General features: G+C 41.0%; 8 protein-coding genes across 9 annotated transcripts; 3 read left to right on the forward strand and 5 right to left on the reverse strand.

Moving 5' to 3' along the window:
* Nucleotides 1-15,875: 15,875 nt before the first annotated feature.
* On the reverse strand, nucleotides 15,876-21,293 carry pctp (phosphatidylcholine transfer protein). Its single transcript, XM_061090822.1, has 6 exons — nucleotides 21,165-21,293; nucleotides 19,403-19,520; nucleotides 18,203-18,282; nucleotides 17,897-18,068; nucleotides 17,305-17,372; nucleotides 15,876-15,961 (listed from the first exon to the last, which is right to left on the reverse strand). The coding sequence occupies exons 1-6, from the start codon at nucleotides 21,291-21,293 to the stop codon at nucleotides 15,887-15,889; spliced, it is 642 nt and encodes a 213-aa protein (XP_060946805.1). The 3' UTR covers nucleotides 15,876-15,886.
* A 1,549-nt stretch (nucleotides 21,294-22,842) lies between these two features.
* On the forward strand, nucleotides 22,843-26,452 carry tmem100a (transmembrane protein 100a). The gene is made up of 2 exons (XM_061090170.1): nucleotides 22,843-23,018; nucleotides 25,179-26,452. Exon 2 carries the CDS (start codon nucleotides 25,269-25,271, stop codon nucleotides 25,665-25,667), a length of 399 nt encoding a protein of 132 aa, XP_060946153.1. The 5' UTR covers nucleotides 22,843-23,018; nucleotides 25,179-25,268; the 3' UTR covers nucleotides 25,668-26,452.
* A 17,246-nt stretch (nucleotides 26,453-43,698) lies between these two features.
* On the reverse strand, nucleotides 43,699-49,187 carry LOC133022892 (EP300-interacting inhibitor of differentiation 3-like). Its single transcript, XM_061089798.1, has 10 exons — nucleotides 49,007-49,187; nucleotides 47,667-47,797; nucleotides 46,271-46,410; nucleotides 45,442-45,541; nucleotides 45,237-45,327; nucleotides 45,057-45,151; nucleotides 44,935-44,980; nucleotides 44,730-44,821; nucleotides 44,580-44,641; nucleotides 43,699-43,987 (listed from the first exon to the last, which is right to left on the reverse strand). Exons 1-10 carry the CDS (start codon nucleotides 49,185-49,187, stop codon nucleotides 43,699-43,701), a joined length of 1,227 nt encoding a protein of 408 aa, XP_060945781.1.
* A 2,888-nt stretch (nucleotides 49,188-52,075) lies between these two features.
* On the forward strand, nucleotides 52,076-52,378 carry LOC133022528 (small integral membrane protein 36-like). The gene has a single exon (XM_061089337.1). It carries the CDS (start codon nucleotides 52,076-52,078, stop codon nucleotides 52,376-52,378), a length of 303 nt encoding a protein of 100 aa, XP_060945320.1.
* Nucleotides 52,379-60,029: 7,651 nt separating this feature from the next.
* Nucleotides 60,030-68,762, forward strand: mmd (monocyte to macrophage differentiation-associated). The gene is made up of 7 exons (XM_061090705.1): nucleotides 60,030-60,384; nucleotides 61,840-61,921; nucleotides 62,025-62,185; nucleotides 63,687-63,761; nucleotides 63,868-63,969; nucleotides 65,105-65,174; nucleotides 67,078-68,762. The coding sequence occupies exons 1-7, from the start codon at nucleotides 60,359-60,361 to the stop codon at nucleotides 67,279-67,281; spliced, it is 720 nt and encodes a 239-aa protein (XP_060946688.1). The 5' UTR covers nucleotides 60,030-60,358; the 3' UTR covers nucleotides 67,282-68,762.
* Nucleotides 68,763-71,350: 2,588 nt separating this feature from the next.
* hlfa (HLF transcription factor, PAR bZIP family member a) lies at nucleotides 71,351-80,878 on the reverse strand. 2 transcript variants are annotated; one of them, XM_061090704.1, is made up of 4 exons: nucleotides 80,592-80,878; nucleotides 79,517-79,864; nucleotides 73,643-73,857; nucleotides 71,351-73,107 (listed from the first exon to the last, which is right to left on the reverse strand). In XM_061090704.1, exons 1-4 carry the CDS (start codon nucleotides 80,704-80,706, stop codon nucleotides 72,892-72,894), a joined length of 894 nt encoding a protein of 297 aa, XP_060946687.1. In that variant the 5' UTR covers nucleotides 80,707-80,878; the 3' UTR covers nucleotides 71,351-72,891. The 2 variants fall into 2 exon arrangements, with proteins under 2 accessions (XP_060946687.1, XP_060946686.1); XM_061090703.1 differs by having other exon boundaries at nucleotides 73,643-73,860.
* Nucleotides 80,879-113,293: 32,415 nt separating this feature from the next.
* foxk2b (forkhead box K2b) lies at nucleotides 113,294-127,467 on the reverse strand. Its single transcript, XM_061090176.1, has 9 exons — nucleotides 127,012-127,467; nucleotides 121,533-121,727; nucleotides 119,527-119,680; nucleotides 118,340-118,486; nucleotides 118,044-118,237; nucleotides 117,313-117,515; nucleotides 116,897-117,142; nucleotides 116,186-116,386; nucleotides 113,294-115,299 (listed from the first exon to the last, which is right to left on the reverse strand). Exons 1-9 carry the CDS (start codon nucleotides 127,302-127,304, stop codon nucleotides 115,094-115,096), a joined length of 1,839 nt encoding a protein of 612 aa, XP_060946159.1. The 5' UTR covers nucleotides 127,305-127,467; the 3' UTR covers nucleotides 113,294-115,093.
* A 10,509-nt stretch (nucleotides 127,468-137,976) lies between these two features.
* LOC133022599 (phosphoinositide-interacting protein-like) lies at nucleotides 137,977-138,387 on the reverse strand. The gene has a single exon (XM_061089430.1). It carries the CDS (start codon nucleotides 138,382-138,384, stop codon nucleotides 137,977-137,979), a length of 408 nt encoding a protein of 135 aa, XP_060945413.1. The 5' UTR covers nucleotides 138,385-138,387.
* Nucleotides 138,388-144,179: the final 5,792 nt, after the last annotated feature.

Below are 144,179 nucleotides of genomic sequence, written 5' to 3' on the forward strand. Positions count from 1 at the left end.
GTTTTTAAACACAAACATGAAGCCTTGGAATTTGATCTGTAAAGCATCGTTTTACATCCAGAGTAAATCACACAGATATTTCAACAAATGTCCCTGAGGCAGCACATGAATTATATCTATTACTAGTGATTTGATAGCAGCAGCCGAATGATAACAGTAATATTGTACTTCCCACTTTGTTTGTGAAACGCGACGGTATGAGGGAGACTGGCCTTTGAATCACTAAATCAGTCTGCAGGCTACGATGACACATCTCGTTTGAGGTGTTTGTGTCTTTTGGAGGTTTATTGGTCCCAGAATGCCTCCTTATCCATCTCTGAGCAGTTTTTTTTCTTTACTAGCGAAAACACTGTTAGGAAGTTTATAGAAGAGCAGTTCACAGACAGTTTACTGCTGGCTCCGTGCGCATGGTGTGAAACAACAAACATTTCTCTTAAAAAACGCTTTCACTGCTTAACAGAAAGTGCGCGGCTGCTGAAAACCAAATAACAGCAGAGACACAGAGATCTATATAAGGTTCATGAGTATTTTACTTAGTATACGCATTTACTATGCAAGTTTAAAAATTGGTTAATTTGCAAATTATGGTGTAAAACTCAGCATGTGATGCTCACAAAAGTGCAACCTGAGGCTGAAAAGTTGGTACCAAAAATTGTCGTAGGATTATATGCAAAGGGATAAGACCACATACATATGAAGAGAACTAAAAATATGTGACTTCCATCATTTGTACAGATCCTGTTTTAGTTTAATGCCAGATTAGCTGTCAATCATGATGTGTCTTGCACTTTCTATATAATCAAATTACTAATTAAAAACAAAATTATCGGACACACTTGAATGTACACCAGTGTCAGAAGAACTACCTAAAATGACAGAAATCATCGTTTCAGTCTGGTCCACGTCCCATCTGCTTACATGGAGAAGGCGGGTTTTATGCCCTAGACTGCAGCCAGACATTAAGTTGTTTTTCGCTTTTGTCCATCTCTATAAACAGTCCGAGACATTTGCCTTTTTTGTCAAATGATAAAGGGGCTTTGAAAAAAACACCAACTTCAAACTGATGAAATCCCTTATTTTTTTACATCTTATTTGACCTATCTTAAAAGATCTCACATGATCCTCAGCATCAGGTTAAGGTACCATATGTAAGACGCCATTTTTTTCTATGCCGTTGTGAGAAATAAAATTACAATTTCACCATTTCCACTGATCCTGTTTTATTCTGAAATCATGCTAAACTTAATTTATAGAGCCCCTTTCAAAACAGCCATTAAAAAGAGTTTCTCCCCCCTACTCTCTCACCCTGTTTTCTGTCTCCTTGTCAAACCTTGAAGGCAAAGGGCCAAAAATAAACCAAAAAGGACAAATTAATAAAACGAAATAATACATTAGAAAAAAATTAAACCACAAGTTAAATACAACATAAAACAGTAGAGTGTATATGGCGGCTGTGGCTTGGCGGTGTCCTGGCGCAGCTGTGGCTCAGGAGGTAAAGCTAACCAGAAGGTGAGCAGTTTGACCCATTTCCCCCATTCCACGTACAGAAGTGTCAGCGGGCAAGATACTGTTCCCACATGTGCCCCTGGCAGCTGTGTGTTAGTGATGTGAGCTCAACAAAGTGCTGCACATAGATGCACTGTATGAATGAATGGGTGAATTGGTGAAAGCAAAGGTGTACTCCACCAAGACCCAGCAGTCTCCTTATGAAACCACATTTAAATTCACTAGGTTTTATTTGGATCTGCACACACACATTAACATCAGTCCCCGAAACATGTCTGACTTTTCATCAAGAACCACAAATTATTTTCTTAGAAATCAACACTTAAAAAAGAAAACTAACATGTTTTTGCGTAATCCTGCCAACTGACGAACACAGACGAAAACATAAACTCCTTGGGGCAGGCAATGATCGTTTAACAGCCATTCTGTAAAAATGTAGTCTTCTTGAGAGATGATTTCATGATTCGACAGTCTCTCAGGTAAACTGTTCCTCAGTGTTGAGGCCCTAACAACATGACTCTCAGTGTCCATGTTTCCATTGTTAAGCAGCAGTGTGCTCCGTCTTGATCAGTTGAACACCAAGCGCACAGTGCACACGTCTTTCCATCATCATGTGCTCCATTTGAAGGCATCACTATACTGAGTGCTCAGGGCAACATAACCCAGGCTCCAAACAGAAAATAAAGATAAAACTAATAGTGAATAATGAAGTGGAAACAAATTTACTCTGATTATCGAGCTATTTTTAAAGCCAACTCTGGCTTCCCTGGTAGTTGTATTTAAACAACTCAATCAGAAGACGACATATCCCTCTGGCACCTACAAAGCTTGAAAGAGCTGATCATTTGGTGCGGTCACAGTTATCTGGATTCCTGATAATTCTGCCATGAAACCCAAAACATCTAAAAGGCTCCACTTAGCAACCTGATTAACATAATTGGGACGTTCCATGAAAACAAAAACGGTTTTCATGTTGTGCTCCAGAAAATGATTAGACAGACAAACTGATCACTACATCCCCTGCGTTAAGTGCCGGGGGGTTACAAAAAAAGTTACTGTGGCGGAGCGCCAGGCAGAGTAAAGAGCTGATTGCACCATGTGATTATCTCATTTGTCCTCAAACAATAACATACATTTATCTGAATATTTTGAAAGAGGCTATAAATCACTTTGAATGTTTTGTGTGTATGGGCATTAAATGCATAATTTTATGTAAATGAAACTGGAACTGTACCAAACGCTTAAACCTGCCAACCGAATGCCTCAATGAAATACAAAGCAGATCTACTTCTGCACCAGTCCAAGGTCAAAAGCTTGTTTCATTTTTCAAATGCAAAACGTTCACCTTCTTTTTCTGCAGGTCTAGTGTTTCCCTGCTGTTTCTTGACTGGTATTAATATGATTTACTCTAATCCAAATAATCAGTGAAGGTGAAAGCACCACTCCAAGAAAAGCACTCAGATGGTGCCAGTGCAAATCATGCCATTTATCATTCCTCGGTAAACATGTCTCTGCATTACAAGCATTTTTTTAACCAACACCCTGGTTTTCTAGATGCTTTACACCTCCTTCCATTTTAATAAGATGTTTGGCACATCAGCACATACTTGGGTTTTATGTGTATGGTGAAGGGTAATGATATAATTTGAGGTGCGGGATCCTGAAAGGTAAAGTCGGGGCGATAAATCTGAAAAGTAGCCAATTAGCAGTCACACTTCATTAGACACCGAGAGTGGAGACACTATTGTGATATTTTCGAGATGAGTGTGAGGTGTTAAAAGGGATGATGGGACATGATACGCTGCTCAAAGTTCCGCCTCTGAGGAGGAAAGTGAGCGTGCCGCGTTTTGGCCTCATCGCAAAACTGTCCTCTGAGGACAAAGAGCGGAAAACTGACTAAGCTGAGAGGGAAAACAGATTCTTCTCCTCCGTATCCAGAAAGAAACGCTTCACCTACTTTATGTTCAGCCGCTCATGCTGCTTTGTTTCAAGCTGCTTGGCTGACTGCGGGTCTGGCCTGCTGATTGCAGTGATAGACATGGAGGAATCTGGCGCTGGCTGCCAGAAACCACAGAAGAAAAAGGAGAGGACCCTCAAGTTAGTCTGCCGTCTGCCTGCGCCGGTAGGGTGAGGTAAACACAAGTCGTCCCTCCCTGGTATGCACGGCTTATGTTGGCCCAGAGAGGAGGTGCAACTCAGAGGAGGTGCCAGTCTGTAGTCTGCTCAGCAGAAAACACAATTATTTTTAATGAATGCAAAAAAACGAGGAAAACAAATAGCTGGCATTAGCCGTGCAGTCTGCAGCGTAAGAGCATTACTGTTATGCAATCAAATCCATACTAGCACAGACAAGCAGCAGTTTAGCCTTTTAATTTTAGACGTGCGTTCACTGTAAGTGGACTGTAAAGAGAAGGAGGTCGTCTTAGTGCAGCATAGAGAGACACTGGTGCACTCATGATTTACAGCTTCAAAACCTCTTGTGGAAATTAAGTCAATATCACAGGATAGAACGTACTGAGAGTCCATCTGCTGTTTTTCACACATAAGAACTGAGCGTTTTATGAATTAATTGTTTATGTAGTTCATAAATCTGAAAACTTCTGATTTCTAGCCTCTGGAAAACAACAACAAAATCTTGCTTGGGGGCCACATTGTCAAGATAAAGAAAACTGCAACGAATCCGCTCCAGGTCTGTAAAGTAAAAGCAAAGTGAAAGTGCCTGAAACCTGTATTATCAAGAATGACCAGCAGAGGGTGACTCCACTGGTTTTAAAAGAAGCCAGTTATGATAGAAGGCTATTACTCACTTGATTTATACATCAGTAAACAATTCCCTTAGTAGTTTATGGTCTCAATCTCTAGTCTCAAGTGTTCTCCAATACAGCATGATGTTCGTCTTTTTAATTATGGTCTTGTTCAGTGTCGATAAAGCACTGTATGCATTGAGGCGTGGATACGGTCACAGCAAGTATCGGCCAATGGGTGCAGGTTGCAGGTGTAGGTGGACATGCAGTATCCTCAAGTTCTCAGACAGGCTCCACCCCCTGCTCCTCCAAACATGGGTACTTCCGTGTTTCAAAAAATCATGATGGCGCTTGATAAAGGTTCAGTCAGGCTCTCGGTCTGACCATTGTCCTGTTCTGACATTTTAATGTGGACGGCGCTCATAACAAAAACCCTGAAAAGTGTGTTTTGAATGCATGTTGTCTGTAATGTCACCACAATTCAAAATATGATGTATTAATAGTCAACAATTAGCATTAGGGTAAAGTCTTGAGGAGAGAGAACAACATGCATATCTAATCTGCACAATCTGAAGACAACGCCATCTTTAGGAAACCAGTCATCTGAATAAGTAGTTAGGCTTTGTCCAGTTTGATGAATTATCAGGTTGAATTACCTTAAAACATCCGCTGTTTGATTTACTCGACTGGAGACTGGCAGGAGAAATACAGCAGTGCTCTAGGCACTGAGGCTGACTGCAAGGAAATCTGTATTCTGTAACAGACATCAGAACATTATCAGCAGGTAGCTATCCAAGTTTCTCTCCTGGTTAAAACAATTTTAAAAATATTGATGTAATGCATGTATTCATTCTCAATTCAATTCCCAGACGTAGATAACATGGGGTTTAAATTCTAATACTTTAAATACACTTGATGTCGCAATCTCTGCTTTTGCTATATGGACTGGCTCCTTCCAACATCTTCAACTGATGTGAACGCCAAGCAGCAGCTGCCACAATGTGTAAAGAGCTTTAGAATCAATTGTGTCACTGCCTTTTCGTTGTGGTAGGATTTATATACACGTCATCGCTGATTGGACAACAAGTCTGACACACCCTCCACTCGAGAGAAAACACACCGTTACGAGGAAACATGGCGTACAACACCGAAACGAGTTGTGTTATGCAAATGTTGGGGGCATCGCTGTGACATCTCAATGATACAGAAGTATCTTCCGGACGACTAATAAGGTGTTACAGGAGCTGCAGTGTTTTCTGTGGGATAGACACACAGACTTTTGAACTTTGCAGTACTTTTACATCCAAAAACACGATTTATTCACAACTACTGTAAAATGTATTTTAAATACATTGATCTATAAGTATAGATGAAGGTATACACTAAAAATCCTATACTTTGATTGGATATTTCTTAATCTAATGAGGAAAAATGTAATTTACAACACTTCTTCATTTAACACGGACGCACTAAGCTCCTGTTTGTCGTCTCCAAACTAAGGGAAGTGTATTGTATCAGTGCAAAAGCTCAAACTGCTCTGTTCTGATAATGATCTTTCAATTAATTACAAAAAATTTTGAATTCAATACGCAGCTACTGCTGATGACCGATTTTCTTTGGGGCAAAGAGCCAGAAGATTTTCGCTCGGATGACTTTCTGCTGAATTATGGAAAAGTGCTGTCAGATGTTGCACTGGCTCCTTTTGCTGATCTCTCCAGCGACTATGCAGCTAAATAAGAATATTGAAATAAACACATGTGGCCGTGTTCAGTAGCATCGCTGACGTCAGTGTTTGTATGTTGCAAGTTGATTCATCAGGGGGGATTTTTCAGGAGTCTGTTTACTACAAATGCACGGGTTGTTGGACCACTACCACACACACACACACACACATTTCAACTATTGTCAGAGTTTCCGGCTCTGCTTCCAAAGAACTTTGCAGCTCTTTCGAAACCAACAGTCCAACAACAACACTCACTTTATGTGATTGGTTAGGAGTGAAGAGTTGAGTAAGATTTGAACTTAAAGCTCTTTCCTTCGTTCTTGGCACAACTGCATCCATCGATATCAGAGAAAGTGCAACACTACAAATGCCTCAGAGAACATGTAATTGAAAGTGATTCATTCTGTATTATAAATGTATAATGTATATTGTAGAATATTACTTGAGACGGATGCATTCACACCATTACTGTTTTCAGACATGACCACCGAAAAATGTCCATAAAAGTAGGTTCAGATATTTTTTCTTTCACATATGAGGAACGCAGCAGTAGATTGTCCAGAACATTCAGGTGAGGGTGCTGCCTGAGGAGAGTATGCAGGAGGCAGGACACGACATATTAATAAGGCTGCAGGGTTTACAGCACAGCGACAATGGTGGTAGAAGAAGCTAGTGATCAGCTGTAATATATATTTTAGTGTTGACACTAAGTGTTGTTCAGGGTCGAAAGCCTGAGATTTTTGTATTCTTCCAGTTTCGTGTCTTTCACCTGTTAGAAACTCCATCATCACACACTCGCTCGTGGTGAAGTTTCCTGACATCTTCCCGCGGTCACATGGGTTCACACGGTCACGTTCCGCACATTTTCCAATTGTGCTGCCAGAAAACGTTTCAGAGAATGTCCCGAGCTACTGATTCAGACATTTGCCTCCTCATATACAGACTTCAGTGCAGGTCGTAAAGCAGCTTATGACACCTTGATGAGTGATGTGTGGCAGAGATAGTGCTGCTAATAGATGCACTATGTGAATGTGTGAATAGTGGAATGGCAAACCTGTACTGTCGAGATTTTTGAGTGGGGTTAGGGTTAGAAAAGCTCCATATAAATACAGATACGTTTACCATTTACTTCTTGATAAAATGCCATTTCAGCCATTCAAGTCTCCATAAGCAAATTCAATTTTGTTCTGTGGCAGAGAACAACAAGAAATAAATGAATGCAATGAAATTATTTTAGTTTGTCTCCTATAAATGAGCTCAGGTTGAGCTTCCATGATTATCTGCATGCATAAAAGAGCAGGAGGCCATCCACCAAAATATTGCTGCTTTTCACAGCGGTAAGTAGGAAAAGGAAGAAAACACATAAAAGCCAATCCAGGATAAAGGAGTCCCTTGAGTACCCTAATATCTCTAATAGTAATCTATTAAAAATCACACACACACACACACACATACACACAAAAACGACTTTGAAAAATATGCTTCCAAGTGGAGCCATTATTTTGTTACCTCTGGCAGACAGAGAGGCACCTGGGAAATCTGAGCTGACGTTAAGGGGGAGCAGCAGTCCAGCAGAAAAACTATATCACTTTCTTAAGCTAATTAGCCCTGTACATTACCAATCAAAAGAACCTCGCTCTGAAACACAATGGCCGGCCAAGGAATATATTTGTCTTCCATTTGTGAAGGACTGGCAGTGGAAAGAGTCCACGAGCGAATGTTATTCACCCGAGACATTCCAGGGGATACAATGTTGAATTAAAGTGGGATCTTAGTGTCCCTGATTTTTGTCACTCCTCCGACCAATGTTATTCCCAAACAAACGGATGGACGGCCTCTGTGGAAACTGGATCTCCTCGCCGCTTCACATCGAATCAGTCAGACGGTTAACATAATAAAAGACTCACAGTTCGACTGCAAGTTTTGGAAAGTACCATCACGTTAATGACAAACTCATTGTTGTTCACCTACAGACACCCAGATTGGGCCTGTAAACAACTGTTTCCTCTGACATGTTGATATGAAATAAAACACATTAAAAACTCTGATATGTTGATCTGAATTCAACATGTTGTTCTGTCGGTTCTCTCCTTTTTTAGAGTGAATTCTATTCTGTGGAAGCTAAACTTTCCAATGAGTCCACCACAGGGTATAAAAATGTCACTACATATTTGGACAGACCTACAAAATGGCAAATTCTAAGCATAGCGGAATGTAAGTGATTAATGAATCACAATCTCTGTTTTTCTGCAGTTTAACTTTACTCTGGATGATTCTTTTAGGGCTGATCAATAAGGAATATTGATTCTATTTTGTGTAACTACGGTGAGGAGGTATAAGACATAATTGTTCATCAGATCTTTATAATATGAATGTGCTGCAGGATGGAAGTGGAATTCACAGTATATGTATCTTTTACTACATATTCAAATACAAATTCTGTGTGTATAGAGTAAATATCCTTGTAAAAAAAAATGCTGCACATCTTCCCCGCTCTCTCTACACTATTTCACACTTATGCTGTTACAACAAAATACAGGGAAAGATACATTAAATCTGACTTGTTCAAATGTGAGCTTTACTGATAATTAACTGCACTGAACCTAAAGTCACTGCCATTGTTCTCTCTTATTAATGCACATGGCAAGATCTAAGTCGATGTACGCGTTTCACCACCAGAGGGAGTAAAAACATCAAACATCACTGAGCCATCAGGTGATGAGAGCGAAAGTCATATTATTTCATATCATATCATATCATATCATATCATATCATATCATATCATATCATATCATATCATATCATGTCATATCGTATCATATCCAGTTTTTCTACTTTGTGACATACAACAGACAAATTAAATATTACAATGAGTTTGTTTTTAAAGTGAAACAACACTCTCATTATTATACAGGACCAGAAATATACCAAATTGATCTTCCTCACCAACCAGAAAATACTGAATAATGCTGAACATGATGAAAAGCAATCACTCACTGTGTCATTCATTCACTCACAACTGGTCCCAGCATGTACCTTCATTTATATTCCAAATGTCACCAACACAGATCCATTTTATTAAATCGTATTGGATTTGCTTCGTTATCCCATATCTAAGGTCTGCACTTTAAACAGCCAAAGTCTCATCCTGTACTGTATTCATCTGTTTGTGGAAGTTACTGTTAAATGGTTTAAACCTGGAAACGCCCTGTTTAGTTTAAACAAATGACTGTGTATCTTAAATAAAAGTTTCTTTAAAGATTAGTCTTGCTTGAAACACCATCATTTAACATGATTGAGGCTGTTGGAACAGAGTCGGTGCAGAGATGCAGTCACGTGTTCATGGTTGACGGACAGCGTGGAGGGGGAAACGGGCAGTGCAGACCACTGCAACCACCACTACTACGCCACCAGCAAGGTGACCTCATAGGAAACCACAACCATCTTCTTCCGCCAGGAAACATCTGGGCCAGCACTTCAGCCTCTCGACTCATCAGAGCACAGGAAAAAAAAAACAGGGCGGGATGGGATGGTGTCAAAGCACGGAGAGAGAGTGTGTGTGTGTGTGTGGGGGGGGGGGGGGGGGGGGGTGAAGGTCCCTGGCCATGTTTCACTGTGTGGTTGTGGCAGGGTAATCAGTAGGATTATAAGAGTGACAAGGAAATGACCCCTTAATTCATTGTTTCCACTTAGAACTCCTCCTCAGCAGGAAGTTGAATTATGATGTACGTGAGGTATTTGATTCAACATGTGTAATAGTTATTAATTGAAAAACATGAAATACCAGAATAAGAGTGTATTCCCCCACCAAGGCATAACAGCCACATTTAAAGTCACTAGATCCAGATTTTTATTTAGATGAGCTCCAGAATTCACAAACTCATAGATATCAGTCCCCTTAACGTGCCCGATTTCTTTCATCAAGATCTATGAATTATTCTCTGAGAAAACAAAACAAGTATGTTAGAGAAAGTGAAAATATAAACTGGATCCGCCCCCTGATCCAGACCTGCACCAAGTTCAATAATTTCTTCTCTGACCTGTAACACATCTTTACATCAAGTTTCATGTAATCTGTAGTTGTGTTGTCCTGCTAACTACAAGATGAAAACACCCTCCATGGAGTGATCATCTACTCAAATGATTTGCTGCTGATTTTATATTTTCTAAAATGTGAGCATTGACCAATCATTGCACCATATTCAGGATATTAATGCCTATAGATCTGAGAGCAGGCCTTTCAACTATCACGTGTGGCTGTCATGTTAATGTAAATGTGGCAGTGATCAAACAGCATGAGTGCCAACGTGAAGGAGAAGCAACGTAACGACAGACAAAATGAAGTGACATAAGCACTACCAGACCCAAATTGGATTTGTGTATGTTAAAACCCTGAATGTTTCAAACTGATCGCACCAACCTTCTCAACGTGTGTCTGTCTGCTCCAATGCTCTGTTCATGTGGACAAGAGAGTTTGGCACCATCTGCCTTAAGAGTCCCATTTTCATATAGTAAAGTTGTTATCACCCAAAACCTCGTGTCAAAACATTTTGTAAAAACACACGAGATGAAAACGGCCTCAGACTGCAGCTCTTCTCATCACAGTCACAGAAACAAACATCAGATGTCCAAAACTGACCGAATGTACAATGAACTTTTCAACTAGAAAAAAAACGTCCTCCCCTTCATTTTTATGTTAAATATCTTTTTTTGTAAACCTAAAATATGTATGTAGTGCTTTACTGTTTCTGATCAATATTTATTTATCTATAAGACTGTCTATTTAACTGTACTAACACTTAAACTGTGTTGAGCACATCTGCAATGTTTGTATACACATTCGTAAATGAAGTTAGGGGTTGAAAAAAGCAGCAAGGTCAAAAAGATCCAACAAGGGAATAATACATGTCCAACCTTTGTTTGGAATAAAATTGTCAACATATTTTACTATTTTAATCATTGTCTTTTAGATCTGATAGTGATAGTTTTATGAATTATTTGTTTTAAATCAAGCACTTTGTAATCTGGATTTGTAAAAGTGCTCGATAGAATTATATATTATGATAATTACAATAATAATAATAAAGTAGTGGCACTAACAGGGGCTCAGTTACCAGCTCAGAAAATACATTCAAAGTCTATTACTTCTTCCAAAAAGATTATCAAGCAGTAAGAAAACAAGTTTGTAACATTTAGCAGTTGTTAGCTTGACATAAATGTATAAGAACCATAAACATAAGTTAAAGCAGTGGCTGGTTCTGTTTGAATCGTTCTGTTTAAATTAGATTTGGTAAACTTTGTGTATGGTAACTGGAAATCTTGCTAAGACATGAGTCAAACATCACATGTTGTGGTCAGAGAGCTAACATGCTAAACACTTACACACATCAGAAGGATGCTTACTTGCCAATTTTATGTTTAAATACATAAACTTATAGTACTCTACACTGGGTTCTTAGTTCCACCTGGTTCCTCCCGGTTTCTCCAGGTTCCTCCTCAGGACTCATGCAGCAAACAGACTCCGACCTCAGGCCCCTCTTCACGGCAGCAGCACCTGTCAGGTGTCACCGGGTCAGACTGGAGGACCAATCAGAAGCCAGAACCCGCCCAACACCAAGCCCCACATACGCCGAATTCACCACCAGTACTTCCTGGTTGCCATGACCCATTGATTTGACATGACAATAGTCAGTGAAATACTTTTATACTGAGGAAGAATCGAAAACCTGAGGATTCTCAGGCAAATTCTGCAGCTTCTTTTTCTTTCTTTTTTTTTTGGTGGATTCCTTTTTTCTAACATCTGTTTATTGATTTTGAACAGCTTTATACCGCAACTAAAATGCGCACAGAGAGTAAACAACAAGAAAGAAAGAAAGAAAGAAAGAAAGAAAGAAAGAAAGAAAGAAAGAAAGAAAAAACATAAGTAGGATCACAAGAAGATGTTAAACATAATTTAACATTTAGAAAGTATTGACCAACAAAGACAGAGTAAAGCAGTTAGACCATCAGCCATTCAATTCGATTTTTCACTAAGGCCAAGTGAAACGATGCCAGATTTTCTGAGAGTCTCTCTGTTTGATATAGAAAATCCAATTTTCTCCAGATGTAAAACATTACTAAATTCTTTCAACCACATATCAAACTTTTGGCTAGCAGTGTGGGTAGAGAGCATATGACCATGGGCTCTCTTTCTGACTCGACCAGCCCAAGATTAAGGGGCTGGGGGAAACTCAGAGCTAAAAGCCTTACCAACACAAAAATCTAATAAATGATCCAGGGACACTGTGAGAATAGATGAGCCAAAGTCCTTTGATCTTCTGGAAAATATGACACAGAGGGGTGGAATATCCTTCCTGAGAATGCTTCTTTGCGATTAACATCAAAAGTAAATATATCCTAGGAAAGTGCAAATAACAACAGATCTAAAACTTACCTGTAAACGGACCTAACAGTATGCAAAAGTAGCCCAGGATTCAATAACCTTTCAAAACCCAGTTTGGCCTGAAAACCTGACACTGTACCTGTCATGTTAGAGTTGTCTTCACTGTTACAGTCTGGCATGAGAACAAAATGGTTATTTTGTATTTTTATATAATTAGCCTTGGCCTGTAACAAATATATTGCAGGACCATATTACCATTAGTGCAAATTGTTGGTGCATAGGGAACCTTTAGTTATGAGTGAGTGACATTTGGTGCAGAATTCAAGGGGACTGTTGGGAAGTAAGAGCTCTGAGTGCGTTCTGGTATTTTTACATAGTTTTAAAACGCTGTATAGCGTCAATTTCCTTTTTCATTAACCACAATTCAAACTGCATGGCTATTTACATTGTTTCATTTTATTCTCTGGTTAAAGTTTAAAGCAAAATAGACATTAGAAATAAGGAAAATTCTAATAATTTTTTTCAAATTGAGCACTGATAGACTGTACGACTAGAGGTATAGGCCTACAGGTGGGAGATTGACCATCTGGTGTCCTGGTGTGAGCAGAACAACCTGGAGCTCAATGCTCTAAAAACAGTGGAGATGGTTGTGGACTTCAGAAGGAACCCAGCCCCACCCACCCCCATCATCCTGAGAGACGCCCCAGTCGTCACTGCGGAGTCCTTCCTCTTCCTGGGCACCATCATTTCCCAGGACCTCAAATGGGAGCTTAACATCAGCTCCATCACCAAAAGAGGACAACAGAGGATGTACTTCCTGCGACAGCTGAAGAAGTTCAACCTGCCAAAGGCAATGATGGTGCACTTTTACACCTGCATCATTGAGTCCATCCTCACCTCCATCACCATCTGGTTCGCTGCTGCCACCACTAACGACAAAAGGAGGCTGCAGCGGATCATCCGATCTGCTGAGAAGGTGATTGGCTGCAATCTGCCATCTTTACAGGACATGTTTACCTCTAGGACCCTGAGGCTTGCAGGTAAGATTGTGGCCGATCCCTCCCACCCGGGTCACAAACTCTTTGAGGTTCTTCCCTCGAGCATGAGGCTGCGGGCCATCAGGACCAAAACCTCCCGCCACAAGACCAGCTTCTTCCCGACTGCAGTGGGCCTTATCAACAAGGCCCGGGACCCCCACCTGACTCGGACTTTTATTCCAACCCCACACCTCTAGGATGTGTTAAATTAACACATTATATCATATCATATTATATTATACTGCATTACATTGCATATTGCAATATGACACTGTTAACTGTTTTGCATTTAGCATTTCACTTTTTACTTCACTTTTTATATTTTATATTTTTTATATATTTTTATTCAGAAATGTTTATCTCAAAATAAATGTTACTTTGTATAAATATTGATAAAAACTGAGTAAATTATAAGTAAACAGTGAGTAAATATATACTGGTTTCCCATTTGTATTGCTCTCCATGCATGCTGTATTTATTGCGTCTTTATGTTCTATGTTCATTGTTTGCAACAATTACCAGAGCAAATTCCTTGTATGTGTGAACGTACTTGGCAATAAAATACTTCTGATTCTGATATAGATGTGAATGTTATCAATCAATATGGTCATTTTGAGTGATGATGCATTTTTGTCCAAGTAATGAATGAGGGTCTGTAAAATAAAATATACAGTTCAACAATCATCAACAAATCATCATACATTCAATTCAGCTCATCTCTTTCAAAGAGGGCTGGTAAATTATAAAATGAAACACCTCTTTAAAAAAGGATACCTATATTATACATTATAACCTTCATCAAATATATGATCCAAGACAAAGGTGACCCTAACAAACTGTCAGACTGTTTAAACCTCATTCTCAATGTAAATGAATTGCTTAGGAGCAATAACGTTTCCATGGAAGCATCCATTGAAAGGATTTTCTTTGTTATGCCTCATTGTGTGATAGTGGATGCGAAAGTAACTGCAGAAGAAAAAAAAATGTGATATACAGTTTACACGTCAAAAATTTCAAATTTAAGTTTATTTATTCCAGTAACACAGCAGTATTACACAGTAATAAGTGTTTCATACTCCAATTAAACCACATTCATCTGTATCAACAGGAGTGCTGAGGTACTGAGGTGCAGCCTAAATACAGTAACAAATCAGATACTGTATCTTTGATTCAATGCATCTATACCAGGATCTTTGCATAAGTAATGAACCCTTGAGAAAGGACAATCAAGAAGCCGAAAAAAAGTGCTTGATTCATTGTATGAATATTCACTTCATTGTAGTAAATGGGTGAATTTCCAGTGAATTAAAGTGGACAGTGAGAAGACATAAAACATCATTATAAGTCAGATCTGTAAACTTTGAACATGAACAGTAAAAAGAAGAGACAGTAGCTGCAACTGTAACTAACTGGAAATCATCAGAAGAGATGTCTGTAAACATGTGGACAGTCCGACCCATGAGTACTCAGGTGTCATAAGGACTCAGTGCTCCTGAGTCAGATCCATAGATTGTATTCAAGATAGACAACCTGACAGGTCCCAAAAGTGAAGCCAAAGCATCCTGATCGCCTCTTTGTGGCTGGTTGCAGTATAGGTTATAAACCCTTATAAACCATGTTAATCAAAGTACATATCAAATACATTTTCACCAACATAGTGTCTGTCGTTGTACGTAGTTTTTTTCACACTGAAGTATGTTCCATTGTTCAGGTTTGTGACAAGTTGGGTTTTAATTTGTTATTTGATTATTTTAAAACAGTGTCAAACATCATGATTGACAACTGAGACTGAATCGCATTTGGTTCTGTTGGTGTTGTTCCATAAATGATCGTCCACCAAAAACTGATCACACAGCCTCTTAATAGTTGAATTACCCAATTAATTTATGTCTACAGCTGCTTTGGATGAAAACATAATGTCCTTGGCTGAGGTATTAAAGGAATAATTTCTTTGCAATAATCCTTATTTTACCTTGTGAACTAGACTGTGACCAATCAAGTCCTTTTTAACAGTTTAAATAAAGGTGGATATACAACTCATAAAAGTTAGTTTTCCACTTAACAGCAACCAGAAGATTATTCTTTGATGCAACACTGTGGTCAAGTTCAGTGTTTGTACCTTTTATACAGAACATAAAACATTCCCGCCTGCCAAAGGCTGTGAGAAAGTAGCTGGTTTTACCGTTTAAGGCCCAAAGTAATAAAAACTGATCATATATATATATATATTTATAATGTAATCATACGATTTCAAAGAAAAGAGAATACAGTATTGTATATTACAGTACAATGGAACAGAATTGATTCACACCAGCACATTTAGGAGGGAGGCTGGTCATGCACATCATACCTGAGTCAACAGCAAGCTGCAACCTCAGCTCACACCATGCCACTTTCAACCCGCACACCACAGTCACATTTCAACAAACAAGATAAAAAAATGTAAGATAAAAATGGAGCAACGCCCTCGAGCCCGAGTCCCTTTCCATCGTGTTCATTTCTTCTGGCAGAAGGTTGCATACTTGCTGCAGGCCTTCTGCATGTCTGTTAAGAAACCTGGCACCCCGCTCTGTTTAACACAAACACACAAAGAGAGTATCCGTCAGTAAACGTCATGAGAGCAAGTGCCAAGAAGACCCACCCAGGAGGAGCAACCAAGTGAGGAGCTGATTGACATCACCCTGCCACACATCTGTTAACAATAACGCTGGAACAAGCACGAAGCAGGCGGAGCGATGGAGCTCTCTGAGGCCTGTTAGTGAACCCGTTTCACGCCCGCTTCAAAGATCTGCTTGTGCAGGGAGACAACAGGCACATATACAATTGTTGACTGTGATGTGATGGTTGGAAAATGAAGTCCATATCCTTGGGATATTTAGAACAAATCTTTCACTTTCACTCTCAAAGGGCAAAGTTCTCTCCCACAGAAAACTCTGTTCCTGACAAGACTTGTTTTCAATCCTCAGTTTGCTCTGTGAGTAACGAAACTGTGGTTACAGCGGAGGTGGGGGCCGAGTGAGAGCTTGAGGACATAGCACGCCTACCTACGCCTGTGATGCATACAGTTCTTTGTCATCTACTTGACCCTAAATGGGACCATGATTTACAAAATGAACATTATTCTGTTTTGAAGAAGACTTGAAACTCAAGGCTGAGACCCTATACTTTTGTTTTACTCAAGTGAGAAGTAGAGTCATTTTCTTATAGACCTTAATAGAACCAACTACTTTACTGGTCGTTCGTTTCATGCAATTCAGCACTGGCTTCACTTTCCGAACTCAGAGTCTATGTCTATTTTAAAGTCTATGCACAAATCCTGAGGGGTTGGCGAATCACAAAGAAGTGGGACAGCTGACCCATCGAAGCAGACTGGGCTTTTTGGGAGGCGGGTCAACAGATCATTAGACGATGCAATGAGACTAATAACGTGTATAATTTTATATATATGATCAAAATAGGGCACTTTAAAACAAGAAGTTTTCAAATTTGCTTCCCTGAGTGCAGCTAAGGAGACATAATCCTTACACAGCTATTCGAAATTTACAAAATCCCCTTTGTTGAAAAATATTTCCAAATGAGGCTGGTTTACATGAAATAAACAATTTCCCTTACAGTAAATCATGGAAAATGTTACACAAGATATGATCTGGCCCCCATCTTTTCATCTCCTTTCATAATGCAAGAATAAAACGACCTACAGACATGAAAGCTTGATTCAAACCAGGCATGTTAAGTTACACTTCATTGATCCCAGGGAGGAAATTCTCTGCATGTGATCCATCTGTAACTGTTCAGTGAGGCCAGTGCCCCCGGAGCTACTCAAACGTCTCTATACTTACACTGTCTTTTTTTTCTCTGTAGTGCATTGCAGTCAAATAGAAGCTGAAGTAAAACTAACATGCACTGACTTACCTTAGCTGCCCAGTTCACCACCCAGTTAGGAATCATTCCGCCAGGGTTGTCGAAGTAATTCATGAAAACTGAAATAAAGCACATGGTCATTTATGTTAGGGTTTCAACTAATGATTCTAGACATTGTGTCCTTTTTCAAATGTATTTATTGATTATAATAATTTCTTTTAAAATGAACAATTTCATGGAAAACAAACAGACTTTTTCCATCAAATATGACTGAACCTACACTTGATTACTCAGACTGTTTCTGTATACATTTTCCCAATAATGGTAATGAACACTTATACTGAAAAAATATCAAAATAATGAATGATGCAATAATATTTTCATACATCCTGCCCAGTCTGACCCAAACATTCACCAGAACCAGCTGTCTGACATTTTTGCTTCAACATCTGGGCGTTGACTTTTTAAGTAATTCTTTTGAAATAGTCTAACTGCAAATAAGCTTACAACAAGCTGGCGATGCAAATAGGAAATTGTCCGTTGAACAGATGTCTCATTTTCGCTCGACCACAAGATCCAATCCTCCAATGGATGCAGTCCCTGAATTGGGTCACAGGTGTTATATTCCCTCAACATGTCTCACCTTTAGTTCCGCTGGCCCCATCGCTCTCCAGTGCAAGGCTCTGCTTGTAGTCTTTGACCCGCAGCACGCCACTCTTTTCTGGACACGGCATTTCTGGAGAGCTTCTGGCCAGGATCACCCAGATCTTCCTGCCGTCAACTTCCAAGTCTCTCCTGTCTCTAATGTACACATACTGAGGTTTGGGTCTGTTAGGGAAGACACTGTGCTTTTCGTGTAAAAAATACCTTCAACACCCTCCTCCTTTCAGCTTTGCAAACCATATTTGATGTGAACTGATATTAAATACATTTTAGATCAATAGGATACGTCTCTGTTTGACATAAGAGCCGGGTATTTGACTTCCCAGTAGATTGCTGGCTGTCCGTCAAAGTCTTTCTCATAGAGTTCTGAAAAAAAAACAAAACACATTTAGTCAATCAGCTGCAGGACGATGGACACACAAGATCCTGTAAAGTGACACAAACTCATTGATCAGTGGTTCTACCTAAGTCTCTACATATAATTTATAAAGGAAAGAAATGAAAACAAGAAATCCTACGATGGAAGTCCCTTCTACAAATGGTATTTCTGAAACTATAACTAATGTAAGTGATTCAAACTTGACTAGTTTCTATCCCACAAGGGTCACTAGATGACTACTTAACTACTACTAACGTAATGCATGTTACCTTGTTACTGCGGAGGTGCATGAAGAAAAGGAACACAATAAAAAATGCTGCTTCTTTGTAAAACTGGAGTGGTAAAACCAAGCCTATATATACCGGACATCGTTTCATGACATGAAGAAGAAAAGGCTTCGACAACAAAAGGCTACTGAATGTGAGGGGGAATGTGAGCAACAACAGATGTTGAATTGATAGTTCACCGAAGAATGAAAATGTACTCATTATCTACTCACCACTATGTCGATGGAGGGGTGGGTGAAGTACGAGTCCACAAAACACTTTTCACACCTCTATGACTCAGCAGTAACTGCAGCTATGCAACAAAGCTAATGGAAGTAGCGATGCTAACAGAAGTAGCGATGTTACCGCGCAGGGGCTCCAGAGGATATCAGTGGACATTTAGGTTCAAAACATGGTGTAAATGATGCTGTTTCAAGTGGAATATGAATGTCGGGTCTTACGGACACTTGGATGACACCACACGAGCAATATCAAGGCATTTTATGTTTTTTTTCTGTTCTTTTATGTTTGAAGAAGTGGTCGCCAGTTACCTCAATTCTATTGGTTTTGGCTGCAGCACTTTACCCCTGAAACTCCAGAAGTGTTTTGTGGACTCAAACCCTTCCCCCACCCCTCTATCGGCATAGTGGTGAGTAGATAACGAGTGAATTTCAATTTGTTGGTGAACTATCCCTTTAAGCAACTGTTGAGACTAATGGGAAATTTTGAAAGATAAAGATGATTTCTTCTGCAGGAGAAACACGAACGAAAGCTGTTTTTGATGGAAGTAGAATGATTGCCTGAGCCTCGCCTTACTCTTGCAAATTTCATTCTATTTTACCTTTCACATATCCATCCCAGTGTTTCCGGTAGGACAAGTCCATGTAGACGTCCGCACATAGCTCGGGGGTGCAGCCGCTGAGCACGCCGAAGACTTTGTACTCATAAAGTCCCGTTTCCTGAAAACAGCACAAAAAAGTTCGGCTCAGGCTCCACAGCACACCCCACAGTATGTAACTAATCCCAGAGCACACGACTCGGATTAGAGCCGCTCGCCGTTACACCCTCTCTCACTCTCCACTGAGGAAATGTGTTGGATTTGACTCTGAAGTTCCAACACAGTTAACTCCCTTAAGTGCAATAAACAAACGGAACATTTGTTCAGATTTGTGCAGATTCTGTGGCTGTACTTGAATAGATGGGAAAGTCAAACTGACTCCATTCACAAAAACATTAATTCAAGGTCGCTTCACTTTCCCTTAGCTGTGGTAAGCACATCAATACCTCTTACCAAAAATGATTTTAAAAATGGAATATTTGCTAATGAAGATTTTCTGTGTCTTATCACTTAATTGTAATGTTTTAAGTTGAATATGAAAAATCTGATTTGAACTATGTCACAAACATATTCCAGTGTGTGCAGAATGGAATGAAATTAAATAATTTGATGATTTAATTGCTGACGGAGCTTCATATAAAATATCAGCTTTCTAATCTGTAGGACAGTTTTTGCATATAACGATAAACTGAAGGTGCCAATAGGTGTCTCAAAATACACACAACACATTTGTATACATTTTATTTGCTAATTTTTCAATGAAAGAATCTGATGCACTGGATAGAGACTTTGCATTATTCATCGCGCAAGTGATTCTCAAAACAACTTTGTATCTTTATTTTAGAATATCCCTTGTATGTTCAAATGTCTTCTGTACAATTTAATTTACGAACTACAGTACCAGTGGATGTTAGCAGGTTTTAGCGGCCGCCAGCAGATTTTAGTGAGATAACTTCAGCCGTCATCAAGTGTTTTGGCCTTGTAAGAAACGATACAGGCTGAACTTGAGGGTAACCTGAGGCTAAAGGTAAATCTGACTGGCTACTGGCTTATATGGCAGCACTATGAAAACCATGTGACCATCTCAGTAGATCAGACGTCGTTACCTCTGTGCCTTTTTAAGCCGTAGGATTCGATTCAACGTTAGACTTTTACTGAAGTTCAGTTTAAGATGCTGGACTTGGGAGGTGTATGCCGAATTAAATCCTGGAGTGCATCCTTTCATAAACGTCTCTGGCGAAGTTTGACCAGATGTGCATATCTGCAAATACAATTTAAATAAATAAAAGAGCAGTTTTGAATTGACAGGTTTCTGAATGGAGTTAGGTGGAACAGGTAGAGCCGGTTTGTGACTCAAGGAAAAAGAAATGGTAAATGGTTTTGTATTTATATAGCGCTTTTCTAGTCTTGATGACCACTCAAAGCGCTTTACAGTACAGTTTTACACTGACCCATACACACACACATTCCTACAGTGCATCTGTTTGCAGCACTTTTGTTGTTCTATGTTCTAAGAAATCCCAGACTCTCGCTCCATTTCCTGGTATTTCCCTCTGCCACCGCTAGGACACCACTGCTGAGGTGTATAATGAATGTTGTCTTCGGTGAATTACAATAAAAGGCAACAAGGTGACGTCATTAAGCCAAGGAATAGTGACAGTAGAAACACAGCAGGCAGACATTCATTCATTCGCGGAGTCAGAGGGTGGGGGGTGTCCTGCAGTGAGGACCTGGATGTGGTGGGGGGGTTGTGGGGGTTCCGGACCTGGTCGTGGAGGCGGTGGATCTTCACTCCCATGGTCTCGGTGAAGAGCTCCCATCCTCCCGCCAGCTGCGGCTCGTCCAGCTCCAGCCAGGCTCTCTGGAAGTCCTCATCGGTGAAGCGCTGAGACATGACGGCTGCACACTACAACACTACACAACACACAACACACACTCACACACACGACACACAGCTGTCAGCGGCTCACACACCGGGCTTCCGCTCACTACTTTCACAATAAGAGAGTTGCATACGCGCGTTGTGCAGTTGCCTCACAGATGGGAGGTGCACACTCTATGTGAACAACATGTGATCAAATAATTCCTTTATAAGATTTTAATGATTATCAAGATAAGTGTCACTTTATTATTTATTTCATAGTCTGATTTTCTTTAAGAGCAGACAATGAGAAAGATTAAAAGAAAACTTGAAAGTATATTTTATATTGTACAAAACTCAAACTTTCATTCACTTGACAATAAATGTATTGTTATTCATCAGTGAATCATACTTTATGTATATGCACGCACATGTGTGTGTTTGGAACCTAACTCAAATTAATAGCATTATAACAAAAGTATACACATATAATACATTTATATGTCCATGTGATTAGATTAGATTAGATTTCTTTATTTATCCACACAACGGGGAAATTCACTTGTTACAGCAAAAAAGAGAAAAACAGAATTTAAATAACAGTGCCGAAGCAACAATAAAAAAGAAAGATCAAAATATATACACTACTAAACTACACATAATGAGAGTAAAAATATACAGAAAACAAAAACAAAAAACAACCTGCAAAACAGACACTGTGCAAAAGCAGGTACTGGGGAGAAAGTGGAGTGATGTAAGTGTTATTGTAATGAAAACAAAAGTATTATAAGTAATATTGCAACAGTAGTGACCATGATACAGAAAAAATAATTAAAAAGTAAGTGACCATAATATAAATAATACTACAAGATAGTATAAAGGAAAATATAAATATTGCAATGTAACCATTATAAGTGACCATTATAAGTGACCATGATATAAATATAGATGTAAAGTGTTGAATATTATTGTGCATAGTAGTGATCTGATTAACAATTACATTGTTACAGGTTACATATAAACTACTAAAATGCTGTACTCACAGTAAAAGTAATCAATCTGTAACAACATTCTAATGATATGTAGTGTTTTTTATAAAATAAAGTTTATGTATCAACACTAACATGAGCCAAGTGTTTTCCTTTCTTTTAGAGTTGTATTCAAAGTACATTTTTGCTTTAATTTGACAGAAGGCCATTTTCAATGGAGATTTTTGTTGCAATCACTGTATATAAAAGTTAGCTTAAAGTGTTGAATTGAATGAGAATTGTCACATTTTTTTACTGATGAAAAAATAACAGGGGTCGTTTTAAATCATTGATGTAATGAATTGATGAAAAAAGATGTCAAGCTCCATTCGCTAATCAATATTATAAATAGTAACGGAATTATAGGAAATTTGTACTTCAAAATAAATACAGCCAGTAAACTGAGAGTCATTGCAAATTAATCTAAAATCATCGTGGGATTTATTTTGAAATACGCGACCAGAACAGGTATTTGTCTCTCGTGTGCCTGAGCTTCACAGTCATGGATACTTGACACAGCAGCTCTGACTGAGGATGGTACAGTCCGACCCTCAGCCACTCAACCTGAGGACGTCTCTCATGAACGGAAGCCTGAGAGGGACGAGAAGAGAAAATTGGTTTTCCAGCTCAGAGAAGAAAGTTTGTGCTTAGAAGAATAAAGTGAATATTTGATGCTGGACAAGTTTCAGTGAAGCAGAGGAGCATGGACATGGACAGCTGCTGCTCAGAGGTAACAACTCACTGTTCTTCTCTCTGCACAGCTCAGAGCAAACATGTCAAGTTCATTCACTGGAAATTATTATTATTGTTATTATTATAGGCTCCATAAAGTACTGTTATTTGTGCAGAGTTTTCTTGTATTGGCTTTATAACTACATATTGTACCAATGAACGTTTTATCTAAAGATCCAGAGTTCTACAGACCTCATCCTCCCCTGTGGCTGATTCTTCTTCGTTCTCACTTTTATTTTTTCTCAGTTAATTTCTTCATTCTGTCCTTGCGCCTTCAATCAAATTCATTACCTTACCGTTTATGTTTTCATTTATCATTTAAAAAAGAAGATATTTGGTAAAAGAAAACAAAACATTGCTTTGGAGATTTTTCACAATTGTCTGACTTTTTACAAATGAAATCACGTATCGATTAATTGAGAAATTAATTGACAGGTGAACCAATAATAGAAATTATCAATTTCATCCACAAAGTGATTTAAAGATAATTACAGATTAAAGGGAAGTAAAGTCACATAGAAACTAACTTCAGATGAGTTAAACTTACTTCTGCAAATTTAAAGCTTTTTGTTTCCAACTAAGAGACAGAAAACAACTGTTCTTCAGTGGATGTCAAAGGAAAACAAATGTATTATTTAAAATAGGAATCTCAGCATCTTTACACATTTTCAGTAGAGTCATGTCGAAGTACAAAAGGACCCTCATCACATTTTGCTCCTGCAAGCACTTCAACCACTCTTACCCTTTTTTGGTTTCACAATTAGATATTAAAGATAAAGATGTTTGGAGCTGAAAACAGAAAACAGATGAAGTTAAAGTTTCTAAATGTCTTTGAAGTTTTTTTTTCTTGGCTCAAAAGCCCACATGTTGTGTCAAAACAGAAATGTCATATATATTATATCATTTATATATCACCTTCCTGAAAACCATGTATGGAGTTTTTGAAGCTTCATCCATATTTGTTACATCTTGTTTTCAGTGGTAGATTTGTGATTTACCATTCGACTTTTTGGGGGATTGGCTTCTAAAAATCTGAAAGTTAATTCATCCCAGACGCTTGACTTTTTCAACTTTTTGCTTTTTGAAACTTATTTTCCTGTCAAGTGATCACATGTCATTGTCCCAGTGTCGTCGCTGGTAACAACAACTCAGAGCTGTGATGTGCAAAACTATTACTAAAAGTCTGAGAACACCTAAAAATCATTCATGTTAATGGCGCATGAACAATGTTCATTTGGTTTTCTGCAGTGATGCATATAAAATACAGAAAATAAGCTGACTTGAATTACATTGAATGACTTTCTCAGTCTTCCTAAACATTGATGGACAATGTGAACTATCAGGATAATACGTCGAGAATTTAATGGCTCTAATTTCGAGAATCTCAGATTTATTGTGTTTCTAAAAATATATCAGAATGTTATTTTCAAATAAGATTTACCAATTAAAAAGCAAAAAGCTTCTCTGCACAGTCAGGATACAATTCTGATTAAGAAATAGTCAAAAAACTTCCCCAACAAAACCAGTACAAATTTCTTTGCTGCCAATTAAAGCCAATTAAATTCTCATCATCCCCAATCACCCTCCAAAGTACAGAGGATTGGGAGCATGAGTCACGCATGACACATTTCACCATTTGACACAATGAAAAATACTCATCTCTTAACACATAGAGATGAACAAACCCGTGTTTTAAAGCCCTGACATTGATGGAAAGTCCAACCGAAACCGTACTTCCCCTTTATTGTCACTCAGCATCTGAATCACAGCTTTCCATGCACCACACCGGGGGGGTTGTAAAGAACGAGTGCTTGTGAAATTGCTGGTGATTTCGAAGCTCCTCGCATTTCACGGTGCAGTTTGTAATGTCATATCCTGCGTTCTCCAGGGAATGTCTCAGCTCGTGCTGGGCCGAGTGGTCCTGCGTCATTCAGACAACTCCTCTCGCCTGGGTCAGGAGGCGGCTGCGCCGGGAGGTTACAAGGGTTTATTAAAGCAGCATGTGGCGGTCAGGCAGAGGTGGTTAATTGTGAAATGTTGGGGTTGAATTCCACAAAAAGGATCTGTGAGGTCTTTGTTTTCCCTTCTCGAAAACCTGTGGCCAGCGTTGAGCAACAAGTTTGACTCCCTCTAACGAACGGTTTCTCTCTCCTCACAGACGGGGAGACCCTAGCGTGGAAAAGGGGTAAAAGGGCGACGCTGAGGAACCATCTGTGGTTGGTTGAGCAAGAGGCTGCAGAATCCTGCGATGCCTGAGGACGCTCATAAGGACGCCATGAAAACCCCAGCGACCCCAGAGAAGCCCAGCAACAACGAGCACCCTATGGTGACCACAGTAAACATCCCGCGGCTCAATGAAATCCAGCTGACTGCAGCCACCGGCGGGGCGGAGCTGTCCTGCTATCGCTGCACCATCCCGTTCGGTGTGGTGGTGCTCATCGCGGGCATCGTGGTCACCGCTGTGGCCTACAGCTTCAACTCGCATGGATCCACCATCTCCTACTTTGGCCTGGTGCTCCTCTCAGCCGGAGTGGTGCTCTTAGCGTCCAGCGCCGTCTGCTATAGGGTGAGACTGGAGCGGAAGAAGGAGAGGCGGCGGGAGAGCCAGACCGCCCTGGTCACCAACCAGAGGAGTATTTTTACTTGAAGCCAGATTTTCCAGACTGTGAAAAGGCCGGCGAACTCAACCGTCAGCAGATGTTGTCCAGCACGCACTGCATTTCCAATCTGTAAACGCTTCGAGCGCCGACTCTCAAGGCCCAGAACTTAAAGCTTTGAAGGCACTGTAAGGGATTTATTTGTCAGACAGACGTTGAGCATCTGGCGAGCTGGGAATGCAGCCAGAAGGAATGTATCACAATTAAGATGAATTACCACTGTGTGAAGCGATGTAGAGGAAGTCTCCCATTAATCTGCCATTGGATGTGGCGGCTTTGATTGTAATGGGACAGATTGTGGTTAGAAAAGTCCGAGAAGGGAGAGGGAAAAATCCAGAACAATGAATCATGCCTAATTTTCTACACTTCAACTTGCACATATCTGTTTATAACGTCTCATTGTTCATCTTATACGGAATGATTGGGAATTGCCTGTTAAGGAAGAATGGTACTTGATTTTCTTAAAAGTCGGCCAATATATTTTCTATCTAACCTTAAATATGTATTCACTTAAAGCACTTTGATTCCTCATAATCATCATATTCAGTATTAAACAACATCTTACGTTTAAAAATATAAGTAGTATGGCTTATAATGGCTTAATATGCTTAATTTTTTAATTGTGTTGAGGCAATGGACTCATTGTCCACAGTGAAACTTCCATGATGTAAAAAAGATTTGACATGTAACACATGTTCTGTTCTGATGTAATCGCTTGCTTGTATTAATTGTTAACAGGACGTCATGAGGTTGAATAAACTCATTAACACTCAAACATGTGAAAGTGTGCAGAACGATTGTGAACGTTTATAATAGGGAAACAGATATTTTGAACGGTGAAGCCCAGTTCAAGCTCTTCTATTTTCAACCCAACAAGTTTTGCAATTCGCAGTGAAAAGCCCCTGATCGGCCCGGAAACGGCAGTCGTTGATTGCTAAGTGAACTCTCGAACAAAGCGATAAGAGAGGACATGTCCCTGACAAGTCTCAGGCTCTTTCCATGCTGCTGGAACTCTAGTCAGAATCTGCAACAATGCTGGCCAATCAGAGCGCGGGACGGGGTGTGTGGGTGTGCCTGAGTCTGCATACACAAATATACAGACTCCGCCTCAACTGAATGTGGGTGAAATATCTTGCAGTTAAATAAATAGGTGGGTCCTGACAAATTGTTGCCAAATATTTGGCGGTGTAACCTGAAGCTCTTCTTCCTCCACAAAAATCTGTGACCCGCCTCCGACTCGTGTGAGACTTGGCCAAGAGACGACGAGAATTGACCAGAGAGAGGAGATGAGAGAGAGCACTGGAGACAAGGAATCCCCAGAGATATAAAATCATTGGGTGATAACATTTGGTTACGTTTCTAAACAATAAAGGAATCAGGCCTGATTGATCCTGACAAATCGTACGTTGTCATTTTGTGTTGTCACCTACAGGCGATCGGCCATAGCAACCTACTCTTGTTTTGTCACCAACAACATCTTTCCTCCTTCTTTTCTCCACATTTACAGATTTTGGTCGTCTTCCACCGTGAAACACTGTACACAAGACAAAGAAGCACTCCTTGCACCTGATGCTCACTCTGCAGAGAAGTTAACTGACCCTTCATGCCTGTTTTCAGTCTGACACCTTTTAAAAGGCACATTGTAGTCAGAGAGTCTTATTTATATATTTCCTGTTCCAGGATTTAAATTCTCAGTGGGAAAAAACAAGCTGAACTCTCCTGTTTGACCCTGTTAAGTTTAAAATAGCCCGGACGTGGAAGTATATTTTTAGGCAGCATTTGCATTGCTATGCGTCCGTGTGACACCAGACACTACAACTAAATGGTTTCCTTGCGTCAGAGGAGAACCTACAACACACTTTGTCACTTATGGGAGATCACCACCACACAGGCAGTCGGCTATAGACTGGTGCCGTGTGGACTCTGAGGATCAGGTCCGCAACACATTTACGAGACACACGACACGGTGAGGCGTCACCTCCCCTTGTCAGGTTAGAGGGAGGCAGACTGAAGCTGGAAAAACGGGTGACTTGATATGAAGTTTGACAGGTGCTCTCCGCCAGTGTCTTTAGCCTCTTTACCCACGGCTGGCAACTCATGCACAGAGTGTGTGCGTCACTTTATGTGCGTCACATGTTTTCACCTCACTCAAAGCCACGCTGAGGGGTCGGCCAACTGATAAACAGCAAGAAACTCAAGTAATTTAAGTGGAATTAGTAAAGAAAAGACCTGATGAAATCAAGGAAGGAAGCCAGGAAGAAGTGAATGCAAAGGAGAGAAAAGACAGAAACTGAGAAAGATGGAGAGGAAGAAGAAAAAGGAGAGCTGAAGGAGCTGAGATGGAAAGAAGGGGAGAAATAAAACAAGGGAGAGAGGAAGGAAGGTAGATTGTCCATTTTAAGGTAGCACACGAAGAAGGAGAAAGACAAAGAGGTGGAAAGGAGGAAAAGTAAAATGGCAAGAGGAAAAATTAAAGAATAAACTGGAAGAAAGAAGGATAGATGGGGGTAAAAAGATGTTGTTAAGAAATAATTAAAGACTAAAATGACCTGAAGGAAACAAGCAAAATAAAAGAAGGGAAATGACTAATAAAAGGATTAAATCTAAACCTCTACCACATGCTTTCTAACTTCAGATTGAAATGGATTCAAATTTAATTTCCCATTGAAATACATTGGATTAACAGCTTCTAGAATGGAATTACTGCAGCGCGTGATTATGATAAATACAATAAGTTCTCTTTCTAGTCTTGAACAAAACACTGAACAAACTTTCCTCTCAAATTCCGGACTTCAGCACAACTGACTGCACTCGGTTAAAATCCAACACAATTAAACCTAATGAGTTCAGCATCACAGGGATCCTGTTCACTTCACTTCAGTCTAATAAAACAGCTGCAGACGTAGCGTGAACACACTGAGACAGACGTGACCCGACAGCTCGCTGACCAGCTGACTGGACCGACCTGACATTTGGTTTATTTTCTAGAACAACCTGGAACGCAGAGAAGCCAGATGTTTGTAGAGACTTGTTTTATTTGACCCGACTCAGCTCGTCCTTTTTTGCTCTGTTGCTGGACAAAGAACAAATATGGTGTGGATAAGATCTTTTCCAAAAACAGAGAAAGACGTTTTTTGGGTGTCAGGAGGCTAAGATGACATATCAAAACTAAACTTGAGAGATTTCATGTGACTATTTTCATTAGATTTCATTGTTGCTCGTGTTTCATTTTGGCTCCTACTTCACAAAAGTCTTATTTTTGTTGGAGAGTTTTTCAGTTCTCAGTTATGTTGTTTTTGCAATTCTCAGAGGCTCCGTGAGGCCTCTCCCAGACAGCCCAAAAACCACAACTCAGGCAGCTTTCACACCTTGTTTGGTCTGCACCTTTCTGACTTTTCAGCTCACTATAAACCAAGATATCAGGTGTGAAAAGTGCTTCGGACTACGTCAGGATGAACAGACCAAAACGTAGAGAGGTGATCCCGGCCTGGTTAAGATTGAACCATGGAGTGTGAACTTACTTTATCTGTCACGTTCAGACTTTCTGACCAATTTCAGGAAGTTGAGACATCATTAAATAATAGAAGAAGACAAAGAAGAGGAAGTGGATCACAGGATTGCTTGAAAGACCTGTCCGACTGACAACATACCAACATCAAACACACGCCCGTCTACAAACCAATCAATGTCAAGTACAGGTAGCTGTAGCCCACGTAGGTGATGACAACAGGACGCATGTCATACAAAATTCCTGAGAGCACTCCCTAAATTACAATGTGAAACCAAAACTAAAGAGATCCAATTTAAACAAGGCTTTCAGGAATAAAATGCCTTTACACTGAGCATAATGCTAACAACAGCAGGCTAACAAGTCTACCAGGGCAAAGGACAAGAGGCCACATCCACACGATTACTCGAGAATTTCTAATTTGGGTAGAACCTCCACTCTCTGTAGTGAATTTTCATTTTTGGGTGAACTATCCCTTAAAGTCATAATGCTGATTAAATATGGGTAAAAAATCTTCCTCCCTGTATAAAAACCGAATGATAGTTAGTATTTTTTCATTTTAATTCTAATTAACAATCAATAGTCTATCGGCCAACATTAAAAGGGAACGTGGACTTCTTGTATATAAGTAGGTGTAAATAGTTATTTTTTCAATTTGTCTGTATTCACCCTAATTTATTGAGGACTACCTGGCGACTAAACTCCAGGGGAATTACAGCTAATTTTGATATAATGGCATTATAGGAAAAACACAGACTCTCTCAAAACAGGCTCTGATAATATGTTAAAGATTTAAAAAGCATTAGCAAAGGCTTTCTTCAGTCTGGCGTCAGTCTGGGATCATGTCAAGACACTAGAGACTGTTGAAATCCACAGAACGACTGCAGGAAGATCCCCACAATGCTTGGAACTCCCCACATGTCTTATATCTTGTAAATCTGATGTGAATTAGTGCTGTTTTAAAGCCAAAGGGAACTCATAGCAAATGCTGTGATTCTTTGTGTTTACTGCACCTCGAGTGCTCCCTTTACATTGACTGACAATACCATTTGAACAGTAATGTGCAGTATATGAGCCTTGGATCACATGGATCTTCTCTGGAGTCTGCACACGTCAACAGCAGCTGTTCGGGGATCTGTGGATGTCACTGCTGCTACATTCTGGACTAAACCTCCATATAGGAGAGGACATCGCCCACTGGAAGGAAGTAAAACTCCGGTGTCGGAGCATAAAGGTGAGCCAAGCGACATCAATGAAACGCTTCTCAGTCTCACGCATCAGCTCAGCCCCTTCCTGACAGGAGAGGTGTGTCTGTTCCACGATCGCTTGGTTTTTGTTTGATATAACAGAGGCAGTTTCAGAGCACAATGCAGGAATAAGACAAATGCAGAAAAGAAAATAACCCTCTAACTAGTACCAATTGGTCAAAAGAAAAGACCATCTAGTGAGGACAGAGTGATCTGATTTGGGTTTGCTCTGCGTTAGCAAGAGTAGCATTAGCCAAACACCCCTCAAAAACTAGCCGGACTAGCCAACAGGTGTGCTTAACGCAAAGGTGGAGCATTGTGATGCCGTGTGACATCACAGTGAAGTATTGTCCAGACTGTCGAGATGTTTGCAGAACTTTAACATTCACAAACACCTAAATGTTACACTTGAGGATAGAAATCCAGAAAAAACGCATAGTTAGTCACTATGGATAAAGGCGTCGGCTAAATGAAATATAATGTCATGTGAAAAATCTTCATATGTTTCCCTTGTTTTTCTTTCTCGCTACTGAAAAACTCCAATGTCACATGACACAGCCGGACACAGAAGAACTCACAAAAAACAGCTTTCATGAGTACAAGCTGGCACGAGGCTCAAAATCTGTGCATCATTTTCCTGGAATGAATGGGACACAATGTATGCAGGCATAATTATGCTATCTTAATCCATCCATGCATCATGAACGGGCAGACAAAGACTCAGCGGAAAAGCTATTTCAATTTCAGATGTAGTTACAGTCGTAGAAGTGGGTGAAAGGTGTTGCAGCTTTTGTAAATTATAATGTCAAAGTGGTTACGAGGTACCACAACTTCCAACATGACCAATACATTCAACAGGCTGCAGGTCATTTCACTTTCTGTCCTACATGCATAACAATGTCTGTCTGTTAGCCAGTATCCTTTATACCTACTTTCTTTTGGGTTGGTCTTTATTGAGAAACCCATGAGAATCAAAATGTCAGTGCAAAAGGACAACATTTATAGTTTGGGACCAAAGTGCGAACCCTTTTCTCTGAACAGAAGAAGAGGCGGCAGTATTTTAGAGTGTGACAGTGGCTCTGGCGTGACAGGCTCTGTCTATGGTTCTTTCATGTGCTGCCAGTGGTTCTTGGAGTGTCTGATGTGTTGGCTGCCCGCACTCCCACAGGGTTCGCCCTCATTCCATAATAAAGAGACTGCTCTTCCTGACAGTTCCTCCCATCTTTTGAACAGTAAATCTCCCCTCAGCAGAACTACAAAAACTTTTTCCTTCAAAGCTTTACGAAATCAAAAACCCAACAAGGAGCTTCCAAACAGTACAAACGTTAATATCCTGAAATATTTTCGCTTTCAGACTTGCGGTCCTGACATTATTTCCTGAAATATATGTGAGAATGCAAATGTCAGTTGCTCCAGACATTTATCGCAACTTTTCCGTAAGGGGCTAAAAATCCCCAGAGAATGTCTGAGTGAGACCATGCGAGAATACAGCAGGAGAATGTCACAACAATTCACGACGAGCGCGTGGACGTGTTGATGTTCCTAACGTGCGATGGGGACAAAACTTAGAAAAAACAAGGATGGAAAAAAGGAGTCATTCACAAACATAATGCCGAAAAATGACAAGATTCAAGGGTTGTTGGCAATAAGGGCCGACGCTGGTGTTGACGTTTGTCAACAAAAAACGTTATTTCTGCAGAAGGATTAACACACTGCTGATGTGAACAGGTCTGACCCAGACAATCTCATGCTGCATTTTTCATATGTGAAAGACAGACTAAATCTTCTGGACATTTTCCGGAGATAATGTCTGAAAACTGTGTGTCTGTTCGACCACCTTTAATTTATACTACAAAATAGTGGAGATGGTTGTCACCAACTTCTGTCAATTACGAGCTGCCGTATATTCTAGGCTGCCCTTCCATAAATATATGACTCTGCAAGCAACCTTTTACGACCCATCTCTAACAATGCCAGTCTGTATCATTTTTTCAGCAAAACATGCTCATATGAAAATGATCAAGCCCTTAAGTGGCTGCAGTAATTATGACAGTTTAAAAGTAGCGAGGTTTTAATCACAGAAATGTCCTACACATATAACGTTAAGAAGAACACAACAGGGCTTGTAGGAACACAAAATTAGCTTTGTAGAGGTCTGTGTGTTATAACAGCAGTTGGATGTCATAGTTTAATACGATTATTTTAGTTAATGCGTTGCCACATCTTAATCGTCTTTCCTCAATTCAAAGTTTGTGGCCAACGCCAGTGGAAAACGAAGGTCTCGAACAGAAAAAAACAACTGACAGAACAAAAGGAAAGTTAACACCCTGTAGTCAGTCCCATCACTTATCAGGAGTTTGGTTAGCATTTCCCAGGACTGTACTCGGTGTTGCCTCCTCTGACGCACATGCTTCGGCAAAAGATGGGAAAAGTGTGTGTGTCAGCCTCTTACTCATCGTCCCACAGAGCGATAACACACTGTAGATGGCAAAAGCCTGTTGTTATTGTGACACTAAGATTTCTGGAAAAGGTGCTTCTTGAGAAATAGAGTCATGGGAGAATTTGTTAACCCTTTGATACACAACATGGGTCAAAAGTGTTTTTATTTTTCTATATCTTTGCAGTGAATACATTTCATCATTCAGTTTTTCAGCTATTACCCAATTAACTTGTATTTGATCATCACAAATCCTTATTAAAATGTTTCCTTTGTTACTTTTTTAATACAAATTCATTTTTGTATCACTACCCTTCTAATGCATAACATGGGACAATAATGACACTTATTAATTTCCTGTGTTATTCCATGCATGATTGAGTATTTCTTTCCTAAATGTTTGAAATAAATGCATTTAATTATTTAATATTCTAAGTATTCACTAAATATCTTGTTTTTGATAACCACAAATCATAATTTTCCTTCTTCCTTTCTTATTTTACAAAGAATATTATTTCAACATCACTTTTACACACATGGGTCAAAAATAACCCATAAAGCATATGTATTCCCTACGGAACACCTACCATTCATTTCACACAGCTGCTGTGGCACATCTGATGTAAGTCTTATTTTACAAGTCTTATTCTACTAGTGAGAAAGATAAATATGTACAATACTAACTAGCTGTTAGCTAGCTAGCTTCTTTTGTGGCTAGCTAACCATAGCTCGATCAACAAAAATTAAACTTGAAATATAAAAGTATATACTGATTGATATGCATTTGAAAATATGCTTTTGATTTTATTTTTATAGAGTGTTAGATTTATGCTCCTGCTTTGATGAATCAAATCTCTCAGAGGCCTGTTGCATAATTTTGGTCTGATGAGAGCAGATGAAACAACTGGAAACTGTGTCATCAGTCACATATGATGCAGGTCTGGGATGGGCTGGATAACAGGTAATGACTCAGTCTATGTTTTATTGTAAATCCTAATGATTGTCTGTACTTTTTATTTATGGCTTTTTAAAAGGGAAAAAATATATCTGTGTAATAACTCCAGAAATGTCAGTCTGTTATCTCGAGGACTGTTTATATTTTCAACTTCACATGAATGCCAACTGGCATTTGTATTGTTATGGGCCCAAGGAATAGGACGACAACTGATTCTCCACTTCTGCCTTTTGTGTAGTGAGTTGAGCTTTAATAAACTTTACTTTGGGGTACAGGCCAAGCTAAGTAAGGAATAATATGCAAGCAGGACAATAACATCATGTTTATTATTCCAACTCTGATGACAAAGGTCCACAAAACCTTAAACAAAGGCGTTTTTTACCTAAACCACCTTAACCACCTCAAGTGAAAATGCTTCAATGTGATATTTTGATATCTTTATAAAAAAGATTGGTAATGAGGATGCTAAATTTTAAATAATGATTTTTTTACGGTATATTTTACAGTGTTCTTTATTAAACGAATGGAAATAATTAACAGGAATGTGATGATTTAATTTATTTTCCATGAACCACATCAAGTCAAAAAGCATCAGCTTCTAATTAAATCTTGTTTTGTGCATGTCTAAAGCGTTTTCCCTCCCGTCAGTGAATTAAGTAAATAATTTGAGCTGCTCAGGGAGGAAATAAGAAGGTGTGTCTGACATGCCCGCAGAGGTCATATAACAAACACAATGATGTCATGGGAAGTAGCGTCTTCACAGCACTCGGTTTCCTATTCATCTGAACAGCTGAGCTACTTTGGGGAGCTGAAGCTTTCCTGCCGAGTCTCATAAACCCACAAAACTCCCAAACTGTTTCCATTGTCTGTTCCACCTCTTCACGTGCAGTTTGTAACAAGTCTTTATAACTAAGTTATTGTTGCTGTCAGCAGGAGTAAGGTCGACACGCTAAGTGATAGGACCTGCTCTGGTCAGAGGTTTGGGATAATTCTTAATTTTTCCACACGTATCTGAGAAAGTTTGACTTGAAAACAATCCATACATCTGTTTCCAACAAGTTTCTGTTACAACATGAAGCTTTGCTCATATAATTAAATTTAGGGCCTCGTCTTATATACTCAAATCTAGTTAGCTATCACTTATTTCGTGTTTGTTTTCATGGAAACCGTGATACATTATGTTGTTGTGGATATAGGTTGTTTGGAATCATGCAGCTGAATTTAGCTCCTGTGCTGCAAAGAAATAGAAAACACTCGAATATAGCCCTGCTTGAGTGTCTCTGTGGACCACAATATAGAGCTGCTCTCAGACTGCAGTAAGTTTCAGATAATCTCCTGGAATTACCCAGATGGGCTGTAAGTGAGGATGCAAATGTCCAAGTTAGTTGTTTCTTTCGCCAGCGTCCCAGTTAAAAGTCTGGATAAAGTCTAAATGAGCTCATGAGACTGTCTGAAGGATTTACTGCACCTGAGTGGGGAAGTTGATGATGTTTCTAACATGCGACACACTTTCCAGTGATTTCCTTTTACATATAAGGAACCAACAGGAGATTGTCTGGGTCAGACGCAGCCACAACAACAGGATAATGTCCAAATTATTCAGGCTATATGAAAGGCCAAAGGCTACATGCATCTAGTGTTGCAGTGGTGATATCAACGGATGATGTCAATGATGGAAACCTGACGCTGAACTATAAACCAAGTCCAGAGCTGTAGTTATCCCCACTGGGGATCCTGTTAACCCCTTACATGAAGTATAAGTCCAGCTTTGGTCCTGTCACGGATGATTTTTCTTCCGAAACTGGTTTTATGCTTGAAAAGTCTTGAACAAACATGCGCTTGTCTTCCCTAAAGCAAAACATGTGACTTCATGCAGCCCTTTCCTGACATGGATGAGAAAACATCATATATGAGCCACATGATCACACATCTTGAATCTATCTTGAAGCAAGGGTGCAAATGAACAAATGTGAAAATGTAGTTTTGTTGTAAATCTCAAACCAGCAGGCCACCACCCTGGATTCCTCCCCCGCCCTCCCCGAGTCTCACCCTCCCTCCCGCGTGTAAACAGCGTCAGTGTGCGCCCCAGAGGGGGGAGGTGTGTTTGGATGAGACCTCGGGGTGCTTCTGTGGTGTTTATCAGCTGTGGACATTCCTCTGAGTGCTGCATGGGGAAGGAGCACACAAGCTGCTGCGATGACGTACAGGAGACAATGGTGCGGAGTCAGTTCTCCGGCCCCCTGCTGATTCAAACTGGGTGTGAATGTGGGCCGCAGCACAAAAGAGCCGAGGCATTTAAACTGAGACAAAGCTGGAAGAGAAGGCCCAGAGAAAAACATGTGCCATTAATCTGTGAGATATATGGTCCTCCTATTCACCAGAGGGGAATGAATCATGTACACTGAATCAAACTGATTTAAAATGTGGATTTGTGGTTTGGAGGCTTGTTGAGTTTGTGTCATTGGGAGGATTTGATATTTTGTAATGATTGTTTTGGCTGTGAAGCCTGCTGCTAAATCACCTCTATTCATCCAGTATTAACCCAGGCGACCTACACCATTTATTTGAATGAGGCATTTATAATTGGAATAAAATTGAGAAATGAGCGGTTACTTGGTTTTTTGTTGTGGTCAGATCAAGTCATTTTAGATGACACCAAAAGACAATGACAAAGTTAATATAAGTATTGATTCAACTGTGTTTCGGATGAATAGTTTATCTGAGTCAGTCAAAAGTTTGTTGCATTTAAAGCAAAAACTCTCACAATCAAAAATGAGTTGGACTGCTGGACTGTAACTGCTCACTCCAATAAATACATTTTGTATATTGCAATTTATAGAATCTCAGTGCAATCAAAAGTACATAACTTAATTCAAAATAAATCATATTTGTAACTATTCAATCAATCAATCAATGAATCATTTAATAATAATAATATTTGTTCTGTCCATATTCACAAATTACGATTCGCCTCATAGTGCTTAAAATGGTGTGACATCCTCTGCCCATAACCCTAGAGAAAACAACCAAAGAAAAACCCTCAGAGAGCCACAGTTGAAGTGTGAGAGGACTCTCAGGACGGAGAGAAGTGCAACAGATAATAATTGGAAGTTATGCAGGAAGTTGTTGAATGGAGTGAGAATGTTGAAAGACGGTGAGCGTGCCTCTCGCTTGGCACTGGCGAGATCATCATAACAAACAAATAAATGACAATTATCACAGTTTCATGTCCGGGACACACAAGCCGGCTTTCACTTTTGATTTGACCACAAATAAAACTGAAGCAGAGATAGGTAGACAGAATTATAGATTTGATAGACAGATAAATAGACAGATAGATAGATAGATAGATAGATAGATAGATAGATAGATAGATAGATAGATAGATAGATAGATAGATAGATAGATAGATAGATAGATAGATAGATAGATAGATAGATAGATAGATAGATAGATAGATAGATAGATAGATAGATAGATAGATAGATAGATAGATAGATAGATAGATAGATAGATAAATAGATAGATAGATAGATAGATAGATAGATAGATAGATAGATAGATAGATAGATAGATAGATAGATAGATAGATAGATAGATAGATAGATAGATAGATAGATAGATAGATAGATAGATAGATAGATAGATAGATAGATAGATAGATAGATAGATAGATAGATAGATAGATAGATAGATAGATAGAGAGATAGACTGTAAGCAAAATCCCCACAAAAAGTTGGCAGCTGAGTTGCCAGAATAATTCTGTAAAATTTACAGTAAAAATGTAAACAACTTTACTTGAAACAACTTGTAATTTGGATAGATAAATAGATAGATAGATAGATAGATAGATAGATAGATAGATAGATAGATAGATAGATAGATAGATAGATAGATAGATAGATAGATAGATAGATAGATAGATAGATAGATAGATAGATAGATAGATAGATAGATAGATAGATAGATAGATAGATAGATAGATAGATAGATAGATAGATAGATAGATAGATAGATAGATAGATAGATAGATAATTAGACAGACAGACAGAGAGACAGAGAGACAGACAGAGAGACAGACAGACAGAGAGATAGATGAAAAGATAGAGAGTTCATGCAGACTGGTGGCAGGTCCTTGGCGAGAGGAAACCATGAGTTCTGGGAGGAGCAGGTTCCCACACCCAGAAGAAGAGACGCACATGGCTCTAACACAAACAGTCCGACACTCAGGAAGGAAAGGGCTCTCTTTGGGCCTTTATTTATCAGATCTGCCAGATCCTCGGCCCGTCCATCACACGCTGCTGTCCGAGAGGTGGAGACCCCACCCAGCCTCTTCCAGTCTTGTTCTTCTTCATGTATGTCAGACCCACAGGGCTGGAGTACACAATACAGAGAGAAACTTCACCTGATGTTGCCCTCATTGTTTATCTGTTTTCTTCTGTGCCTGGTTTGAGAATTCGACTTTTTGACACTCGCAAGACATTTCTTGGAAAACATTTCTCCCCCAGTTGTTTCCATTAGAGATGTTGTGTAATGTGTCTGTAACTCAGACTCATGGGATTTCTGTTAACTTTTCATTTTGTGGAAACTTCGAATGATCTGTCTTGGGAGATTCGAAAATACTTAAAATCGGAGATGGAAAAAAAGTGAAGCCAAAGTGTCTTTATCGCCCCCTGGGGGCTGGCTGGAGTATAGCCATGAATCCAGACTCCTCAGAAGTAACATGGACAAAACTAAAAAGTAAACAAAATATATCTCACAACCTTTGTTCTTTTTTGTTGATATCAATAGAGGGTGAAACGTCATAATAGATAACTGAGACTAGGGATTGGTTTGTAATGTCAGGACCTCGACACTGCAGCTCCATCCAATGATCACGACTGCTCAGCCTCTGGCTCCAACAGAGTAGGAAGGCAGTGTTTGTATCCAGGTTATTTTGGCTTGATTTTTTGCACAGTGGGAGAAAGTGGAGACGTGTGGTCCGTCTTCATTCAGTCTCTTTGGTACAAACTGAAGTATCAGTTGTTAATGCCTTTGATTTGTTTTCATGTTATGACAATATTTTAATTAATTTTGTCAATGTAAAAACAAAACTTTGTTGTTTTGCAGAAAAGATGAAGAACCTGACTTCATTTTCTCACTCAAATCGATTTTTATTTATTTACAAGTGGAATGAGTAGTTCCACAGTAACAGCCGTTAGTTCCAAACCGAGTTTCTGAGCGTCCCTCAGCTGTCTCCTGGTTGTGTAACAGCACCTCCTTGCTGACCTCATGGAACACCTCTGCAGTAACTCAAACAGTCTGAAGACACAAAGGAGACGGAGGATCACGTTAACCATGTCCACTGCCCCTCACCTCTCCTCACCCCTCCTCACCCCTCCTCACCGCCCTCTACCCTGCATAGGCTGGTTCAGACTGAAATAAATATTCCCCTATCGGCCAGAGACTGACTCGAGTCACATTTATAACAACGTTAATAGTTGATGGACACAGAGGTGCTCTATGTTTCGGTGTCACATTTTATTTCTATTAAAGGAAAACAAAGTTCACAAATTCAGGATTCTGGTTAACCATAAATTAACCGATGGACCCCTGTAGTTTTATGGGAACATTCACTGAATGCGACCAGAGAAGAATATTTCTAGGACATCTTGTTTTATTTTTTTTGAGTTAGAAAACATTATTTCTGTTTATAAGCAATTTTCTGAGAATACTCTTGTGTAACAAGGAAACTTGAACATGTGTTAGAAATACAATTATGAATTTATTACAAAGAGTGAGGACATGTGTTGTTGTTCCCGCTCTTTGTGCTCCTTCTCAGAGTTTTCAACCTCATGGGGGCGCTGCAGACAAGAAGTTGCAAAGGAAAATATGCAGGAGGTTGTTGAATGGAAGTAGAACGCTAAATAAAAGAAAACCTGTTTAGTGGCTCATTCTAAGGTAATGAAAACACACAACACAATAAATTTAATTTCTGCTGATATCTTCCTAAATCCTACACACTGGATCTTTTCATATGTTGTTTTATGAAGACAAAATAAACTACAACCAAAAACTAACTAAGTTACTAACTAGCTATCTATTTAACACCTGAAAGTCTTAACCAAGCTTTATCAACTGTGTTTGCATTGTTTAAATTTGATCTGCTTAGTTAAGGCTTCACATTTTAATTTACGGTGCATTACATTTGTGTGTCCTGTCGTCATCAACTAAATGGGTATTGATTTGATTGGTTTGACATTGATCGGTTTGTTGAGGCGTGTCTGACGTCAGTGTGTTATCAGTTGGACAGCTAGTGTTCTCTCTGTTATAATGAAGAAAACTAATGAAACGGTTTGTTTGGTTCCGTGGTTGCCACAGTAATAGCATTAAGGTTTTACTATCAGAAAAATGAATGTCCCCATTGTTTACATCAGAGGTGAAGACAACAGACAAGCAAGTTGCGTCCTCTCACTTTGATCTGGACAGATTCAACCTCTTCCGGTCTGGACCACGGTCCGAGGCACCTTTCACACATGTTGTTTTGGTTTAGACTAAACTGGAACGTCGGAAGGTTCAAACAATGTGGTTGTGAAAGAGTTCATCTTATTTGGTCAGGTCTATTTGCGAAAAGTGTTACTTTTTGCATTTATTTAGTATCAATTATACCTAATTATTATAGGATCAAAGTATGACAGCACGTGTTGAGGACACGTTATGAAACCATATCTCTACACGGGTCATTTATCAGTCAGTCAGCATCCTCCAGGCTCTAAGGGAAAGGTGATATCTCAGTGGGGTTCACAGCGGGGCACCGGGGCTTGTTTCTTGCTCCTCATTTGTTTTGGATGGTTGATGGTGGGAGAGCAGAGGTTGAGGGCAGGATGCCTCTGATCCACCACAGACAGACTCAGCTTCACACTGTGAAAATGAGCAAACAGCATGTTGAGGCTTCATGCCTGGGAGAACACAGGCTCTTAACATTCTCAGCTCTCAGCCACAAACAGCTGAAGTCCTCCTGCACGATTTGTCAACATATCCTCCCACATCACTCCCTGCCTCTGTCTCTGTCCCCCTGGTCCCAGTCGGGCGGCCGGACTCACTGGCACCAGAGTCTGGCGCTGGGGAAGATCTATATCTCCATGAGCAGGAGAAACTCCACCCTAGAAGCCTGGTGTGTACGCACACACACACACACACACACACACACACACACACACACACACACACACACACACACACACGCACACAAACACACGCACAGACAAACCTAATACATCCTCTGAGCCAATCATTCCCTGACGCCACAACAACACAAACATTCCCAGGACAGAAACACTTCTCCTTCGACCTGCTGCTGTTTTTAGAGCTTTAAATCTTTGCTGAAACTGACACCAAGCACATCTATTCTTTGTTCATAACAAAACTATTGTTTCTCTGATGTCTTGTTTTTTTGGTTTGATTGATTTAAAGAAAATTGTTAATGTGGACATCATACCATATTTACAAAAATAACACATTCTGCCAACTTTATTTATTAAATACAATTTTCTGAGCAAAAAGCCATCTTAACCCCCAAAAATATTATTATTGCAATATGCAATGTGCTCTGACAAGGTATAGAAACAGTGCAAACACTGATGAGATAAAAAAAAAAAAAAGCACACAGACACCTACAGACAAAATGAAGTTACACAAAACTATAAGTTTCAGATTTTTTTAAAATCGTAGTAAATTACAATTAAATTGATCCTATAATGAAAAGTACATGATAAACAAAGGGACCATAAAAGCCATGAAGCATCTTAGAAATAAGACTTTTTTTTGTTTGACATTTTCACAGATTCCCCTTCGAATAATTCATGGGTCTTGAGGGAAACAAACAAAACTGATAACACATGAGTATGTGTCATTTTCACACTTAAAAAAGAAGGTAACAATTTGCATGGATCGTTTGAAATAGCTCCAACTCAACCATTATCGAGGAAATCAAATTAGAGTTTTTTCGTTTGTCAAACACAAATAGAACAAACGTAATAGATTTTTCCTCTAAAAGCTTAATGTAGGTCAGCCATTTTAATTTTAATGAAAAGTGTTCGGTAATATTAAGCTGTAAAAAGTCACTTTTTTTATATCACTTATTCAACTAAACTTATTTCACTTCAGTTAAGAAATACTAGAGCAGTTCCTTTTGATGGAACAATTTAATTTGAAATCAATGGAAATATCTTTTAATGTACTTCAAATGTGTTTTCAGTTCTGTTCTGAGTTTGATGGTGTATATCTGCCTCAGTACCAGGGCACATCCTCTGGGTAAACACTGGTATTACAGGACTCCTGTTCCCTTGTGATTCTCATGCTGGATGGACATTGTGGATGTGATGGTCTGTATCACTTCGTTGATAATGTCCCCACCATCCTGATCCTGGCATATGTAGGTCAGAATCAGTGTCAGTGTAGTCCTCATAATTAAAACAGCTGAAAGGCTTATTTGCCTTTATCCTTATTTAGCTTAATACTGTTTATATTTCCATAGGCGGAGGCTTAAAATAAACTGAAATTGGTACATAAATCAATTTAACTATATGTCCCCCTCATCAGTTTTAAAACCCAAAAAACTAAAACTGTTCTTCAGGATCTTCAGGATCACCACCAGGGGTAAGGATTTGGCCCTTCAACAAGACACATGAGGACCTTGAATCGTGTATTAATTTCACTGCAGAATGTTTCTTAAAACATACAATGTTATTTAAAGAAAAAATTGTTTCTATTCTATTTCTATTTAATATAAGCAACCTTAAAGTCATGGATTATATGAAGCATTTATTATCCATGAGACACATAAATAGAAATAGTTTGAGATTTAATCCAGATTTATAGAATAAAAGTCCATGTAATAGACATGCAATGAAAAATATTAACAATTTCAAAATGGAAATCATGTCTTTACAACGGCAGCAGCACCTGGATCTGTGACGCACAGAGGTCCTCTTCACTTCTCAGCCCCCCTCCCCCCACTCACACAGACACACACACACACACACACACATTCACACACGCACACCACCACCGTCATCGTCAGCTCTCATCTGTGCGCAGGTCGCCGAGGGTCGGGGTCGAGTGTTTTGCCTCTGACATCAGCTTCCTACATACAGAGGGATTACAGGCCTGAGCGAGGTCAATCTGTGCTCTGCTGATATAACGCACACATCTGCTCTGCCACTGATTCATACCAGGAGGCAGGAAACATCACATGTGTCAGAGTTTGCTCTGCAGCAGATTAGTGCTGGATTTCGCGCTCTCCCCCTTTTTATGTGACCAGAACATTTTCGTTGAGAGAAAAAAGATAATCCACTGTGCTGCCTCACTGTTTCTGCTTTCCTCTCATGGAGCTCTTTTAGTTTTGCTACGATTGTCAGGATTAACTATAGAACATAACAGACTACGATGATTGCAGAGATTGTACAAGGCTCTGAAAACCCTTCAAAATGTACCGGCCTTTCGTTAGGGCATCATCTCCAACTCATTTTATGTGCAACTTTGTGCACACTCACACATCTGCATTTTAAATCCAAGTCGCGAACCTGCAGCTTCCAAATATTGACATTTATGCATCATCTCGTCTTCAGCTCGGGGAGCGCCGGGGCTCTCCCGCTACTGCAGTGACTGACGTGTACTGGCAGCAGTTGATACACAAATCTACAAATGTTTGTTGGACGGGGGGGGGGGGTTATCTGCCATCATGACAGGCCTGAGCTGCGGAGCCACGTCTCTGGAGAGACAAGGCTTATCATCCCTATAAATAACACTGATTTGATCAGCTTGGTCTCTGACAGACATCCCAGCACACTGTGTAAAAATCCTTCTCCAAGTTTGCTTTGCAGGTTTCTTCTTTTCACACCGCCAAAGGCTTTTGTCCAAATGAATCTAGCACACTTAAGGATGTGTCAACCTGCCTCCCACCCTTCTCCACGGCTCCTCCCTTCCTCAACCCCTGTTCCCTGCTCTCCACAGCTTCTTTCCCCAGCTGACTCTGCCCTTCTCCACCACTGAAGCCGTCTGTCTCTCCCTGCCTTTCCTTGAGAGAAGAAGCCTCAGTTATCTCTTCTGATTGCTCCCACACGCTCTCCCTGCTCAGAGCGACAGGCAGTGATGCGACGCTGCTTCTGTACAGCACCCCATCCCTTTGAGAGAGGTGGAAGAACCCATTACATTTACCCATACTAATTAATTATTGACTTAAGTCATTTAATTAAAGAGTTCAAACAATACAAATATTGTTACATATAAAGACTGTATTTAATGCACATGGGCCGACCAGTTAACTCAGCTTCTAACTAATTATTCAAATCATATCATTAACTCTTTTCTACTGACCAAACAGAACTATGCAAGGACCTTTGTATCAGAGATGTATACAGTAAAGTGTATTATGTTGGGCACCTGGTGTTTACTTTACTTATAAATGAAAACAGTACAATCTTTCTTTTCTTTGTCTTTTATTATTCCAACTTCTAAAAAACGGTAGAACAAATAGACCAAAACCTACAGATGTGTTCTTATGATCTCAAAATGTGAGCTACATTTCTGAGAAAATGTCTAAGAATTTGTCTTTTAAAATTAAACCTTTAAAAAATAGATATATTTGCTTAAGCAACAAAACAAGATAAGAGAACAATGGCCATCTCAGTAGTGTAGACATTTAAAACAGAACAAGAGGGGTGACACACATAAGACTTGTGGTTTCAGGTAAGAAAAAGTTTCCCGGTCCTTCACGCACTCTGTGTGTTAGGAGGCTTAATCATTGCGTCTTTGATGTCCAAGACATGGATGATCTCCTGGGGATGAACAAGCAGTACAATAATGAATTCATGACCAACAATTTAAAAAAAATGTGTACACTAGGGCTTTTTTGTTATCTCTAACCCTCCACATCTTTGGACTCATGGTGATAATGCACTGGTTACAGCTGTTGGATCCTCCGGCTTCCGCCTTCTCCTCCCCCTCCTCTACAGGTGCTGAGACACAAAGACACACAATGTAGCCTGAGACTTTTTCTTTCCCATTCCCTTGAGATGTTCCTGTTTCCTATTCCCCAGCCGGAGTACAACTAAAAGTCACATCCTCTCACCGATACAAGGCATTTCGTCATCCAGATATATCCGTGCAAAACCATCCTGAAACACACAGACAGTGCTGTCACTAGAGGGCAGACAAGCTCGGTTTCAACAGACTTTAACACAGGCAGCTCACCCTGATCAGAAAAGACGTGTTGAAAGTTGTCTCTATTGTCTGGGAAAAGGAGTTGGGGTCAGTGACAAACTCGTAGTACGATAGCGGTGATTTTGCTGAAAAAGAAATAGAGACATGCGTGTTAATAATAATTACACAGAGATTAAATGTTGGTGTCCTTGAGGTCAACTTTAAACTCACGACCGTCTTGGTAATAACTCTTCAGATATCCCCAGATCCTTTCCACCTCTGCCTCGGTGGTCTCTTGATTAGACTCTTTTATTTTCACCAGCTGTCAGAAAATATAAACACGAGGCAGTAAGAAAACGTGTATCTTTGTCTGTTTGCAAAAGGACAGTTACATGCATGCAGGTAAGTGGAGCCATGGAAGTGTAGGCTTGGCTACCTGAGTGGGCATTATCTTTTTGGCATCTTTGGTAGAAGCCTTAGTTTGCCACAATCTCCTTTGCTTTGGAGGAGGAAGTTCTGCATGGAACAAGCCCCTCCTAATGAAAGAAACAATCAAATAGATTATCAAAAGACTTAAATACTGCAGTGCAGTTGTATGCCTCCGCCAACCGGTGCAGTGTGCACATTTCTACACTTTTTTTTTCTTCCAGACTCATATAATTTCACTGTGGCCTTCACCTTTGACCTCTGAAATCACTTCATGTTTCTCAGGCCACTGTGACCTTGAACTTTGACCAACAAATTCTAATCAGGTCATCCATGAATCCAAGTGCCAGATGTAATGAAACTACCTATGGGCAGTCCTTATACATATTATTCGCACGAACGTGAGGTCACTGTGAGCTTGACCTTTGACCTTCAGGCACCACTTTGGCTGCTAAAATCAAATCAGTTTATCCTTGAGTCCAAGTGCATGTTTGTGCCAAATGTGAAAAGATTCCCACAAGCAAAAGGAATATGGAATGATGCTGCAGTGACCTTGACCTTAGACCACTAAAGTCTAATCAGTTTCAAGTGAATGTTTGTACCAGATTTCAAACTTGACTTTTGACCTTTGACCACCAAAATATAATCAGTTCATCCTTGAGTCCAAGTGAATATTTGAGGAGTCATTCTTCAGATATAGCGCTCATGAGAATGGGAAGGATGGACAAACGGACAACCCCGAAAAAATAGTGTCAGTGTAAATGGTGTTTAAATACAATATGATATGATTGTGCCTTTTCATCATAAAGTGCTTGTACATAATATGTTGAGGAACTCACATGTAGTGGAAGGTGGGTGCGGTCTTAAAACAGCACTCTGCTCTCCTGGCCAATGTGTGCCAGGCATCCAGGTTCAGGTAGCATCGAGCTGTGCCCCAGTTCTGCTCGTCTTCTAGTCGGTTGAGATCCATGAAGGACAACTGTCAGAGAAGCAGAGACATTTCCACTGTAACATATGATTCTCTGGCGCTTGCATTACAAAACAACAGCGTCGAGATTTTAGACGTAAGGACAGAGTGTGTTTTAGAAATCCATACTTTAGGCTTAACTATCCAATAGGATGTGAACACTTATAACATAGAGAGTGACAGCAATTCTAGCCATTCATGGATAAGCTGTTAGAATGGGTGACACAAGTAGAGGGAGATATACTGGGAAGCTTAGGGAGACATCTTCAGACTTGGGGGTGACAGTTGCTCATGTTACTGTGTTAAGGTTTGTATATTGTTCCACCTTCTGGTCTCCTTGATGCATTGAGTCTACAATAAAATCTTCTGCATAAAACATCAGCTGCTGCCTGAGTTCTCCTTTCACCAGCTTCCAGAAAACTTCCATAACATGAAGGACATGTTAGATTCATGTTATACATTTAAAGAACAGATATGGCTGCTGTGAAATTTGCTTCTATTCGCTCAAAGGTTTAGTGTGTAAGATATAGGTGAACAGGATCTAATGGCAGACATTGAATATAAAATAATCATAGTGATGTCTTTAACCACCTAAATTGTATTAATTGTCATTTCTTTACCCTAGAATGGGTGTAATACTATATATTTACATTGTGAGTAGGTCATCTCTACGGAGGCCGCCATGTTTTTTGCAGTTGTCCAGACTGGACAAACTAAACACCTTTTGAATTTTTATGACAACTGAAGGCTACCACAGGTTCTCTTTCATGCTTAGAAGGGGAGGGGGAATTGAGGTGTATTCAGCTGCAACATGCAACTTCACCACTAAGCAACTCCATCACCTAATTCTACACATTGAACCTTTAAATGAACAGAGATTATCTCCACAATGTACCATGAAGGTTATTGGCACTGGACCACTGATTTAGATTAAATACAGGGTAATTGTACAAGGAGAAACAACCTAAGCACTTAATATGACTGTCTGACGAATCTATGTTGTTAGTTTGAATGTTTTACATATTAGTAGCTCTTATAACTGATGTGTTGTAGTTGAATGTTTACACATCTACAAAACGCTCTTCTTTCGGTTAACTTGGCCTCCTTGTCTTTTCACCCTCTGCAGCAGTCATCACTCCGACTACATTCAACGACACTCAGGAATTCTGGTTAAACACTTCCCTCAGTCGTGCATGTGTGCTACAAGTGTGAAACGTTTCATGCACAAAGACAAATTGTGCAAAGTTAAACACAGTTAATGTACTCACAAGATGCTTAGCCATAGCGATGGGATCAAAAGCGGTGCAAACAGCAGACATTTGGGTGGCTTTCTCCTTCCCCAGGTTGGTGGCCATTAGGAGAAGCTGGGCATCGGGAGACACTTCCCTCAGGTGTGGAACTGCCACAGATCACAGCAGATTCAAAGTCAACATGCTGCAGCACTGCGGGGTGATAATGATAATGTTGTAATCCATATGTGGATTGTTACTCTGGATACTACAAATACAAACACCAGAGCCCCAAGGATAAACGAATGGGGAAATATATAGTTCCCATGTACATATTTCTACATATTCTTTTTTTTTCAGATTGATGTAATGTCACTGTGGCCTTTACCTTTGGCCTCTGAAATCTCATCACCTCATCTTTGAGTTCAAGTGACAACTGATCAAAAGTTGAAGAGATTTTCGCATTCAATAGGCCAAAATCAATGAGTCAAAGTGAACATGACTGCCAAACTTGAAAGAATTCCCTTGAGATTTTTCTTGAGATGACATTCATATGGCAAGATATGTGTTTTGAGAGGTCACAGGGACCTTGACCTTTGACCACCCAATTCTAATCAAGTCATCCATGAGTCCAAGTGAGTTGTGGTAGATGTAACAAAAAAACATGATGCCTCCGGCTGCTGGCCGTCGTCTGCCAGATGCTGTGTAGTAGTGGCACTAAGGCAAACTTTGACACATTCACCTAATTGAATGCATGACTCTAGTGTCTGTCAATGCTTGACTAAAGGCACAGACACGTTCACAACAACGCAGAAATCTCCAGAGCGTTCACGTGGGGGGTTGTGCAAGAGGCAGGATGTAACATAATAATTCTGCTGCAGAGATCGTTTGTTTTTGTTTACAGAACAATGACGCTGACGTCTGTCCCATCACCAAAAGCTCTTGACATCTTGGTCTGTGTCTTCTACGTGTGGCACCACCCTAGAAAAAACCGGCTAAAGAACCACTTCTTCCCACTGGCTTTCAATTCGAAATTAGTTTGGGACCTTGATTACATCTGTTACTGTGCTTTATCTAAATATTTATGATGTTAAAAATGTTATTGCTTTTGTATTTTCTATTTATACTATTATATTTGTATGATCTTTCCTTTTTTTCTTTTCTGAGCCTAGTTGATTTAAACCTGCTTTATAAACAAACTTTGACATGTCTTTAACTTCTCATCTTCAAACAGTTTCTTTCTGCCTGCTCTAAAACCTGGAATGGAACAGTAAATCCTCTCTGTTCTCTGTAATTCGAAAAACACATTCAAATACATCAGAGACAGATATAAAACCAACATTGACATCCGAACCTCCCAACCTGTTAGTCGTACTCACGCTGCAGGTTGATGATGAGGTCTCTGTACCGGCTCTGTACCTTTCTCCTGGGAGCCAGGTCCTTGTCTCGCAGGTCAATGGAGTCGCTGACCCTCCTCTTACCTTTCGGTCTGCCCACTTTCCTGCGGCGGCCAGCGGGGCCGGCAGCGTGGTCCGTGGTGCCTCTTCTGGCTCTCTTCATGCTGAGTGGGAAACACGCTGCCGCCAAACAGGTCCGATAAAAACAAGCTGTGACTGTGTTAGTGAATGTTACAGCTAATAACTACAGAGACAAGCTGATCCTGGAGGATGTTGGACATTGTTTTGAGACGCGTAACAAGAAAACTGAAGGTTTACTTCACATTTAGCCAAAGATGCTAAAAGATATAAACCCTTGACTTTGGCTCCTTTACAAGGTGCCAAGTGTAACAAGATTAAAGCAAAGTAGATTAGTGCAATGTGATGAATATGATGCATTAGACTTTACCAGTGTTGCCCTGTAAATGCTAACCACAAGCTATGTAAGCTAATGTAAACCCTGTTGTTGAGTCAGGGTTAGCTAGCGCTTGACGCTCTTCTCACAGTGAGGCCATGTTAAAAAATAAAGTCACAGTGTTTTAGATGTCGCTCTTACCACTGTCTGAATGTCTCTGAAGTCGTTTTCATTATGTTATCAGCACATTTTCATCTATGAAAAAAAGATATTGATGTTTTGTCAGGATTTGCAGTTTTTTCCCCTTAGTAACATTTCATAGATAGACTATATTGATTGCAGAGATTGCACAAGGGCCGTTAGTTCATCATCACAAACTCATTTTATTTTACTTTGTTCAAAGTCATACATCTGCATCTTAAGTTCAAGTCACGACCCTGCAGCTTCCAAACACTATAAACAAAAAAAATGAGGAAGCTTTATTTATAAAGCACATTTCATACACAGAGGTAGATTAAGGCTGCTGAAAGGGATCTTTTTTAAATCAAAAAGCAGAGCTTAAAACAATTTGCAAGCAAAAAAAAGAGATTAAGTAAATAAAAAGGATAAATAAATATGTACAAAAAATAACTAGTTAAAGGGGTACAAATAAAATTGATAGAACTTTGTTATAAAATATAAATAAAATGCAACAAAAAGCGCTTCTGAATAAAAAGGTTTTCAATCTGGTTATAAAAACTACAATTGATGGAATATTCCGAAAACCATCTGGCAGTTGGTGATGAAAGTTGAATATAGAAGGTGCACATGACACCAGCATTTGTCTGTAGTAGTACTTCTGTACAAAGACATATTGTCTTGCAACTGAAAATGTCAAATTTTTTTAAATAAATAATAAAGACAGAAAAATGACATAGCAAGCATGTTGAAACAGAAGATGAGTATTTCAACAAGAGGTCAAACATTTCTGGAGAAAGTTGGACATATTTGAAAACTACTCAAGGAATATTTAAGATGAAAATCAGGGTTAAAAATTAAACCTGAATGTTGGGTCGTTATTTCAGACGACAGATTAGAAAAATTCAATAAGCAGGTTATGTTTTCGTCTGCATTTGTTTGACAGCTTACCATGAAATTAAGTGGAAGGATGCGGTATGGGTCAAGAACACATTCAATTTGACTCTGACCTTGTGACCTTTCAGCATTTTCACTGATTTCAGTGATGACAAAAGTCAGAAATGTGTAAAGGACTGATGTGTATGAGTGTGTAACATGGTGCAGAACCAACTAAAATTCTAGGATCTAGTGAATTTAAATGTGGTTTCCTGGGGGGACTGTTTGGAGTTATGAACTCTACTGAGTGACATTCTAGTCAACTACATTTTTCATTGTTTACAGATTTTTGCAGTTTGTAAATAATTAACTCCAACAAGGAGGGTATAACATTGCGGATTCAAAGAAAAACATGAATGGTTTTGATTAAAATAAAAAAATTACTCTCATTTTGACTCACATCTATCCACTACACTTTTTTCTCTTTTACCTCCAGTTCCCTTGTACAGAATCCCTCAAACATAAAGTGTATTTTTACTTCTCATGTCTGACTGAGTTATAAGTGGTTTATATGTGTTTGGTCTTTCCCTCTCTTTCTGGAAGCGTTGGGTCAAAGTTCAGTCTCAAGCTCTGCTCTCCCTCATTGCTAACTGCTGCCCTCTGCTGTTCATCTGTTCAATCTATCTCAATCACCTTCCCCACGGCAGCATTTAAGAAAAGGACTTGTTGAAACACATGCATCTTTTTTTCCCATCCCCGCTCTGTGCCCACCTACACACAGTCATACGCCTGAATACATGGCTTGTATTGCCACGCATCAAACAGAGATTATAAACCTGAGGAGTTAGTCGTCCGCTGCGATAATCCCGCTTCTGATTCCCTGGAAGCCTGCCGCCAGGATTCTGCTGCACAGAGGACAGAGACTGCTGTAATCTGGTTGGATCGCATGTTCAACAAAACATATGAGATCATACATTTCGGGAAAAAACGTCATTTGCGTTGTCATGTGGTTAATTATGTCCTCTGTTAAAATGTTAGCATTTTTAGCCATCCTCTGCCGCTTGTATTTAGCCAGATGGCTTCCCCCTTCAATCCCCACTCACAATCAAGATTAGGATTACACTACGAACACACACATACACACACAAACACACACACGCACACAGAAATGCACTCAAATACGTCAAAACATGCAGCAATTAATGTTCACTTGCGTACAGATGACATAACAAAGAGTCTGTCACATTTGCAGAGTTACAGCTAAAGCTTAAGTTATTAAAGTGATCCATCAATCGCAGAAAATTCAGGCTGGAGGAGTGACGTGGATTAAAGTATTTTTACCGCAAAGCCACGTATACACGGTGCTCATCTGAAACAGAGAGGTGGGAGACGGGAGCGAGGCAGAGAGGATGAAGGGAGGGCGGGGGGAGGACAGTAGAGTGAGACAGATTGAAGAGGATAGAGAGGGAGAAAGCCCTGCTTCCACTAGGCTTGTTCAGTGTTGCTCGGACGGCCGCTGATACCTCCTGCCTTCGGTGAAGAACAAGCACCTCTTGTTCCTGTTTCTTCAAGGCCTCTGGCCCTCCCAGCATGAAGCAGGCGCCATGGGTTTTCTGGGAAACTTCCAGGAGATCGACCCTGTCACTTTGAACCTTTGCATCCTCATCGCCAGCTACGTTATCTTGCTCTTGGTCTTCCTGATATCATGTATCATGTACGACTGCCGGGGCAAAGATCCGACCAAGGAGTACGCCCCGGACCCAGTGCCGACCCAGTCTCCCATCAGGCTGGTGGTGATGCAGAACTCTCCAGCCCCAGTAGGACGGTGGGACACGACCAACATGATCACAACCTTTCACGAGCCGACGCACTCTGACTTCAGGGAGAAGAAGAGCACGATGGTTTGACTGAGGCCGACAAGATTCAACCTTTGTATATAGCGGACACTTTTTTTGTACATACATTTCTTTTTACACTTTTTCACCACCCGGACGATGCGAGGATTGGAAGTACACACGACCAGTCTTGGACGGTAAGGGACAGTGACATCTGTTGATATGTGTATCTGCTGTGTGTATGCATGTGAAATCTCTCTTTATATCAAGTTTCTCAAGCCAAAGGCTGCAGTCTGCTCTGGAGAGGAAATGTCATAACGTATAAAACAAGGAAAAAAGAGGGCACTTCTGTTGTGTTGTGGTTTAGGATTAAGGTTAGAGTTTGGATTTCATACAGAGAAATGTCGTAGAGGGTAAACAAGGTTAGTGTCTTATTGTCTTTAGACTTAAAATGAGCCTTTTCAAAAAACAAATCAGTGCCTTTGTTGCACCTTGTTCTCTCTGGACTTTGTTCCTCATCTACATGCAGATAAAACTATTATCTCTACTTTAACTACTCTATCGAAATCAAAGGTGCATCGCTCCTGATTGGATGCCATTCAGGGATTAGTGTTCAACTTTTGGTTGAGTCTGGACGCGCAGTTAACCTCCCACAGCGGGAGAGGGTTAACCCTTTGGTCGAGTTAGTGTCCCACTCACCTGCCAGCTGTTGCTAAAAACGTTGCTCATCTGTCAGATTTTCACCAAGGTGAAGAACAGATAACCCACATAAAGAAATGCTTGAATGCTCAAAGAGTTAACCATATTCCCTCTTCTTGCTCAAGTCACTCAAAGTGCACATATATATGATGCATCAAATCTGTAGAAACATGGAAACAAAGTTTGTGTAAACAACAGTGAAGTTGTATTACCTGAAGTTGCTGTTATGTTGATAGTGTACAATAAATGAACTGCCTATTATTTCATGAAGATAAGCTGTTACAACAAATTTTGCCTTTAACGTAACATCTGCATGGCATCTGCTTGTTTGCTCCGTCCATCTTTATCAACAGTTTTTCATTGCGTGCAGAATTGTGCTGTAATCTGTGGCGAGTCAGACCGATTAGCTAGTCCTGTCAGAGCCGTCAGAGGGTCTGAAATCAAAGCAGGGGGGGGCCATTCCGTGAAGCAGGTTTACTGAGCTGTCAGCATGACTGTGCAGAGTGAAACATCAAGGCCTTTCAAATCTGAATCCAGGACTAACCACAGCCTTTCCTGGGATTTACTGAGTCATGGAGATATTTCCCCGAACACCCTCTTGGGAAAAAGGACCCCAGCTGGAAACAAATATTAAGAGGCAATACTCAATGAGTGGAGCCCAAGATCCATTCCCCAAAGTGGAACAGACCAGTTTTGATGTTAGTCACCCTATCTGGAAGTTAATTTCAAGAAATCTTGTATACTGTACAGTATGACTGTATTGTAGTGTATCAGTTAATCGTCTGAATAATACATGAAAATTCCATTTAGTAAGCCTAACTCTCATAAACTGAAACAATATCTGATCAATCAAGGCTCATTTAGCATGCTAACAAATGACAAACACTGTCACCACGAGCTAAATAAATATGAAATCTGTATATCATTGTTTTACGTTCTTGATCATAGATTTAGTTTTGGCATCATTCGCTTCTTCTAACACTTAGTCATGTGCCCTCCAGCCGGAAATAGGTATAAACATTGAAAGTCCTATCTACGTCAAAGAAGAGGTTAAACAGAGGCTACCATTCAGTTATTTTCTTAATAAAGAAACTATCCGACTCCATGGTCTTGATCATTTGACTGTGATTACCGTTTCGGTTTGTGCTGCCAACACTCAACGCAAATAGATCTCATAGCTCTGAGAACTCTTGCAGTAAACATAGTGAGGAATCTGGATGGAGCGCTGTGTAATCCTGCTTCTGAGAAATGTGCAATATATGGACCTCATTCATAAAATCTGCCCACAGTATTCTCTGTAAAGCTTCTGAAGATCAGCCATGGGGAAGACGTAAATACATCACATAATTGAAACAAATTAGAATCCTAAATGGCTAAAATGTTGTTCAGTTGTATGATTAACTTTGACATTATTGCCATTTTAGTACAGATGGGACTGAATATATCCTGGAATTTAACCTGCCTCTTATTGTCTAAACAACCACAGAAACTTTCTCGGCTAAGCATTTGTGACCAGTCAAGGATGCTGCTTTGGTCAAGATGGTGGGAACACCGGTGTTTTTGTTTAATTATAATAATATTTTTTTGAACAAGTTGTATACAACCGATAGTGTCATAATGACGTCAGCTGCCTTTGGAAAAAAACAACAGAGGAGGAAAAACTATTTTAAAGTCAGAGTTGCGCCACAAAAATGCAGATATTTAGCAAGCTCATTTGTATTGTTTCTATTGTACCATTGTAATAACACACCTCATAGCAGGATTTAATTGTATTAATATTGCAGGATAGGTATACCGGACACAGGCTCAGGGGCCCAAAGGGTCGGGGGACCCCTTGGCATCAAAGAGACAAAGCAATAACTGCAGCAATTTAAATCAGTAATATGGGTGAGATCTTATTCTCTGAGAGATAACAATTTAATGTCATGGAATATTTGTATTCAATATTAGTTGATTTGAATATCCCAAGAAAAACCATGACTCCTGCTAAAAGAACCAAACCAGATATGGACACGCTGCTGTATGCATCCTCTGGCTCTAAATGATTATTTGTGACAGAAAAGTCGAAACCCAACACGTCTGTCTGTGACACCGAGGTGAAAAGTGAGTACAGGGCCATGCTTTGATGCACACACAGTAATCCTCAGTCAGAAGCACCAGTGTGTGTACATTATACAGCACGCTAGGCTCAGCTTGTGACCTGCTAGATTCAGTATACTGGCTAAAGTGAAACTCTGCAGCAGCAACACGTCTTAATCATATACACTGAGTAAGTCTGTTTTAAGACAGACATTAACTAACTGGCGTTTTGATTTAGTACAGGATCATTAAAAAAAATCTATACTAATCTTTTAAATGTGTATATGTGCATTTCCTGGGTCAATGCGGTGCCTTAACTGTCACAGTCACTGTCAAAGTTATACAATATTTATTTGATCAGTGATATCATATGCACTTCCTCTGAATTTGTTAGCTTCCCTACCCTTTCTCCTCTGGAGGTCACCTATGGGCAAAACATTTAAGCATGAAACAGTAAACCAATTACAAGCTGTTTACCCTTGTGTCACGTGTGCACATAAAGCCTCTTTTATTCTAAGGCACCTATAGTATATGTCTGACCTGCAAGACCAGTGGAAGTTGTGTTATTGACAGCGATACATTACCGAACATATATTTCAGCAGTTTCTTTTATTAATCTGGGAATGATCATCCACTTTTGTGTTTGCATGTGCCTGAAATTATATGAGTGTTCATCTGAGAGGCAAAGTTTAGGTCAGAAAAACCAGGTCTGCAGATTTCTAACCCTTGACCCCTGAATTATCAGGAAAATTTATTCATAAAAGAAATGAATCATTGGGTCAGTACAAAATCTTTACTCCCTGCAACATATGACATTATAAAGTGCACAATTTAAATATTTTTTAAAATCATAGTGTTGCAGATTGAGGAGAGAACTGAAACCTAGTCCTAAACATTATTATATATTGACTGATTTGTTTTGTACGGTGGCAGGAATCCCAGATTGTCCAAGTTCTCAGGCATTTTGTTTCTACCCCTATGACCACCGCTAAGAGGATTATATTCATTTGTTTATTTGTATGTTTGTTTGTAGGCAAGATTAAGCAATAACTAAAGGTCGGAATAGAACACACCTTTGTGGAAGGATGCAATACAGATGAGGGAAGAACCCAATTGATTTTGCTGCAGGGACCTGATCCAGATGTATGGAGCTGTGCAGAAGAACACTGAGGACAAGTGGCTGGAGTTTATGTGCTCAGGCTTCATGAGGGGCAGTGGTGGCTTGATGAAGGACATGAGGGACTGGTGTACTGGGAGGAGCAGGGTCAGGTAACTGCCAAATTGCTTGTTTGTCATTGGAGAGCTCAGCTTGGTGTGCAGAATTTTTCCAGCTTTGTTTTTTTGTTTTTTTCTGGTCCTTAGATTATTTAGTACCAGGTTGGACATAGTGGTGCTTTCTGGAAAGAGAAAAGGGCTCAGGCTTGAGAGGAACAACTTTGAAAGAATTTAAAGAGACAGGATAAATGTCTGAATGTCGGGCTCCATTAATGTACACACAAAAAACAATAACACAAAACAACATTACAACTGCATCTCTCAAATATTTTTTTTATTTTCTAAGTATATTAACGTGTATAATTTGGGTTGAATCTACATTCAAAAACTCCACAATGAAAGGTTCAGTGTGTAAGATTTAGGTGAAAGGGATTTATTGGCAGAAACTAAAAAATTAAATAATCCTAGTTATGTTTTTACAAGTGTGTTTCACCTAAATTGTACATTTTGTTGTTTTCTTTACCTTAGAATTGTGCCTTAATATTTAAATACTTTATATTGACATCAAGGGGGTCCTCTCCATGGAGGACCCCATGTTTTCTACAGCTTTTATGACAACTGAAGGCTCCCACAGGATCTTTGTCATGTTTGGAAGGGGAGGGTGAGATGAGGGGTATTCAGCTGTAACTTGCAACTTCACCACTAGATGTCAGTAACTTCTAAATACTGAAACTTTAATCTGGATCTGATACCAGTAAGTGCTGTATTATATTTGATTATACCAAATATGTTCTTATTCCTAATTTAGAATGAATACATGTGTGGTAAACTGATATACTTCATGTTTGATTGATTGATGATTTGAGCATATTTAAAGTGTATTCATAAATGTGTGTCTCATTTGGGGTTTTTACTGCAGTTACAATGAATGTGGGATATAAGCCGTAGGGCTTTTTTTGCAGAATCATCATTAGCTATGTAAACAGCTTAAAAGTGTTGTCTTTTGTAGAATAACAGTAAAAAACAGAATATTTTGTGCTTGTAACTGTAGTGATGGAGGCCTATGGACGTAAAGGTACATTCACAACAATCATCCATCCAGTATAACTGCTCACCTCTGAAGAGGTTGTGATGTCATGTGTAGTGAGGGAAGTAAAAATGGAGCAAAGTCCTAAAGTAAGCTATGTCAAATGTGTACATGAGCATTGCTTCAGTAAGTGGTCGAGTGTAAAGGGTTTCAGCACATTTCAAGAGTGATGTGTGATGTGAAACTCTAACCTAACTGTGAACGGGATGCAAGAGATTTCACCATAACAGGAAATACAAGCATGAACCAGTCCAACACGCGGGTTCAAGCAATGTGCCAGAATGTTTTAGATGCACGTTCAGACCGGTGAAGGTGTGTTAATCCGTTCTGCTCTGTGTAACACAACGACAGGTGATGAGTAACACTTCTGCTTTCAATCAGCTTTGGCTTGAATTGAAAATGGCAAATAAAGACATTTTGTGGTTTGGTTAGAATGAAGTGAGCTCACCATGTGGCTGTCCAGGCTCAGGTTCTGCTATATTGATTTTGATTGTTTTTCTTGAACCGTCTTAGTTCAATGATAAATCAGTACAAATTCATTCTCATGTGAACCCTCACATTTCCCCTTAAATAGGGATTGTGGCATTTATTTAAATAAAAAGTAGGGAATAAGGCAAATTAATAATGATGTTATTCAAGGTAAGCTGCTTACAACTTGCGGCCAGTTGTATGTTACAGCTCAGCATGCAACGTGCACGGTTACATAAAGCGACAGGTCAAGTGTAAATGTATACGGCTGCTTGTGTGAGTGCAGGTCGAACACCCGCGAAACTGGATCCACCACCAAGGACATCAGTGCAAGTCAGATGCAAATTGTTTACGGCCGGGACAGGAGGCCGTCCTGAGCCGCTGTGACACTGTGCCAACCTGCTGCTCTCAGGTTCCTATCACATTAGAGGTGTTAGTGAAGCACTATGGGGGGGCGGGTGAAAGCGAGAGCGAGGCCAGAAACAAGGAGACGCTGTCTGCTGACATATGGCCTCTGGCATGCAGGCTTTGTCTGTGATAATGTCCTTTTTAAAAGCCCGACACGGACAATAAGCTCTTTCTCTTCATCTGGATCAACCCCATTCTCTGCGCGTACCACAATGGGCCAGATACCTTTTATCTGATTTAGCACAACCATTCTTCTGTGACTTTCTGATATGTGCTGGACCTTTCTTTGTCATCCAAGAAAATTATTGTATTATCTCTACATTAGCGAGAGAAAACAAAATGTGCGCCTTGTTTTTTGCAGCAACGCTCACAGCAATGACAGAGTGTCCAGCTTGAGCTTCATTAAGCCTAAGGATTGCACTTTGCTCTTACATAAAGTCACTGATCAAGTTACAATGCTGTTATGTAACTGGGCTGGTACCACAGCGTGGCACTGTGTGTGTGCAATTCACTCTCTGGCTGGGTCTGCCACAGCATCACACTCAGATTCAACAGAAATATACATTTACAGGTCCGGTGATAATCTGCTGCAGGGACTCGTCTGTGGCCTCGTTTCAGCCTCTGCACCCCCGGCCTAATGGTTTAGATGAGAATCAATCAAAGTTAGAAAAGAATAAACCAGAAGGGCAGCGATAGCATCAGCTGGTTTCATTTTTGTGTGACAGTGTGTCCTCCTCCATCTGTGAGGAACTTTCTTACATAACATGTGACACAACATGTGTTGTGTAAAAGAACATGTTGTATCATAGTGCATGAACAGAATCAAACATTATCTCTCTCTCGCTCTCTCTCTCTCTCTCTCTCCATTTCTCAATTTAACTCGAGGTGACGAGAATTTGGCAAGAATTTATTCTTATTTTTCACAACTATATTCGTACTTCTTATCAATATGTGATACTAATCCCCTGCATATTTGGGATTTTGTGGATGCTAATGTGACAAATATCCGGGTATTTGTGTTTTCATTAATAAATAATAAGTAATAAAATATGCAACTATGAATGTAAATGGATAGAATTCTTAAGCAGACTTATTTTCAAGAGGTTTGAATGTAAAACAGCTACGATAAGTGAGAGGTTCCTCACTTTGATGATTAAATAAACATTTAAAGCGCAATAATTTTAGGTTGCCAGAAACATCAACATGAATTCTAAAATGACAATATAAATGTCTTAAATCTGACCTATAAAGCCGTAACAACATGATTTAACTGTTAATTAAGACAGGTTGTACTTCTAGTGCTCACTTTATTAAAGGTGCAATGGAACGTGCTGCAGAAATATGAAAAAGCAGTAGATTTAGAACAATACAATCATATCGGTGCGGTCTTAGTTATTTGACATTTCACTTGTTTTACAAAGGGTTGACTACAGACAGGTAGTTTCACATTTGAAATTCACACTGGATTGTGCAACTGGTGCAATAACAATGTCTGTCAGTTAATAACACAACAATCCAACAGTTGAGAGACTTTGGAGCAACTTTTTTATTTTTTTCCTTTATTAAGTTGTTCTCTTCCAATCATTGAAAACATGTGATTTCCTGGTTGTATTAACAGTGCAACCGCCCACCTGACATCTGATTGGCCGGTGCACTGATTACCCTGCCGCTCATTGGCTGAACGCGTCGCTCGTCACCGTGTGACCACAGTTTGGGCGGGCCCCCCCTCATGTTGAATTGGAGGTTCTCCGCGGGGAGCTGCTCGTCACTGGCCGGCGGGGTGCTGCACTTTGCAGGGCTTGTTGTTCTGTGCGTGCCGGCTGTTCCCGGTGCTCATGGTTACCTGCAGCGGAAAGAACAGGGAGTGAGTCAGTGTTTTGGTGCAGGATGGTTTTAAGGAAAAGGCTAAAACGGAGCCTCAGTGAAGAAGGTGCTGCTGGAGCCTGGTAGCCCACATGAGAGTTAGCTTGTAACGTTAGCACATGCTAGGCCTCGGTTCGTCCGGCTTGTTCTTTGGTTTGTGAACCAGAGCTGCTGCTGCTCTGAGCTTTTTTGTTCGCTGGGGTTTGTGTCCCTGTGTTTCATCAGGCAGTGAAATGAAGAGAGCGAACAGCTTCCAGAGGTGAGTGGCATCCGATCAACCGATCATTCGATCATCTGTCAGGCAAATAAAGCGGATTCTAATGTAAAACATCAGCAGCGAGCCTATAATACTTCATATTTACCGTAAACAAAATGTGCACCTGTTTGTCCGTACGACTCACAGCAAGGAGAGCAAGCACTTGTGGATTTGTCTAAACCACTGCAATAGTACATAAGTCAATAGTTAATTATCTGGTGAGCTAATTCTCAAGTTGGATTATTGTTGCTTATTTTTTAATATATATGTTGGGTTAGGACAAAATAAATCAACAAAGGACAAACGTTATTTTCAACTCCTAATGTTATTAGTTCTTTCTGTTATCTTCACAATGATTGCTCCTTTACTTTCTGGTTCTTGTCTGTATCTTTCTCCTGAACAACTGGACTCCTAATCGCTTTATTTCACCCCTATCTTCTTAACATGTGTTGTAATGCACCAAATACCAAAGCAAATGTATTGTGTGTTGATTGCGATTATAATCTTCTATGAACACAACCTTGTGTAAGACTGATATAAATGTCATAAAAGTCTCGACTAACCGGATCAAATGTGCAGCGTATGACTCATTGTAGATGTGTGGTTTGAGATAAGATTAAGTTTATTTTTCGGTGTTATTTCCTCATCACTGTTCAGTGTTTTTCTGTCAGCCGCATGACCAATCTCTGCCTGTGAAAACCGAGTGGGGTTAGATACAGGAACCACAATACATCACTTTTTATGGTTTACTTGCTATATTTTTAATAAAGACTAGAGTTAAGAAGTTTAAATCAAGGCTCACACTTATAAGCAGGGTTCCTATGGTCATGAAAAACCTAGAAAAGTCATGGAATTGTAAAATGTTTATTTCCAGGCCTGGAAAAATGCTTGAAAAAACTAAAATCCCAAAAGTTTTGGAGAAGTCATGGAAATTTGTTATACTGATATTTTCAAGTCGTTCATTTAAGCTGAGTTTTAAATAATTCATATGCTTTTAAAAGAAATGCACTCAAAATATAAGCAGGCATACGCTCTAATACTAATTGAAAAGTTCGGTGGGGAAGCAGGTGGGATAATGCACTATGCCAGGGAAGTGTAGATTTAGCCATTCTTGGCTACAAATGGAAGAGTACATGCCATGGGTTACAACAGACAAAGACCTCAATCAAACTAGTGTCTAATTCATTTGTGTAATTCAAGGTATACTGTATGCTTTGGAATTCTCATTGTTAGCTTAAATACTAAATTGACACTTTTTCATGTATACACCGAGATCTCACAAAATGTTTGGTCATGGAAATTTGGTTTAAAGTTATTGAAAAGTCATGGAAATCCATTGGTCAAAATGTGGATGAACCCTGTATAAGTGTCCTTCAAAATAAAAGGGGCCCTGTATGAGAGATGCTGTACAGTGCATTTACTTGTTGATATTCAGTCTTGTTGAATTGTGTGTTTCAGGTTCATGAACAGACGGGCCTCTGCTAACTGCCGCTACCAGCCGACCTGTTATGAGCATGCTGCAAACTGCTACACTCATGCAGTGAGTGTCTTGTGTTTATCTCTCTACGTCGATGCTGAAGTGGCCTCGGATATCTACAAACGGACCCTCTAACGGTTCTGTGATTTCATTGTCGTCCCCATAGTTCCTCATCATGCCGGCCTTTGTGGGCATGGCATTGCTGTACCGTCAGTCGGACAACCGCTGGGAGAGGATCACTGCCTGGGTGTACGGGATGGGCCTCTGCGCCCTCTTCCTGGTCTCCACTGTGTTTCACATCATCACCTGGAAGAAGAGCCACATGAGGTGAGGAGAAGCAGATTGATGACGGGACAATGTAGTGGCAAGAAAACCAAAACCGACATGTTTAGCGTGAGGACGAAGACCTGATGACCGTGCACGGGACGCAATCAAACAGTTATTCCCGTTGTATTATATTAAAAGTTTACAGTAACGCTGGTGTCTAATTTCAAGGGGGTAAAGTAGGATTAACATCGTATGTCCCCGCAGAAAAAGATATCACGCTGTTGCCGCACAGTTGACGAGGACATGTTCATTTTTTGAATTCCTTAGCTTCCACTGTGGCTTTGGTTTCTTCCTGGAATGTCATGATTTGGTTTTAAGTGTCACCTCAAACATTTGCTGTCTCTCTCCCACCTAGAGTTCATATCATATTTGATTATATATTTTAGCTTTCTGTGAAATAGATACCCCTGGTGTCCGTTTTTCTGTTTTTCCTGTTTTCTTCTTTGTTAAATGTGTGTTGTGATTGTTTAGATGCTGTGCTGCAGTGGCACATGCACTGACAACCAGGGCTGCGTATTGTATGGAATTATTCTACATTAGTGCTCATGCCATATCTGAGTTTCAGCTCTTTTTTGATTCCTCACTTTTAGAAAATTTAAATTAAGTTATCAAAGTTCTTATTATTAAATCTGGTTTAACCACTGGAACTGAGTAAAATATTATTTGAAAATGACAAACGATTAAAATGAGGATCTGTGTGAATAAAAATGAGTAAACTAGATATTAAGTCTGACTGGGCCTTTCAGCCTGACTGGTTTTTAATCTGATACAGACCCTGAACAGCAACATTTTCAAACTTTCCTTGTTTGACAAACCCGAAAAACGGTTTGATCCCTTTAGATTGTATAATTCAGTGGAAACTTAAGTATAAATACCAGTATTGATACATAAACTTATTTTGAGGATCATTTCCCCCCTCTTTTCAAATATAAGGTTGACATTTGGTAATCAATGGTAGTGATACTCTCCTTACACTTTTTCATCCATCCATCCATTCATTATCTGTACCACTGATCCTTTGAGGGCTCATGGGGGGAGCTGTAACCACTCCCAGCTGATATTGGGCGAGAGGCGGGTTACACCCTGGTTTCACTGGGCCAACATACAGAGACAAACCACTTTCACACTCACTTTCACTCCTTGGGTCAATTTAGAGTGTTCAGTCAAACTAACCCCAATATGCATGATGACATACCCCTCTTGACTCTAGTTGATAATGCTAATGCTATGTAACGTAATCACTTTAGTAAAGACAGTATTTTTGTGTTCATGTTACACTGACTTGAAGCAGCTTCACTAAATCCACAGCATATTCTGCCTTTGTCTCCTTGCCTCTGCGTTCTTTGCCTACTTGTTATTGCTTGTCCAGGCAGTAATTTTCATTCTTCTGTGGGAACATGACTTCCTGTGAACCAGAGGGATTTTTATTTACGATCATATAAACACATGAGACCAAAGTAGTTACCTTTCCGCCTGTTTGTTTGTTTGTTTGTTGTTTCAGGTCCATGGAACAGTGTTTCCATATGTGTGACAGAGTGGTCATCTATTTCTTCATCGCTGCCTCCTACACACCTTGGTGAGTGTCGCACAGTGGTCCGTTTGTAGAGTACTGGTGGTGGGGGGGGGGGGGGGGGTTGTATCATCTCATACATGGAGACCTTACACATGTGCTGTTTTCTCAGGTTAAACCTGCGGGAACTCGGTCCTATGGCCGCTCACATGCGCTGGTTTGTGTGGCTCATGGCTGCTGCTGGAACCATCTACGTCTTCAACTATCATGAAAAGTGAGTTCATGTTACTGTAGGTTCACCGGGTACGTGTTAGAGACAGAGAACTTATAATAAAAATATCATGATATATGTGAATAATACAGCAATGTTGAGTCAGCAATTTTCACAACCCAGTTACAAAGTGCTTCACTTGGTCGAAACTGGATAGATTTTTGGAATAAGGCAAATAAGATCAGTCAATAAAATTATTCTGAAACTACAAAATATAGCAGTAAAAATAACATGCATATGTGTGGGTAGTACAACTTGTGTACAAGGATTAAAAAAATACTTTAAAAATATGTCACTGTATTAAGTACAGTACATTTCAAATAGTAAAGACACAAATTGCTGAAATTAAACTAAAGAAACCAGAAAACAAAACATGTGCACACGTTTGAAATGTAAAGGTGTGGAGAGCACTGAACACCATCATTCATTCACTGTTGTAGTCAGATTTGTGAAAGCCTTATTTGGTAAATTATGTCACGCTTGTCATAACAGTAACAGTGGGTAATATTTTTAAAGCACTTTCTAAATAAAAAACTGAGTCGAATCGTGATGCTACTGAAGAGGCACACTGCTAATACATTGGTTTTGAGTTGTTTTTTAATGGTCTCTACAAAGACTGCAGATCTTATGTCATGCTAAACACATCTGTTTTATGCAGAATGACAGAAGCCGGTTTCTCAGTATTTCATTTAATTATTTCTGCGTACTCACAATACTGTGACATTTACTGAAAGCTTAGAATCAAATTTTCTGGTGACACATCTTTCCTTTTTGTGCAGTGTTTGAAATAAAGTACGACCAAGTCGCGTCGCTAAAACAAATATTTCCATATATTAAATGTTAACGAGAGAATGATATCTTTTATAAACTCACCTTAGTTTGCCCGAGTCAAACACAAATGAGAGGCAGCAACTCAGGAATTAGAATCCAAACTTAGCTCTCTCTTTTCTCTTAATTTTTAGGTTCATGCATATGATCCAACTTTTTTTGTTTCTTTATTTTTTACAGAATTTGTTTCTACTTTTGTTTAACTTGGCATTTTTTGATGTACTCATTTATATATATTTCCTGACAATTATAAATGAAGCCACATGGACTTCATCAGTGAAACATGTATTTACATTTTTTCTCTTCCCAGGTACAAACTTGTCGAGCTGGCTTTCTATCTGACGATGGGCTTTTTCCCTGCATTGGTCGTGACGTCCATGGTGAGTTCTCTACAGTCACGCTCAGTTTGTTGAAACGCACCGCTTCCTCGCGTCAGCAGCTCGGCAGGTTCTTCCTTTCGGTTGGAGGTGTTGAGAGTGTGATGATGATGTTATTTAACACGGTTTGAACTCCGTATTATGAATACACAGAAAGTGATCCGTGTCAGGAAATGATCCATGCGACAGGTTTTAAAGGACGTTGTGATATTAAACTGAAACAGAGAGTAGAGAGTCCCATTGTTTCTGTCTGGTTTTGAAGGAGTTTTCTGTCTCGATAACTTTGAATTTAATAAGCCTCATTATGACCTATTAGGAGGTTATGTCTGTGTCTGCGTTTGTCTGACTGCCAGTTAGCAGCATCACACAAATCTACTGAACCAGTTACTCTGGATGGACGCTGTATGGGTCCAAGACAAATCCAGTAAATGTTGGTGATTTGAATCAGGCGGCAGATCCAGGTTTTCTTTTTAGATGGGGCTTTCCAACATTTAAGTTGATTTCTTAATTCGTGGATCTTGATGAAAACAGGCATCATTAGGGGACTGATTTCTACGAGTGTGTGAAATTTGGTGGAGATCCAAATAAAAATCAAGATATATTGAATTAAGGGTTTCATAAGGGGACTGTTGGGCCTATGGACTCTAGGGAGTGCTATTCTATTTTTAAATTTTGAATGCTTTCTCTTGTGGGTTTAGCGTCATAACAACTTATCATCATTACTTTGTCAGGCAATTATACACAAAATTAATTCATTTCACATGAGCAGTTAATGTCAAACTGTTTAAGACACTGATTCTCAACTCAGATCCTGCTCTGGGCCCCACATGGGGTTAGACACGCTGATCTAAATTTGCACATTGTTTCACACCATTTTTCAGCAGAGGAAGTTTTTCAGAATAAAGGCTGCAGTGAAAAATCGTCTTTTTATACTTCACATTTTTGCCCTGTTGCCTTCTGCACTGTAATATTTAAATGTAGGTATTGTCCCTTGTGTTGTACCAGTTAAAAATGTAAACATTTAAAATGGTTAAAGGATTGATTTTCTTTCTTCTAAGCTGTAGTCAAAGTCTTTCCACCACTTTTTAAAACATGTTCATCAGCTGCCTTTTCAAAGATTGTACTGGAAACATATTTCAACTTCTCATCATGTGATGTGAACCCACAGGCTTATGAGAGCACACAGTCACGTAGTAGAGCACATAACTCCGCCAGGGCACAACAGTTGCCTCAGGCCTCATGTACAATATTGTGGCTATTCTGTTGAGCGGATATTTCCCCATCCAGCAATTACGAACAAGCGTGTTGGGCCTGTAGGTGGCGATAAAGTCTACATCACAAAACCAGACAAGAACTTTTGAGCACGTTGAGCGAGCTTATGGAGATCATGGATTCTAGTGCGTACTCATTACATAAGGCAACAGTAAGCTGGGAGGTTGTTTCTCATACGTTCTATTTTACATGAACACATGGAGTCACAGAAACTTTTAGAAAATCTGCTCTTTGGAAGGTGTTTGTAAAATCTTGGTTTTAGGGACCTCATTTTTGCCTGTGGCTAACGTACAGGCAAATGTTTCTTTTTGCAAAATAAGTCAGTGTGGAAAAATGTTACACACTCATAGATAACCATCCTCTAAATGTGCCTGATTATTTTACATCAAGATCCATGTATTATTCTCTGGGAAATCAGTGAATGGAAAGAAAATTCCTGGATCCAGCCCCTCGTAGAGATCCATTCAAAATGTATTGACTTCTTTCTTGTGGAAATCCGTTCAGTACTTTGACAAACAAACCAACGGTCAAACATGACCTCCATGTTGGGTATAATTCATAGAGCCTGTGCATACAGAGAGCTGGAGAGTTGTTTTAGTTTCTAACGTCTCCTTTTCTATATATTTATCTGCAGACCAACACTGAGGGGCTTCATGAACTTGCCTGCGGAGGACTCATCTACTGCCTCGGCGTGTTCTTCTTCAAAAGCGACGGCGTCATTCCCTTCGCCCACGCCATCTGGCACGTGTTCGTGGCGCTGGCTGCCGCCGTGCACTACTACGCCATCTGGAAATACCTCTACAAGGCTCCCAGTGTCGACGCCCTCCTCGACTCGTGACCACGGCGTAGCCCGTTCTCCAGAGTAGTAGACGACTCCTCAACTGCCCACAGGAGCTGCAGCGACAGCTTAAAAAGTTTACGAAAATAATGACAGTGAATTGTTTACTGTTTTCTAACATGGAGAACAGAATTTTTTCAGCGTCTCCTTTACGAACAAAAGCTACTTTAAAAGCGGTTTTGTACCTCAATGTAGACAGCGAGGGAGGGGATTTCTACTTTTTACTCTTAGTGTTAATCTTGGCACATTTATGAGTATTTGAGATATTTGATAGTCGTCTTTTGTAATACTTGATGAAAGTCACATTCCACATGATGGGTCGAAAACTGGAGATTTCCTGATTTTAGTTGGTGGTTTAAACACTGGGGATTTGAGGTGCTAAGAATCCTGGCTGGGTCTCAAAACAACCATGAATTACTAAAATAATACTTTGTTTTGATGCTTTACTTTTGAGAAGAACAAACATTTTCTTTCATTTAACAAGCAAAGACAAAACTCTTTCCGAACACAAGCAGCTGTAAAGGAACTGAAGTTTGCAAAAGACAATAGTTTAAAACTGGCAACATTTTATTTAAATCTGGAACCAACGAGTCTGACCCGGTAATTAATGACAGCTTTAGATTATCTGCACCAAAAATATTTTTCAACACTTGCCCCCTAAAACCGCTTCTTCCTAAGTTGTGTACCAAGGAACGTGCAGCGGCCATTTGTTTCCCATTTTCAGTTTTTTTTTTTTTTTAGCGTATATTAATCATTTTCTATTCATTTTTCAGTCCATCTGATGCACATACACACCCATACGACTGCTGCTTCATCTCTGACTTGTAATCCTCAGTTTTCAGGGAACAGTCAATCCTGGTAGTATTTAGCCCCCCTGGCGATGGAGTGGTGTCAGATGCAGCATTTCAGGAAGTGCGAAGGTGAAACCTTGTGGTTAGGTGGGATTTTTGTTAATGAGCCAATTGAGAGAAAAATAATCTGTTCAGTTTGATAAACCACAAAAGTTCCACTGTGTTTTTAATGTGAACAGCGTGCTGTAGAGAGTGTGTGCATGTGTGCGTGCACGACCTTTGTACTGTAGTCCAGTGTTACATTTCCACTGATTCTCTCTTTGATTTGCACCACACGACAAAAGCTGTTTTATTCTGAAGATGACAAACCTCATTCTTTTGTTTTGTAAATTCACTAAATGGCTCCTGATAAAACCATCTTTCTGTTGCTTTCCTCTTAGTGGAGCTGAATGATTCTTTTGTTTTTGTTTTGTTATTGTGGCCCTTGTACTGATTTCCTTAAACCACTGTGTTTTGTAATATTTGTATATTCTGATTTGTTGTGTGAACCTGATCCTGGCCTTTGCAGGGAAAAGAAACAAACTGCTTCTTGTAGTACCAGTGGCTGTTAATGGTGCTGAATAATGATCATGAATGCTCCTCCGCTGTATCACCTTTCTAATGTGACAATAAAAATCTTACTGCCCCACGTCTGCACCTCCAAACAGGAGTTTCATGAGAGAGAATACATGAATCCTAAATGGCTTGGCTGCTCCATTGGTCAGTGATAGTTAAGGCTTATATAAGACCAATATTTTTCCATTGCCTTGAATACAGACGGGTTGTAATGCAAAGTAGGCAACTACCTGGGACCCCAATGGAGATACCGAAACAATAAGTTAAAGATTGGAATGATGGATGAATGGTTTGGTTCAATGCAGAAGGTTAATAGACAAACGGATGAAAACATCACTGATAATAATAGTTCTCAAACTACATTGTAATTCACAAGGCAGCCAAAGAAAAATAAAGCTTTAGACCTTTTCTGTTTAAATATTCATCAGTAATTATGCAGACTAAGCATCGTAGATAAAACAAGATAAAGGAACAAACGTATGTATAAATGATAACCTGTTTATAGAGCGAAAGCAGAGAAATAAGATGTCAGAAAAGAATTGGGATTTTATTAGACACTACAAATTACAGAGCGACAGAGAGGCTGAGGGCCGAACAGCAAAAATAAATGTTATGCATCCATTCCATGACAAACAAGACCGAATACTCCTTTGTGTCCTATTTGTATACATTCTGAAACAGTCCGTTGGTGTTGCCATGAATACAATGGTTACAAGTCTGTTGCAATGTCCAAAATCTGAAATGAGAAGAGTTGTAGGTGTGTATAGAATATAGATTTACTTTTGATGCACTGAGCAGCTCTTCAGTGCAGATCTGAACCTATCCAAGTGGAGCTGGGAGGAGGTCTTTACATTGCTAAAAGACTGGGGAACAGTCAGTGTATTCAAGGCACTGGAATAGACTCAGAATTATGGTTAACGTTTCCAGGTGAGGTAGTGAAATCACTCAACAGTGAGGTCATTTTGGGACACGTGTGGATGAATTATTGGCTTTTTCCTATATATTTATATATCATGTTTCATTAAAAAGATGCTCCACAGATTCGGGAGGCATCGTTCCAGTCGTCACTCTTCTCTACAAACCCTGTTCAACCTCGAGAGCGTCGGTGCAGAAAAGACATAGGAGGGGAAACACCCTCTAAAGCGCAAAAACCACTACGACTACAGTGCGTGGATAGAAAAGAATGATTTTACATTTCACACAGCTTTGGATCAAATCGACGAAGTTCAGCCAAGTCTGGACAGCGAGCAGACCGACAAGTTAGTTTGTAGATTTGCTGGTTCGATATTGACATTTCAGTTTCCAGGGCTGTGCATAGTTAAAAGAAAATCTATTTAATTTCTTTAATCCTCTATTTTTGAGCACATGATATTTGACAAGATTAAATCAAAAACATTTAATTTCCAAAGACCTGTATAATCAATACAACAAACACATTTTTGTTAATGTGTATTTTGTATTTCTTTGTTTTTTATCTTTTTTTTTTTTAATCTAAAAATTGAAAAAGTCGACTATTGGGTGGAATCCTTCCTGCTGGTGTCCATTATTCAGCTGGTGGAATGTTTTACTTTACATGCACACAAATGTAAAATGAATGATCTATTGGGTTAAAGTTTGTTTTTCTTGCAGATAAGACAATCAGATAAGTTTGTTAAGTACAACGACTGCAAACATGAGGAGACAGCCGTCCTGGATCTGAACAACCTACCCGTGCTTCTAACGCTCATTAAATAACATCCTGTATCTCATGGGTTTTACTCCTAAGTTTAAAAAAACAAAACAACACACGATGGTTTTAGAGGCACAGGCTAACTGATAAAACGTCTTTCATTTTAAAGTCTGCACGCCCGAGTTTCCATACAAATGATCAGAAATGTCAGTATCAACCTTTAAAAACACAAGTCGGTCACGACCCAGCTCCTGACTGAAGAAAGCTCTGCAAGACAACGCCACTAAAGTTTGTATTGGAGGGGGGGGGGACTCCACTGTAAGCCTTTGTTTAAAAAAAAAAAAAGGCTTCCCAGTGTCCATCACTCAGGTTCAGGGATGCGCTACAACTGCATCGACTGGAGGAATCAATCCCACACACTCACAGCAGCAGTTTTCCTTTCCTTCATAGTAACTTCATCCCGTCTCAGCAGATCAGAGAGAGACAAGACTCACATGGTTACTAAAAGCCTCAGACCGCTCAGGTATCTGCCTCTGACAGAGAAGCTGCTCCTGGACGACTTGTGGCGGGACGCTATGTCGGGCGGGGGGGCGGCAGCGGGCGGCGGCAGTGGGCGGGGGTTGGGTAATGCCACTAAACATGATGAACAAAGTGATGTTGCTGGATGTGAGCTGATGGATTCTAGAAAAGGTTCCAACTGTACATTCTCTCTTCTGGACTGTATTTAGTTTTCCTTTGAGTTGGGGACTAACATGACATGATGTATTATTATGACAACATCATAATAATAATAATGCCCGGGGGGGGGGGGGGGGGGTTGTGGTGCTGCTGAATATTCACAATTCTCTGTAGAACTACCACATCCTATCCTATATAGAATATTAAAATACCACTATATCCATTTGTCTTTGAGTTATATGCTATCTTTTAATAATCTGTTGTGCCTTTAAAACACATACTTCAGTAATGTATAGGAAAAATACTGTACAAAAAGAACAACTTAAAGGTTTATATAAACATATCTCTTGTAATCAATATATCATCTCTGTTGTGAATCGTTTGGTTTGCAGTAAACAAATTGATTGGGTTAACCACAGTATAGGACAACACCATCCAACTTTTTTTTTCCCGTTGTCAACATCTTTTACATTCATACAGCCATCTTTAAAAACAGGTCGAACATAGAGCTACAAAGAGGGAGACTACAGACATCTGTTGATTCCTAAAAGTTAAGCAGAAGCAAAAATAATTATTAACAACTTTGCAAAAAAAAAAGGAAGAAAAGATTTACGAGTAGCTTTTCGTTCTGTTAAAGAAATCATGCTTAAATCTGAAAACAAGGAGGCTAAACGACAACAATGTTGAGAGTAGTATTAATGCTAAAAATAATATGAATAGTGTGTGAATGTATATATATATATATATATATATTATATATTCCATCTGAGAAATAAAAGATAGATAAATATGAGGCAGAGGACATTTTTTGAACCAGTTGAAACATTACACCGATTCAGATTGTGAGAGACGCATTGGAGCTGAGCTTAAATGAAATGGGGGGGGGGGGAGAGAGCAACTAGGTAGTAATCTGGCAGTGGGGGTGGAGGTGGAGGTGGCGGGGCATAGAAGGTGGGTAAGGAACATGTAGGTCGTCATGTCTGTTCAATTCTGGACAGGGATTATTGCTCAGTGACCGGGCGATGGAGAGAAACAAACAAAACAAAACAATACATTAAAAAAAATACATTAGAAAAACGTAATAAGAAAGCAAATCTACACCACGATTGCACAGACAAATTTAAGTGCTATGCGAAGACAATTTCAAATTACAGACGATGCTGTTCTAGATTATCTGAGAGGGGATCGAAAACTGAAATACAACATGAACATCAAGAAAAGAAGAAGATATGAGGGGTCGGGTAGAGGCGAGCAACCACACTTCACATGGTGGTAACACAGCAGAAGAAGAAGAAGAAGAAGAAGAGGGGAAACAGGAGAGTTTGCCGTCCTGATGTCACGTATAAAATCGGTATGAAAACGACAAACAGCATGGAATCGTCTCTCAAAAGTGGAAGGGGGAGATGGGGGTGGGGTGGACTCAGCTGGTGGGTTGGCTCATGACTCCTCACAGTACACTAAAGTGGGAAGTATGCATGTGTAAATATATATATATGTATATATGTTTTTTTTTTATCTATGTATATGTAAATATATTCAGTCGAAGGATGTGTAAGGAAAAAGAAGGAACAGACAAGTCGAAGCTTATGAAATAAGTCAAAATGACAAAGTTACAATACCAGAATCGTACAGGTGGGTTGGGGGGTGTGTGGGAGAAATGGGAGGAGGTGTGGATGGTGGTGGAGGAAGAGGGGGCGGGGTCAGTGCCACCAAAAGAGACACATCGTCCTTCAAACTCCAGGAAAGAAAATGGGACAGGGCGGTAAATTGTGGGGAAGAGAAGAGGAGGAGGAAGAGGAGGAGGAGTAGGAAGGGGGCTTATGGTGGATTTTTTTTAGAGAGGTGGGGTGGGGGGGCTCACAGGCCCCCATGTCGGGTCTCGTATTTGGCCACAATGTTCTTGCAGCGGCCGAGCTCCTTCCTCAAGTCCGCTACCTCCATGCGGAGAGCGCCGTTCTCCTTCTCCAGGAAGCTGGCGCGGATGGCGATCTGGTTCTCCTTCAGCCGGCGGGCGTCCCGTGAGCGCTTCGCCGCAACGTTGTTCTTCCTGCGCCGAGCCCAGTACCTGTCATCCTGGAGAGCAGAAGAGAACGGGTCAGGACATTTTAAGAACCCCCTTGTGTTTTCAAGCCCCTTATCAATAACTCAGACGTCCAAACAATCAGGACTGAGGCTTGGAACTGTGGTACAGGTTTTGACCTTTCAGAGCCAATATTATTCCATTTTTAGATGTTTACAATAATTCATCAAATATTTACCAAAAAATTAAACCAACATCTTGTTTATTTTCTTAGTTGAAGCTTTATTTGTTTTTTTATTTTTCTTTATTAATGTAACATTTCTGTGCCATGGGTTTGATAAAGACATCTTATGAATCTTTGCCTTGTTATATTATATTACATGGTGGCAGAAATGTTGTACTTCAAAATCCTGAGATGACTTAAAATCCTAGAGTTGACTAAAACTAAAAGTGAAGGAAATCATCTTTCCTTGGACTTTAACACTTAATCCATTCATTATGTTAGAAAATGCAGCCTTCAGGGTTAAACAGCCTCAGACGTTTGAGCTAAGCCCCTCCCCTACTCCCCCCCTCCCCACCCTGCGTCACCTTCAGGTCCTCTGGGATGAAGATCTTGCGGGCTTTTTTGATCATGGGCTGTGGCTTCAGCTCCTCGGCAGAGAACTTGCGTTTCCTGGGGTCGAACATTTCCTGGCCAGGCACGCTGGACAGCGCCAGGTCTGCCGGGTCGGGCTCATAGGCCATGGGCACCTGAATGCTCTCTGGGTCAATGGGGCTGGGGCTGTCCCGGGCTGAGGGCGGTGCTGCTGAGGAGAAGAAGAAAGGGTGTAAACCTCAACATGTGCATTTTATTTTCTTTTGTGCATAAATGTTTGTGTCTGTGCTTCAGTCTATTCACTGTGTTTGAGTATGTTGTTTTGTGACTTTGTTTCATTCGCTGTCCATCTCGACAGGATTCCAGGTTAAATAAACCACACGCCGAGCACCTCAATGGCACTTTATCAAAGTTCCAGGTGGCGTTATGATTCAGTCCGCGTCTGCAAATCGATTCTGCGATACTGTTAAAGCTGAACAGAGGAGAACAGAGGAGGAGCAGCAGTGGTTCCTCCTGCTGAGAGGCCTCGGGGGGGGGGAGCTGAATGCTGCCTTTCTTCCCTCTGAGCTCACATGTTTGTGTTTGCAAGGGCTGATCCTTGAAGAAATGTCAGGCCTGATTGTCTGCACTGACATTAAAGCTCAAGAGCAGGTGACCTAACTTTTCCAGAAAAACAACATTTGACCTGTTCAGAGAGGCATGTCCTGAATCTGACCAGCAGGTGGTGCTGTCGGACAAGCTTGAAAAACAGGTAAACAATGAATCACTTATATTTCATGTTCAAACTCTGCAGGTATCAGCCGCCCTGATCCCAAACCACCAGATTTTGCTGCTGCACGTCTTCACCTCCATCTCCTTCACTAACTGAATGCGTCGCCCGGTGGAGGGATTGAGTTTAACTATCATCTGAGAAGGAAAGATTACTCTGTTATTACTTAGATTCGCACCAATTTGTTTCAGACCAAACGTGTATTCCCAAACCTCTGCGAGCCGCACTTTGTGAGGAGAGGACCGAGCAGCAGAGTGCAGTGGGCATTCTCCCTCACTGCTGATCCTCAGACAGCTTGTACATGATGACCTAGATTTCTGAACTTGCTAGCCTGCCATCAGAGCGCTGCCACTGACTTTTGTTCAGAGTGTGCATGGGTGAGCCCCTCTTTGCTTTTGGCTTGGGGTGGAGGTTTGAGAAGGGACCCGTCTCGATCAGCTCTGACCGATTTCTGTGTGCAAATCAGAAACAAACGGCGAGACAGTGTGTACGTCAGGAGACGCTGTCTGCCACGGTGCCTCACATTTTAAACGGAGGCCAAGGTAAAGAAAACTTCTCTGCTGAAACTGAATTCAGTGTACGTTTCGAAAAAACTATGCACAAACTATTGCACAAATGAAAACAAATTTCCCAATGAGAACATAACTGCAACGATACACACACCTTCAACAGATGTTGAAGTCACGGTTCGCTGCACACAAGCAGGACCGGCTGTGGTTTGAAGTTTCTCGATCAGATGACAAAACAATAACTTTGTTAATAACGTTTTGATTTTAAGAAACGGCAACAGGGATTTTCAATCAAACAACTATCAAGCGCTGAACTGAGAATTTCCTCGATCTGAAATAAGGAAATTATTATTTTAATCTCAGCTATTAATTTCAGACGTGAACAATCTGCACATTATTCTTGAGATGAAATTATTAATTGTTTTATCATTTTAAAATTCACAATTTCCCAGAACCTAAATAACTAGTTGATGAAGTTCAGAAAAAGGAAGGTTGTCTCTGCTACTGAACAATCTACCACTACTTATTATTTTCTAGATGGATTAGTTTCTATTTTCAAATGTATTTTTATGGTCAAATGTCTTGTTTTTCAAAGATATCGCCTTTTAAATTATCTAAAATAGAGAAAAGCAGCAAATCTGGAAACGGGAACTCCAATTATCTTTAATAGATTATTTTATTGTCAGTCAATTCATGGTTTAATCGACTGAATTTGCCTGCACAGTCTAAAAAACAAATATTTCTCTTATTGATTAAAATCAATCAGTAAAATTAATCTGCAACTATTTTAATACAAAATTTATCATTTTACTAAAAAAATATTGACTAAACATTTGGGCTTTAGAAATGTTGCTTGGATAAAAACAGGGCTTTTCGATGTTCTGTATTTGCCAACAATGTTCTGTCGAAGAAACACCTTGTAGATCTGTCGTGATGAAGCTCGAAGATGAAAATAACCGCCTGCACAGCTCTGCCAGCTCAAGAGAATTCCTGAGTATCACATGTTTTTATTGCAGAGGTAAATTAGTCCAAGTGCGAGGACACATATCCCAACATGACCTCCCCCCCATTCACAAACCGAGCACTGGCAGACTGCAATCTCCTTACCGACTCAAACTGGTCGCTGTCTCAGACAATCTGTCACAAACGTGAAAATAGCCCGCCTTGCCCTAATCACCTTTACGACTAATTTTGATCTCACTGGGCTAAAAGTAAACGGTACAGGACAGTTCTTTGACCTCTTCACTAATGAACAACACATTCCAGGTAAGAGGAAATAGTTCAAAAACAGCCTTCTTAAATAGGAAATCTAAAAATATCAACAGGCCAGAAGAGGTAGACCAGAGGTGACCTACAAAGATGTGCTCAGAGGCTGGAACATGCTCAGGTCTCTTGATTGAAATACCTGTGGAGCCCGGTTCTATCTGACCCCGGGGGCGTTTTATCTATTCACACTAATCGCCTGCTGCAGGTTGGGTTGGCGCCACATGAGCATATCGAAGTTGCAGTGTGTTATCACCCTGCCGTGTGAGCGGGAACGTTCCGGTTAGTGATAAGAGGAGCTGATGGGTCGTATCTTGTGTGCAGGGACGGAGTGGATGAACCTTCACCTGGGTGGAGCACGGGACCCACAGTGACTAAATCATCCTCTCAAAGTCTCCACAGAGGCGTTAGGATTCTCTGGTTAATTGATTTAAAATAGTTTAAGAATGTGACAAGACGTCTGGCACTTTCACATATTGAAAATCACAGATAATCTATATTACATTTTTTGTCAATAAGTCCCATGAAAAGACTAACAGTGAATTGACCTGACAGACGTTTTGTGTGAAATATATTTGTGAGATATATTGACATCATATTGCTCCATTGTTTTTGACCAAATCCCTAAGTGCTGCCCAAAATACCCAATTTGTTTTTTATCCACTGCTGAAAAAAACCTCCCCAACAAATCCACCATTTCCTCTGGTATGAGAAACGTTTGATTTAATGCTTCAGTTCCCGGCTGTGTCAGGAAATGGCCGAGCCTTTTTAAGATATGAATCTACATTTTAATTACTGCTTCCCCAAAAGATTTACATTTTCGTTTTATTTGGTTTTGGTCCTTACAAGAAATTAGAAACCAGCTTCTTAGTTTATCGTGAGCGGGATTGCTGATCCTGAGCCACTTGATACAGACGCTCATTCGAGAGGAAGGCAACTCGGTTTTCCGGAGGAAGCAGCCTTTACCACCCCATGTTTACCTCCTCAAAATGTGCTGACCTACGTTTCTCTCTGAGGCACCTTTCCCCGACTAACACCACAACACGCCCTTTGACCCCTCCTCCACCTGACTTTCCCTTTGGCCCCTGCCAACAGTGCACACATCCACCTCCCGACTCGACCCTGACACAGACCCTGCATGTCTCTGGGGGCCGGTCACATTGAGACAACACTGCAAACGCCTGTAATTGCGTTGGTTCTGTTGGTAGTGGTAACACTACCTGCTGTATTGCTTGCAAGCAGAGAGCAGGCACAGAGGGATTGTGGTTGTTGTGGGTGGTGCTGGTGGTGGAGTGGCTGGTTAGACGAGACGCGGCTCAGCGAGCTGGAACAATATTGTGTGCACGTGACAAAAGCACATCCGAGTCCATGTGATCTCTGCAGGGTACAGCCTGTGCCTTGGCTCTGAGTCCAGGCTGTGTCGGAGCCGAGCTCTGTGAGGGAGGGGCGAAAGACTGGATGTGAAGCGGAGAGTGTTAAAGGGAGGGAGGGTGAGGTGAGAGTGAGGGAGGGAGCATAGAAGAGAGGCAGGCAGAATCATGCCGTGACAAGCTCCTGTTTGAAGCTCAGTGCTGCACACGGCTCCTGCATGTGTCACATGGCTGGGCTCGCTGCAGGAAACCCCAGCCGCGTTCACGTGAAATGTGAGGAGACGCAAACAGAACACTGAAGTTCTGCCACTGCACGTAACCCACATGTGCATTCAAGCTGGAATAAACACTACTGTACACATGCACCTCCTCTGAAGCGCATGAATAAAGATATTTCTTTCAAATTTGGACAAAATAAGCAGTTCAGAAAGCTGATTTCCTCTCAGACCCTGCGATGGGCATTGTCTCAATCTAATCACCAAATGGTTTGTAGGCTGTCCAGTTTTCTTTGGCAGGGTGGAGCTGGGCAGGTGAGAGGCCATCAACAAACCATCAATCTATAACTCTAATATGAGGAACCGATTGTTTTTCTTTCTTCTTTCTTCCTCATTATGAACTTCAAATCTGACTTTTTCTTAAATGTGCCTGAACAGTTTTTTCCATTGAGCAGTTAAATTATTTACTTTTCAATCTAATCATTTATTCATAGTTTTTAGCCACTCTGTTGCTTGTAAATGTGATTTATTATATCAACACACTGACTTGATACATCGCATTAATTACAGTCTCAACAAAGGTGAATATTCTGATTGTTTTTTTAATTAAAAGGGAGCTTGGTAAGACATGGTCTCTATAATAAACAAAGCATGGGTGTCCTATTTAGCAAGGTTCCTTCCTTCCTAATGTTGACACTCAAAGACACGTCGCACAAAGTGTGCTGGGGGAACATCAGCTGTGGAGATCAACAAACATCGCTTGGCACAGACAGACCGAAATGTGCTCACGATGTTTTTGTGGCTCTTTCGAGGGAGCAGTCTCTAACAACGAGCAAACAGGATCGGTCACATTTCGTGTAATTAAGATGACAAATGAACCGCCGGCGGGGTGGCTGATCAGGTCCAAATGAGTCCTTGAAAACAGGACAGTGATGAATCACCACTCATCCTCCATTATCATTCAAAACTGTCGAGTCTTTAATCGTCTCTGGGGTCATCACACAGCGGCACAGAGGGTTAATCCGACTGCAGGTGAAGTGGTCTGAATGTTTAACATGTGGCTCACCTCTTCAGTGTTTACAGGTAAAACACACATAAGCAGAGTAATTATCAGCATCACACACACACACACGCCCAATGAACCCAAACACCCCGTCTGCTTATCTCCTACATATCGTCAGATCTTTAGCCAGGAGGTGTTTAGTGTCGAGTACGGCTGTTAAACGTGAACCGTGTGCAGTGGCTGCGCTTGAATTTGCTCTGTTGGTGTTCATCGTGAAGATCTGCCCTTTTTTAATGACTCAAGTGGTTCTGGTGTCTTGTGATTTGAAATCCTGAACATCATCTGGCGTCGGTCTAACAAACTCTGATACACAGTTAAATGGTACAGTCTAAATGCCACTTAATGTCAGCTCATTACGATAATGAGATTTCCCATGGCAAAGGGCTCTGTTTGATGACGCAAACACTGGAAGTTTGAACTGAAACGTTACGTCGGAAAATAAATAATCTGCTTTCAGCTTCATGCGTTCAGGGACTCAGGACACAAACCATATGGACTGTGCTCTCTCTCTTAACCTCTCAAGGCTGACAGTGAATCTGATGGAGGATGGAAGCCGTGAGTGTGTGTAGCAGTGTAGATCACAGTGGGGGGGTGAAACAAGTGTGTGAACCCATGTGTTTCCTGCGTGCAGGTGTGACTTCAGGTGCACATCAGGCTCTGCTTGCATGTGCTTCCTACCTGCTGTGCTGGGGCTGTGGAGGCTGGTCTGAGGCGCCATGCCCGTGTGAACTGAGGTGGTGGCGCGGCTGCTGAGGTCCACCACGGAAGGCTTGGGCGGGGCTGGTGGCGAGGCCTGCTGGTGGGGCGCCTGCGGTGGCTCAGCATGGTGGCCCTGGGCCGTGTTGGCGGGGATGCCGTTCTCCGACAGGAACTCCTCCAGGTCCATGTACTCCAGCTGAAAGTTGTTGCCATCGTAGGGCAGGGTCTTGTCCCAGAGCGTGGGCCCGAGGAAGGCCGACTGCGGGTTGTTGGCCCTGCTGCTCTCATCGTCCAGCTTCTTCTCTTTCTCCTTGTCTTTCCCAAATCCTGTGAATGTTTGCACAAAGTCATTGTCATTGTCTCAAAGCAGAGGAGGATCACGGGTCAATGCACGGGCAGAAATAGAAAGTCTGGCTGTGGTTTCACCTTAAGGGTTCAATTTATTAAACTGCAAAACAATGAGTTAATTATGTCCTGGTGTGATCTCTTTAAACACTCAAAATAAAACTGTTTTGTTGCGTGGCTTATCGGGAAACATTTTGTTTTTTGGGTGAAGGAGAAACTAGGTCATGAACAGATGGTGGAACCACACTCAAAACATGCAACAATGTAAACAGAGGGCGCACTGCATGCACTGACAGCACGCCCTCTATCGGTGGCTTATCGCTAATATCAATCCAATTGAAGACTAGAGACTTTAAAAAGGTTAGAAACGCACCTGGCAGTTTAATACATCGCGGTCACGATCATCACGCACGAAGCCCGCCGTGCACGAGGCTAATTTGATCAGAAGAAGCTAAAACAGCTCGTTAGCTTGAGCTGAAGTTTACGTCCAGCTGTCAGCGGAGCAACATTAAGCAGAGACAAGCAGCATCTGTCTTTTTATTAAATCTCTGACGCCTACACACCAGTAACAATAACATCGTTTCGTCGTTCCACAAAGATCGTAGAGTGCGAAGAGGAGCCTGTTGCTTCGGTTCGACCCGTCGCAAGCGGCGCAGAGAAGCCGAGTCAAGTCATGCGTCAGCCCGGTTAGAAAAACAAACACACGTACCGTCTTCATGGTGGAACGGCAGCTTGAGCGGGTTCTCCAGCAGAGACTTCAGCACGCCGTGGGTCGGCGGCAGGAACGCCGGGTTGACGGAGAGAGGTCTGGCCATTTTCTCCATATGTCTCTCGAAGGGGCAAGATGGAGAAGACTCTCCCGCACTCGCTGCTGGGAGAGCGGGGGGGGGGGGCGGCGGTGAGAAGCGAGCGAGCCGGCGGTGAGCAGACGGAGCTCCGCGTTGCTGCAGGACGGAGAGCGGCTGGCTGCTGTGTGGGCCGGGGCGCTGCGGACGGGCGGGTATCTGAGGCGGGAGGGGCGGAGGCAGCGCGGCGGGGCTCCAGCCTCCACGTGCGGGGACAGACGCCGCTGACGTCACGACAGCGAGAGGGCGGGCGGATGGGGCGGTCGCTGCGGGAGACGCATTCACGGAACCTCGCGAAAAAAAGGAGCTTCGTAGGTCTGAGCGGCCGCACGGATGGTGCTGCCTTCAGATAGTGTAGGAAATATCCGTTTCTGAACAATAAAAGATGCTTAAGTGAAAAGTTAAGTTAATATATTTATTAGTATTTGTCGAAGCGGTATTATTATCAATGAATCATCAATCATATTGTACTGTACAGCCCGTGTTCACAAACTTGGTACTGCAGTTCCTCTGGTTATCCACAGTCCACATGCAAGGTGTGTGAAGCTGATAAGATGATATGCAAACCACACACATAAAGACAGACCGACAGATGGTTGTGGAATCAGCCGGTAGATATGATATTTTACCCACTATGGGGACATTTGCTGTGTTACAGAAGCGAAATAGTGAAATACATACAGGTAATACATTTGTATAACAAAGTAAACAGAATTTCTCTCTAAAAAGAGAAATAGCTCTGTATTGGCGTAGATTTACTGAAGAGCTGAAACGATTAATCCGTCAACGAGCTAGTCGCTAAATAATATCTGTAACTGTTTTTATAATCGATTAATGGTGACAATAATTTTTGTAAAAAAGGAAGGGTTTTTTTCATTCCCAAAAGAACATTTGCAGCATTATTAAGTAATTTATTACTTTGTGTAAAATAAATATTTGCATGTGTTTAGAGCTAGAATAGCTAGAATGATAGATGTAACAATAGATAAAATGATAGATGGAATGATTGATGGAACAATACATGGGATGATGGATGGAATGATTGATGGAACAATAGATGGATTGATAGATGGAATGATTGATTGAACAATAGATGGAATGATGGCTGGAACAATAGATGGAATGATTGATGGAACAAAATATGGAATGATAGATGGTTTGAAAGATGGAGCGGTAGATGGAATGCGTAGATTTCTGGTAAATTCTATCATGCGAGATATGTTGCAATCCTGCATAATAAGTTCCTCCAACACCACTGGTATCACACTTTTCAAACAGAGACTGTACTTTACTGATCTCTGTGTTATAAACATGGCCTCTGCTGTGAACCTGTAAATGAGCAATGAGTTGCAAACAGTGTAGTGCCACAGCGAAGCATGACGTGAATCTAAACTTGACCTACTTTCAGCCAATAGTTGTTGTCAGGCAGCCGTTCTATCTTCGCAGGCCCTGGCACATGCAAACTCATGCTGTCGAGAACAGTAGTGGCTGAGTCATAGTTATAAGCCCTTGCTGCACTCTGCCCGTTCCTCGTTTTCAATTATTAATGAGTCTGTTTCATCGGAAACACTAATTTTACACACACACACACACACACACACACACACACACACACACACACACACACACACACACACACACACACACACACAAAACAAGGCCCAATACAAGACATAGTGACAGGCTGAGGAAAAACGAGTTGCATGCGGCTGTTCAGGATATGACAACGGGCCAATGAAAGGACAGGATTGTGCAGGCATGGATGCAAACCAGACTAGGACAAGCTGCTTTATCTGAAACTGTCCCCATGCCTATGAAAATGTCACAGCAGATCTTGTCTTTCAAGCCATGACACTGCTCTATTTAGAATTTTGCCTTTGACATTTTGCATCTACATTCATTGTCTCAATCCATTCTCTTTTTTTTACTTGTAGTCCACATATTATAGACCCATCCCCAAAAAGTATAATAAGATGAGACTGTATATAAAACTTAAAATAAACAGACTAAAGCATCTTCTGGTATCACATACACAAAAACAGCGTCTATCTCTGCCAAGACCGAACAATGTGATTCATACAGTATTTCCTAAGAAATTTGAAAAAATGTCCTGGATGCCACACCTTCAAATGGATCCACAAAAATTTTGTGGTTTCTTCCGTGGTCCATGCTGCTTCCTTCCACCCAGCTGGGTGCAAATCTAATTAGGGTATTTGAACTAATCCTGAGCTCAAATAAATTACAACGGTACTCCGGTAGCACATACCATGGCCCAACAGTCCCGATGGATCCACACCAAATTCCAAACGCTCGTAAGTACAAGTCCCCTAATCATGATTTTTTCCCCCATCAAGATCCATAATTTATTCTTTGAGAAATCACTGAGGATGGTGAAAATCACAATACAAAAAGAAAGTGGAAAAAAAAGTCCTGGATCTGCTCCCTGATCCAGATCTGCAGCGAAATACAATAAGTTCACCCCTGAGCCCATTACACATCCAGCATCATACTTCATATGCTTATACATATGTTCATACGCCTCACACATCCACCAAATTTGTCCAATATATAAATGTTTCTTTTCACAATCTAGAGCTTATCCTCAAATAATTTTGACTAAACAGAACTATTAAACTATTTAATAAAATGTAAGGGCAGGAGAAAGATAAAAGTTGCAAATCAATTCTTTAATAAAGAACCTTCTCCAAATAACTACTTCACTTAAATCTAAATAAAAACTTTCTTTCAGCTAGATCTGAAAACTCAACATTGGTGAATATATTGTTTCCTTTTGTCATTATAGAACAGGTAACCATTCAATATTGGGTTACATAAGAAAAAAACACATCATTGGACAAAGACACTGTTCTTCTTCCAGTGACACATCAGCAAATTTTACAACAAAGATCTTAACTGGACACAGAAAAACAATCTTTGGTTTGTAGATACATTTTCCTACAGATCATCAAAATTCTCTACAGCATTTATTTTTACGTTCTGCGTAAAAGCTGAATTAAAACAGATACGGATCAAAATAAGAGTACAGGGAGGAGAAAAGAGAAATAAATGAATGAGTTTCATGGAAACAAATACACCGAGAGTGGACACTGAAAAATCAGCACATGCAGAAAGAGTCAAGGAAAGAATCTGATGCTTATCGGTAAAAGAACGAGGAACCTTTCAAAGACATTATCATCTTACATGATCCGTCTTGGCCTCTGTGTTGTCTCAGATATTCATAGTTCATTCTCCGACATTGTTTTAGTCAACATGTCGTCAGCCTCTTGTTCTTTTCTCTCACAAGGCTTTTCGTGATTCTTATTTTTATCATCATCAACAAACGTGTGAATTTTCCTCTCACTCATTGATCTACGGTGAATATCATACTAGTTGCATTTTATATATGGACTGTGCTAAATCAATACAGTTTATTATAATTATTGAATAGAAACATATGGCAAAAATGTTAAAGCGAGGTGACCTTTCTCGAGATAATGATCAGATTCATAGGATGATAAGACACTGAGGAGTTTCAGGTTTTGCATGACTCATGTGAGACACTGCAGCTATTTAAAGTATATCGTGAACAGAGGAAGCTGCGCTGCTGCGCTGAAGACAGATAAAGGTCAGAGTTCATGTATCGATGGGTTGGACCGATCCCAAACAGCTGCAGGTGAACGGATGAACTGATGTGCAGTCTTCTGTCTGCAGCTATGGGGCTTTTGTTCACTGTGACCGAAAAAAAGCTATGAAAAAAAAAAGAGAGAACTGTGACGTACAAACAGAACAAAACATGTGTTGTATCAAAGCGCTCAGCTGAACGGGGCAGGATCACTGGAACAGGGTTAGTCAAGGTTACATTAAGACAAATTCTAAGAAATTTAGCCACACTTAAAAAATAATATTTTAAACTGTGACAGTAGACAAGGAGTTGTGTGTGGAGGTAACTGCTCCTCAGTGTCGGTGGTAGTTCTTCATATTTGTTTCATGTTAGTTGTGCGGATAAAGGACATTTTTTTATTTGGCTTGGCCTTTTAAATTCCTACAAGAAAGTGATACAAGATCATGTCCTTGCCAGATAAAGATCAGCTGCAATCATTTTCAGATTTTCTATAGCAAAGGTTACAAGTAAGTTTAGCCGTATGTTATCCAAGAGTTTTCATCTGCTAAAATCGAAAAAAGCTTTGGCCAAAATCGTTCTCAGAGCTTTTAGGGAACATTAGGAGCTGTGTTTTCTAAGAAAACTGGATTATTCTTTTAGCCAAGACATTCAAACCCATGCAGAGCTCACTTTACTTGGAAGTGTGAGATTGATAAACTAATTAGTTTTCCTCGGCTTTGTTATGTATGTGAATATGTAGGGCAGCATGTTCAGTAGAAAAAATATCTTCCCTTTACCTCCATTGTGTTGGGATGTTCTTACAGCTTTCAGATGCGGATATCTAAAAACCTGGACACATGAAAACAAAAAGTTTTCAGGACTGTGTTTTATTCAGACCATGTGTAAAAACCTGCACACAAACACAACTGTCTCTTGGCACATGTCTCGACACATACAACAACATAACACACACTTGACTGTTTACACATGACCAAAAAGCTTTTTCAAAAATCTACCTTCGGCTTAATTGGTTATAATTGTCTTTTATGCACGTAATCTTTTTTTCTGCATAGTCGGCTGCGTGACAACATTTTTTTCCAATGAGTTTGATGCTTTGGCACATTGGGTATGTAGACACAAACACACACAGACAACAACAGTGTTAGTTGTACAAAATGTAGGTCAGTGCAAAGAGTGTAAACATCGTTCATGATCAAATTAAATATTTTTAACGCCTTTTCGATCTGGTAGCCCAATAAACCAGCATCACTTTCAATAAAAAAGATTCATATGACAAGGAAATGTATCAAGAGTTAAAATAAAAAAACAACAACACCAAACATACAAAGATAATCAAACAAAAAACATCATAGAAATGTCAAACAGAGTGATAAATAGTGGAAAGTTGCTTTTAAAGGGGTATAGTTGGTTTCAGTTACTCGGTTTATTATGATAGTCAGTGGTTTTGGAGTATTTCACTCGCGTGTTTGCGCACAAGGGCAGAGTCATGTTAAAACAGGCAGAGGCCTTCCCCCAAACTGTTGCAACAAAACATGGAGAAATATAGTCGTCCAATACAGTGTGTTGTTGTTGTGGCAGGAAGATTTCTGCAGCCACGCCAGGAAAAACAGCCCAACAGACCAAAGCTACACAAAGTAAACACAGAAAAAAAATCAAACTAAAGCTCCTTTGTCTTAGTTCTACAAAGGGCTCATTGCAGTTATTCTGTCCGGGCATAAGTAATAAGAGCTGTGTGAGAAATATATCCAAAGCACAACCCTGACCTGCTGCAATAAACAGATCAAACGATGTCGGACACCAAATTTTATATTTTCCGAGAACTGGGATAAGAGAGGGAGGAGTGGAAATGAATAAGCTTGACGAAACGTAGTGGAATAATCCAGCAGCACTGAGGCTCTAAGCCTGAATCTGCAACAAAACCATTCCTGTTACGTAACACTTAGCGAAGCAATTACATTGACTCGGGCGGTTATCCCTCGCTTGGAACAGCAGCTCCCTGGGTCAGAAACTACTCCACCGTCCCGGCACACGCTGTTTCAGTCAGGACGGGACGGAATCTCCTCTCAGACGCTTCCATCAGTAGCTGTCTGAGGACAAAGAAAACTCCACAATAACCAGACATGCTTGTTATTCTGACAGAACTGGACAAGATGCACACTGTAAGTCTCAGACCTATTTTGGAAAATAAACCAGAGAGGACTAGATTTCTTTCAAAATGGGGCATTCTATGTGAGATTAGATCAACAAATCAACAACAATGATTGTATTTATTGCAGTGGGAGTATTAGCATGGAGACAGAACTGAGGGATAATTTAACAAAATTGAATTGAGCTGTATATAAAACCCGGCTTCTTGTTTTTTTCTGCTAAAGAAGAAAAGAATATAATCTGCTCGGTTTTTCAATTAAAGCATCCTATGGCTTTAAATTAGAGCAACACTCTTGTGATTCCAGCTCACTTCAGGGGCCAAAATCCTTCCTTTTTCCCACTGAACCAAACAAAGTGACACGTGTTGATGGTACATGGTCGGATAATGACTTCAAACCACATTCTGACAAATGGAAACAGTCTCTCTGTGTTTTCCAGCTCGACTTCAGGCTTTCTGCAGAGACACAGTCACTGCTCCCAGCTCAGAGATTTTTCCAGAGGACTCTCCACCTACCTGCTCATCATTTCCACTCGCCGCCAGGTGAGAGAAGTCGAGGCGTAGGGTTGCTCATCTGCACGTCCCACTCACTGCATTAAGCACTCACATCCCTCCGCTTGCCGCCACACACTCGGATGCCCACACACACACACAGAGAGGGCTGCAGGTGAAGCCAAGTGGCTGATACGGTTATTTCTGGATGTGCTGCCTGTCCAATTTATAGAGGGAGGAGGGGAGAGGTACGGATGGGTGCTCTGTTGGGTTTCTTCACTGCTTAAGATACAGATAAAGGAATGAGCCAAAAAATTGATAAAGGAAATATTTGTAAATAAAATCTCTTCAAATAAAATATGCTGTTAATTGGAGGAATATTTCGTTTTCAGTACATTTCTCTCAAAAGCCGCTCGCTTCAAGAGCAACGTGCCGCTAAAAACAAACTCAGATCTTCTGAGTCTTGTGTTGCAGCAGGCAAAATGATGTGTGAACAATTTTCTTCCATACAAGTGATTATTCAGATTGCCAGAGTGCTGCAAAGCCGTACAGGAATCAGTGATTTGGCAGCTCTGACGAGAGCGAGTAACCTCCTGTGTTTCCTGTTGGATACTTGTCCTCGGCACAGTGGAGAGAGGGCTCTGTCCAATTTGGCCTTTTTCGGTAATTAACGCTGAGAGCCGAGGGGGAACAACGTGTTTGTTTTGGCCTCCATTCGCCCCGGCTGTTGCAGTCGTTAATCTCACAGTAATCTCTTTGCAGCACTTCGCAGGACTTGTAGAAAAGGAACATTGTCAGAGAGGACATGAAGGAAAAAAACGAAATATGTTAGAGAGGAAACAATAAATCCTGCTTGCTTACAGGATGCTACACCTTAGGCTATTATTATGGCCTAAAGTATGTGGACGCTGTGGGTTTTGATCCATGTCAACGGCAGATGGTTCACTGCTCTGAAATGTCATCATAACTTCTGTATGTACTGACATGAACTTTTATACAGACATTCAGGGTTTCTAGAGGATGAACAACCTTGGTGATTTCATGTATCGTCAACACCAAACCATTAACTTCAGTAAATCTCCTATCTCCTATCTCCTATAAATTAACAAAACATGTGAAGCTAACGAAAAGTATTTCAGACAAATCTTAATGCGAAAATTAGCGGTTTATGCAGTGCTTTTTAATCCCACAAAAAAAGGCAATTGACTCCTTTTCCATTGCCAATACTGGAGTTTGCCTGTTGTTGTTTTCCTCCCTGTGCATCGTGTTTGACATCACAACCACCAAAACCTGAAGCGCTCTCTCACCTCGCTGTCTTGCCACATTGGTGCATTCACTCAGGGGTCATATTTACATTAGTAAGCCTGTGTCTAGCAGAGTCACTTGACCGGGCAGTCAATCTTGATTGTATCCATACCTATTGCAGACAAAAGCTAGATGTTAGTGTGTTATTTGACCAGTAGAAAAGAAGCTTTAGTGCAAGTTCACCCTGGAGCGCCTCCTAAGTCACATTCAAAGTTTCCACCATCTAGAAGCTTTAACCAGTGCATTCTCTCTTCATATCCAATCACAACCTAAAACATTCATCTTCAGCCAATCACATGTAGGTGTAAACCTACTTGACAATAAACCCTCATTTCTGATTCTGATTCTTCTTTATTTCCCCCTGAGTTCTAAAAGCCAAACTAAATTGTTTTCAAGAACATGCACTCTGTTCCATCTCTTTTTTTCATTCCTTTATTTTTCACTCTGTCTCTCTTATTTTTCTTCTTTTGCACTCTTTCTCCCATTCTCTCTTCCCGTCAAACAGACAATAAAAAACCTGTTGTGCAGTAGATGATGTTTCGGGCCTGTGTGCCTGTGTGTTTCCATGTTGATGCGTCTCGCAGTGAGTCAGAAAGTGGAAGAAGAAAACAGGCAGTGTGCGAGTCCACACGCCACAGCAGACCATTTCAATTTAGCCCTCTCATCTTTCCATGACATAGAGCGTAAACAATCTGGACCCAGCAGAGCGCCTCATTAAACCACCTCTGCTCGCCCCCATTCCAGCGCTCAGCTGACTGAAGTTACTGGTGTTGAGTCGAGGGATCGCTGGGTGAACGACTGCTGCAACCACAGAACATGGGATTAACCACCAGGTATGCTGCAGGTATGTTAACGCTTCAGCAATAAAAGTGCCATTTTATAGGGTGAGTGTATAAATATAGACAGAATCTGTGGGCGGACCAAAATTTGACCAAACAGGTTTGAGTAGGCTTCAGAGTCGCCTACAGGTCCGTGTGAGGAGCAAAAGCGGCAGATAGCTGTTAATAAAAATCACAGACAACGTCATTGAGACCTTTAACAGCTACACAAAGTGTTACTGTTTGTGTTTTGTGTGTAACTAGACAGACTACAAACAGTGTAAGGCGAATGGAAGGTGTCTTCTATCTGCTGTCTACACTGGAAGTCCCAAAATATTGGTCCCTAAGGCTAAATTGTCATCCGATGATAGCTAATTGGCTCAGAAATTGAGGTAAAGGATGCTCAGTGACTTGATTAGGACTCTCACCTCAGGGACTCGATCCTTCATGGTCTTGACTTTGACTTGGATTTGTTCTAATTTTTGTCTCATCTTTTGTTATCAGTGCATCCAGTGCAGCTAAAACTGGCTGCATTAAATATTCTTCCCCACATGAAGGTCATGTGAGACACTGAGGGATTAATAACAAAATGACAACAACAACAACAACAATACGGCACTGACGGGCCCGAGCACCCGCACGTTGAAGCCTGTTGCGGTCGGTGGAGAGAGCGATATATGACCAAATGCACGTCTCCGCGGCTTCATCAAAGAATAAAACATGTCACTTCCTGTAGCCAGCAGGAGGCGCTGTGATTTTAAGTCATGATTTCTTTGTAGATTTCATCAGGTCGCGATTCTTGTCTTACATGTCTAGTTTGGACTTGATTGGACCAAATATGCCAGAGATACAGACGCTCCTGTTTTGATGGCGTGTAATCAAACTTTGAAGCCACACCACGGTCCCACCGTATGATGAAATCAAATATACTGAGGCAGTTTATATCTCCATCTTGTTGACTTGACATTCCCAGAAGTTGAAGTTGATCTGAAGAAATCCCAAGGACAAGTTCAACAGAGTAAAATTTTAGAAAATGGCCAAAAAAATCCAAAATCCTGTTTGGTCTAGCATATGTATCCAAGTGACTTTTTTGTTTGTCATGAAAAGACACGTCCCTATTGATATTTGCAGATGTCGGCCATTCGTAGTGCCGGGGCTGCCCTTCAGGGGGTGCTAGTCAGTGATTTTGCCACGCCCATTCCTTAAAATTATGTCGAGATTTAAAAATCATTTAAAGATCAATCTAAAAAATATCAGTGGAAAAGGTTAAACAAAAACAACTATCTCCCCTAAATATGGATTTGTTCTTTTGTTCGTGAAATGTTTGTGACTTTCTTGGCCCATGTCCCATCCTCTCACCAAGTTTACTGAAAAATTCAGTCGATTTTGCGTTATCAAGCAGATGAACAAACAAACAGCCATAATTCATCAGAACCTCTGCTGCTTCACGTCCCTGTTGGACTGTGGACAGATTTCCTCGGGTCATCACGCTCCACAGGATCCTCCTCAGCCGCAGCTTCTCTAATTTTTAACAGGCCTGTTGACCACTCACATTCAGCAGAGTCTTAGCAAGAAGCAAGTGTGAATGTTCAATGTGTTTCCATGCTCTCAGTAATCCATCTGTTGGCGGCACACCAAATCCTTCTTGGGCTGAAGGTGAAAGAAGTTTCCATGCCGCAGGAGCTGGATAAATGTGAGAGCGAGCCGAGTCACTTAAGACTGTTTCTCATGATCGGATCATATTAACGAGCATCTACTCACAACCCGGTTTCGTTGATTGAATGGGTTAAGAAGTGAATTCTCTGATGTGATGCACAGTTTAGTGTGTGTGAATGGATGAAGCACACAGTGTCTCCTGGTCCGTCTGTTATTTCCGGTGTGCAAGTGTTGGTATGGCAACAGCAGCTGCTGCCCCGGCGGTACCGTCCTCCTGCCTTCAGGCGGCCAGAGCCGAGCCAAGGCTGGCATCTGCAGAGCCAGCCGAGGCTCCAGAGACGGGGGGGAGTTGGAGGAGCTGGACACTGAGATATGTGTGTGTTATTGTACAAGTGAAAGTGTTTATTCTCTGTGCTGATTTTCCGTCTCTTTAAACTTACATCTGTGGTTTGTCATGCAACCTTTATTTCCACATTTACACAGAGGCAAATACACAATAAAATAATCCATCCACCCGTCCATTACCTATACTGACACTGGGCAAGAGGTGAAACCCTGCACACAACGAAACAAAGCTCCTTTTCCCACTGGTCAAAGAACCCACTAACTCACTGACGTCCAGCTTTTGTCTGCAATGGGAATGAATACAATCTTCATCTACTCCTGGGTCAAATGACTCTGCTGGACACAGGATTTAGTCGGCAGTGATGGAAACATGACACTCAGGTGAATGTGCTAATTTGAAAAAGGACAGCGAGGTAAGAGAGCGCCTCAGTTGTTGTTGTGTTCGTAATGTCAAACATGACACAACGGGGGAAAACACACAACTGCCAACTCTTCTAGTGGCAATGGGAAAGGAGTCAAACCCCTTTTTTTTTTGGCAGGTTCACTTGTGTTTAAAAAAACGTATATAATTGCTAAATTTGGTGTTAAAGAGGTTTATTATGATCACTAATATAAATTTCTGTCAATCACCAGAGCTCAAACCCCTGCCTTCCTGAAATTCAACCAAGCTGCACAAAATTGAACACACTCATACATTTCAGTTCCTGTGAATTATTTGAGAAAATGTAGAAAATGTAGAAAAACGTTGCAATGTTAAGGAAAGAGAAAAATAAATCCTGGATCCACATCCTGATCAAGCTCCACACCAAAATGTTATGAGTTCTTTCCTGACCCATACCACACTCTTCCACCAAGTTTCACGGTTATTCACCAGTAGTTTTAGAATCCCGTAATCCTGCTAACTAACAGACAAACAGACAAAGATGACAACTTAACTCTTAGTACTCTCAAGTAGTAAATCAAGTACATACTATAGGATTTTATCCCTTCAACACCAACTGGTTAGATAATATTAGTTAACCCTATTACAAAATCAGGCTGAAATTGGGGCAAAATGGATACAAATGATGCAGTAAATATCTACGTTTCTTTCTTTTGGACAGAATGAGTGTCATCTTTCCTTACTTAGTTTCAATAGAATACAATTCTACTAAAGCAAAAAATGAGGTTGAAAATTGGTTCTAAAAGCATCTTAACAAAATATATCGAGCTGCATCTCTTTTTGCATCTCCCGCTGTCTCCAGCCTTTTTTCTCTCCCTGCCCTTTATAATCTCCCTCCTGCAGCACTGTGATTACAGCCAAACTGTCGCTCTGAAAATTGAGCTACTCTGACTTTTGTGACCTTTTTGTGGACGTGACGTCAGTATCAACTGAAGCCAAAGGAACCAAATGGACTTTTTCAGATGAGAACATGTCACTAATGTTGTCGTCCCAAAAGCCTTTGATTGGAAAATCTGCACATTTCAGAAGCTTCAGGCTTGATTGTCATTTATCAAAGTATTTATCAGTTTCTTTTCCTGATCATCAATGAATTGAATCAAAAATAATATACATGTTTTTTCTTCATTTGTGTAGTGTCATGAGATCACGGCATCTTTCTGAAATACTCTTAACCTACCAATGATAACCCTCATTGTGCAGCGTGTGTTCCTGCAGAAGTGCTCACCCGCGATTACAAACACCACACGAGGAGTGCGGTGTAGTATCAGTAGGGCAAAAATAGTCGCCGGGCTCTGACCAGCTGATGGGAGGATTACAAAGTAAATCCCTCCATGTCCTGGAAATCTTAACAAGCCACCTAAATGTGTCGCGGGGCACTTTGGATCATTAGTTTGACAGGAGCTGAGGTAAAGAAGAATCGAGTCCGATGGTTCCTCCACAGTCCACAGCTCCCACTCGCCTGAATCAAGAATAAAAGTTCTCTCAGTCTGTGTTTTCGTCTCCCAGACTTATTTCATCTCATTGAGAAGAAATCATGGCAGAAACCTTGGACTCTGACAATACTGTAGAGCGAAAATTGGCTGAATGACATAATGTTCGTTCTTGAACGGGAGCGACATGTTCGCTACTGTTATGTGTCTGTGCTTCTTTCCTTTTAAGAATTAGCCTCTAATCGCTCAGAGCTGTGATGAGTATGTCATTACAACAACAGCAATGTGAGACCTTGCACAACTGAGGAATAAGCAGTTTCTGTTTCTAGGCAACATGGTCTCCACTGACCGCGGTGAGTTCAAAAGGAGAGTTCACGCTGTCACTCTTATGTATTCTGGTTAACGCGACCTAGTTCCACACAAATACACCCCCCCGGTTCCCTCTGAGCCAATCATCCTCTGTTTGATGAGGGCGCCCTCACGAGCTTCACTTCCACCTGCTCTCTCCGTCTCAGCGTAGGTTTGTTCTGCAGCGTCTTTACATGTATACAGTACGGATGGGGGAGAATCAGTCTGAAATAAAAGAGAATATGGTTTGTAAATGAGCTTTTAGGTGTCATGTGATGTGCTAAGAGCCTGTCAAGAAACATCACCTGCCCTTGCTGCTCAAGGGCAGGTGATGTAACACAATATGTAAACATGATCAGGCTTTTACATTTCTTTCCTGGAAAAGAAATACATAACTTAAATACTGCTCTGCGGTTGCATGCCTACATGAGCAAATACAGTTTCAGTAGGAGAAATGAGGTCACCATGACCTTTGACCTCTAAAATCATATTATCGCTGGCTATATTACAATTACACATCAAAAATGTAATTAGATCACAACAATTGATTTGAGACAGCTTGACTTGGAAGTCTATCCTGTGAGTTTGTGATGATGCGGTGCAGTGAGGACAAATCTGAGCTCTCCATGTTCATCCTCTTGCCTCCCCTGAGTAGGCATGTCAGCAGTCGGGCATACACAGCAGCAGTCGGGGGTCACACAGGTTTAACACTCTTTTGAGGGCAGAGCTCTGGACGCCCCTCAGGAAGCACAGCGGACTGCGGGCGGCAGGTGCGGCACCCAGCCACGTTTTGACCCGAGGACTCGTCTGTGTCAGCAGGGTTTGGCTCTGCAGCAAACTGGATCCTGCAGAGACGAGAAGGCCGACATGACTCCTTCCATTATTGATCATTTCACTGAGCTCCATCGACAACTACAAACCCATAAACTACTTTCTGCTAAGACGAAAATGTATACGCAGTGAAACAGCAGCTAGCAAACATAAAAGTGTAAGCATGTTTTATACATTAAACCTTCAGCTAGCATTGAAACAGGGAGCAAATAATTACCTTATACAATAGGCCAGTAATTAGTTGTGTAGCCTTTGCCTGGTCTTACTGCTCTGCTAACTTTCCTGTCGACAATCAAAAGAGGGATCTATTAGAGTTCAACAAAACAAAGCAAATAAAGATGGATGACAAAGTAAAGCCAAAACTTCTCATTCTCCCCTGGTGGCCAGCTGCAATATATGTCGTAAACCTGGCCTCCTCAGTGTTAGCAGAGAAGACATAAACCGAAATAAAAAGTCCAACGTACACATTAAAAATGTTTTTTTTTTCAAAGATGATGTGCATCATTTGAGGTGGTTCCCATTTGAACCTGACCAATTTATCTGTTGGCCGATAATCAGCCAGTTTCACACACATATTGGGTATCTACGTTTCTGTTTGATGATAGGAAAAACATTTATTTATTTTTTATTTATAGTTATTTATAAGTCGTTGATTAAACTGTCAATTACATTTCTTCGTCATAAGAATTACATTTGTGTATTCATATTGCAAAAACCTTTGAAAATATATATATTGGACATGTCTGTATCGGCTCCAAAACTCCATCCACTCCACTCCAGCCCTGAAGATTATTTATATAATATTTTTTATTTTTTATTCACTTCCACCTGCACAATGAAGAGCTTCTTTGAAGTCCTTCATTGTGCAGCTCTGCAGGACACGTTGGAGGATTCTTCTGTTGTTCCCTGCGGAGGACGAGGCAGACAACAGGAGCAGCTATAAACTGAGACGGGAAACAGAGTCACAGTGAAACAAGCAGGCAGCTGAGTGGGCAGCAGCTCCCACTGAAACCATGCAAAGACTGTACTGTTATAAATACAATTATTCAATTTTTAAAGGAAGGAACACAAGTTATAAAATGGAGGTGGATAGAAAACATACCAATCTTACAGTATAGTGGGTTAAGATGTGTTTGATCTCTTTGAACTGTCAAACAGTTAGAAAAGTGGCTGAGATTAATGATTCAAATCAGGTATAATTCCACTTTTTCCTCACTGAACTTGAAGCTCTTTAGAGATAAACCCTTTACTGATGTTTATGTCACAGTTTAATGTTCAGAGTTGAATGAGAGACATTAGGAGCCTCTGAGTGGGGCTGCTGGGGCAGGACTTCTGGTTGTATGAACGATTGGAACCCATGCAAGCAACGGACAATGAGAGTAGACAAAACCCTTCTGCACAACAAAAAATAACAAATCATGTAAGTGGCATCGGGATATTGTTTCATTTTGGATGGAGCTTGGGTAACACGTTCACAGCAGTTAAAGACTGAAGGACATTTTATAAGGAAATGGCCTCTCCTTATATTGAGGCTGATGATTTTATCACTTTCCTCATAGTGTCCGTTGCTGCAGCTCGTGCATTATGCAATGGTGAGTCGTTCATAATCTCTGCAGAACCAAAAACCTTTCAAACAAACACACAGTATATAAGTGTCCAATTCTAACACGTAGTTTCCCTGACAAATTTAAATGCGATTTTATAGGCAAAATAACACACTTTGAAAAACAAATTGATTAATCATGAAAGGTCATTTTAAGATTAGGGACAATAAATTAGTCGCACTTTCCTCATTTCCAGATATAATCCCAAACGACACCAGAGTAAATAAATGAAAAATCGACAATTATATAATACAACAGATGTATGTAGTCTTATCCCCTGTGGCCCTGCAGTAACGCATCTAACCTTTATTAATACGTGCACCTGTTCGAATTAGAGCATGTGGTTTTCCATCTCTGACATGTCAAGATGTGTCCTGTGACACACACGTTGTTTTCCTGAGGTGACAAAACACTCAGTCACTGCTGCCACACTGAGCCTGACAGACCTGCCCGACTCGGTCTGCTGTGTGATTAGTGGCTCATGGTGACAGATGTTCGCTAATGGTTCCAAACCTCACACACGTTGTGCTCCTGTTTCCTTGTGGTGACAGTGTGGCGAAGCTCATCATATTAAAGAGGCGCTCTGACGTAGCGTTGGAACCCTGAGTGCTGTCCGTGTCCTGCCGAGGACAAAACGTTTATTATTTTAAATGTGGTTTTTAATCTTTTATTCTTCTCTTGCTTCCTGGAAACAACTTCAATATATTAAAGTCTCGGTCGACTATAAATTTTCCTAGACACCTCACCTCTACATTGTTATTCAAATGGATAATTGAAGATTGTTTGTTTTTCTTTTTAACAAGACACACCTGACATATTTACACGCCACTCTCGCCCACGCCCTCGGGTGAGGCCTTTCCTCCTAATAATGAGTCATGAAAAACAAATTTAGACATGAGGTGAGAGACAGAACAGAAAGCATCTCTGCAATCTTCCTTTGTGTTGCAGCAGGAGGACAAATATCACCAGCTACACTTTTTCACCGCAGTCAACTACATCTAGATTTATCAGATTGAATGACTAAATATTAGTGTCTGAAGACGAATGAGGGAGATAGAACAGCGAGGCAGGTCGACCAGACAACCTGTTTGATGGGATTTTATCACATTGAGATGAAACCATGACAGATTTAAAAAAAAAACTGAGAACATCCCTAATCTCCATCTGTTAATGAGGAAGGAAAAGGTTATCAGAACCGCAGCAGGAACACGGAGAGATGACTTATTGCTGCTCATACGTCTCCTTTATTCTATTAATTTGAAATCTGCAGGCTTTGACGATGGGAGGCATTTGGCTTTTTCGACAGAGGAAAAAGAAAAAGGACACATTTAGCTCAAGAAATGTAAAACTATTTCACACCATATGATTAATATGCTGCATATACCTGCAAAATCACAGACTGAACTCCTGCCTGAGCTTATCACTGTACAGCATCATCTGCAAGTCTTTTATTGGGTCTTCATTCTGCCAGAGGAAAATGAGAACAAATCATATTGTGGTTCAACGGAAATGTAAATTTAGGGAATATGTGATAATTATTGGTGTTCTTTAAAATCAAACCCAGCTTTGCTCCAAAAAATTATAAAATAAGGCTCAGTTATTCAAATATAAACCTGCAATAGCAGACGTTTTGGCAGATCACATGCCATAATTTAACCTGTAGTAAAATAACTGAAAACAGTTTTCTTATTTAGATATGCAGAAGATAGGGAGTAGCTTTATCTTTCATTTAGAGCCGTGTCTCCGGCCACCTGATTTCAGAAATTCTTATTTACTGTTCCAGCTCTGGTTTTGGTTAATCAAGTGAAGTTGCGGCTGATTATACAATAAATTAAAATAAGCAATTAGGCTTTGGGTAAGAAGTTAGTCAGTTTCACTGTTCACACGTTGTCTTTTATTACTTATTATACCATCTTTCTTTCACAATTAAGGGACTTTTTTTAATTAGATTTGGACAAAGCAGCACAAGAAGTAGCAGAGCGAGAGGAAATGTAGAAATAAATAAAACACATGGTTACTGCTGGTTTCAGCCAGTTCAATTTTAGGCTTCCTGATGAATGAAAGCAAAGTACAACAGATGTTAAGAAATATCAGAGCCCGAGAATCACGTTCAGTTCCTCATAATTGAAGATAACTCTGGAAACACAGCAGCAAGTGTAGTCTTCACCACAGACGAGTATACCGAGATTGATGGTGATAAATCGAATGAAGGATGACACAGTTTTAGGTGTAACAGAAGAAGCGGTAAATTACGTTAATCTCGGCGCCCATCAGCAATCATCTGATGACACATTAGGCTCTGTGGGCGAAAGCCGATATTTGGGGATTCTGGTGTCAATAGTGCAAAGCTGGGTCAAGACTTCTTCCTTTCACCACCCACCGTTTACAGTAATCTATGTTTTCAAAGGCAGAACATTAACCTAATTAAAACTTACCTTAATGTATATAAGAATTACACATGCTTAAATGTTACATGCTCAGATATGTTAAAAAGGCCTACAATTCAGATTATTACATTTAGTTTTTCAGACCAAGTGAAAACCCTTAAAAAAAAAGTGGGAAAACTTGGGAATTATAAATAATAAATTGTTATTTATAATGTGCATATAGACTGTTTTTATGTTTGGCATGTCACTGCAATAGAATAAATGAAATGTAGACTTATACGTGCAATAAGGGATATTACATTCTATGAAATGGAAGTGGGTCAACTAAAACACTTGATCTCAGCTCTCAGATCATTTTCTTCATTGTTTACCGTCCATGTCCTGAGTGCTAATCTACTGTTCTTAAATGTACAATTGCACATCTGCCCGCTGCTCATCCCACAGGGTGGATCCGTCTTTTGTTGATCTCCTAGAGTGTTTTTCTTCTTTTTTTTAATGTTTTTCCTTATCCAATTTATGGGGTTAAAAAGATAGACGGTGTCATATGCCGTGCAGACTGTTCAGCTCCTGGAAGCCAAATGTGATATTGGGTTATGTAAATAAAATTCGAGCTGAGTTGTCTCAGCTGACTGTCATCAACCGATGACTCAAAACCCTTAATGCCCACCAAATCTTCCCTCCAAATAATTTTTTTACAGTTACTTAAGAATGAGAGTGACGGTTGATGAAATCACAGGACAAATGTATGATTCAATTGATGGTAATTCAGCTCAAAACTTAGCTCAATCACCGCTATCAATCTTACTTGTGTGTGTGTGAGTGTGTGTGTGTGTGTGTGTGTGTGTGTGTGTGTGTGTGTGTGTGTGTGTGTGTGTGTGTGTTTGTCACAACTGTATTTTAAGCTGGAGCTGGTTCAAAACAACATTCCTCAAAGTGCATCAATCGCAGATCATCCGAAGTCCTTTGGGTTTTTTGCAACAGTTCTTCTTTCCAGGTAGACTCTCCGCCTGGGCTAAAGCCCCTGTGGACTGAATACCAAATTCTTTTTAGCAGAAAAAAAATAGGAAGAAAGTATTTCAGACTGAGTGGGCACAAAAATGCTGTATATACCTGCACGCACACGGACCAAACTCCTGCCAGATTTTTCTATTTTTTTTATCAATTTACTGGAGGCTATGGCAACAAGGAAATGAACCTGATGCGAGTTCATCTGGTCTAGAAGCTGCGACGCATCAGCAGAAGCTTCATTTCATGTTAAACTTCTTCATGACCCTTTTTGTTACTGTGACCTTTTCCCGCTCTTCAGCTCTGCTCATGCTCCCATTTATTCATCAGTTTCCTCATGGCTGCCCAATTATGGATCAATCCATTTCCTCTGTGGCATGAAATCTGCAGGCCAACGTGGGCCGACGGGTCATTCAGTGGGGTTGTTGATTTTTTTGTTTTTGCGTGAAAGAAGTTTTACTTTGATTTCCAAATGTGTGCAAAACATTGTTTTAATCAAGGGGTCAGGATGTGTTGTTGCCGCCTGACGGGTTCCTCCCTCTCTCCTCGGCTCCGCACACCACTGGCCGGCTGCATGTCACCCAGATCACAGTCAAGAACCCTCACTGCACAATCATTCCAGTTGCTGAATAATACAAAGCAAACAGTGACCTACTTTCGAGGCAGGGAACAAGCTCGAGTAAAGACATGGAGTGGAGTACGGCGGAGGAGGAAGTGGACGGAGGGCGAAGCGGAGGGAGGGCGGTGCGCTGACGGAGGAGTTTAGATATTGGTTTGTGTTACCATTGAGAAGGAAAGGAGGCTAGGTCTGTGCTGAGGAGACGAGAGCGCCGAGCATGGCCTGCCATGCGAGCGCCCGAGTCCGATCCAGACAGAGTGCTGGGCCAGGCCGTAGCTTGCCGGCTCCTTTAAATGTGATTAGACAGGCAGGCACAAGAATACTGCAGCAAGCCCCTATCCTGGAGGCCTCCCTGCACAAGGAATGCAGTTCACAGAAACAGGGCTTCACACATGTGTCACAACCGTCCATCTGGGCAATGTACACATACTGACCTTGTACCCGCCCACATGCATTCCTACTATTTTCTACCTGTTGTTTATATTTTGTTTATCCTGCAGGTACGATGCCATGTTAAACTTGTTGCTAAGGGCCTTTTTGTTGACAGACAACGGAAGAAACCGAAATCAAAAACAAACATGCACACCTGAATCAAACCGTATACATAGAGGAAACTCATTAAATCATCATCATAATGCCTTAATTTATTGCTGGAGTGACATTAACAAAATTAGGCCTAATTGCAAGTTGATCTAGGATGTAAGAAACACAGAAATAGAAAAACACAGAAATGACTAGTTGAGGCGAAACCTGAAATAATAAATGCTGCAGATTTGCCCAGTTTACAATAATAGAAAACTCTGATGCAGTCGTGTTGGACACCACTACACGCAATACGAAGAGGAAAACTTTATTCAAATTGTTTACTAAACAGAAACCCGTTCTTATGTATGTTCCAGCAGACACCAGTCTGGGTCGGTCAACATGAACTCTTCTGCACTTTGCTGAGGTCAACTCAGATTGTTTTCCTCAGTACTCGATTAACTACTTTCTTTTAATATGTAGAGCCATAAAAAAAAAAAAAAAACTGCTGGAAAAGTTGCTGAGTCACTGTGGACAAACAGGGATGAACTCAGAACAGCAGTGTCAACACCACGTCTGTTTTTTTTCCAATTAAAAAGAAGTTTGAACTCTTGAGCAATGCATGCTAGGAAGTCATTCATTCATTCATTCGTCTCATCTCTCATTTCTGTGAAATCTGAAAATGAAATCTACACACTCTGAGTTGAATTAACTTAAACATCAGACGTGACAAAGCGTACAAATAACATCAAGTAAGACGAGAGTGGATTCCGCTAACTGGGACGTTCAATGTCTCCTCCTGCTGAGACTCCTGCTCCTCTGGTAAGAATTCATATCTGAGAGGGAGATGTAGGACACGTGGTCTGCGCTCTTCATCCCCAGCAGCAGGCCCCTGTATGTGGGCTGTACGTGGGGTCGGACATGTTGGTTAAAAATAGATCAGGGTGCACACGGGGCCAAGCGTGAACTAGTCGGATATTCCCGGGTGTCACGAGCTGATGGACTCGTGACACAGCAACACCTTCAGCTTGTTCTTAGATAATGACTTCAGGTGGTTTTCACGGTGACCAAAGGATGAGACATGCATATTGTACCCAATTTGGTGTTTTACCTGAAATGACGCACAATTCTGGATTGCACGCAAACTTTTTAGCTATGTGCATGTCCCATCTACTATACTGCAGACATCCACTAGGGGGGAATCAAGACATTTTGGAGCCGTCATGTCGTCCATCTTTATTTACAGTCTACGGTCTTAAAACTAAAATAATTATTCTCTGACATTTTTTTAACAGAACGTCAATGATGACATTTCTTCTGGATGTGAAATTAATTTGACAATTAATTGTCAATTAATTTTAACAATTTTTAATATGTTAAATGACGAGTTCATATTTCACCTATTGTGGTGCCTCGTTTTTGCCCCTGGTGGTACTTTAAGGAACAGTTTGTTAAAATCAACAGCTTGATGTTTAAAGTGGTGAATAACAATGAAAAGTATGAATGTGATTATTAAAGAGTTTAAATTACGCAAAAGCTAAAAAGCAGAATAAAACCTTGAATTCAGATTATTACGACAATAAAATGATGATGGTAAAATAGAGTACATTTGTAAAAACCTGAATATGACTGGGAATAACCGGTAGCTCTTCATTTTCATGTTGCTGAATGTTGTTTCCGCCTCACCACAAACAAAAAGTCATGAATGTTATTTTGTGTTTCCTTTCCGTGGAGAAACAAATATACCAAGCTGCCCTCTTGAGTGAATGAGGGATTACTGAGAGGGCTTGACCTCTGGCCTCAGCCCCAGCTAAAGATGATAGTCTGCCGCACGAAGCCGTTGGCACACACACACACGTACTGAGAAATTTGAGCAAAAGGTTGAGCTCCACATTGGCAGTGCACACGCTGAGCTCAATCATCTGCAATTACGTCCTATGGAAAGAGAAATGAAAAAACCACACTTGAGTTTCTCGATCACATTTGGAGCATTTGTTTTGCCTCCTGCAGCTTGTGTAAGCAGGTGTGTTTGCACAACAAGCAGCTCATCATTGTTCTCTTAATGGAAGGTCAACACTTACAAACCCGTTCAAGTATTTTCAGTTATACCTTGATCTGTTTTCACTTTAAACTTCTCTTTATCCCTATATAAAAAAGAAGGATTTTTATAATACCTTTTCAACCCCAAATCACAGAAAACACATAAAACCTAACGCGGAAAATCCCTTCAAAAACACAAACACACACAATGTCGTATTGAAAGGTTGAACATGTAAACTGGAGACCAACCAATGTATTTTGACAGATAATATTGGCTGGTATGATCTTTTCAAGGCAATCCATTGTTGACATTTATGTTTTTATCTTACAGAAAAAACAAGGCAGAAAATATGTACTTTTAGGTTTATATTTTACATAAAAATATGTAAATTTAATTAAATAAATGAATTAAATACAGTACAGTACTAAAAGCAATCGAGCTGCACTAATAACACACTTATGCACTCTCTGGCAATGTTAGAGAAAGTGACAAATCCATCACTCCCACTAAGATAATAATCCATCCTGTGGTTTTTAGGGTAAGAAAAACAAATAGTGTAAATATCCTTGTTGGAGGAAATCAGGCATTTTTTCCCTGTTTATCTGGTCAAGGGATTTGACGACTCTGATCAGCGTGTCACCAACGTTAAAGATACAAGACAACAACAACATGAATGAATTTCCAAGTGAGAGTGATCAGTTTTAAAACTGAGACTTTTTTATAGATATTTAATGTTAACTCTGACTGTTTTGGAAAATGGGCCCCACAATGGTGTTTAGAGGCTGTAAGATGATGATGTTATGCTCTGACTTTCATCTAGTATTACACAATGACAAGAACTGGCCGTGAAATTCATCATGAAGTGCACAACGTAACATAAAAAAATGTCATATTGTTTACTATGGACACCTTCCTCTTCGACGCCCTTGACAATCCAAGCTGACGGCTCACTGTCTGGATGTGACAGTGCTGCTGCTGGTGGAAGGAAACAATGGTTTCACAACCACGTTATTCAGTCGCCCTCATAACAGAGAGTGAAGTGTGTTGATGATTGCAGCTTCGAGGATCCTCTCATCCTAACCAGTGGTTGCCGTGGGCTCTCAGCCTCTCGCCGTCTCGTCCACATTCATGTCACATTATGTCATTTTGTTTTAGTCTCACATTCTTTTAAAATTATATTTGTTTATTCATTTTAAAGTGCTGGTTTTATCCAAGAATTGTTTAGATTTGAAATATAAACAGTCTGACCTCCTGACTCCAGGATCTAGATTAAAAGAATAGTCCTGCGTTTAATTGCTTCTGATTTTTGCCTCCCGGCTGCACATCGTGCCCCTCGTGATACCTGTACCTTCAAATCAAGTGTGTGACCACTGTAAAATAACCAACAATCTGAATGAGGATACGTTCAGTGGACGGCATGACACACGCTTCCATGATGAATTTAAAAATGAGCCTGGTGTTTTTCCACATCTTTCTCAGGGTCAAATCCAACAAAAGAAACGATGATTTAATCCATCTCTTTTGTTGGGTTCCCTTTTATTTGGGGGTAAAAATAGTTTCGGCACATGCAGCCAGCCACAGGTGAACAGGCGTGCTTTTGTGCAGCAACATGTGCAGGGTCACATGTTATGAAAGGCTCGCCCATCAGAGACTGGGTAGTCCTGGAGACACGCTGCAACAAACTCAGCGGAGCCTTTATATCAGGCTGTGGGGAAGAGTTTCACAATGGAGATGTGGCATGAGAATTGATCTCTGCAACAACAGGAATAGGGTTAAAGACGGTTTCCGTGAAGCCACGGTGAATTCAGCTCGTTAAAAAAAGACTGTCTGTCCCAAACGCTTACATCTCTGCAGCTTTAACAGCTGGATGCCGCAGGGTGTCGCGGTGGCCCTGTGCTTTGCTCTGTGGCCACAGCTGAGGTCTGGCTTCATGTTCCACTTGTGTAAGTGAGGGTTTCCTCTGAGCTGTCACCTACATAAAGTTTAGTTCAATTGTACACCCTTAAATGTAACCACAATCACCTGGCTTGAAGAAAAAGGTTCCGTAAAAAAAAACTGAGGCCACATTTGTCAAATATATGCACCATAGCTCAGAGTCTCTCAGCACTTTCTACCAATATACCTCACAAAGATAAAAACATTGTACAGACCAGGATCTATAATATCAATGCTCTGCACCATTAGTGAACTCTTTCACTTTTTAAAATACAGTGTGTTTCATTCAGCACTATTATATATAATTTAATTTATGGTTTTAGGTGAAAATTACAAAAAAATACGACATTGATCCCCACAACATGATGCAGTCGTCTCAGTGTGCTACGACTTTTCTTTCAGGCTTGTGTAAGCCATGATCACTTTGCAGCCTGAGGCCTGTCATCAGACGGATGATGAATAATGTAACAATCCTGTCATTGTTAAACTTCATTCAATACACTAAACCACAGCAGCCTTTATTGTGTCTGTAGCCCTGACCTTTACCCCAATCACATCTCTCGTTTGCATATTGTTTACATTTCTTCTTCCTCATGAATACTGATTCATTTTTCCATTCGTGTGTGTGTGTCTAAGCTGTGTGTAAACCTGTGAACGCTACATTGGCAGGAGCTTAAAATCATAACAACCTGCTGCAGTGTGAAATCAGCCTTGTTTCCTTGGGAACTGAACGAAGGCTTTCCATGTCTCCGCTGAGTGCTGTGAGAGAGCGCCGCCGACCAATTAAGAGGCGAGAGGGCCCGAGCCTCGGTAAATTATCTTCGAGTGCCTTTTCAGTCACCTCAGTGAAGATTGCATTTAATAATCAAGAAGGTAAAAGCTCCGGGGATTATTAAAGCATTTCGCCGCGCTACATGAAACGTTCTCCGTCTTATTGGACAGAAGCGGCGTGGCCTTTTACTTGATGCATTAATGGAATGATAATGCAGTCTGTTACTGTAGTTTGAGCTATTATGATGTATTTGGCTAAAAGCAACAATAAAGTATCATTCTATGTATGTTAATACATTTTTCAGATGCCAAAGATCTTGAAAACGTTTAAATTAACAAGTAAGCCCTTTGTGCAGATCAGTCCTCTCATTCAGGCCTGATGAAAAAAATCAACAAATATCTCTATTTTGGAGGCACTTGCATCACTTTCTGTTTCCCAATTAAAAGGAGTGAAATTGTCTTTTTTGTCACCATTGAAAGAATACGTATGGAACAAAGCACAGAGCCTCTTGAATGGCCTTGAGGATGTAATGTTTCCCATGCCACTGGATATGAATGTGTTGGATGGAAGGAACAGCATCCTCAGTATTCAAACTTATGTTTTAAAGGAAGAGATTTGGATTTATTTGACCAGGTGTAAACAAAAGGATGATTAGAGACGTGCGAGGAGTCTCTGGCGATTGGACGCCATCGTGACATCATCATTTTGAGGAAATATTCCCCTTATTCGCCTGGACACTGAAAACATCTTAAATGTGAAAATATAGAGACATCATGAAGTTTCATAGGAATTAGGAAAAAAACAGTGTTTATGTGAAAATGTTCATCTTTTGGAGAGCGTGAACGGGCTCTAAAATATATATACATGTGTCTGTTGTTAGGTGTTTATTTCTTCTGTACAATCCTAAATTCTGGTCAAGTTAAGACAAGAACAGGAAGTCACCATAATGATACAGAAACATTATCTTGGGACAATGAATATCCAGATCCGGTTAAACTAAATTCTAGAGGTTAGTTCTCTTAACCTTATGATCAGTCCATTTGAACACGTTTAAGTTATTTTAACCAAAATTGTGTAACAATAGAAAAGGTGAGAAGTTCACAAAAACTGACAAATTCAGTGATCAGTGACTCACCTGGGGACCATGAATAATACATCTGGTTTTATTGTAAGCAAAAATTCCCTTTATATAATCAGTTTCAGGTTTTTCTGTTTGACTAAAGACTACAAAATCAAAAGCTTTACTGCACATAACAGAAAATCAACATTTGCTCGGTCTACTTCACCTGCAGTTTGAGTCATTGATTGAATCACAGTGTTTGGATTCCTGATGAACTCGCCAGACTCAGATGGGTTGATGCTGTGGCTTTGGCTGTGGGTCAAAGTTACTAAATTGTTGAATTGAAAGAGAAGAGAAACTGTTTTCATTTTTGGTTGATCAGACTATTTATCTCCCAGCAGAGGACACACAGATGCCAGTGTGTTCTGGTGCATGGTTTCATAGATTCTTGTGATCAAGCCAAATCCACATGAGATCTTGTGTTCTGCTCAGCTATGAAAAAAATGTCTGCTTCCCTTATTCATCAGCAGAGGTTCACTTATGAAATTGACCTGTGAGCAACACATTTTAACATCTGTGGCAATTACAATAATTACCTCACATCTAAAAGCCCAAAACCTGCAGAATTCAAATTAAAAAGCAGAAACACAGGCCGTAGATATTCAAAAACCTTTGATACCTCTGCAGTGACGAGAATCAGCCAATCAAGACAGTTCAACTCTCATCTGCTTGTTAGTAAGAACATATTTCAGAAACTTATCTATGGACCGAAGTGGTAAAATGAATGAAATTTGCGTGGGGGTGACGAAAAGGGAGCGTTTATTGGTGCCGATCCACTTTCTTTATTACACTCATGTGAATCAACATGTCAAATGTAAAAAAATGCTTATTCAACAGAAACGGTCGTGTGTTGAACATCCTGTTGTGATACCCAACCGTTTTGGAAGAAATCGGAGAGATGTCATGTGCTTAAATATGTGTTTAATATATAAAATATATGATGTCCTATAAGTCAATAAGCTTATATTATTCAATAAATGAGATGAAATAATTACGACACACATCTCTTCTAACATCTTCAGTTAACGTGGACACCAACCAGCAGCTGCCACATTTAAAATCCAATGTCAGGTTATGCTAAGCTAACCTAGCCTTTAGCTGCTAGCCTCAATCCAAAACAGAAGAATGAGCGACAGAGATTTGGCGAACCTTCTTCTCCATATGTTTTACTTTGAGACCGAATCGATGCTGACTCATGTGAACTTGATTCTGCTGCAGCATCTTTCAGCTCATTGGACTTCCGGCTTATCACTGTTGCTTCCATCAGCAGGCAGATGTTTTACACTGTGCTCTGTTTGTCCAGAAGGAGAAAGAGGAGCATTCACATTTTTCTCCAGACTTGGTGGAGACCAAAACAGACCTAAAAAGGGAGTGAATATTAGATTTAGATGCATCAGGTGGCCAGAACAAATTAATATTAAGGTTAATTATTGTCTGTTAGATGAGTAAATGTTCAGCTGCCACCTGATCATATAATGTTCTCTTTCTTCTGCCAAACCAGGTGGCTGAACAAAACAAAAATCTGCAGAGTAAAAACTTATCCTCACAGTCTTACAGATGTGTTTGAGGAGCTCTGGAAAAATGCATAATGGGACAGACCGACTCGCTCCACCCCTCTCAGGCCCCTCTGATGTCACCCCGAGAGGATCTCATGTGATGTTTTCAGAGCATTTGATGACCTGAGGCTCTGCTTGATCCTGACCTTCCGACACCTAGAGCGAGCAGCAGCCAGCCACATGTTCCGGCCCCTCCACATGAGACAAGGAAGATAATGAGCCACAAATCTAAAACTATTACAACACACAAAACAGTCTTGATCCAGCTCGACTTAAAAAATCTGCTGCTAACGTCTTGGAGCCAGATACCAGAGGAAATCAGTGCTGGTTGATATTGTTGGTTGTGGTTGTGGTGGGGAGGGCACAGTGTAGTCCAGTGCTAAGTGCATAAAGAAAATATGGACGATAATTTCCTCCCACTATCCAGAAATGAAATATCCCGGATACATACCAATATCAAGTGTGACAGAAAGGCTACCAAAAATAGTGTTCTTTGAGAAATATTTATTTGACACTTATTTTGACTTTTTTATTTAGTCCATGTCCCTGCTGCTAACATAAAGGAGGTAGAGTTTATGACATGAACTGCAGCCAGCCACTAGGCGGCTATCAAGATGCTAAGGCTTCAGTTTTGGGGGGGGATCATGTCGTTGATCTTGATGTATCGTCTATGGTCTGGTGGCTCATTGTAGGTTATTGACCATTTCAGAGTTGTTGTCCTTAGGTTTTAGGATAATTTCACCGCCCTAAAATCTGAACCAGGCTTCATGTCTTTGTTACATTGTTTACGTATGATCTGGTTTGCTTTGCTTTCACATCGTACTTTAGGAGGCAGACTAGACATGGCATACGTACGTCCTGTCGTCAGCAGCCTGCATCTATACTTGACATGGATTAGTTTGTTTACGTGTTATCAGTTGGTAGACGTCTTTCTGTTTGAATGGAGAAAATTAATGAACCGCTTCACTTTAATCATTTCATTGCCACTGTAAAATCATTATGGTTTAACTAGCAACAACATGAGCGTCCTTGTCTGTCAAACTGTCGAATCGTCAGAGGTGAAGACTGAAGCAACTACAATCTGCGTCCACTTCTTTTTCTTCTTCTATTGTTTAATGTCTCAACATCCTCCAATTGGTCTGAAAGGCTGAACTATACAAAAGAGTATGGTATGGTGTAGTTACCCATACCATGGTTAAGTTTGATCAAGACCCAGACTCTTTAGTTCCAACAAAATTTTGGTCTGTTAGTTGGAATGTCACCTCTCACATCTGTTTCTTTGGATGAGACTAAACCAGAAACATCCGGACCAAACATGGTGTGAAAGTGCCCTTAAACTGTGTCCAATAGGAACCAGGAACATACAACGGAGGTGCAGAGCACAAAGTTTCCCTTGATCAACAGCTACAGTTGATCAGATGAAGTAAAGGGATCCTCTTCACCAGGCTGGAGCACCACGTACTTGGCATTTCAAGTGGTTCGAACATCCTGTGCTGGTCTGTGTGCACGTTGAGACCTCTCCTCTCGATCAAGAGAGCTCTTAGCTTCCATTTGCTGCTGAGGGAGGTTTTCAAAGAGCTGAGACCTGTGGGAGCCCGGCATGCTTCGGGGACTCTGGGAATCTGGTCCAGGCTAGTTGTGTATCAGCTGTTACCCTCGGTTACCGTCTCCACAGAGGGGTCACAGGCAGCACAGCTCGTCCCGGAGCTTCTCACCGGCAACAAACGCCTACACTGCCTCCCAGAAGTAGAGCATCTCTTCTCTCTGCTGGAAGCCACCCACATCTCTCCCTCATCCTGTCTCGCTTTCACCGATTTTGTTTCCCACTCTTAGTCCATCACGCTCTCATCCTTCTGTCCTGATTCCTCTCAGCGCTGCTCATGGAAACAGCTGCTGTTGGGCCACCATCCGATGTCAGGGCCGATGAGGGGCTGAGAGCCAGGAAAGGGAAATTATATTCAACACAGGTGACACTTGTGCTGTGCAGTGTTGTGAGCACTCCGGTGCTGCACTTGTGACTTTGTTGCAAACTATGTGTGTGTGTGTGTGTGTGTGTGTGTGTGTGTGTGTGTGTGTGTGTGTGTGTGTGTGTGTGTTTGTGTGTGTGTGTGTGTGTGTGTGTGTGTGTGTGTGTGTAGGAGTGTGTGTCTGCAAGTTTACGTGCTCTCCTCTGCACTGCCATCATGTGGTCAGTAGGATCACTGCAGCAGTAGATGTTGAAAAGTATGATTTCCATGTCTTGGGGATGACTTTGGGGCCCCAGGCAAAATGGAATTGGGGGGGCAGTCCTTACCTGGACTGCCAACTATAAATAAAGATAGATTAGGCATCCCAAAATGAAATGAAAAATGAAGCCACAGTATATTTATAGCATCAAATTCAACATTAAACCACAGATATCTGTTCTAGAAATCTTCTTATGAAAATAAGAAACGTGGTGTGTCAAACAAGGAAACTTTGAAGTGACTTTTGAACATGTCACCATCCTTTGATATCAATAAAGTGAATGGGATGATCTGACAGAGGGAGAGGCTGCACAGGAAGGGCTCTGTGGTCATTGTTACCTCCAACAAGGAGGTTATGTTTATGTCTGCATTTGTTTCTGTGTTCGTTGGTAAGTTTATGCAAGGAAATACAATTTCCTTGAAAATGTTTCGGAGGGGTAAAGGAGAAACTGATCTGGACTAGATCCAGTTCAGGGAGCAGATCCAGAATTGTAGTTACACACTCTTTAAAATTGTGCGATTTCCAACATTTCTCAGAGAATAATTTGTGGATCTTGATGAAAAAATACCTGTTTACAGGACTGATACAGGACTGATACTTGAGCGAGTACAGTTTGGTGCACCCCCCTCCCCCCCAAAACCCCCAGAATCCAGTCAATTTAAATATGTTTTCAAATGTTTCATAAATATGCCCTTCTCGTTCTGCAACAACCACAAATCTGTATTCTGTGAAAGCTTTTCTATTCACATGCGACGGCTGGTAAGGTCTGTCAACTGAAAAATCCACCTCATCAGGAAGTGATGTGCTTCCACAGAGAATCCACAAGCATCGGCTCATTCCATGCAACAGAGCAGTGACCGACTTCCGACAAGGCGTCATGAGTTCTCCCCTTCAGCGATGACAGATGACAACAAAACCACCAAATGCAAACAGAGTCCGTGCTGAAATGTGTTTCATATCAAATGTGGGTCAGCAGCGCCCTTTACACAAACAAATAATTATTTAAAGAATAAATGTGCTTTTCACCGAATCCACGGGGGGAAACAAACTCTCTATAATGTAAAAATCAATAATCTATAATGCAACAAAAGATTTAGGAATATTTTTAAACAGTCAAATTATTATTTCACGTATTAGTGGAATGGTAAATGTACATGACCACAGTTATGTACTAAGGTGTTTCAGGGAAAAGGTGTTTCCCAGTGAAATAGTAAAAGAGTGTAAAAATCTGCAAAACTACAAATTTGTTGAGAATAATAATAGTAAATAAATAATAAACAGCTGCAGCAGCTGCAGAAGAGAGGCTTGTTGTTTTGGTCGTTTTATGTCAGAACAGGGATTGCGATGATTACCAAACAATTACATATGGATTCAGTGTGTTAAAATAGCAGGATCACAAGAGGAAATCCACGTGGAGCTGCAGATTTCGTGTAAGCAGGGCTGTTCACCAGCGCTGCAGATCTTCTCTTTTCCTTTAACGTTTTCAGGGCCTCTCATGTGAAATCCCTGATCTCTGCTGTTGTCCACCTTGTGCTGAATGTCACCGGGACCTTGTGGAAACAGCAGCTTTAAGGAGCCGCACTTCGCCGTGCACAGAGCAGATATTATTAGAGGATTAAGGTCCTGGAATAGTTGTTTTCCTCTGGGAGCAGCGAGCAACCTCATGACCAGCGAGAGCAGCTAATTCAAGACACGAGGCCCTGGCTGGAGACACCGTTTAATGATTAGATCTTTATTTGAGAGAAACATTTGAAAAGACAAATCATGCACAGCGGATTTATCTTGCTTGTTTTCAGGTTCCCCGGGAAATGAACACTCCTTCCAGGCTGTCGCACATCAAGCTGCTGGTTTCTATGGAGAGAGAGACAGAGCGTCCACCTACACGAGCTGCAGCGGAGGCGACGTTAATGTGTTCATGATGAAAACTTCCAGTGTTTCCTCTTTTGTCTATCAACATGTTGTGTGACGCATATTTACTCTGTGTGTGTGTGTGTGTGTCATCGTATGTTTACATACAGAGTCTGCAGCAACAAGTCAGAGACTCAACATCAACTCACCAAACCCGTCCAATGTTACATAACTCGCCTAATTCTGAAAAGTTTGAGAACAAACAGGCGCCATCTGGTGGAGGAGAAACCAGAATGCAGAATGTTACTAACTGGTGTTTCATTTTGTATTATTTATTTTCCCCTTTGTTTTGTTTAATCTTTCTATATTGTCTTTCTTTTAGTGCTGTCTCTTGTATTATTGACTGTTTTGGTCTCTAAATCTGACTGTGAATCTGAACTCATTTCTAATTTAGTTTTTAATATCCTATGTTTTATCAATCACCTGTAAAGCACTTTATCTGAAAGACGCTTTATTGATACATTTTCTGTGTAATTGATTGTTAGTGAGCCAAATTTAAATCCAAATAAATACTAGCAACTTTGTCATTATCGCAGGGCTGATGTATTCTCACTTTTTCATGACATCACTTATCACGTGACATGATATGATGGACACTCATTTTCTGATCGTATCCGTCTATATTTTTTCAATATGTGCTGAATACATTTTTTATTTTAAAAAACTCCTGGATGTCCCGAGCATCTTACAAAGTGAACAAACGTGCACCTCAGCACATCTGTTTGCAGCTGTGTGGCTTGAATGTTGGAGAGGTCACGGTGAGAGGCAGACGGGAGGAAACACCTTCCACCCAGCAACTTTATTTAGCTCCTCCAGCACAAAAGCAGGAATGCAGGAACTCTGCAGGGTGCAAACTGGGAAATTGTTTTACCTTCCCCGGTTGTGTGTTTGTCCCCCCCCAAAGAAAACCCACACATGCACACACCACACCATGAGAGCATTTAAATGCCACCTCAAGGCCTTCAGCAGCTGGAGGACATTTTCTATCTTAAAACACACAAAGGCCGGTCCTGTAGATGAAGCTCTTAAACCCATTCCCTTCACACTGTCTCTGAGTGTTACTCACTTAGTTAAATGAAACCCCCGCATTCAGGTGTAAACACTGATGATTGTTTCAGTTTGAGAGTAAATGTACAGAGCGTGATAAATTGGAGTCAAAATTAAGACATTTTTAGAAAGTGTCTTAAAAACATTATGACAACAGTTAAATCCATCTCTTATTTCCCTGTCAATCACTTTGTAACTTGTTGATAGCGTTTGCTTAGAAAAGCTTTAACATTCTTTATTAGAGATCAGATCTTTATTATTAAATATTGTGCATCCTTTACGACAAGGGGGCGCCCTACTGACTCCCACTGTACATGTCGATTTCCAAAGGGGCTCATTCTAGAGTAAATAAAACATTTCCTACAATTTAGATGAAACACACTAGTGAAAACATCACTGGGATTATTTTATAATCAACTTCACACTGGACCTTTAACAGACTGGATAGCCACATTTCAGTTTTCATAATTTTCTTTTAAATCATCCACTGTTTTCTTGAATGGTTTATTCATCATAAATAGCAGGAGAGGTGACGTACAACATAGTTCATCACTGAATTATTCAAACGGGAAAGTGGAGACGCATGTTTGGAGAAACTGAGAATATGAAAACAAAGACAGAATGGTGACATTTGTATGCAAAATGCTGGATGAAATATTTAACTTTTGTTTGCTCTCTTCCATTACTCTTTGACTGTGCTGATGCAGCCATCTTGTGTTAAAGTAAACCCGCTGCTTCTTAACCACCTGAGAGCTTTAAAACAGTCCTCTAATGCTCCCTGGTGGAAACATTAGGAACTACAGTCACTACAGATGGTGCTCATATTGAAGCAACAGATGCAGAAATGGGCTTTAAATTAATTTATTAAAAAAAAAAAAAAAGCATTTCTCCACTGAAGCAGAACAAACATCAATTTTTTTTCCATTTTACCTTTGTTTGGAACGTGTACAGTCAGAAAACGGACTCCCCGGGTTGCCAGAGCAGAGTGAAATAATTGAGCAAATGAAGGGGGGGTGGAGGAGCTAGGTTCTGCCAACACCACAATGTCAACACGGCCGGGAGCAAGTGAGGAGAGTGAGGAGGAGTAGGAGGAGAGGGAGGGTGGTGGTGGGAGGAAAACAAAACAAAAAAACTAAAGAAAAGGAAGGAAAGTAAAACACAAACATTTCATCAAGTGCAGGTCTGGTTTGGACAAAGCAGGTCTTTTTTTTTTTCTTCCTCTGTTCAACTTCTCCGTCGGATACATGCAAGGTCAACATCTGGAACTACACATGGAGAATTCATATGCTTATATCGGTTATCTGTGCAAGTATTAAAATATGTAGGTATTATATGGATATGTCAGAACGAGGGGGAAAGAAACAAATATTACGAAAACTATTACACCGATTCACTGAACAGAAAAAAAAATGAATTCCACATAATAATAATAAAAAAAGTGAGATTTCTAACTTGGTTACCGAAATGTCACCGACCTCACCGTTTTTTACTCTTCCTTTAATTAAATTATTACTTATCTAGAGAGGTGAAAATACATTTAAAAAAAATCCTATGCTCCACATTTTGAAAAACAAAATACTGCATATCTACGTACAGCTGCGATAAAGGAAGGTCAGTATTGTGAGAGGCTAGCTGCCAGAGTTTCAGGAATATTGGCTCCGAGTTGATCCCTTTCTAAATGCGTTGACCGTTGTTTTTGAACCATTAAATGCTCGACGTTCTCGGTTGGTCGCAGACTGGGGGGGTGTTGTCTCCGCTGGAGTCGCCTATCTGCTCTGAGGTAGATGTGACAGACAGGTGGCGTCCAGCCCGAGCTCAGTCAAAGGTCAGCTCTGAAGGGTTAATTGTTGTTAAGGCTTCCTGTGGTCTTGGTTTCATCACTCTCCTGTTTCAGTGGCTCACAGGGGGCACCTTTGAGTTCTTTGTCCCGTTGCTGTATTTTTTTGTTCTCAACTCACATTCCAGTCTGTAACGGGTGGACATATCTATATTCTTTTTGACGCTCCAGAACAGAACTCAAACTGAAAATGAAAAGAATCCTCTCCATTTGGCACCTCTGGAGTCAGTGGTAGAAGCAGGAGAAACAAAACAAAACGACGGGGAAGGGGAGACGAGAAAGGGAGAAACAATGGAGGGGGGAGGAGACAGTGGTGGTGGTGGGGGTTGTGTGGTGCATGTGGTGGTGCAGACTAGTTGGGATGGCTTCCATGGTTGTTAGCTGCCGACGAGTCCGAGTCTGCTGCGACGGCTGAGGCCGCCTCGTCCTCCACTTTGACACGCTTGGCGTCCGGCTGCTCGCTGGCCAGCTGATCCCCGTTCTGGCGCTTGGTGGGGAGGGAGGCCGAGGCGGAGGCGTGGTCCGCCAGCAGGTGGAGGGGGCTCGCCACAGCCACAGCTAAACAGGAAGAAGAGGAAGAGAAAGACGGAGGAGTTCAGTGTCGCTGCTGGAACTGTGGTTAACCAACATCTGGAAGCAGTAGGCCTGTGGGACGTGTGGTTTTGGCATCGCTGCTGCGAGTTTAGGATGTTAAAGACGTTTCTTTAGCGGAGGCAGAAAGTGTTAACTGTTGACCATAAACTGTCACATCTGGTGGTGAACTTGAAATTATCAAATTTAGGGGTAATTTCTCATTCATTTGCTGCAGTAACAGACCCATTATAAAAAACTTTCTGCAGAGGAGCAGCTCAACCTGTCAGTTTTCTTTTTCTATGCGGCCTTTAAAGCTGTTTCTAATCAGAATATTAATACATTTCATTTCACTTTAAGCCAAAATCCTCAAACAAATCTGATTCCAGACATAACCTTTGTGGCAGTTACTAAACACAGCAATTCATTGATTATTTAAGGGAATAATTAGCTGATTAAGGTAAAATAAATCCTTATTATTGTTAATTATGGACCTACTCAAATTGTGTCATGAAAAAAACTTGTTATGACTAGAATTTGTATCATTAATACGTTTAGTAAACATGATACTTCTTAATGTAATGCACACTAATAAAATTGAGATGCAGTTTGAATATATAATAACAGCCACAATGTCTCCCCTGACTACACTGTGTCACACGCCTCACTTCAAATAACTAATATCGATCCAAAAATATTAATCAAATTCAACTTCAGTTTCTATGTGAGCTTCTATATGAAACTCATTTAATTTAACTTCCTGATTTATTTCCAAGGAGATGCATTTTTTTTCCTAAGCCTTGGAACATTTAAAGATCATAAAGTAGGGAAACAATAACAGCCCCCTGAGTTTCATGCAGCCCTGGTGTCTCACCTGAGCTGGTGGGTCCCTGGATGGCAGTGGTGATGCTGTGCGTGCCGTTTTGTGTGATGGCCTTGATGGGCAGCTGGTGATGACCCAAGGGAGCCTGCTGCACTATGGTAACAGTCTGCAGGGCGGTGGCTGACTGGGAGTTCTGGATGATGCGACTGGAGCCGCCTATAGAGGTGATGGTTGGAATCGTCTCCACTTTGACTGACAAGACAAAAACATTTAAATGTGTCAGTGATCACTAGGGAGTCTATCGTCTAAATTTGAGATCTTTTTAATTTAATTTCCGTGATGGAAATATAAAATAAAAAGTAAACATACTTGTAACAAGTAAACACTAATGCCTGTTAGACTTGACCTTGATCCCCATTGTACAAAGTTTGACAGAGTTTTGACACACAGCAACGTTTGCTCTATCAGCACCTTCAGGCTTTAACCACCAAGAGAGATTATCATTCTCAAGCCACGAATCATTAAACTTGCATTTCCCAATGTTCATAAACCAGTTGGTTGGAAAGGTATGAGCCTTAACACATGAACAGAGGACATACGTGCCTCAGAAGACATGTGTAGAGAATAAATAGGCATATATTAGCATATAAGTATATATTGCTATCAAGATTCAGCTTAGCTTTCTAAAATTAAATATACAGTGAGGTGGCAAGAAGAAGTGATGCATTAAGAAATGTTGCCAAATGCTGTTTGATGACTCACCTTTGACCTCTGTGCGCTGTCCGTTCTCCTGCGTCCCACTCTTGATGATGGTGGCTGGCTGGGCGATGATGGTGCCGGGGTTCAGGGACCCTGCCGGGATCTGCTGTAGGACGTGGACAGTCTGGACCACAGGCTGGGGGTTGCTGGTGCTCACTGGGGATGCCATGGTGTAGGTCACTGGCTTGATGGTTTGAGGTAACTGGCGCTGGACTGCTATGAGTACCGGCTGGTTGTTGACAGGCGAGCCTGGAACAGGAGAGCATGGTGTGAGATGAACTCTTCACAGCTGTTTTATTTCAATGTGTCAGATACACAGGCTGTTTTACATTTAAACTTTAACAGGTGAAAGATTCCTTCAGAGTCTACAGAGAAAACGAAAATCATCGGCAACCCTATTACATAGTTACTGAATCTACCTGTTGTGTTTTGTGCAAAGCGTGCTTCCTGGATGATTGCCAGTTTGGGCTGGACTGCGGCGGCGGACACCGGGGTGGGAGCAGAGGAGGTCTCCATCTCCAGCGGAACCGGTGAGCCCTCTCGTGATAGGCTGTCAGGGGTTTGGACGCCACTGGAGTGAGCGGAGAGCACCCCCGAGTGATTGGGAGACACTGGTGCACTCCTGAGACAAGAAAAATGTCAACGTCAAATTAAATTTACAGATCAGAAAATGCTCGACAGACATATGATTACATTATGTTCTTATAAAATGATCATAAACTCTGCAGACTATTGTGATAAATCAATACGTCATTGGGGACCACTAATATCAGTATCTGCCTCATGTTTGCCGAGATAAAAACGTATTTATCAGTATATACAATGAAGAAAAGATGTGTATTAATGTTTATGTTGTAATTATCAAGTAAATATCATACTATAATTTGTCATATATGTTTGGAACGACATCTTACTAATCACTGACAATTTTTTTACATATGCATCAGTTTAAGAAATATTTAACAGCCCATAAAACTCAAATGTGTGGGTGAGACTAAAATAATAAAATGCAAGCATGTTGTGTTGATGACTCATGTGTAACTACATGTTAGCTATCAGTACATAAACTGCTTTTAAAATCTGGAGTTTCATTCTACATTCGAGATGTTGAATCATAGGGAAAGTGTGGAATGGTGTGATGAAGGCAGACCTGGAGGAGAGGGGTCCGTGGGGGGTCCTGAAGCAGGGGACGCCCCGGGGCCTTCGTTTCCTGAAGGCCTGCTCTATCAGCTTGCCCTCTGAGGACGGGTCTATCCTCCAGAACGAGCCTTTGCCAGGTTCCTCCTGCGACCGCGCCACTTTGATGAAATAACGGTTCAAGGAAAGATTGTGACGAATCGAGTTCTGTGACAGAGAAAAGGTTCAAGTGGTGAGGACGTTGCAGTGAAAATAGATAATGTTCGTGACTCTTACTCTGAGGTTTGAGAACATGAGGCTGAAACTCACCTGCCAGCCCTTGTCTGCAGTCCTATAGTAAGGATAGTTCTTTGTGATATGATTGTAGATTCCGTTTAGTGTGAGCTGCTTGTCCTGAGCCAGAGTAATGGCCTGGACTATCAGCTGTGCATAGGAGTACGGAGGCTTGGAGTCATCCTGTGGAGCAGAAAGGAATTACACATTTCTTGAGTTACACTGGTCAAATTTTGGACAATTATCAAAATGTCTTCATGTTACCTTCTCACAATATAATGTGTATAATTGTGTAAATGCCAAAGGAAAGAAAATATTGGCTGCAACAAAAGTGAGAGATCCTCCTGATCACTCTGATCCAACAGGATCCTTTTAATGCACTGCAGTTTGCCTGAGATAAGAGTCGATTACTTTAAAGTTACATTATTTAGAGCTGAATGAGACATGCTTACACAATTGACATAAAATAATCCAACTTTCATCAAGTATATTGCCTTGATAAAATTATGTCTGACAAATGTCACCATACCAAAATTAAACCCACAAATATAGGCTGTATATGTTTATGGTGAGTATTGTACTATTGTTTAGCACTGTATTACTTTGCTGCATGTCCTCCCTCCCTGCACTCACTTTGAACATTAACAATAAAAATCTTTGGAAATTTTGGAAACGTACAGTATTTGAAGTTTACTTTGTGTTTGTGTGATTTGCTCGAGAGACACTTATTTAAACACAGAAAAAACAACAAGACGAGATGTAATGTGATGCAGAGTCGGGACATCAGGGTTTAGGTGACCTGAACGATCCGGATTCATGATCTGATGATTAATAATTAACAGCTTTGTTTCAACTGCAGAAAGCAGGAACCTTTGGAGGAACTGTGCATTTCTCACATTACAGATACCAGGGTGTGAAAAAGTTCCAGCTAGAGATGTCTGTAATATATCCCGTGAGCAACAGACTGTGTCTGAAAGGTCAATTAAGAACATGTTTAAAACCAGAGTGAGTGTGATGTACCTTTTGAAAAGGTACACACAGCTTTCTTGGAGTGTGACAACAACGAGAACTGAAATAATGCTCGGAAATTAAATAAGGGCAGAGGATGTCGCCCCTAGTTAAGACCCATGTGACTTGTGAACATAGGCAATACAGATGAAGTTCCACCAATTGATTGACATATTAATGCTACTGGGGGAATTAGTGATTGGTATTGGTCTCACCTTCGGACTGTCCCCTCCGGAGGCGTCTTTGTCGTTCTCAGGTTGGGAGTTGTCGTTCATAAGCTGCAGCTCTGCAGAGCTGACCATGCGACCGCCCATCCTGTAGCCTGAAGAGCCTGCGCCCCGCGGGCTGGAGGGGCACGAGTTAGCAGCACTGCAGGGAGAAAACACAACTGTGAGCGGCCAAGACATTGACTCAATTTATACTCAGATAAGAAAGAAAAACAAACGACAGCTTTGGATAAACTGCGCAACCTCCTGCCCCAGATCACATCTGACATCCCCAAAATGCAATGAGAAAATCACTTCAACTTTACGATCAATATGAATAATCTTGGTATCTATATGAAAAGGTAACACTAACCAAATTAAGTCGAGCAAAGTAAGATTTAATAGAGATATGTACATCGTCATCTCCGCAGGTAAGCTTTGGCACAATCTGTGCCATTTGAGTCTTCTCACTATGAAACTCGTTGATTTTAACTTATGTCACTCAAAGCATTTACATACAATTGTTTATCCAAGAAACCACAATGAAAGCTCTCTGATAAGCATTCTACACGAAGCTGCTGAAATATAACAAGCCTGGCTTTTCCCCACGAGGAGCATAGTTTACGTTTCCTGGCTCGGCTCAGCCGCAGTCTGTGCTGCAGTGATATGCTTTTGGCCGACAATTATGCAAATAACCTCCCAGATAGACTGAAAATACTGCAGTCACTTCAGGAGCCACAATCCGGTCCAAAGCAACAACACATTCAAATGTGAATCAAGTGTGATTATCCAGTAAAAAGGTTTATTATCCAGGGGATGGGAATATTTAAATATGGGTAATGTGCTTCCCATTATATGTGTGTGTTGGTTCTCAGGGGACATTGGAGGTGTTGTCAAACCAAACAAACAGTGAGAGGCAGCAGCTCTGGACTCTCACATATACAACAGCTGCCGTCCCTTTTCATTACCTCAATTGTTTGTTTGTAAACGGGAAACACACTATCATTAAACCAACAAGGGACACGTGTATGGAAGAACAAAGCTGGTTGGTTTGTAGCCGAGCCGGCTGAGAGGATCTAGGACTGATGGCGGTGTCGCCTTCTCTGAGCCCTACAGTCTGTGACCTAAGCCTAAGCTGATCAACGCATAGGGCCCATGTCAAGGTCAGCTTGCAACTCAAGGTCACCCAGTGGAGAAGTGGGAGGGACTTTGCTCACTGCCATACACTGAACTGGGATTGGAAAACTGAAGGCTTATAGCACTGACAGAAGGAAGTGCTAAACTTAGAACAGGCTAAACTTAAGCATCATTAGGAGGCGAGGCGATTTGAAAGTTGATGTTCCATGTGAAAGGTAAAAGTAATGGCTCTGATTCTGTTATTTTGCTTTATCTGGATATAATTGACAAGTAAGATGAACTGTTGTTGAATTTAAACTGAATCTACCCCCCCACTCTCATCATATGTTTGGATTGAGCAAAGTAAATTAATAGTGAAATGTAATAAATTTTTGCAGTGGTTTGTTCTATGACTAAATAAAGATGGACACTGCGTCTCAACTTCCTCCCACTGCAGAAAATTAGGCCAAATGATCCTGTATACAGACACTTCCAACTGGCCCTTTGGACATCATTTGGAGTCAGAGTATGGGAATTAGTGATTCAAGTGTGAAAGCAGAGTAGTGGCCCTGACAATATGCTCCCTCGACCATAGACTAAATAGAGATTGATGATGCGCCAAAAATTGAACGTTGAAATATCCTGGATATTTAGAGCCAGATTGTGCAATAAAGATGGTGATGTGGTGTGGATCGTGTTGCCATCAGGGGGTGTTCCTGATTGTGTGGCTTCACTTTAGGGTAACTGACATGTCGAACATTTGTTCAAAATACATTCTTTGCTAAATGATCAATTCTTATCCGAGAGATGGTTTTTTCCTAAACATTATGAAATAATCGCAACGGCAGGCAAGTTGCCAGCTGTAGGTCAGTGAATGCATCATCTCCAGTAGCAAGTACCTAAGGGTGCCAGTCGGCGACGGCAGGGGGCTCATTAGGTGAGCGATGTTGTCTGGAATGTTGATAGTCAGTGGGGAGATCAGCGGCTGCACTGGTTTCACTGGGGACTCTGGAGCTTCGCGCTTCACCTTCTTTCCACTGGACAGAGCTGTGAACGAGATCTTGATGTTTGTGCTGGGGAATCTGAAAGTGCACCTGCAAAGAAACAAAAACAGGACAGGATGTCAAAAAATGAAGGACCCCTTGAGCTGGGGCATGCGGAGATATTTCCAATGAACTTGAACAGCATTTCAAATTAACGCAAATTTAATCTGTGAGAACTTGATAACATAAAGCCCGGCTGGGGAAGAACTGTTTGCTGATTCTTTACCTAAGACAATGTGTGAGTTAATTTAATTTGAATACTGATGCAATGACTTTATGAAGCATTAATACACTGCAGAGAACTGAAGTTTAGACTGGAACCGCTGCTGATATGCACTTGTTTGCAAAGGGAGTGGTTGTCTCAGAGGACGACATCGCTGAGTTTGACAGTTGTTGCTGATGCGAGTTAAATATAAAGACACATGTCAATAGGAAAATATACCTCAGTGGAAAATGTGCGATACTTCTCTATAGGTATTATCCGATTGCTATATCTGTCCATATAAGTCAACAGAGAACGAACTATTATAATGAACTCTTGCCATCTGATCAAGTACAACTTTTAAATATTTATGACTTTCTAGCTCCTCGTGTCAAGAGGCTGATTTTGTGTGTTTTAAATCATCGTAAAGTCACAATAAGATCTAGAAAACAGCTGTTTTTATGTTTGTGTAAAGGAAAACATCAAATAAGGTTGATGGTTAACTGTAAAATATCATGCTGCAATTAAGTATTTTTTTAGTGTTTCAGTATTAACACCAACCTAAAATTCCTTATCGGTAGGGCTCAAATATAAACATGATATTTAAACTAACTGCAGTGGTTGAATAATACATTTTAAAAATCTATAGTTGAAGCCATTCTTTTACTTCAGCACCTGGTAGTGATATTCAAACCTGTGATACTTATTTCACTGTTTTATCTACTTTCTGTTGAGCTGTTCCTGCCAACATGACTTTCAACCCAGCAGAAAATAGAGTGAGGACCTGCTCCATTTACACTTGAATGCAGAAGGCCTTATTGCTGCATTGAACTATGGTCTGTTAAGGCAGTGTTTAAACAGAATCAGGAACTTCTGCTTCCAAAAACACAAAACAAAGAAAACCAGTGAGCTGTAGTGCCGCACTGACAAACGTGACAATGATGTGTTCACACTTGTTGGATTCAACACGTTAGATGACGTCAGTACCTTGAACCAACTGGATCACTGTTCAATCTTAATGCAAAAGGTCTGCACCATTGACATTTATTGTTGGACACAAAATGATCACTGGTGTTTCAATGGCTGAATATTTCTCACTTTTCATTTGGTATCTACTGGAATTTAAAGATAGAAAACAACAGAATGGACTCGGGAATGAAAGAATGCTGCCAACAGAAACTGAGCACATTTTAAGATTGGATTTTGTGTAATTCAAATATTTCAGGTTTGACAAAAAAAGAACGTTGTTGGTTTATGTCAGGAACTTGTTTAAATCAGGGTTGGGATCAGGGAGTCTGACACCCCGGGGACAGAGCAGACACATTGCTTTTCAGTTAGTTGCAGAGTGGCAGACACTGCAGTTCTGTTTTTTTTGCCAAGTTCTCACAGAGCTGGCATCTGCTGAGAGAACTGTATCCCCGACACTTGCATCTCAAATTAGCTTTGCTGCTCACAGGAGACTGAAACACTTCCTGGAGCCAGACTGGTGAGGGGAGACACTTTCATTATGCATGTGCCCTCCGAACCCCCTTTCAGGAAGGGTAGAGACTTCTCTGTGGATCCTTTAAAGTTATACACAAGCTTTAAATAACATCAGAGCGTCCCTCAATATCTAGAGACTGTGCAGTAGTGACAGAGTGGGGACAATGATATCTTAATATAGCGATAAATAATAAAATATCAAAAGCAACGCTGCTCCTTTGAGTTCGTTCCTGCGCTTCATTCTGCTTCCAAGAATATAGACCCAAGCTCTCAAAGTCAGTTAAACATTAGTAAAAAAATCTTGCATGGGAATAGTAAGCTTCAGAAATGTGTTAATGTTGGCTGAGCATTGTTTTAGGTTCAGAGAATGTGTGGCTTAAGACTGAGTCTCAATCCCCCAATCGCCAAATATGTGCTAATAAAACATTACAAAAAATTTGTAATGGATATAGAAGCTATACCCATAATGGGCTACACTTCAAGATTATTTGTTGACGATATATCAAGTAAAGATTTAGTCTGTCCATTTTTTGAAAACTGAAAAATTATAAGTATTAGTGTTAGTTGATTAATATTGAATTAATCTGATCCAATTTTTAACTATATTGTTAAGCATTTGATTGTTAGACATTTTCAAGCTAAAATTTACAAAACTATTTCCACTTTATCAAATGTAAAAATCTGCGGCATTTCTCAGACATCTGATTGTACAGTGAAGCATTTCCTTAAAATGCCAGTTACCAACATCACTAATAGTTGAAATCCATATTACAATACGAGACAGAGATTATCAGACATGTTGTTTACTTGTTTCTGTATGCAAGCAGCTAATCATTTAAATGTATCTTCAGTATCTTAAGCTGATGAGAGTTTCAGGTCAGAACTACATTTATCTACACCTTGGTGTTCGGAACATGTAAACTTATAACTAGATTTTGAGAAAATTATCAAGCAACTTGTTTTGTTTAGAAATTACTTGACAATTCATACTTTAATAAATCAGAAAAACAAGCAGATAATAAAATATATAATTGTTAATTGGAGGATTCAAACTGCTTGATAAATCTGGTTTAAAGAGCGACGTATAATTATATATGGGAGCTCCTGATATACATAAGGAGATATGTCGTCAGAATACGAATCTAAGCTTGACAACCTGTTAAATGCCCTGCTTCAGCGTCCACTGAATGTATATGCAAAACTTCATTCATGATTGTAAGTTGTTAATTGTCTGTGTGACACTCAGGAAAGTTGTGTATATATTGTTCAGCAACCCCCCCCTGTGCACGCTTTCACAGAAAGCCCTTCATTAACCCACTTTATTCCTCTCGTATGACTAATGAGGGCTAAATGCCACACACGGTTGCTACACTCCTGTTACAACGGCAACAAACCAGTCTTGTTCAACTGAACTTTCACTTGATTCTCTCCTCCCACACTCACTGCAAAAAAACAACAAAAAAGAATGTAAACACAAGAAGACGGCAGAGACAGGAAGAGGACCAGCCCGGACAGAATTTATGGGTGTGGGATGAACCCAGGAAGAAAGGGAGGGAGGTGTTCTTCTCTCTTCTGTCTGTTTACATCACCAAAGAGGAATCCCTGGAATACAATCGACCTGTCCCCTGTGCCATAGCTTTGCGAGTTCTCTCATGCCGCCAATCTGCTGCCTTAGCTGCACCAGTCTCGATCTCGACAGTGAGGTCATCTAAAGTGCCTTCCCTAGCTCAAGGATTACAGTTCAGCATGTGAGCCCATGCTAGGAGGTAGCATCCCCATAGCAGCATTTGAAATAATACTGATTAAAAGCTCTTTATAGGCAGTTGGCCGGATCAATAAGAGCACCTGAAACCACTGCTGCTCCTTCCTTGTTCCAAATGGTGCGCATACAATAAAATTCATTGATTGGCGTACAATGTGTTATAACGTTAATGAGGAGCAGCTCAGAGAGTAGTAAAAACAAGCCTTTTTGTTGTGCAGTATAAAAAGTGGTTTCACATTGAGGGATTGCACAATAGCAGAGAGCAGGAGGGGGGAGTGTGGCCGCTGTTGGCAGAGGCTGGAGGTTTGTCCACATTACAGAGAATCATCTCGAACCACTTTCTTTGTGCCAAAAACCCAAATAAAGGTCTGAGAAAAAGAGAAAACCAGCTTGTTTTCATTTTTGACCAGTTTTTGTTTTTAGGTTAGACTGAGTTATACCCGTTTCTGACACTGTTCAAATTACTTTGACAATAATTAGAATTTGACAGTGTAATGTTCACTTGTTTATGTGTTAGACTACACTTTCCCCTGTTTTTGTTAAGTTCATTAGACACTTCAAGACCAGAAACATTAAAAAAAAATAGGAAGCGTTTCCGTTGTGCTATACAGGTGAAACTAGAAGTAGTATTGAGTCATTACTCTTACAAAAGTCAGAAAAGCCTGCGGGGATGCTATCAAACAGCACACTTTTCCAAAATAATAAAAAGGTTGAAAGCAGATAATGGTTGGCAATCATATGTGTGCAACTAACATATTTCTATTCGTTTATTTTGATTGTCTAAATCGTTTTATCTATAAAACTGCCCCAAATAATCCTGATAAATATCCTTCACAGTTTCCAAGATGCTGTGTTGACGAAATTATAATTCCAGTAATACTTAATACTTGGAAGACTCCAGCTTATATTTGCTTCATTTATTTTCATCTGTAACCCTATCTAAAGCAGCCACTCCAACATGGCCTACATCCAAAGCAAGCAGCACACCCTGCCAGCACCACGTGTAACAACTCCACATAGTATACAGCAGTATAATTAAGAACAGTACAGTAGTATCGGGGTAGATTCCTGCTTGTTTAGAAGCAGCCCACTAAGCACACCATCAACAAGTGGAACAGTGGCGGTGCAGGTTTAGACCTGCTCACCGTGGCTCAGAAACCTCCCGACTCCTTCACAGATGAGTCGGAGTTTGGTGTTAAAATGAACCTCTGGGCTCATGTCGTCCATTGATGTTTAATGTGAGCAGGTTATTGATTAAAAAGCGTTGGCTGGCATGGCTCCGGCTGTGTTCAGACGAGGCCAAAGGTCCCGCAAGAGCTGCTGCTGCGAGCCGGCAGGGCGGGGACGGGCCGGGTTTGTTTACGTTTAGGGGTCGTGGGGTGGGGAGCTCCATTCACAACTACCGTGAGGCTACGGCTAACAGCTAGCTCTCATGTTTGCACTGCACCTCAAGGGCGAATGTTTACAGCCCCGCCACCACAACATGTCTGACTGCACGGTGTCCATGTGGCTGAAGCATAAACACACACACACACACGCGTCTCCCCCCCTCCCCCGTGGCAGTGAGCTAGCTGCTTGTGCTAACCGGCCCCGGCACAGACACCGTGGAATGCGGCTAACGCTGTGTTAACCACGGGAGGGGGGATGTGGAATGCAGGCAGGCGGGCTAATTAACACTGATGCTAACAGGAATGTCAACAAAGAAAATGGCCATACGAACAGGATGCAGGGGTTCTTTGCTAACATGCTAAAACACGTGGTCCTCTCGACCCCTTGCTAGCCAGCGCAGAGTCAAGTGTTGTTGACTGTTCGCTTTAGCTAACCCGGCTGCTAGCTCCGCATCCACATGTTCACCCAGGATGGATGGAGGGGGGTGGGGGGGCACTTACATTCGTGGAAGCTGCAGAGGGGGGGCGCCCCGTCGCAGGAACACTCCGTCTACGAACACCCCGTTTTTGCCGAGACACCTCAGGTAGAAGTCGCCGCCGCCGGTGCCGTCGTCGCTGGCGGTGAAGACCTCCAGGTGCCTGCGGGAGATGAAGCTCGAGTGGCCCATGCTCACGTCCACGGAGCCCTGCGACGAGTTCCGGCCGACGGTCACCGAGCGCTTCTTCATCATGTATTCGAATTCACGGCCCTCGAGCCGGGCGACCGGCCCGGACGATCCGCTCACCACCGCCATGTTCGCCTTCAAATCCCCTACAAAAAACAAATGGTGGGATAAGTAAGACCGCGGCGGACTGCAGCCCTTCAGTGGCGCGGAGATGGAGCGAAGCTACGGGCGGGGCATCGAACTGAAACCGGGAGTTTGGAGGGGAACATGCGAGGCCAGGGACCGCGGCTCCGACCCACCGCCGAGAGAAAGAGCAGCGGAGCGATCCAACGGAGAGCAGCAGCGGGCGGGGCTCCCCCGACTGACAGCGCTCTCCGCCAATCAGAGCGGGGGAAGCGGCTGCAGCGCCGACACCGCGACCAATCAGATGTCAGAATGCGTGTGGGGACAGATTCAAGGTCGGTTGGGGCGCAGTGATACGAGAGTACACTACCGGGAGAAGCGGAAGACGTGGTCAGGCCGTGGGACGGGGAGCGGATCAAGCGGCTTACACGTGCAATCTATCACAACAATCGCTTCTGTCAAATACGATCGATCATCCGCGGCCCGCGCGTCGGCATCACCGATTAATCACGAATCGAAAACAGGAATCGACCAGGTGCATTGAAGCAGCGGGCGGGGTTTCAGAGCCACGGTGCCCCCCCGCTCCACTACAGAGTCCAGGCCGGGCGCTCCACGCGGCCCCCTCTGCAGCACCTCGCTGGTTTGTAATGGTTCAAGTTATCATCGTCACTGATCTCGAATCAACACAAACAAACCACGTTGCCCTGACACACACACACACACACACGCACACACAAAAAAAACTCCATGTTATTCAGGGGAGGCTGCAGGTTATCACTCCTGTGCCGTGCCGTGCTGTGGCCTTGTTGTTATCGTCAGACTGGGCGACCCCGCCATCTGTAGGCCACTTGTTTGTAAACACAGTCTGTGGGCAGTGCGCATGCGCAACACCTGATGGTCGATAACACCTCAGACCAAGAGGATGAGTGTTGATCAGGCGATAGCTGGATGCAGAATCATTGTTTTTGAACTTAATCGACTAGAAAAGGATTTCGAGTTTGATATGATAAGAGGCCATCACGATACATTGAAGGTGCGACATATAATTGGAAGAGGAAAAGTGGTCTTATGTGTGTCATTGTCTCGTCTCTATGGAAACAATAAAGAGGGTTACAATACAAGAAGAGAATATCTGAGAAAATTATTGTTTTTGTTGTTGCTCTGAGGTTGTGAAATCTCTACCGATCTTAAATGACCTCCTCCTTGTATCCTTATAATGGACAACAACAACTATATCTACAAGCAATGTGTGTTTGTTCATTTCAATATGAATCAAGCAGACATGTCTTTGATGGTGGCTGCCAGCCTTTCTCTGTTTTACATTAATGTAAATGATCATATCTTTATTGCATGCTGTTAGTTACAAACAAATTGAAGATGTTGCCTGAGGCTTTGGGAAGTTGTGGTGTGTTCTGCTTGTATTGTATTATGTATAACTGATAAATAAATTGAGGAAAATACTTGGCCGAATAACACAGATTATTTTTAATATTTATTGGCTGCAGGCCTGAAGATTTTTTGAAGAGTAAAGATGCCTGCTCCAATTCTGGGAAACAACCACACTATGCAAAACAGTTTGTGACAGGCTTTAGGCATTCATTCATATTGTTTGTGATGTTGTGATGATGCTGTGAATATCTCTGACAATATTAAAATAATGAACTCCATTCTGTTTTTTCTTTGTTTTATTTCCTGATTGTTGTTGTTGATTTTTTTAATATACGTCTGATGCCAAAACAGAAAATATTTCTCAATGAAACATCCCGTCCATTATTTTGATTTAGTACAGTGACATTCAGTGACATTCTGATAAGTCTTCCTGTCATGTGGGCATAAAACGATTAACATTTTCTTTACTGGATATGTGCATTGATAATCATTAACAGCAACAAATTATCTGTTATCGTAGCTTCATTGCATTTGTAGCCAAAAAGCTTTTATAGATGTGGTCTGGTTGACGAGTTTCGATGAAGACATTTGATGGATGTGTTTGCAATTAATAGACAGGAATATGACTTTTAATGGAGGTGCATTAGGGCTTTGAAGAGAGGTCTGCTGAGATGTAGATTTAGATTTTAACAGGGATGAATACACAGTTGTTATGGTTTTACTTTTTCCACCTGCTGGTTGAACTGGAGAGTTGAATGACCTCTAAAATCCACCTGCAGCAACTTCCAACCTCATCTCAACCACTGGAGGGAGACATGCACCGTCACAACCCTCCAGAGATGACAGCATGAACTCACTGGCCATTTCAAGCTTTTAGCCCTGGACAGACAGCGGCATCACTCCATCGCCTGCCAAAACACCCACTGACACACCCACAGCCACGGTTTTCCAGCATGTATAGCCTTATTAATAACACAAGTTGCAAGGATGGGCCCACTGTTTAATAATACATTCATACACATTTGATTGTTTTAAGTAAGTGCTTTGATGGTATTTTAGATTCTACGCATCTCAGATAGTACACAAACAGATGATTTAATAGAGCCCAGATCTGAAACAGACATTTAAAGACTTACTTGATCTACGTAACTTATTTTACTTTCTGTGTGTTTGTCTTGTGGCGACCACTTATTTTTCCACTAGTGACAGTCGAGTCTATTTGTTCCAGGAAGAGCAGCGACCTCTGTGGCACAGTTAATGGGAATCAACTATTAATCGAAGCTCTTCCAAACCACATGACTGGGATTTACAACCCTAATATCTTTGCACTGTCGCCCACGGAAGAGTAGGCTTTGGGAAGCTTCAAGTTTTATTAGATTTAGAGCAAGTCAGGATAGATCTGCCGAAATAAAACATCTGATAATCTGCATATCTCACATTATGGACTGTTGTGGATTGATGCGAGCAGCTGTGATTAGAGATCATAATGACATGTGCCATCAAGTTAACTTGTAGATTTCAGTATAACAGGGAGGGAGGGAGGGCGGTGTCCCATGGGGGCGGAGAAGGCTCCAAGCAGCAGGGTTTCCATCTCTTTGCAGGGAGAGAGAGACGCATTACGCCTCTCCTCCATTTCCTCCTTTTCCTCTGGGGCAGGAACCAAATGCACACATTAATAACACTCTCCATGTCTGAGGGAGCTAATGCTGCCTTAAGTGCTGATTACGGTCGGGAAGATTCAGGCGTGGAGGAGTATTAGTTTCACTCTCTTCACTGGATTCTGTGGTGAACAAACCAAAGCCCAAATCCAAAACCTTTCTAAGGGAGAACGGCTAATTGGCCAAACCCTTCTGCACATACAGGGCTTTCTAGCTTTCTGATGAGCTCAGTACTTTAGTGTATGTGTTTGTTTTCGTTGTCAGTCTCTACGCTGCGTGGATCTTACAAAAAAAACCAGGGCCAAAACCCACACTGCCTGTTTGGCTACTTTTTCTAATGAGGAGCAGCCCCACAAAGAACACAACAACAGTCGTTTGAAACCATGTTTAGTCGGATATTTTACAAGTTTATCCGTCCTACAGGAACAAGAGACACGTTCAAACATAAATATAATTTCCGACAGTACAGTGATCACAACAAGCACATAAATAAGGCAAACAGTGTCATCATGGTGCAATCTTTAAAAAGCTTCCTCCTCCGGCCAAAAGTGCTGAGAAACACATTTTCCACTCCAACACTGCTGTCCACACTCAACATGGCAAGTTGTTTTTACCCTGAAGTCAAAGTGTAGAATAAAGTTTTTTTTTATCTGCTGGGATTATTCAAATGTGTTCCAGGTTGTGTTTGGATTTGAATTTATCACATATCCTCCACTGAGGCGAAACCTCCCGGGGTTCAGAGAGCCAGAGACGAACACCCTCGTGCTTCAGTCCCGCCTGCCAGCTCCCTCCTCATCCTCACGTTTGAAGGAGTCCGGTCTCTTCCACTCAGTCCGACTCCTGTCACGCTGTGGTCACAGTATGTCATGTTTGATCAGGTTGAGGTCCTCCTCGGACACGGTGAGCTGCCCCGTGTACCAGAATATCCAGGGGATCAGGCTGAAGAAGATCAGCAGGGGCCCGGACAGCACGAAAAAGTCCCAGAAACTCAACGGCGCAAAGATCCCCACGAAGAAGAGGATGAGGCCGACGATGTCCAGAATCAAAGCCAGCGAGATGAAGAACTTGACGCACCCCCTCTGCTCCATCGCCACAGCCGAGCGAGAGAAAAGGACAAGTGGCTGTCGTCTCGAGGTCTGACAGGAGTGACTCTCTGTGCAGCAGTGATTTCCTGTCCTGTGGTTCATTGTCTTTAAGCAGCAGCACACCTTTGCATTTCTATCATAGTTCAGTGGCAAGACAGGTCTCTAGGCACAACAAAAGGTTGTGATGCTCATTTACAGCAGCTGAGAAACTCACAGTCCATCCTCATTCCTATGCAGGCCTGACCTGTTTGGCCCCTTTCACGTCATTGATGAGTGACACACCAGGCCGCTGTCTGAAACCTGCGTGACAGATTTATGCACATATATTTCATAATCAACTGCCATCAAGGTCGTCTTTACACAGTTATATGCTTGATATAATTAATTTGCAACCCCCCAACCCCTAACCCTTGGATTATTTTATTCAGCTAATGAAAATTAAGTGATTCCAGCACTGCATCAGTGTGTTTCATCTTTAATCAGATGTTTCAAAGCCTCCTCTTGACATCACTCCCATCGATTTACCCAAGTGTGTGTTTACCCGTGATATTTAACTTCACAGGGTGGATACGCTGCACTGAAGCCTTCACTAAACATGAGCAATCCCTGGCCCATGCGTCACTACAATAACGCTGCCTACTGTGTAGTGACTTGCCGGCAAAAAGAGGAAATGCACGTAATGGAAACTTCCCTTGTTTGACCAGTGCTGCTGCTGCAATTTCTCTCAGCTTCCCTGTTCTGCCTGTGGTTAAAGCAGGTGTACACAGCACAGATGAATGACTGTGAAGCTCCCACGTCAGTCGTGGCTGCGGTTTTGTTTGTGAATGGCCATTTCACGTAGCAGAGCTGACATTTTGCATAAGGTGTGCCATGAATCTAACCTCTAAACATATGGAAATAAGTCAAAACATTCCATATGATACACATGGATTCCCACACATGGTTCCCAGGTCACATGAGATCCTCTGCTGAGGAGTTCCCTGTTTGTTTAACCAACACCAAGAGACAAACCAGTCTGACCAGTATGTGTTTGCACAACTCTACCTCACTCTTTCTGGTTGCAGCTACAACTTGTGTTAAGTATGTCACATGCATTTGTCAGATGCGACAAAGCCTTTGTGAAAAAGAATAAATAAATTGAAGTTGAAATAATGGAGGAATCTGCGGACAGGAACATTTGTCCAGTACGGTTCACAGCCAGCAGCAAACTGACATCAAGTATTGTGGAAATTTTTTAGGAGCTTAGGGGGAGTTTAAGCTAAGCTAATGTTTTTATACACTGTCTCTATATATATAATGGGCAGTGCTAACCAAAGGAGATCCCTGGTTCCTCCCCCCCAAGTGAAAATGAGCTCTGGGCCCGTCCTCTGTGCATTAGTTACCATTTAGATGTCAGTTTACTGACTTAACTTGACTAAACACACTTATATTATACTTTATAAGCTCCAAACTGAAATGATAAATGACCTAGAACTTGATTCTAACTTGAGACCCTTCTATAAAACGTAAATACAGGTGATGCCTCAAGGTTCTTTGGGTTTCTAAAGTGCTGAAGTGGCAAATAAATAAACAAAACAACCACAAACTAATAGCCGCGAGATGCTGCCTGCTACCTGGGCTTTGGATAATTCTTGTATCCGGGCCTGCCGAATTAGACATGTGAGTCAGACTAAACTTCTTGTTTTGACTAGACATGTACAGATGGTTGTGATAGTCTAAGGCTGTGCAGAGCTGCAGCTTTATGTTTTTATATATATGACCACAAAACCGGCCCAATTTTAAATGAATCTACTTAATCAGAGAGGCAGCAGGTCAGATCTCCTGTTCTTCTCCTTTTTCTCCTTCTTCCTCTTGTTGTCCTTTTTCTCCTTCTCCTTCTGTTAGTCCTTTTTCCACTTCTCCCTCTTTTTGTCCTTGTCCTTGTTCTTCTCTTTTTTGCTCCTGCTTATTCTCGAAAGTGGAGGACTCCAGCGAGTCATCATAGCCTTCGTTGTGGTAGGCTGAGTTCTTGCCCCAGGTCACTCTGCTGGCTTTGCGCGGAGACGTCGGCCCCACCTGGCTCTCGGGGTCTGCGTCCTCCACGTACTTCACCTGTCTCGCCTTCTGGCTCATCCTCTTGGAGATCTTACTCGCCAGCCGCTCCACGACGCTGTTCCTATTGTCCCAGCCGTAGTCGCCGGGCACCTGCAAGTTGCCCACGTACCACATGACCCAGAAGCCCAGGCTGAAGAATATCACCAGGGAGCCCGTGTAGATCAAGAAGTCGCCGTAGAAGCGGCCGTCGAGGCGCACGTTGGCGAATATCCCGACGAAAAGCACAATAATGCCGACGACGTCAAAAACGATGGCCATCAAGAAGGCAGGCACGCAGCTGCCTATGAAGCGGATCAGGTCCATGGTGCAGACGTGGAGAGATGAGGCTCCTGACGCGTGAATAACGGGAGGATGCTTCATCCTGTATACCTGCGCACCTGGGGAGAACGCCCCACCTTCAAGACTGGATAAACAAACGTCTCCTAAGGCAGCTCCACTGCGCACAGACACACACAGACACACACAGACACACACACACCTCACTAGATCAGGCAGCTTCCACCTCTGAACTGTCATCGCACCGTCCAATATCACACAATAACGCGCCTTGGTTCCCATAATGCAAATGCGCCCATGAGCTGCAGGGAATTTGAATTTGCCAGTCAGATTCTAGCCTGCAGGACGACATGCATGACTCAGCGCCTCTCCTGAGTTTTTATCTTCTTTGTTTATAGACCAACAACAGGGCTACACATGCAAACAGAGAGCTGACTCACTAACTAATTTGCCCGACTATTGGAGCTCCACCTTTTCAAACCTGATGGATTGACAAACAAACCATTTGATGAGCCTGAATCAACATGTTTGTGTGAGTGTTTTATCTGATTATATTTACTGCTTGTTCACCCTCACAAAGTAGAATGCCCTTAATTTGGGCAGAGTGTTATGTTTTCACATAAAGCAACTGAAGAAAGTCCTCATCTTTCTTTTGTTTTATTGTACAGCCTTTCTGTGGATTGTGATTCATCTGTAAATTCTTCTGGCGCTATTAAAATGTTTTATTTTTTCTGACCATCAGTCCCAAACTTAAAAATGTTCTTATCTTTTAGAATATAGGACAAGATAACCCCTTTATAGAGGATGATACATGACTTAAGTATAAATAAAGAAATAAAAAAATCAGAAAAAAATAAATGTGGGAATATATTTAAGACATTTATTTATACAGTTCTGTATTTATTACTGTAATTATTACCTTATTTATTTATGCATTTATATATTTATTTATGTATTTATACTTAAGTCATGTATCGTCCTCCATATCCCTTGTGGGTTTGAAGGTCTTCCGCCCTGTTTGATGTTAAGTTGCCAACCACCAGCAGTTGTCAGGGATCACCAGCGGATGCTAGGGACATACCAGTTGTGTACCTTTAATGTCATTGTCTATTTCAACCATCCAATCAGAATACACCCTCTGCTAAGGCAGGCCCACCACAGTCTTACCCACCTGGGTATATGTCTCTAACATCTTGCCGTCCAGTGGGTCTTTACTCCTGATCCAGTGCTATGTTGGCGGCAGTGTTCTGCAGTCTGTGATGCTTCTTTAATGCCGTGGTGCAGGGTTTGATATGGATTCCAGTAACCTGATGGTAGAAATTGCATCAAACCTCTGTGGCGAACAATTTCTGTCTAGCCACGTTGTTCAGCCTCAGATGCCCTCTCCACATATATTTTACTGAAAAATGATTGATTGATTGTCTGAACATAAACAGATATATTCTCTATTTGTCAAATAAAAAGTTTATCAATTTGTCTCTAACCTGTTTAAAGGCCATTTCGCGTTGTAATGTCTCTTATGCAGACTTTTTGTATTCAGATCAGTTCAGTTTAGTTCACTTTTGTCGACAAAATATTAAACCAAGGATTTGTTATAAAAAAGCAAGGCAATGCGTTTACAAAAAAAAAATTAAATTCAGAAGAAGAGAAAATGTAAGGATAGAAAAGGCTGAAGCATTGCTACCCTTCATACCAAGAAGAATTCTACTGGCAAACCTTTTGATCCCTAAAATTAATTAAATGAAATCATATAAATACTAATTAATGATAACATCTTTGTTGTTTATTTGTTAAGCATGTTTAAAAAAACATTTTAAAACATGAAAAGTGGGCTGCACATTTTATGTTAATCATCATAATGATTCGATATATTTACTCCTTTTACAGAGGAACATCTGTTATCTGTTCTTGACATTAATTTCCTAAACTTGCCGTTGCCCGTCACTTCATTTAGGCTCTCTCAAAATTCAAATATTCGTTGGTAATGTTGAGGAGAGCTATGCTTTATAGATTATTTGTGCACTGTTTAATTCAACAAAATCATAAAATATTAAGGCATGTAACTTAATAAAAAGTGGATTTGTCAGTTCATGGTAAACAGATCGATTGACAATTCTTACTGCTTTTTTGGCAGTGGTATGATGTGATTTATGTTAGTTCTGTATGTGTGTTCCCAAACCTTCACATGATTAGATATGTATGGAACAATGCGGGAACAGTATAATAAATACAGACTTTTCTTATTGTACACACAGACCTTGTTGGTGAGGTCACAAGGTCAAACTTTGTACCAAACATGAACCTCTTGTGGATTCAGAGGTTGATTCACTTCATCTGGAAGAATCTCACATAAATTATACATGGCTTTAGATAACCTTGGTCACTAACCAATAATCACCCTAACTGGAATAGGAACTCAGATAATGTCATGGTAACAATAAAGTAACTAACACAGAATATAACATAAATATTTATGTATTTATCTTCAAGTGTCTGTGGACCAATTCTACTCAGTCTATTTGCAAGTGTAATTTTGATGTGATGAATTATGTGTGTTAATATCACTGCTTCCCGTCTAACAATAGGTAACAAGTAAGATATTTTCATTGTGTACATTGATATTTTAATTGCAGGCTGTAATCTACAGAATTATCCAAACTGTGCATAAAACTCGTTTACAAATGTTTACGTTACATCTTTCTGGTGAATCAATTTTTATATATAATCCACTGAATGCATTGACTGATGTTTTTCAGGCCACTAGGGGGCATAACAAATAACATACAACACTTGACGACAGTCTCTGTGTGAAAGAACAAATTTCACACACTTATAAATGTTAGTCCTCCGAAAAGGTCTGAAGAGAAAATGTTGAAAAAGGGCCTAGCTTGCAATGTCAAAGAAAGTTAAAAACGACTTCCTGGATACGACTCCTGATTCGGATCTGGACCAAAATTAAATGAGTTCTTCCCTGACCCATACCACATCCTCCCATTAGGTTTAATGGTAATTCTGACGTAATCTTGTTAAAAGGGGTGAAAACATGACATAAGACTTATACATATGTGCAACAACAGGACCATTAATCTGAAGCTGTCACCTCCCTCAACTCCAGAGAAATAAAACCCTCTATCTTATCTTTATCTGTCGGCTTTTTTGTGTAGGTTATATAGCACAGGGTTTTTAAAGTTGTTTGTCCTGCTGTAGACAAAAATGACAATGTGATTTGTGTGGGTGAATGAAAACAGTAAAGTTGGGGTGACTGAAAAAACAAGCAGTGAGCTGAGAGGAGCTGCAGAGTGGCGTGCTAAGTCTCTGAGCCGCACCTTTCTCATAAATGTGCTACAGCATCCCTCAGCATGTGAATATTGATTATAGCTGCTTTAAATCCAAGCTGCTCTTTACAGACCAGAGTTTCACCATAAAGAATGGCTGACAACAATAAATATTTAGTGTCCATTACGGTTAATGTTTAAATGTTAAGCTTTACGGTAGAAGCTGCATGTCTCTGAAGGGGTTACTTCACATTTCTGCGCACGTCATATTTAAATCCCATGAAAATGTACTTTCAGGTCACAGCAGTCAAATTCTCTCTTTTTTACATACTGTATATTTGAAGATGGATGCATTCAAATTCAAAGCCGCCTTCCTCGTGATCTTGTCCCAATGAGGACTTCAGTGGATGCAACTACACACAGTAAACCATGAATTGACAATCATAAGCTCTCACAATCTTTAATTATTCATGCATTGGCATACACTGCACAACTCAGCATTAGGAAATCCCCCATGTCCACTTTTCCCCTCATAAATACTAATAGGCACAGCTTGCTTTCTAGTATCCTCATCGCTAAATTGAGTGTGAATGTGTGCATAATTGCATTTTAAACAGCACATTGTTGTCCTCGCGCGCACACCTACTTTTTGACAGCCCCGGTTATTAATGCAAATTTTGTCATGCTCACTTCAGACTGAGATAAGGGCAATGTTTTGTCGATCCCGGCAAACCAGAGGAATAAATATAAATGTCATCAACACGCAGAGTTTTTACAATTATTTTCCACTGACGCACCCATGCTGAAAAGCGTCATTTCGAATCAGTGCCGTCTTAAAGGTCTCCGTTCAGATTTACATCCAAACGTGAAGTTCTCTGGCAGAATAACACCTCCAACGTGGTCACAGATTGAACATGGGTTGTCTGTAGTAGCTGAAGGGCCTCTTCATGTTCGACTGCTTCCTGTTCTCCTTGGTGACGGGGATAAGGACCAAGCCCACCACAAAAACCATCAGCCCGATGGAGACCAGTGCCGGCCCCAGGATGTTGGTGACCCTCTTGCAGTGGCCGGCGAAGTAAAGGCCGCTGATGATGATGCCGCATGCCAGGAAGCTGCCCCCGGTGGACATGAGGTGGATAGGGTACCAGTAGACCTCACATTTGCTGTGGGACGTCTCGGTTGTCCAGAGGGACTCGCTGCGTGAGAGGCTGAACACGGTGCTCTCCGTGCGGCTTGGGGGCGTCAGCTGGTCCTTTGACTGGGAGAGGGTGCACTCTCCCAGGGGGATGTTCTCTGGGCTGCCTGGCATGGCCTCGAGGATGACTCTGGAGAAGTGTGTGAGACATGAGTCAATCTGAGGGCGTTTTTTAATAACATGACATTAAGAATAATATATGATATTGACTACACACCACAAAAAGAAAACTCTTATCAGGAAGCCTGAAGCACACTTACAAACGATACAAATATTTAAAAAATCTAAATATATTTTGCTTTTCCCATCCCAGCATTGGGATAACTTTTTTCGTACTCATGTCATGGCTGCATATTTTTGTTGATTCGAATCACCTCACTTGAACATTTCCAGTCGTTTGCCCATGAGAAGCAGATCCCATCAGGCGAACAGAATTGAAAGAGTACACAAACACCTACCTTCAAATCTGGATCAATATCCTTTGTCTTTACTCTTGAAGAGTCCACGATAACTTTAAATCTACGAAGCATCAGAAAACATCCAGAAACCCGAGCTAGATGCTTCCCCCACCGTCCGACCAGAGAAACCAGTAAAATGCAGTGACACACATCCACACTGAACCACCATCTATCCACCCTCCTCTGCTCTCTCCACCTCCTCAACAGGATCCTGTGAGCACCATCCCCTTACCATCATCTACCATCGCAGGCGGTCTCTCCTGATGCTGCATCCAGGGCGAGGAGCTTGTCGTCAGGTCCCCAGAGGATATCCATAGACCCCCCCCCCCCCCTCTCCCCCTTAAAAAAAACAAAAAACCCCACTCAGGATGATGTCTCCATAGGGGCTTTGAAATGATTCTAAAAGAACTTCGACAATCAGCCCGGTTGTTGCCCGTTTGTTTAAAAATGTCCAAAACTTCCAGGGGACTGGACAACGAGAGGAAAAACATCTGCCTCAATTGGCTGCTTCTCTTTCCACACAAAGAGCAGGGCAGGGCAGCGACTGGGAAATGGCTCTCTGTTATAGCTGGATTGATGTAGCGAGCAATCACCCATACACAGACTTTCCAATACAGCCTGATATGTTGGCAGGGTATTGATCCCAAAGTACCCTGGAGCAATTATGTGCAAGTTGTAGTTTTGTTCGGTGAACATGGGATCGATGAAATCTGTGTAGCATAATTGACCCTCAGAAAGCAATGGGAGTCATGTTGAGTTTTGGTCAAATTTAGGATTTATTCGTTTTTCCGCTCCTGAAATGTCCTGCCTCAGATTCACAGGGCGCGTAGAGGAGGGATGCTACTGTAATATGACACTGCTGCTTCCACAGCCCTGATGTTACAATTTGGGTCTTTGTTGCTTTGTGTTCACTTTTGGAAAGACACGAGTGTCAGCGTGAGGCCATTGATCTGAACATGATCTCACTCTTTAACACAATTACACGCTGCAGAGAAATCTCCGGCTCTGAAAAAATGGTTCCTTGTCCCTGCTTCTTGTACTTAGGGAACCCGAACCTCCAGCCGGATCTCATTAGATTACTGCTGTCATCTGTTTAAAACGCATCATTGTACCATCCTGTGGCTAAACACTAATGTAATGAAGCCTGTCAATACTTGCAATGAGCCACAAAATCCAACAGGGGGCAGTACTGTTATGTGGCTGGCCGTGTGGGCAAAAGACTGAATCCGGTTTCAATGTGTCATTAACTTTTAGTGAAATATTTCATGCCAGGATTAATTGATCGCTGGATTCTGACATCCCTTATGGATCAAAGTCTTTCATTCTGCAGCCACATGTGAGATTACATCCATTTCATGTAATGTGTCACACTATTTTGAGATTTTGATGAGCCTAATTCTCCTTCATGGCCGTGTTAAGTGGGTTGTTGATCATAATCATCTGAGGGTATTTTACACTGCTGAGTAAACCTGCTCAGAGATGAGTGCAGCAGCAGAGCCCCTGTTTGAATGCGGCTCCACACACAATGTATTGGTTTTCTGTGAATCAGGAAAAGACTTCCAGAATCATGCACCAGTTGAGGAAGAAGCAGGGTGTCATTTTGCACCTAAAATTTGGACTGATATGACAATTTTGAGAAGTGATAATATAAAATTGGATTACTTGTCTGACTAAACAACATAACACATAGCATGTTGACATGCTTCCATAATCTTGGGCTTCAGGAAATTGTGACAGTAAAAAAAATGTATTATACTGAGTTTTTTAGACCCAACATTTTCCCATGAGAAAATACTTGGTGAGGAAAAACTTAGCACTCCCCTGCCACAATGGGTTTGCAGAGAGAGAGTGAGAGAGAGAAAGAGCAGGAGGAAAGAGACCATAGTCTAAATGCAGGTTCCACATAGCGCTGTAATAATAGCAATATCAATAGTAATGATAATTATTGATAATTATTATTGTATCAGCAGGTGTAGAGCAGGATCATGGGGGCAGTCGGGGGTTTGCAATCACAGATCTAGACTCTGCAGCTCCGGAGGGAGACATACCTGCAGAGAGCGACAGGTTGAGGGACGGGAGAACATGAAAGAAAACTACAGGAGAGAGAAAAAGAGGCCTAGTTAGTAGCAGGGATTTTGTCAAGCCTGATTTGAATGCATGCAGATGGAGAGGGAGTGGAGGAGAGGAGGAAAGTGCTGTCGGCAGTCTATGCCTCTAGTCTTTATCTAAATGGGAAATTTTTAAGCCTTAATTTTAAATGTAGAGAAGGGGTCTGCCTCCTGGAGCTGGTTTCACAGGAGAGGAGCCCGATAGCTGGAGGCTCCGCCTCACATCCTTGGGAGACACGAGGAAAACAGGTAAGGTTGCATTTAGAGTGCACAGTGGTCTATTGGGGTAATCATAGGGGGTAATGTGCTACTATGAGCTCTGGTACATGGGGCTTTGTGAGTCAGGAGAAGGATTCTGAATTCATTTCAGGATTTTATCGTGTGTGAGTGGAGCAAAGATAATGTCTAAGAATTGTGTCTTTTTTTAGATCCTGTTAGCATTCACACTCCAGCATTTTGAATCAACTTTACAGACTTGATGTGGAATGATGATAAGAAACTTCAATAATCCAACCTAGGAATAACAAATTAATATTTTTCTGCATTTTGCAATGTTGCATATAGACAGTTTACTGTGCCAACTCATTTAATTAAATCAGTGGTCTTTATCTATCTTTTAATGAATTGGCATGAAAAAACATAGCAGGCCATTTAAATTAGAGTTAATATTGAGATTAGAGTGTTGTGTAATATTAAAATGATCTGTAATGCAAATTGAACCAATGCAGATTCCCCAGATTTGTTGTATACTGAATCAAATCACACGTGGATTATGTGACTTGTCAGTATTCAAAAGTTAAAAGTTGAGTATACTGGTAAACCAACACACAGGTATCAGTCTAATCCTGTTTGGTAATACAAACACAGAGGGTTGCCAGGGATTAGAGGTAATAAGCCTCATCTTGAGTCAGCAAGCTGAGTTTGTTGGTTTGCCAGGGGTGTTAAGGCTGGATTCAAATGAACTGTGGACTTTGAGGCACAGCGCGGCTCCTCCGGTTAAAGCCACCAGAACTAAGATGCTCTAACAACTCCAACCCTTGCGGTTTTTCTAGGCTGTGGATTAAACAGGAATACTTTTTGGCCAAATGAAGCCTTGCACGGAGCTTCGTTAACTCCTGAGCAAATATCGATAAAAGCCGCGCGGCAGCTCATCTGCAGATACTCACTCGTCTGTAGATGAGTCACATTTCAGGTAAAACTCTGCAGATTTATTAACACATGGAGTGCTTTTCTGCATAGATGACCTTGGAAAACTAATTAGGCTGCTTTGCATATTCACAGCGCTTTTGGGGTAATCCCAGGAGGGGAGAGCATGCAAACAACTTTGGCATTCAGGTTCTTTCAGTCATGGACGTGCAGAGAGATCTATGATCCTTGTGTAGCCATCCATCTACCCCTTATAGACAAAGACCAGACACTGAACCTGTCACTTAGCTCAATTCTGCTGATCTGTCATGTGCATTAAGCTGAAATGTTTAGTTTATGCCTTTTAATGTTCCCTCAATCTTTCTATACTCACTTTCTATAGCAGTTTACGCTGTTTAAGACAGATTTGAAGCTCACAAAATAAAAGATGCAATCATAATATCATTCAAAACGGAGCGAATGAACAAAGAAAGATGGACAAACTGAGGCTTGTCTGAGGCTGGTACTACTTCATCAGGGGTTTGTCAGTCAAACTTACTGTATGTCACACTCACAGATGTTAAGGACGCAGCGCTATGGCCTGATGGAAGGATGCAGGGGAAGGATTGGGTAAGGGTCAGGGAAGAACCCATTGAATATCATGTATATGTACGTATGTTTATTAAAATTTGTCCTTTGTTTGTTTAAAGGGCCCATATTGTTTAAAATACATTTTCTGTGCTTCTACTGTCGGTAAAATACTTGAATGGGGTCAGTGGGTCACTCCGCGGACTTTTCACTCAGTCCATTCGAAGAAATATGCTGTTGGAACTTTGCGTTTCGTACTTCCTCTCTGTATGATTTCATCATGAAATCGCACTTTTCTCTCAGCCCCACCCAGACGGCACCAGTCCAGCCTCTGAACCTGAAAAAATGTCCTACAATAACAAAAAGGTAATTTGTTAAATACCACTACTGATTATAAACTATGTATAAGGGCTTTACTCATTTCTTTACCCTTTAGTGCAAAAACATGGGCCATAGGCAGAAGGCCATTAATATTAAGTTGAGCAGGTAAGCAAGCTGGAGAAGCTGAGGTCCAGGTAAATAGAAGTGGGTAACAGATTAAGGTGTCACGTTCAGGCAAGTTGGACCTAAATGCAAGCACGGGCGCAAATGTTAGTGAGGTTTAATTTAAAGGGATAGTTCACCCCGAAATGGAAATTCACTCATTATCTACTCACCACTATCCCAATATAGGCCTGGGTGAGTCCACAAAACACCTTAGGATTCTCTGGTGTGAACAGTGTTGCAGCTGATTCAACCACTGCACCAACCCTCAATTGGCAGAGGGGTGAGTAGAAATGAGTGAATTTTTATTTCAGGGTGAACTATGCCTTTTATGAACACCACACATACTTACAGTCACTGTCACAAGACAAGAACTCAGGTGGTCCAAAAACTACAAACAAGGTCATCCAGTTGTAAAAAACTGAAGCAGCAAACCTCAGGTTCAACCGGGAAACCAGGCAGAATCGTAAAAGGACTGAAATGAACCAGAACTAACCAGAGCACCTGACGATCACAAAAGAGGAGGGTGAGGGAGAAAGTAAGGCACAGGTGTGACACATGAGGATTGAAGAAAAGAGTGAAGTGACCTTCGGTTGTACACTGTTTTTCACGATGCACTGTGGGATACAATGGGTGCTTTGAATACCCAGAAGTATTTCTGACCCAGAGGTATTTCGGCGGCCGCCATAATAAGAGCTGTTTGAATTCTCTGAATGATGAGGATAGGAACTTCAATGCTTCCTATGCAAAATTGACTTTTCAAACACACCCTATGAGAACTGGATAGTGTAATCTAGGTCAGTAATCTGAAACTGTGATCTATTTTTTTCTCTAAATAAATCAAACATGTGTTCAAGCTGTTTAGGTGGAGTCTTCCACCCACCACATATTTTCAAAGAAGGAAAGCGAAGGCAGGCATTTTCATGCTTTGATGATCTCAACATCCATATGTATTCATATTGACGTACATCTTAAATCCATCGGGTTGATTCAGCGCACTGGGATAAAAATAGAGCACATAATACATGCTTTTAGCAGGCAGAGGGAAGGTAGCAGTCGCCTGCTGCTGATGGCCTCTGATGGTCCTTTGTGACGTCAATGCCCTGCACTGTTCTCCCCCTGCTGTGGCATGTCAGAGATGGGGGGG

This window comes from Limanda limanda, chromosome 17 (genome assembly GCF_963576545.1).
Source record: "Limanda limanda chromosome 17, fLimLim1.1, whole genome shotgun sequence".
Classification (NCBI taxonomy): domain Eukaryota; kingdom Metazoa; phylum Chordata; class Actinopteri; order Pleuronectiformes; family Pleuronectidae; genus Limanda; species Limanda limanda.

Excerpts from the sequence above, each read along its gene's own strand:
- pctp (XM_061090822.1), bottom strand. The coding sequence starts at position 21,293 with ATGTCTCAGCGCTTCACCGATGAGGACTTCCAGAGAGCCTGGCTGGAG. Across the intron at positions 19,521-21,164 it reads TCCACCGCCTCCACGACCAG|GAAACGGGACTTTATGAGTA; the intron begins GTCCGGAACCCC and ends TGCTGTTTTCAG. Across the intron at positions 17,373-17,896 it reads TGGGGCCAGCGGAACTAAAG|TTTTCATGAATTACTTCGAC; the intron begins GTGAGACATGTT and ends GCTTTATTTCAG.
- tmem100a (XM_061090170.1), top strand. The coding sequence starts at position 25,269 with ATGCCTGAGGACGCTCATAAGGACGCCATGAAAACCCCAGCGACCCCA.
- LOC133022892 (XM_061089798.1), bottom strand. The coding sequence starts at position 49,187 with ATGAAGAGAGCCAGAAGAGGCACCACGGACCACGCTGCCGGCCCCGCT. Across the intron at positions 45,542-46,270 it reads GCACCCACCTTCCACTACAT|GAGGGGCTTGTTCCATGCAG; the intron begins GTGAGTTCCTCA and ends TTCTTTCATTAG. Across the intron at positions 44,822-44,934 it reads TGACGAAATGCCTTGTATCG|CACCTGTAGAGGAGGGGGAG; the intron begins GTGAGAGGATGT and ends TTTGTGTCTCAG.
- LOC133022528 (XM_061089337.1), top strand. The coding sequence starts at position 52,076 with ATGGGTTTTCTGGGAAACTTCCAGGAGATCGACCCTGTCACTTTGAAC.
- mmd (XM_061090705.1), top strand. The coding sequence starts at position 60,359 with ATGAAGAGAGCGAACAGCTTCCAGAG. Across the intron at positions 61,922-62,024 it reads CAAACTGCTACACTCATGCA|TTCCTCATCATGCCGGCCTT; the intron begins GTGAGTGTCTTG and ends TCGTCCCCATAG. Across the intron at positions 62,186-63,686 it reads TGGAAGAAGAGCCACATGAG|GTCCATGGAACAGTGTTTCC; the intron begins GTGAGGAGAAGC and ends TTGTTGTTTCAG.
- hlfa (XM_061090703.1), bottom strand. The coding sequence starts at position 80,706 with ATGGAGAAAATGGCCAGACCTCTCTCCGTCAACCCGGCGTTCCTGCCG. Across the intron at positions 79,865-80,591 it reads GCCGTTCCACCATGAAGACG|GATTTGGGAAAGACAAGGAG; the intron begins GTACGTGTGTTT and ends AAACATTCACAG. Across the intron at positions 73,861-79,516 it reads CCACAGCCCCAGCACAGCAG|CAGCACCGCCCTCAGCCCGG; the intron begins GTAGGAAGCACA and ends TCTTCTCCTCAG.
- foxk2b (XM_061090176.1), bottom strand. The coding sequence starts at position 127,304 with ATGGCGGTGGTGAGCGGATCGTCCGGGCCGGTCGCCCGGCTCGAGGGC. Across the intron at positions 121,728-127,011 it reads CCTCTGCAGCTTCCACGAAT|GTGCACTTTCAGATTCCCCA; the intron begins GTAAGTGCCCCC and ends GTTTCTTTGCAG. Across the intron at positions 117,516-118,043 it reads CACGGACCCCTCTCCTCCAG|GAGTGCACCAGTGTCTCCCA; the intron begins GTCTGCCTTCAT and ends TTCTTGTCTCAG.
- LOC133022599 (XM_061089430.1), bottom strand. The coding sequence starts at position 138,384 with ATGCCAGGCAGCCCAGAGAACATCCCCCTGGGAGAGTGCACCCTCTCC.